General features: G+C 43.9%; 2 protein-coding genes and 1 long non-coding RNA gene across 8 annotated transcripts; 2 read left to right on the forward strand and 1 right to left on the reverse strand.

The window, feature by feature from the left end:
• Positions 1–39,332: 39,332 nt before the first annotated feature.
• Positions 39,333–54,849, reverse strand: LOC138986231 (uncharacterized). Its single transcript, XR_011463091.1, has 3 exons — positions 54,711–54,849; positions 46,604–46,741; positions 39,333–40,194 (listed from the first exon to the last, which is right to left on the reverse strand). It is a non-coding gene; the product is annotated as an uncharacterized lncRNA (long non-coding RNA).
• MS4A8 (membrane spanning 4-domains A8) lies at positions 54,691–72,437 on the forward strand. Of its 6 annotated transcripts, none has more exons than XM_070365112.1 (8): positions 54,691–54,798; positions 56,386–56,463; positions 56,792–56,996; positions 59,247–59,369; positions 62,057–62,116; positions 64,093–64,230; positions 71,719–71,832; positions 72,010–72,437. In XM_070365112.1, exons 3-8 carry the CDS (start codon positions 56,793–56,795, stop codon positions 72,109–72,111), a joined length of 741 nt encoding a protein of 246 aa, XP_070221213.1. In that variant the 5' UTR covers positions 54,691–54,798; positions 56,386–56,463; position 56,792; the 3' UTR covers positions 72,112–72,437. The 6 variants fall into 6 exon arrangements, with proteins under 6 accessions (XP_070221213.1, XP_070221210.1, XP_070221211.1 ...); XM_070365109.1 differs by having other exon boundaries at positions 54,692–54,798; positions 56,789–56,996; XM_070365110.1 differs by having other exon boundaries at positions 54,769–54,957; positions 56,385–56,463.
• A 17,971-nt stretch (positions 72,438–90,408) lies between these two features.
• On the forward strand, positions 90,409–102,461 carry MS4A18 (membrane spanning 4-domains A18). The gene is made up of 6 exons (XM_005902959.3): positions 90,409–90,876; positions 94,104–94,217; positions 95,468–95,524; positions 97,237–97,329; positions 99,659–99,772; positions 102,294–102,461. The coding sequence occupies exons 1-6, from the start codon at positions 90,409–90,411 to the stop codon at positions 102,459–102,461; spliced, it is 1,014 nt and encodes a 337-aa protein (XP_005903021.1).
• Positions 102,462–103,291: the final 830 nt, after the last annotated feature.

The following is a 103,291-nucleotide window of genomic DNA, read 5'->3' on the forward strand; positions in this document are numbered from 1 at the left end:
TTACTGCCTCCTGAGAAGGTCAAGAAGCAACAGTTAGAACCAGACATGGAACAACAGACTGGTTCCAAATTGGGAAAGGAATATGTCAAGGCAATATATTGTCATCCTTCTTATTTAACTTATATGCAGTGTACATCATGCAAAATGCTAGGCTGGATGAAGCATAAGCTGGAATCAAGATTGCTGGGAGAAATATCAATAACCTTAGATACATGGATGACACCACCCTTATGGCAGAAAGTGAAGAGGAACTAAAGAGCCTCTTCATGAAAGTGAAAGAGGAGAGTGAAAAAGTTTGCTTAAAACTCAACATTCAAAAAATGAAGATCATGGCATCCAGTCCTATCACTTCATGGGAAATAGATGAGGAAACAATGGAAACAGTGACAGATTTTATTTTTGGGGGCTCCAAAATCACTGCAGATGGTGACTGTAGCCATGAAATTAAAAGACGCTTACTCCTTGGAAGGAAAGTTATGACTAACCTAGATAGCATATTAAAAAGCAGAGACATTACTTTGCCAACAAAGATCTGCATAGTCAAAGCTATGGTTTTTCCAGTAGTCATGTATGGATGTGAGAGCTGAATTATAAAGAAAACTGAGCAACGAAGAATTGATGCTTCTGAACTGTGGTGTTGGACAAGACTCTTGAAAGTCCCTTGGACAGCAAAGAGATTCAACCAGTCCATCCTAAAGGAAATCAACCCTGAACATTCACTGGAAGGACTGATGCTAAGGTGAAGCTCCAACACTCTGGGCACCGGATGCACAGAGCCGACTCACTGGAAAAGACCCTGATGCTGGGAAAGACTGAGAGCAGGAGTAGAAGGGGGCAACAGAGGATGAGATGGTTGGATGGCATCAGTGACTCAGTGGACATGAGTTTGAGCAAATTCCAGGAGACAGTGAAGGACTGGGAGGCCTGGCATGCTGCAGTCCATGGGGTCACAAAGAATCAGACATGAGTTAGCCTCTGAACAACAACAAAGAATTAAAAATGTCCTACATAATTATTTCTACATAGATATTTCACCAATAAAATTCATAAATTCCATAAAATTAGTAACTTACATAAAATGGAAAATTTCTCTAAAATTAAAACTTCCATAAATTGAATAACTCATAAAATTAATAACTTTTATACAATCAATAACATTCACTTACTTTCATACAACTAAAACCTTCCTCAGAAAATTAAAATTATAAAATTACTTTTAATATTGAAATCTTCACTCTATGAAACATCTTTTAAGAAAAATTTAAAAAATGAACCAGAAACTGCAAGAGACTATTTTCAAAACACATATCAGACAACTGATCTGCACTCAAATTATAACAAATAGCTCCACTAAAATTTGGTAAGGATTGATATGCATACCTGGGAAAGAAAGATAAACAGTAAATAAAGAAAGAAGGACTAGGGTGGGGTGGAGAGGCTGCCTTGAGATAGATAACCCTAGGATCTGATGTTACCAATCAAGTGGCTGTACGCTGACACCAAGCACAAAACTGAAATTCGACAATACGCCAGCACAGCATCCCAGGAGACTGAAGAAAAGAAAAGAAAAGGAATTACTAGTTTATGCTCCACCACCTCCTTAACTTGGGCTGATGTTCCAACCCTGGAAACTGAGTGGGCTTGAGAGACAGGGCTGGGCTGGGATGGACACAGCCTGGAGGGTGCTCTTCACTGAGCTGTCTCTTCAGCCTGTACCGTCTGGTTGGCTCTAGCTGGGGCCCGAATCCCTAGAGCAGCCCAATGATGGTGGCCCGACCTTCTGGCTTCCGGGACCAAGTTAAAGTCACCAAGTATCTAGGTCCCTGTTAATGGGGTACCCAGCTGAAGCCTCCTTCCTGAGAGTGTAGCCTCTTAGGAACCTCAGCATGGAGCAGGGCTGCAGGTCCCTGAAGTCCAGAGGGGAGGGTGAAGCCTTAAGAGGAAGAGGTAGTGCGACATAAGCCCTTGGGGGTTTGCTCTGCTGCTGCTGCTGCTAAGTCGCTTCAGTCGTATCCGACTCTGTGCGACCCCATAGACGGCAGCCCACCAGGCTCTCCGTCCCTGGGATTCTCCAGGCAAGAACACTGGAGTGGGTTGCCATTTCCTTCAATGCATGAAAGTGAAAAGTGAAAGTGAAGTCTCTCAGTCGTGTCCGACTCCTAGCGACCCCATGGACTGCACCCTACCAGGCCCCTCCATCCATGGGATTTTCCAGGCAAGAGTACTGGAGTGGGTTGCCACTACCTTCTCCGTGGGGGTTTGCTCATTCCACTGGAATTCACAGCCTAGGAAGATGACTTTCCAAAGGCTCTGGTTGCAGACGGGAACAGAGCTGGGCGTGAAGAAGTGCTGCCCCCTTGTGGGCATTATCTGTAACTACAACTTGACCGCTGGCGCTCAGTCGTGTCCGACTCTTTGCGACCCCATGGAGGGTAGCGTGCCAGGTTCCGCGGTCCGTGGGATTTTTCAGGCAAGAATACTGGAGTGGGCTGCCATTTCCTTCTCCAGGGGATATTCCCAACCCAGAGATCAAATCCGGGTCTCCTGCATTGCAGACAGACGCTTTACTGTATGAGCCACTAGGGAAGCCAGCACCTCCAATTCACAAGGCCTGAGGTGCTGTTAAGGACAAATGACATCAGGAAAGGTCAAGCTGAGGGTTTGCCAAAGTAAATTTCAAACACAACAGACTCTCAAGAAGCCAACTGCAGCACGTCAACTTTATTCACACACTTTAAGGGAAAAAAAAGGAAAAACTATTTAAGAAACACCCAAACAGCCACGGGATGAGATGCTCAGCATCCCTAATTATGACAAGAGGAATGGCAATGAAAACAAACAGAAAAAAATCAAACCCAATCCGACAGAACGGCCATCCTGACTGCCTGCAATCAGTAAACGGGGGAGAGAGCCGGGACACTATGCAAGTCCCCTACGTGTTCCGCAGGAATGGATACTGGCCATAAACCCTAGAAAGGGGCGCCTTCCCTGGCCAGAAAGAAAATTTCAAGAGAGCTAAGCCTAGGACTTTCACACTTGTACCTGGGTTATATCATGAAAAACTATCATTCAAAATGACACATGCACCCCAACATTCACTGCAGTGCCACTTCTGCCAGTCATGACACAGAACCAAAAAAATATCCCTCAACAGATTGAATCTTAAAGAAATGTGGTACATATATACAACGGGCTATTCCTCAGACATGAACAACCACCACTGAAATGATGAAATGATGACACTGGTCCCCCCGAGAACAGACCGTGAAGGACTGTACGCGAAGTGAGGTGAGTCTCAGAGGAAGAAAGCCCAGATGATGTTCCTCCTAGGTCATATTTAAAAAACAGATACACGGGAAGTAATTAAAACCACGAAACAGAGACTGAGATTCAGACAGAAAACAAGAATTAGGAAAAACAAACAAACTGGGGCGAGACGGGGGCGAAGCGGCCAGGGATGGATTAGGGTCGGTCCTAACATATACAAGAGCTGTGTATTTGTTATGGAATCCACAAGGCTCATCTCCTGCCTGCCTTCCTTTCTTCCTTCCTTGCATGCAAATAAACACAGAACTATTGATCTCTAACAGATACACAGAAGTCTGTCCCTGTAATAGGTAATCCACAAGGAGTATCCCCTCTCCTTTGCTCCTTGCATGTATACATTCTGCGTTTTTAATAGTTAATCCACAGGAATGCGAGGTTCACCACAGAGAACTGACTCCACCTTGTTCAATAACTTCTGCGTGAAAAGAAGAGTACAGATACGCTCTGTGTATAGTCATAACTGAATCGGCCTGTTGCACACTGAGGACAAGCCTGGAAGTGCAAATCAAATACCCTTCAACATGAGAGAGTCATTTCCTAGGTAGGTTGATAAGGAGTCTAGGGGTCCCCAAGGAGAGAGGGGTCTGGAATTCTCAAGGAGGAAGAAAGGACAAACTTTTTTTCCTTCTCCACATTCCTTAGGATTATATAACAGTAATGTATCTTGCCTGAGGACAGTCTCTGGATTAAGGACAGTCTCTGAATTAAACCTTCTGGCTAAGTCTGTTATCCTAAAATGTAAATTATGGGAGTAGACCTGGTCTTTACAAGGATGTATCCTGCCTGAGGACAATCTTTGGATTAAATCTTCTGGCTAATTCTGTTATCTTAAAATGTAAATTATGGGAGTAGGTCTGGTGAGGTCTTTACAACCTCCAGACATTCTTTGGATTAATTGGAGAGTATACAACTTCATTGTTAACACTAGCAAGTGGGTACTCTTTCTGCCCCCTTCTGATGCCGATGTCAGAAGCTTTCTCTATCTCCTTTATACTTTAATAAAACTTTATTACACAAAAGCTCTGAGCAATCAAACCTCGTCTCTGGCCCCGGATTGAATTCTCCTCCCGGAGCCAAGAATCCCGGTGTCTTATGGACACTGGCCATAACCCCTAGAAAGGGCAGTCTTCATATGCCTGAAAGAAAATTTCAAGAGAGGTAAACCTGGGATTTTCAGATCCACACCTGGGCCAATTCTATGAAAAACTATTTCTGAAATTGACACATGCACCCAACGCTCACTTCAGTGCTACTTCCAATTGCCAAGAGACAGACTCAAGAGAGCATTCATTAACAGATTAATTCATTAAAAAATATACAAATGCATACTGAGACATGAAACATTGACACTGAAATTAAACAATCATGAGACTCAACCCCACAAGATTGGACCTTGGAAGATTACACCCTTAGTGAAATCAGCAACAGAGGAGGAAAAAGCAGATGCTGTCCTTTCAAGTCAATATGTAAAGAAGAGATGCACTGGAAGTAATCAAAGTATAAACAGGGACTCTGAGAGTCAAACACAAACAAATAATTTTTTTTATTAAAAAGGAGAAATGACCAAGGATCTTTAGGAATCGTTGTATAAACAGAACTCTGTATCTGTTTTATGTAACCTGAAAGGTTTATCTTCCGCCTGCCTGCCTGCCTTCCTTCCTTTCTTTCTTCCGTCCGTGCAAACATATTTCATTGAGTTTCAGGGGAAAGAAAGAATGAGAAACAAGCACTTGGGCGTTTGATCAGGCACATTCCACACTAATTCACAGCCCAGGAAGATGACTTTCTCTTAGACTCTGGTTATGTTGGAATGAGAGATGGCATGAAAAAGTGCTGCCCCCTTGTGGACATTTCCTCTAACTACAAAGAGGCGGCAAAGGGCCAGGGGTGGATTAGAAATCTATCCTAATACATATACAGAACCCTGTAACTGTGTTATGTAATCCACAAGGATTATCTCCTTCCTTCCTTCCATGTAAATAGACACATAAATATTTGTCTCTAAAAAATACACTGAAATCTGTTGCTGTAATCTGTAATCCACAGGGACTATCTCCTGCCTTTGTCCCTTCGATGTACACAAAAATTCAGTATCTCTAATAGTTACTCCACAGGAACCTGAAGTTCAGCACCAAGAACTTTACTCCACCTGTGCAGTCACTTATAAAGCAAAAGAATTAAAGGGTACAAATATGCTTCATGTATAAATATTAACTGAATCAGTCCACTGTATTCTGAGGATGAACAAAATCTGAAAATTGACTATACTTCAGCGTAGCACTGGCATGAGCTTAAAGAAAAGAAAGGGGAAAAAATAATGCCTAGTTTATTCTCTCCAACCACCTTAACCTGCGATGCCATCTGATCACTGAACTCTGAAAAGGCTTGATTCCCCGGGCTGAACTGGGGTGGGTTCGACACAGCCTGGCAAGGTGCCCTTCATTGAGACCTTCATCACTGTCCCTTTTAGGAAAAATTTAAAAAACTAAGAGATACATGGGCAGTAATTTAAAACACAAAGACTCGGAGGTGTTTTTTTACTGCACGTGTGCTCAGTCATGTCCGACCCTTTGTGACCCCACGGACTTAGTCAGCCAGGGCCTTCTGTCCATGGGATTTTCCAGGCATGTACTGGAGAGGGTTGCCATTTGCTCCTCCAGGGCGTCTTTCTGACCCAGGGATTGAACCCATGTCTCCTGCATTGTTAGGCAGTTTCTTTACTACTGAGCCACCCAGGAATCACTAGAGACTCTGAGATTCAAACACAACTCAAATAAAAGCACAAAAAACAGGCTATAAATTAAAAGTTGGTACTAATCTATACATAGAAATGTGTATGTATAATAAATAAACCACATAGATTATTTCCTTCCTTCCTTCTAAATATGCACTGAAATCTGTATCCGTATTAGATCATTCACAAGGATTTTCTCCTTCCCATGGACTTGATGTTCACCATAGAGAACGTCACTCTGCCTTGTTCGATAACCTCTATGTTAAAAGAATAAAAAGGAATAGAAATCTGCGGGTACATACTTCATAACTGAATCAGACCATTGTATACTGAGGACAAGCACAAAACACACCGGACCATACATCAACATAGCATCGGCATGAGATTAAAGAAAAACAAAAGGAAAGAAACCTTATGCCTAGTTTATTACCTCTGACCTCCCTGACCTGGGATGCTGTCTGATCCCTGGAACCAGAGTAGGTTTGAGTTCCAAGGCTGGATTGGGGAGGGGTAGAAACAGCCTGGCAAGGTGCCCTGTATTAAGACCCCTTTTAAACTTGCACCAGTTTTCCCTGGGAGCCCAATCAATGATGACACGACCGTCTGGCCACGAGGACCAGGGTAAAGTCACCAAGTATCCAGATCCATAGGGCTGGGGTCCCCAGCTGAAGCTTCCTTCCTGAGAGCGCAGCCTCCTAAGCACCTCAGTAAGGATCGGTGTCCCAGGTATGCATGATTCTGGAGGGGAGAAGTGAAGCTGCGGGCGGGGCGGGGGGAACAGGGAGGGGCGGGGGGGGACGGGGGGGGGGGGGAAGAAGTAGTGAGACACAAGGCCTTGGGAGTTTGCTCAGCACATTCCACACTAATTCACAGCCCAGGAAGCTGACTTTCCCTAGGGCTCTGGTTCCAGGTGGAAGCAGAGCTGGGCACGAAGAAGTGCTGCCGCCTTGTGGACATTTCCTGTAACTACAACTTTAGCACCTGCACTTACTGGCACCTCCAAGTCACAAGGCCTGTGGGGCTGTTAATGACAGCTGCCCTCAGAAAAGGACCTGGGTGAATGCTGCAGAAATAGATTCCAAACACAACAGACTTTCAGGAAGCCAATTGTAAAGATAAATTTTCCCCACACCCTTTAAGGGAAAAAAAAAGTAAACAAACAAACAACCCCAAATAGTCACAGGACAAGATGCTCAGCATCACTAATTGTTACAGGAGGAATACCCATCAAATCGACAAGAAATCACATGCCATCTGACAAAAAGGCCATCTAGACTTCTGCAAACTGTAATGAAGGAGAGAGAACTGGGAGATGATCCAACACCCCTGAAAGTGCTGGGGGAACGTACATTAGCAAAAGCCCCTGAAAGAACAGCCTCCACTGGACAGGAAAATTTTCAAGAGATCCAAGCCTAGGTTTTTAATACAACACCTGGGCTACTGCTACAAAAAACCATCATTGTAAAGGACACATGCACCCCAACACTCACTACACCGCTACTTGCAAAAACCAGAACACAGACCCAAGAAAAGGTTCACCAAGAGGTCTAAGTGTTCAAGAAATGTGGTACATATATACAATGGGCTATTACTCAGACATGGAAAATCACCACTGAATTTATGAAATTATGACACTGGTTCCCAAAAGATTGGACCTTGGAGGATTATACAAAATGTGAACTCAGCAACAGAGGAAGAAAAAGCAGATGATGTCTCTTTTAGGCATTATTTTAAAGAGATGCATGGGAAGTAATTAAAACCACAAAATTAGGCTCTTAGGTTAAAACACAAAGTTCAGTTCAGTTCAGTCACTTGGCCGTGTCCGACCCTGCAACCCCATGGACTGCAGCACGCCAGGCTTCCCTGTCCATCACCAACTCCCTGTCACACAAAACAAGAATTAAAAAAAAATAGGGTGGGGAATAGCCACAGATGCATTAGGAGTTGGCCCTAATGTATACAAAGAACTCTGTATCTGTGTCCAGCTTGATGGACATGAGTTTGAACAAGCTCCGGCTGTTGGTTAAGGACAGGGAGGCCTGGCGTGCTGCAGTTCATGGAGTCGCAAAGAATCGGACATGACTGAGCGACTGAACTGAATCCACAAGAATTATCTCCTTCCTAAAAATAAAAAAAATTTAAAAAAAAAGAATTATCTCCTTCCTTCTTTCCTCCTTCCATGCACATAGACACAGATATTTATCACTAACAAACACATAGAACTCTGTCTCTGTAATCCATAATCCACAAAGACCATCCTTTGTTCCTTCCACGATTCAAAAACACTGGATCTCTAACAGTTACTCCACAGGAACCTGATGCTCGGCACAGAGAAGTTTACTCCACCTTGTTTAATCACTTCTATGGCAAAAAAACCAAAGGTACAAATATGCTTTATATATAATAACTGAATCAGTCTGTTGTACTGAGGACATGAAAAATCTGCAAATTTACTATACTTCAGTGGGGCATCAGCATGAGATAAAAGAACAGAGCGGGAAGAAAAGTAATGCCTGTGTATTCTCTCCACCCTCCCTGACTTTCGATGCCACCCGATCACTGGAACCGGAGTAGGCCTGATTCCCAGGGCTGGGCAGGGATGGGTTCAACACAGACTGGCAAGGTGCCTTTCACTGAAACCTTCCCTTCATCGATGTCCCTTTTAGGCAACATTAAGAAACAAAGAGACACAGTGGCAGTAATTTAAAACACAAAGAGAGACTCTGAGGGTTTTTTCTTCTTCTTTTTTTTTTTAACTGCTCGGTCATGTCCGACTCTTTGTGACCTCATGGACTACATAGCCTGCCAGGCTCCTCTGTCCATGGGTTCTCCAGGCACAGATACTGGAGTGGGTTGCCATTTCCTCCTCCAGGGGATTGTCCTGACCCAGGGATCAAACCCACGTCTCCTGCACTGGTAGGCGGAACTGTTACCACTGAGCCACCTGGGAATCTCTAGAGACTCTAGATTCAAACACAGATCAAACTTAAGATAAAAAGGACCAGGCATGAATTTAAGTCAGAACGAATCTGTGCACAGAAGTCTGTGAGTAACAGAGAAGCCACAGCGGTTATTTCCTTCTTTCCTCGACATATGCACTGAAGTCTGTATCTCTGTTAGATCATCCACAAGGATTTTCTCCTTCCTTCCTTTCTTTTGTGCACATTTACACAGGATTATTTATCTCTAACTTATACAAGGAAATCTATCGCTGTTACAGATGACCCACAGGACTATCTCCTTCCTTCTTTCCTTGCACCTGTATAAAAGATTTGCTTCTCTAACTGTTGCTTCCCAGGGACTTGATGTTCACCACAGAGAACTTACTCCATCTGTTTCATAACCTCTGTGGCAAAAGAATACAGATCCGTGGATGTATATTTCATAACTGAATCAGTCCGTTGTACGCTGAGGACAAGCACAAAACACACTGGTCTACGCGTCAGCAAAGCATCGGCATGAGATTAGAGGAAACTAAAAGGAAGTAATGCCCAGTTTACTCCCTCCAGCCTCCCTGACTTGAGATGCTATCCGATCCCTGGATCCAGAGTAGATCCGAGTCCCAAGGCTGGACTCGCAGTGTCGGCACAGCCTGACACTTTGCCCTGCACTGAGACCCCTCTCACACCTGACCTTCTGGTTTTCCCTGTGCACCCTAATGACGGTGACACGACTGTCTGGCCACGAGGACCAGGGTAAAGTCACCAAGTATCCAGATCTACGGGGCTGGGGTCCCCAGCTGAAGCTTCCTTCCTGAGAGTGCAGCCTCCTAGGCACCTCAGCAGGGAGGAGTGTCCCAGGTGCGCAAGATTCTGGAGGGGAGAGGTGAAGTTTCGGGGGAAGAAATAGTGAGACACAAGCCCTTGGGAGTTTGCTCAGCACATTCCACACCAATTCACAGCCCAGGAAGCTGACTTTCCCTAAGGCTCTGGTTCCAGGTGGAAGCAGAGATGGGCATGAAGAAGTGCTGCCGCCTTGTGGACATTTCCTGTAACTACAACTTTAGCACCTGCACTTACTGGCACCTCCAAGTCACAAGGCCTGTGGGGCTGTTAACGACAGCTGCCCTCAGGAAAGGACCTGGGTGAGTACTGCGGAAATGGATTGCAGTCACAACTGGCTTTGAAGAGGCCAATTACAAGGTAAATTTTCCATATATCCTTTAAGGTAAAGAAAAAAAGAATAAAAATCCCCAAATGGCCAGAGAACAAGATGTTCTATATCCCTAAATATGACAGGGTAAGTGCTAATCAAAATGACAGCAAGAGATCAATCTCCCCTCAGAATGGCCAACTCACAATTCTACAAACAATAAATGCGGGAAACGGGTAGAAGAGTGAACCCCTAACATGGTCATTGGAGTGGACATTAGCAACAGCACTAGAAAGCTTGTTTGTCCACATGCCAGAAAAATAAGATTTCAAGAGAGGGCAGCCCGTGATCTGACATACCCACACCTGGGCCTATATCCCGAGAAAACCACCATTCAGAAAGACACGTGCACCCCCCCACCCCCCATTCACTGCAGCACGACTTATTATAGCCGAGACACAGGACCTGCAAGGTATCTCTGGACAGATTAAAAGTTAAAGAAGATGTGGTGCATATATACAATGGAGTATTACTCAGCCATGAAAAACAGCCACTGAAATGATGAAGTTATGCCAGTAACGATCACAAGGATGGACCTTGAAGGAATACAGCCTAGGCGAACTCAGCCAGACAGAGAAAGGAAAAAAGCATATGATATCCCTTCTAGGCAAAATAAGAAAAGAGTAACAAAGGAACAAATTTACACCACAAAGGTGACTGTCAGAATTCAAACAGAAACAGAAGGTTCCAAGAAAATGTGAAAGAACAAGGATGAATTAGTAGGTCAGGGTTCACACACACCAAGAAATCCATATCTGTAATAGCAAATTGAGAAGGATTCTATCTGTCCTTTCTTCCTTCCAAATAGACACAGAAATTTGTACCTCTAACATATACAAAAAAATCTCTATCTGTAATAGATAATCCAAAATCATTATTTCCTTCCTTCCCACCACATATACACAAAAATCTGTATCTCTAATAGATTCTCAGGAAGAACCTGATATTCAACACAGGGTACTTTGCTCAACCTTCTGCAATAACCTCTATGGGGGAAAAAACCTCCCAAAAAACCAGATAAGCTTTATTTATATATCATTAGTGAATCACGTGGTTGTACCCTGAATATAAGCAAAAAACTGCAAATTGACTATACTCCAACGTAGCACAGGCATGAGACTAGAGAAAAGAAATAAAAAGCAATGCCTAGCTTACCCCCTCCCACCTCCCTGACTTGGGCTGCTCTCCCATTCCGGGAGCCTGAGCAGGCTTGGGTCTCATGCCTGGACTCATCTGGGGTCAAGGCAGCCAGGCTGAGACAACCAAAATTGAGATGGACGACCCTGCAATTTTGGCTCCACTATGTACAACAGCCAAGACAGAAAAGCAAGTTAACTGTAGAAGCACAGGTGAAGGGATACACAATGGGGTAGGGTACGTGTATACAATGCGATACATCTCAACCATAAAGAAGTAGGAAAAAGTGCCAAGTCCAGCATCAGGATAGAAAATAGAGATGATCATTCCAAGTGAAGTAAGAGAGTCAGGGAGAGACTAATACCATATTATATCACTTCTAGGTGTAATCTAAGGATGGATGCAAGAGAACTTACTGCTTGGAGACACAGATTTAGAAAAGAAACTTCTGGTCACTAAGATATAAAGATGTGGGGCATGGAGAAATGAGCTGCTGCAGACTAATATATGCACACTACTATTGATAAAACAAGTGGCCAGGACCCACCATGTAACAGAAGGAAACACACTCCACACTCTGTATTAACCTATAAAGAAAAAACCCAACAAATCACATATACAACTATGCAGAAGTGAAACAATGTGTTGTAGAAGGAAAAGGAAAAACAAAACACTCATGAGATTGTAATTCACCTGTATGCTCCAGTTCAAATGATGGGATGAAAACAGATAAAACAGAAAGGATATTCCTACTCTATGCCCCTCAGGGCATAGTGACTTGCGGTGTCACATCCCTGGAGCCCATAGTGACTTGCGGTGTCACATCCCTGGAGCCCGACTGGTTCGGATGCCAAGACTGGAGTGTCCTGGGGCAGAGCGAGCTGGGAGCACGTAGAAGGGGGTGCGTCCCCAAAATGAACCTGGAGTTCCTGTTTCCCTCTGGAGAGACCCCGCCTCCAGATACAGCAGAATAAACTAAGAGATTGGAAGTAACATAAACACATTTATATATATACCAAATAGAGGATTAAAAAGTACCTGCTGAACAGCAGAGGGAAGTTTACCGAATATACTGTAATCACCTATATGTAAAAAAGAACCCTAAAGAGAATAAACATCTAGGTATAACTGAATCTAGTTCCTGCACACCGGAAACAAACAACATCAGAAGTCGACCCTATTCCAACAGAAAATAACAAGGAATTTACGGGAAGAAAAAAGAAAAAGCATGCGGCAGGAAGAAGTGCTGCCCCCTTGTGGCCATTTTCTGTAATAACACCAGGAAGAGCCTTGCCATTGGGCATTTAACATTCACAAGGATCCAGGGACTGTGAGTAAAAAACAGCTGCCCTTGAAAAATGTCCTAGGGGTTGTCATCGAAAAAGAATCCAAAGGATGGCAGGCGTTAAGCCAATTTCAAGATGTAAGTTTAATTCATAGTCTTTTAAAAAGTCACATGAAAAAATGTCAACATCACTAAACAGAGAAATGCAAATCCAAGCTACAGCAAAATATCACAACACACTGGTCAGAATGACCATGGCCAAACACTCTACAAACAATCAATGCTAGAGAGGGTGTGGAGAGAAGGGAGCCCTCCTGCAGCGTTCTTCACAATCACACAGTACGTCCAATAGGGCGAAGAGTATGGATGTTCATTTGAAAAATAACACAGAAGGACCTTAGGACCCAGCAATCCAATACCTGGGAATAAATCCAGAGAAAACCTAAAATTTAAAAGCATGGGTAACTGTCGATCTTGGTTCTACTAGCCAAGACAAGAAAGCAGGCTAATCAGAGAAGGACAGATGAATGGATACAGAAGATCGGGTACACACACAAGACAATATCACTCAGCCATAAAAAGGATGACATGATGCCATGTCCAGCAACAAGGAAGTAGAGAGGATCATAAAAAGCGAAGTCAGAGGAAGCAGGGCAACTATCATATGGTATCACTTAGAGGTGGAGTCTAAAAATGGATACAAATGAACTTCTTTACCAAATAGAAAGGGCCTCTTGCCTGGAAAATCCCATGGACGGAGGAGCCTGGTAGGCTGCAGTCCATGGGGTCGCTAGGAGTCAGACACAACTGAGCGACTTCACTTTCACTTTTCACTTTCATGCATTGGAGAAGGAAATGGCAGCCCACTCTAGTGTTTTTGCCTGGAGAATCCCAGGGACGGCGCAGCCTGGTGGGCTGCCGTCTATGGGGTCGCACAGAGTCGGACATGACTGAAGCGACTTAGCCGCAGCAGCAGCAGGACATAGCAAAGCACCTTACGGTTACCAACAAGGAAAGGTGGTGGGGTGAGAAATGAGCAGGTGTAAATGAACATACACACACTACTCTTTATAAAATAGTCAGTGAGGACCCTTAATCAACACTGCATAATAAGCTATAAGGGAACCCAAAAAAGGACATGTCCACATTTATGCAAAGGGAATCATGTTGCTGTACACCCAAAACAAAGATCCCCCCCACCCCAAAAAAAAACACATCCTACAACATTGCAAGTCACTTATACACCAATATGAAATACAAATCACAAAAAGAGAATGCCGACTCTATTCCCCTCGGGCCTTGGTGCCCTGGGCTGCTGGCACATCCCTGAAGCCTGGGCAGGCTTGGTTCCCAAGGATGGACAGTCATGGGGCTGAGGGAGCTGGGGAGGATGTACCAGCCAATGAGTTCTGCCCCGTGGACCTGGCGTGCCTGCTCCCCTCTGCAGGGGCCCACAACCTCCAGATCCAGGGGGTCTTCCTGCTGTGAAACTACGCCTACTGCACCCAAAGGATGTGGAGCCTCTGGGCTGGAAGAGCTTTGAAAATCCCGTGGGCTCCATGTCTCCTGGTGTTGGGGTTCCCACCTCTAGCCTCTTCCTTGGGGTCGCCCCACCTATGGATGAAAGTACCCTCCACAGAGTGGGTGTTGCAGGAACTGGTATTTGTTCAGGGGATGGGGGAAGGAAGAAGGAATGGGACACAAGCCTTGGTTGTTTCTCCTGGCACTTTCCACTCTGACAATCCAGGAACAGGCCTTTCCCTAAGGCTCTGGTTCCCCCAGTAAGCAGGGTTGGGCATAAAGACATGATGCCCTGTGCCCATTTCCCGTAACAACAACTTTGAAGCCATTGCTGATGGGCACTTACATTAACAGGGCCTGCAGGGCTGTAAGTAAAATAGATCTGCCCTCAAGAAATGTCTTAGGGGAGGTCATTGGAAAGATATTCAAAATAGGGCAGGATTTCAAGAAGCCATTTTCAGTACATAAGTTTAACTCACACAGTTTCAAAAAATCACATGAAAAGATGTCAACATTGCTAAATATGAGAGAAATGCAAATCAAAACTTCAATGCGTTATCACCTCACACTGGTCAGAATGGCCACAGGCAGATACTCTACAAACAATAAATGCTGCAGAGGGTGTCAGTGTTTGGAAATTTGTGGATCAAATCGTAGCTTCATGCCTATTGAAAAAGGCATTAAAGAGAAGAGAGTCCTCCTACACTGATGCTGGGAATGCAAAGTGGGGCAGCCACTGTGGAGGACCCTGGGCAGAAGAAAACGAGGATAAAATCAGAGCACTCCTGACGCCGCACACAAGACAAACTGCAGACAGATTAGGGCCTAAATAAAAGGACAGATGCAACGAAACTCTTAAGGAAAAAAGCAGAATACACATTGACATAAAATGCAGGAAGTTCTTTTTTGATCCATTTCTTAGAATCAGGGTAAATAAAACAGAAATAAACAAATGGGACTTAATAAACGTTTAAAATATTTGCACAACAAAGGATATGTGCAATGAAAGAAAAAGACAATCCTCAGAATGGAAGAAATGCTTGCAAATGAAGATACCCACGGGGATGTGTCTCCACCACATACGAACAACTCCCACAGAACAGTATCAAAAAACAAACAATCCAGTAAAAAATCAGCCAAGGATCTATATGCACTTTCTCCAAAGAAGGCATGGAGACGGCCATAAAGCACATGAAACGGTGCTTAGCATCACTAATTCTTAGAGAAAGACAAATCTGTTGTCCAAAGAGGTATCATCTCACATCGATCAGAATGACCATCTCAAAAAATCCACAGCAATAAACTCTGCAGAAGGTGTGGAGAGAAGAAAACCCTCCCACTGTGGGTGGGAATGTAAATGGATACATCCACTAGGGAGGACATTATGGAGGTTCTTTAAAAAACTGAGCATTGAAGTAGCAAGTGACCCAGCAATCCCATACATATCTAGGCATAGATCGAGAAAAAAAACAAACGTTTAAAAGATATTTTCACCCCAACAATCCATGGTAGCACTAGGTTCAATAGCCAAGACAAGGAAGCAACTTAAGTGTACAAGGACAGATGAATGGATACAGAAGATGGAGTTATACACAATACAATATTACTCAGAAATAAGCAAGAATAAAACATGCCGTATCCAGTTCCTGGGAAGAAACTAGATGTGATCATACTAAGTGAAGTAAGTGAGAAAGGGAAAGCATCGTAGGATCTCTTTTCTAGTGGAATCTAAAAATGGATACAAAGAACGTCATTACAAAAGAAGAATGGTCTCACAGACTTGGAAAAGAATCTCATGGTTACCAAAAAGGAAAGTTGAGAGGGAGCAGGGGGGCAATTGGCTGTGTCATATTTATATACATATCTTAAAACAGGTGCTGAAGGGCTTCTAATAGTAACAAGTCCGACAGGGCTGTAATGACACCTGCCCTCAAGAAATGTCCCGGGGCAAATCATCAGAAAAGAATTCCAAATTCCAAAAAGGGCCAAGTTCCAAGAAGCCAGATTCAAGAGGTAAATTGTGTTCAGAAGGTGTAAAATAATAAAAGCACATGGAAAGATACTCTACATTGATAATGATGAAATCAATGCCAATCAAACCACAATGAGGTATCACCTCACACTAGTCCCAATGGCCATCATCATGGAAAAAGATCTACAGAAAATAAGTACTGCAGAGGATGTACAGGAAAGGGAATCCTCGAACAATCTTGGTGGGAAAGTAAATGGTAAATATCATAAGTATCACACACAAGTGGAATCATCATTTCACACCAATGAACTAATTTACAAACCAGAAAAAGCCTCTCACACTGAGAAAACCAAAATATGGTTATCAAAAGAAAAGTTAAAAGGGAGAGATAAATTAAGAGTTTTGAATTAAAACATACACACTAACATCAAATTGATAATCAGCTAGGACCTACAGAATAGAACAGGGAACTCTCCTGAACAAGCTGTAATAACCTATATGAAGGAAAAAACAGAGAAAGAATAGATACAGCCCCAGGTAAAATCAAATCGAGTTCCTGTACACCTAAAACTAACAAAACAATGGAAATTAACTCTGCTCCAACAAAAAATAAAAATTAAATCACCTCAGCTTGGTGTAGGGAAACCAGACAGGGGTGGCCCCAGTGATTAGATGTGTGATGCATTACGATAGTAAATGACACCCCAAGATGTCCTCACTCAGCAGAACACAGAGCAGGAACCCACTGGAGGCTGCCTGACTTCAAATGAATGTGACAAGAGGAAGAGAAGAAAAGGGACCACAGGTCAATCAGGGCAATACTCTTAATTCAGAGGATGAGAATCTCAGAGGAGATGAGACACGCTGCAGGTAAAGAGCAGACAGCAGGTCTCCAGGTACAGGATCCTGACCCGTGCGGGTGGGGTGAGACCCACACAATCCCCAGGACTGAACCAGGGACACACGTCCTCAGTCTCCAAGGCAACACCTCCTCCCCAGTCCCTGCACCTGGGGCCCCGCAACCCTTGGTTAGGACACCAGGTCTCTGCTGGTTGGACCCCTAAGGTGGAAACGAGGGGGTTCCCGTAACCTCCTGGGATGGTAGAAAGAAGGGTAGGGTCGGTCTCCTCTCCCCACATTGTCCCACAGAAGTCCTCCCCTTTCCCTTTGGTTCTGTGATATTAACTGTTTCTATGGCTGTCATGATCATGTTGAAGGCACCACTTTGGTTCTGGCAGGCTCGGTCCTTTCTTGTCCCGCTGAGGAGCTGAGAAAACACACCAGACGCAGGGCTGGAAGACGAGGGGCAGGTCTGGTCTCTGCTGAGTAGGACGGTCGACCTGAAGGAGGTCACGGCAGCAACCTCACCTGATCCCACTGGCTTTTTGCCTGATCCACATGCCCTGCAGTCAATCCACCAGATGCCTGCCCCCCTTCTCCCCATGCTCATGCTGGAATAATTACCAGGTAGCCCATCTGAGGAGTCCCCAGGAGCCCCAGGAGGGGAACCCGCAGGGGTAAAGAGGCAAACAGGTACAGGCCTGTGTAAAGTGAATACACTAAAGCATTCATTCCTAAACACAAGTGAAGCTCTCACGTGCTCTTCCCTCTTTCTCAGCTTTGTGTGTGGGGTCTCCCCCGCACACGATCCTGACCATGCAGAGGGGTGAGACTCACACAGTCCCCAGACCCCCCACCTGGGGTCACACGTCCCCTCAGTCAGGACACCATGGCTGTGGTCAGCGGGCCCCCAGTGTGTAAACCAGCCAGGCCCCTGGGGCCTCCTGGGACCCAAGAAAGAAGTGAAGGGTCCTCTCCTCTCCCCACAGTGGTCCCTGAGAAGTCAGGCCCCTCCTGTTGTCACTTTGGTTCTGTGTGAGTTTTTTTGCTGGTTTGAAAGCTCGTACTAGAGTTGAACACACTACCTTGGTTCTGGCGGGCTCTGTCTTTCCTGTCCTGCTGAGATGATGAGGAAACAGGAGAGCTGGGCTGAAGGACAGGGGGCAGCCCTGTTCTCTTCTGAGGAGAGTCGACCGGAAGGAGATCACAGCGGCAACTCACCTGCTGCCCATTGACTTCTTGCCCGATCCCTGGAATCAGCTCAGCAGGTGAACCTGCCTCCTTACTCAACCCAAATGTGCTGGAAAATTCACAATTTGTATGGAAATACAAAAAACCTCGAATAACCAAAGCAATCTTGAGAAAGAAGAATGGAACTGGAAGAATCAACCTGCCTGACTTCAGGCTCTACTACAAAGCCACAGTCATCAAGACAGTATGGTACTGGCACAAAGACAGAAATATAGATCAATGGAACAAAATAGAAAGCCCAGGGATAAATCCACGCACCTATGGACACATTATCTTTGACAAAGGAGGCAAGAAAATACAATGGATTAAAGACAATCTCTTTAACAAGTGGTGCTGGGAAAACTGGTCAACCACTTGTAAAAGAATGAAACTAGAACACTTTCATGGAGAAAGCAATGGCACCCCACTCCAGTACTCTTGCCTGGAAAATCCCATGGACGGAGGAGCTTGATAGGCTGCAGACCATGGGATCTCGAAGAGTCAGACACAACTGAGCGACTTCACTTTCACTTTTCCCTTTCATGCATTGGAGAAGGAAATGGCAACCCACTCCAGTGTTCTTGCCTGGAGAATCCCAGGGACGGGGGGGGCCTGGTGGGCCACCATCTATGGGATCGCACAGAGTCGGACACAACTGAAGCGACTTAGCAGCAGCAGCAGCAGAACACTTTCTAACACCATACACAAAAATAAACTCAAAATGGATTAAAGATCTAAACGTAAGACCAGAAACTATAAAACTCCCAGAGGAGAACATAGGCAAAACACTCTCCGACATAAATCACATCAGAATCCTCTATGACCCACCTCCCAGAATATTGGAAATAAAAGCAAAAATAAACAAATGGGACCTAATTAAACTTAAAAGCATCTGCACAACAAAGGAAACTATAAGCAAGGTGAAAAGACAGCCTTCAGAATGGGAGAAAATAATAGCAAATAAAGCAACTGACAAATAACTAATCTCAAAAATATACAAGCAACTCCTGCAGCTCAATTCCAGAAAAATAAATGACCCAATCAAAAAATGAGCCAAAGAACTAAATAGACATTTCTCCAAAGAAGACATACAGATGGCTAACAAATACATGAAAAGATGCTCAACATCACTCATTATCAGAGAAATGCAAATCAAAACCACAATGAGGTACCATTTCACTCCAGTCAGAATGGCTGCGATCCAGAAGTCTACAAGCAATAAATGCTGGAGAGGGTGTGGAGAAAAGGGAACCCTCCTACACTGTTGGTGGGAATGCAAACTAGTACAGCCACTATGGGAACAGTGTGGAGATTCCTTAAAAAATTGGAAATAGAACTGCCTTATGACCCAGCAATCCCACTGCTGGGCATACACACTGAGGAAACCAGAAGGGAAAGAGACACGTGTACCCCAATGTTCATCGCAGCACTGTTTATAATAGCCAGGACATGGAAGCAACCTAGATGTCCATCAGTAGATGAATGGATAAGAAAGCTGTGGTACATATACACAATGGAGTATTAGCCATTAAAAAGAATACATTTGAATCAGTTCTAATGAGGTGGATGAAACTGGAGCCTATTATACAGAGTGAAGTAAGCCAGAAAGAAAAACACCAATACGGTATACTAACGCATATATATGGAATTTAGAGAGATGGTAATGATAACCCTGTATGTGAGACAGCAAAAGAGATACAGATGTATAGAACAGTCTTTTGGACTCTGTGGGAGGGGGAGAGGGTGGGATGATTTGGGAGAATGGCATTGAAACATGTATAATATCATATATGAAACGAATCTCCAGTCCAAGTTCGAAGCACGATACTGGTTGCTTGGGGCTGGTGCACTGGGATGACCCAGAGGGATGGTACGGGAAGGGAGGAGGGAGGGGGGTTTGGGATGGGGAACATGTGTATACCTGTGGCGGATTCATGTTGATGTATGGCAAAACCAATACAATATTGTAAAGTGATTAACCTCCAATTAAAATAAATAAATTTATATTAAAAAAAAATGATTTGAAACAGAAAAAAAAAAGAAAATTGGAATGATTGCCAAGTAGCCCACCTGAGGAGCCTCCATGCCCCAGGGAGGGGCAACCTGGCAGGGGGAAGAGACTCAGAGCCCACCGCAGCCCCGACCCCGGGAGGGCCACGGATCCCCTCAGAGAAGAGCACGCTGCCCAGAGCAGCCACCTTAGCTCCAGACCCCAGATATCTGAGCGCTGACGTTCAGACACAGGCATGGAGATTTCCAGGATAGAGGCAGGCCAGGTCTCTACCCAGGTCTCCATGTCCTAGCGCACAAAACAGGGTCAGGTCTTGTGGGGAGCGAGCTCCGCCCCTGGCAAAGGTCTTGAGGAAGGAGGCTTGACATACGCAAAGGCGGGATCAAGCCTCAGGAGTCTCCCTGGAAATTCTCGAGCAATCTACCTCCAAAACCAGAGTCTGCCTACTTTCTGCTTTGTGCTTTCACCTACACCTCTGGCTTTCCGGGGGGCTGTCCCCCACTACCTCTCTCTGAAAAAAGAGTTAGCTTACAACCAGTTAATAATTCCTGGGTGTGACAGTGTTTCAACCTACAAACTCCTTTGGAAGTCCTCTAGCCTGCCTGAATAGGTTTTTTCCGGCAACATGTGATTGTTCAGAGCCTCCCAACTGTGAGAGGCAGGAGATGTTCTAAACTGTCTAAACACAGATTCCTTTGAGTAGTTAAAAGATTGATTAGAAATTGTATTGGTGAAGGGTTTTTCACTTGTTGGGCCAATGTTTGCTGCTAAGTCTCCATATCCCTTACCTACTGTGTCCTTGGCGGTGTATTGATTGATATAATGGGTGTATAGAAATGTAATCAGTTGCCTCAATGTTTGTAATCTTGGACCCTTGAGTTAATTCTTTTCTTGATAGAGCCCACCTCACCTTTGCCCTATAGGAATGCAACTTCCTCCAATGCTTTTTGGAGGCTGGCGCCTGACTTTAGAATAATCACTTTTAGAGAAAAATAAGTTTCTTAAAATGTTAACAGGCTTCCTGGCCAGAAGATGATGTAAATCACCTAAACTTTTGCATATGATAAGTTTGAAAGCCTGGCTTCGATAAGGATCAGGAACTGCTGTCTTTGCATGACTCTACCCCTTCCCCCATTATCCTCTATGCACAACTTAAGGTATAAAACTACTTTGGAAAATAAAGTATGCCCTTTTGTTCACCGGAATTTGGTCTCCCCATGTCGTTCTTTCTTTCACCTTCTAGCTGAACTTTTCCTCTGAGGCAGGGAAGCTCGTCAAGCCTACTAATTTTGCCTGGGCTTCTAAGATCTGACCGGGGAGGCCTTAGTGTCTCCTCTCCTTCGGGAGAACGGGAGGACGCCTGCGGCCTTCGTAGGTGACGTAAATTCCCTGCTTTGGAATTTTATTCAGCCTCTTTTCTTCACTGAATTTCTTCGCTGAGCTATCCTTATTTCACCATTCTTTATATCCTTAATAAACGTTTAATTAAGCAGTTGTTTCCTGATCCTCGCCAACGCCGTCCCCGCTTTGAATTCCCTAGATCAGCCGGGGCTGGTCCCCAGCAAGGTCTAAATGAGCTCATTATAGAAAGTACACGGTCATGTGTAAACATCATCAGTGTAGACAGGACTTGGAGAGGTCTAAATCTACCATGCAGACAGACCTTGGTCAGGTTTAACTAGCTTAAAGCTGCTCTCCCAGGACGCACAGGTCACACACATGCAGGGTCTCTCATCTTTGGACAGGGAACTCCCCCTCGCGTGGGAACTAGGATGTACATTTCTTGAAGAGTTCACCCTTGGCCCACATCAGGGCAGGGGGTGAAACTGAAAGAATCTGTGTCTTTGATCATTCCGACAGGCAAAACAAAGTGTTACCAATTGCTTTGGCCACGTGATGGTCAGTGTCTCACTGTATCTCACTGTTCGTTGAACCCAAGGTAGGCAAGGCGCGAGCAGGGAAGCTGCAAGAAAACCTGGGGAGCCGTAGGAACTGCAGCCTCGTTTAATCTCTCCTGACTGGTGCAGGGGCTGGAACAGCAGACTCGCTGTATTCTCTGGTCTGGTGGTGATCCAGCGGACGCAGCCATAACACAGCCGCAAGGACTCTTCTGGTGGATCTTACTGATGTTTACAGAGCAAAAGTTGTCTCCGGCCAAGCCGGTACCTCGTGCAGCGCATGCGCTGTACTGTAAGTGCGCTCAGCGGATACGTAACCATGTATTTACAAAACATGGGGCCAGAACGAGAGGCTGTGGGGTGATAGAGCCTGACATCGCCATCTTAGCTATTTGCTTTTTTCCTACCTTCAGGATCCATGGGAGAGGCAGGAATTTTTTATAGTATGCAGCCCAGTGTCGTGTAAAGGCACACAGGGTGTGGCATGATTCCAGCATCCCAGGCTTCCAGCAGGAGGTGACCACTCTGGAAACCTTTTGGAAAAGTATATTCTTTATCAGAACAAAAATGTGTTGTTGAAATTTCAACCATACTAGTTATTATTTGCAATCTAACATATTCTTAAAAGCTTGGCACCCTGATTTTTGCGGTCCCATTAGTTCCTTTGGTTCAGATTTTCTAGGTAGAAACCAGCCATCATTTCAAACTAGTTTCTTCTAATTCTGTTATTACCATTGAATGAAAGGTCACACTTGAAAGAAAATAAAAGCAAATTCCTGCAAACAATGAGTGACTCAAAGAGCACATGAGCCACAGGTACTTTTTCTTCTAACAGTTTCATTTCTCCTCAAGAAGAAAACAGAAAAAATTGCCACCCTCCCCCAGATTTTTTGCTTCTTTGATCAAACTGAACTAAATGAAGTTGACACTCATATCAATAGGTAACAGTCTTTGAGGTTTGATATGTCATACCAGGGAAACAGGAAATGGCAACCCACTCCAGTATTCTTGCCTGGAGAATCCCATGGACAGAGGAGCCTGGAGGGCTACAATCCATAGGATTGCAAAGAATCGGACACCATTGAAGCGACTTAGCACCAGGGAAACAGGGCCTGGAGAAAAGGGAATGCTCCTGCACTGCTGGAGGGAAACTACACCCTAAAATTAAGGCTAAAATTCAAATTGGACTTAATTATGACAGTGTGTCGGAGAAGACAATGGCACCCCACTCCAGTACTCTTGCCTGGAAAATCCCATGGACAAAGGAGCCTGGTAGGCTGCAGTCCATGGGGTCGCTAAGAGTCGGACATGACTGAGTGACTTCACTTTCACTTTTCACTTTCATGCATTGGAGGAGGAAATGGCAACCCACTCCAGTGTTCTTGCCTGGAGAATCCCAGGGGTGGGGGAGCCTGGTGGGCTTCCGTCTATGGGGTCGCACAGAGTGGGACATGACTGAAGCGACTTAGCAGCAGCAGCAGCATGACAGTGTGTGGTTACATGGAGTATGAACCAAGGGTCTACATATAGCAGGCAATATGTGAAGGCAAATTTGATATCTCACATGTGAGAGTAAAGGTTTCTTGTCAGATCTGCAGCCAGTATGCACAGATTCTTTAGAATACTGCATGTATGTTTTAGAATTATAGCTTTGTCTTGATGCATGGCTAGGAGTGGAATTGCTGGATCATATGGTAACTCTATTTTAGTTTTCTGAGGAACCACATGCTGTTCTCTACAGTGTCTTCACCAATTTAAATTCCCACCAACAATGTCCAAAGGTTCCCTTTTCTCCACACCCTCTGAAACACTTGTTACTCGGAGATTTCTTTATGATGGCCATTCTACTGGTGTGAGGTAGTACCTCATTGTAGTTTTGATGTGCATTTCTCAAATAATTAACAATGAGGAGCATTATAGGATGATTCTTTAAATTTCAGATTTGTAAAATCCGTTAAGTGTAACATGTCAACTTGACAATTTTTTTTACAGATAAGGATTTATTAAATATTTGGTTATTTCCTTTCTCTTAGTTAACTATAGGGACATACGTTATCATGTTACTCAAGGTGATGAGCTCCATTATGCATCTTTGAGCAGTTTTAAAGCCGTGCATTGCTCCCTTCAAAGGGAAGGCTTGTGCTGGAACCAAGGTCCACCTCCCAGTGAAAGCTGTTCCTTGAGCAAATTCAGTCACTGCCCAGGGGGCACATGGTGAGACCACCATGTCACCTGACACTTCCCACATCTCAGGCCTCGGTTTGACCATTCCATCTGAGGTGGAACAGTTTGCCCTGGTGATACAGCTTGACCTCTGTCTGTATGTCTAGGTCAATTGTTAATAATTTAGGATTAAATTTAGGATTCTATAGGATTACCAGCCCTCTAATAGCAAAATATATGTTTTAAAGTTACACCAGGACATGGGGGTTACACCATGAGCCTAAGGGAGTTTCTACGGATTTTTCTGTTCTGAGATCAAGGCCCCTTCCCCAGTTTTATGACAGCACAATTGCCAGAGACTGGATGAGCTACATCGTTGGCAGGGATTAGGGCAGAATGAAAATGCAGGAATCCTTGTGTAAGAATTACTAAGAATGTGGATGCTGACAGCACAGCCTTAAACCAAGCATGGAGCCCTCGTAAGTGCAGGAGCCCCCGACACTGTGCAGAGTGTGTGTCCATGAAGACAGCCCCCAACAAAGGCTTCTGTTTTCATAGAGCCAATTTTGTGTAGTGGTGTGTTAAATGGATTTATAACTCCAAATATTTGTATCAGGGATATGTGGACACTTTTTTCTATTGAAAACTGGGGCATTTTTAATTGAAGAGTAGTGTTTATATTGTGTTAGTTCCAAGCATATAGCAAAGGGATTCAGTTATATATATATACTATATAATATACATTATATGTATAAGCATATATAATGCATGTATATAAAAACACACCCACATACATTCTCTCAGATTATTAGGTTTCAGTGGTTTTTGTTGTTCAGTCACCCAATCATGTCTGACTCTTTGTGACCCTATGGACTGCAGCACACCAGGCTTCCCTGTCCCTCACCATCTCCCGAAGTTTGCCCAAGTTCATGTCCCTTGCATTGGTGATGCCATCCAGCCATGTTGTGCTCTGATGTCCTCTTCCTTCTTCCCTCAATCTTTCCCAGTGTCAGGGACTTTTCCAGTGAGTCGGCTTTTCTCATCAGATGACCAAAATACTGAAGCTTCAGCTTTAGCATCAGTCCTTCCAGTGAAATTCAGGGTCGCTCTTCCTTAAGATTGATTGATTTGATCTCCTTGCTATACAAGGGACTTTCAGGAGTCTTCTCCAGCACCATGGTTCAAAGGCATCAACTGTTTGGCATTCTGCCTTCTTTACAGTTCAGCTCTCAAAACCGTATGTGACCACTGGGAAGACCATAGCCTTGACTATACTGACCTTTGGCAGCAGTGCAATGTCTCTGCTTTTCAACACACTGCCTAGGTTTGTCATAGCTTTCCCGCCAAGAAGCAAACACCTTCTAATTTCATGGCTGCAGTCACCATCTACAGTGATTTTAAATTTTCCTCTTCTATTTGCCATGAGTAATAGAACTGGGTGCCAAGATCTTAGTTTTTTTAATATTTAGATTTAAGCCAGATCTCTCTCTCTCCTCCATCACCCTCATCAAGAGGCTCTTTAGTTCCTCTTTGCTTTCTGCCGTTAGAGTGGTATTATCCACATATCTGAGGTTGTTGATGTTTCTCCTGCTATCTTGATCCCAGCTTGTCACTCATCCAGCCTGGCATTTCTCATGATGTGCTCAGCGTATATAGGTTAAACTAACAGGGTGACAGCGGACAGCCCTGTCGTACTCCTTTCTCAATTTTAAACCAATTAGTTGTTCCATACAGTTCTGTTGCTTCTTGACCCACATACGGGTTTCTCAGGAGACAGGTAAGATGGTCTGGTATTCCCTTCTCTAAGAGTTTTCCAGTTTGTCATGATCCACACAGCCAAAGACTTTGGTGTAGTTGAAGAAACAGATGTAGATGTTTTTCTGGAATTCCCTACCTTTCTCTATGATCCAGTGGATGTTGGCAATTTGGTCTCTGGTTCCTCTTCCTTTTCTAAAACCAGCTTGGACAACTGGAGGTTCTTGATTCACAAAATGCTGAAGGCTAACATGCAATATTTTAAGCGTGACCTTACTAGCATGGGAGATGAGTGCAGTTGTCCAATGGTTAGCACATGCTTTGGTACTACCCTTCTTGGGAATTGGGATGAAGATTGACCTTTTCCAGTCCTGTGGCTACTGCTGGGTCTTCCAGATTTGCTGACATATTGAGTGCAACACCTTGATGGCATCATCCTTTAGGGTTTTGAATAGTTCTACTGGAATTCCATCACATCCACTAGCTTTATTAACAGCAGTGCTTCCTAAGGCCCACTTGACTTCTCTCTCCAGCATGTCTGGCTTTAGGTGGCTGACCACATCACTGTAGTAATCCAGGTCACTAAGATCTCCTTTGTACAGTTCTTCATGTATTCTTTCCATCTCGTCTTGATCTCTTCAGTATCTATGTGTCTACCATTTCTGTCCTTTATTGCGACCATCTTTGGGCAAAATGTTCCCTTGATATCTCCAATTTTCCTGAAGAGACCTCTAATCTTTCCCCTTCTATTATTTTCTTCTAGTTTCATTCACTGTTCATTGAAGAAGGTCTTCTTGTCCCTCCATGCTGTTCTTTGGAAATCTGTGTTTAGTTGGATACACCTCTACCTTGCTTTTTGCTTCTCTTCTTTCTTCAGCTATTTGTAAGGCCTCCTCAGATAACCACTTTGCCTTCTTGCTTTTCTTTTTCTTTGGGATAGTCTTGTCACTGGCTCCTGTACAGTATTACGGACCTCTGTCCATAGTTCTTCAGGCACACTGTTTACTAGATCTAATCCCTTGAATCTATTCATCACCTCCCCTGCAAGTTGTACCTGGCTGGCCGAGTGGTTTTCCCCACTTTCTTCAGTTTAAGCCTGAATTTTGCTATGAGAAGCTGAGGATCTGAGCCACAGCTCCAGGTCTTGTTTTTGCTGACTGTGTATAGCTTCTCCATCTTTAGCTACAAAGAATATAATCAATTTCATTTCAGTATTGATCACTTGGTGATGTCCACATGTAAAGTCGTCTCTTGTGTTGTTTAAAAAGCTATTTGCTATGACCAGTGCATTCTCTTGGCAGAATTCAGTTAGCCTTTGCCTTGCTTCATTTTGCTCTCCAAGGCCGAAACTTGCCTGTTACTCCAGGTATCTCTTGACTTCCTACTTTTACATTCTAAACCCCAAAGATGACTAAAACATCTGTTTTTTGGTGTTGGTTCTAGGAGGTTTTCTAGGTCTTCACGGAACTGAACAACTTCAGCTTCTTTGGCAGTAGTCATCGGGGCACAGACTTGGATTACTGTGAATTTGAATGGTTTGCCTTGAAAACAAACCAAGATCATTCTGTCACTTTTGAAGTTGCTCCCAAGTACTGCATTTTGAACTCTTTTGTTGATTATGAGGGCTACTCCATTTCTTCAATGGGATTCTTGCCTGAAGTAGTAGATATAATGGTCATCTGAATTAAATTCACCTATTCCCATATACTTTAGTTCAATGATTCCTAAGATATCGATGTTCATTCTTACCATCTCCTGCTTGACTACGTCCAGTTTACCTTGATTCATGGGTCTAACATTCCAGATTCCTATGCAATACTGCTCTTTGCAGCATCGAATTTTACTTTCATCACCAGACAATCCACAACTGAGTGTTATTTCTGCTTTGGCTGAGCCACTTCATTCTTTCTGGGGTTACTAGTACTTCTCCTCCGCTCTTCCTCAGGAGCATATTTCAGACCCAGGGGACTCATCTTTCAGTGTCATAGGTTTTTCTCCTTTTATACAGTTCATGAGGTGCTCACAGCATGCATACTGTGGTGGTTTGCCATTCCGTCCTCCAATGGATCATGTTTTGTCAGATTTCAGATTATTAAGCTAATACAAATACTGAATATAGTTTCCTGTGCTATAGAGTGAAGTGAAGTGTCAGTCACTCAGTCACGTCCAACTCTTTGCGACCCCATGGACTATAGCGTGCCAGGCTCCTCTGTCCACGGGTTTCTCCAGGCAAGAATACTGGAGTGGATTGCCATTCCCTTCTCCAGGAGAACTTCTCAACCCAGGGATTAAAACTGGGTCTCCTGCATTGCAGGCAGATTCTTTACTATCTGAGCCACTAAAGACACAGAAGAATTGCACAAAAAAGGTCTTAATGACCCAGATAACCACGATGGTGTGATCACTCACCTAGAGCCAGACATTCTGGAATCTGAAGTCAAGTGGGCCTTAGGAAGCATCACTATAAACAAAGCTAGTGGAGGTTATGGAATTCCTGCTGAGCTGTTTCAAATCCTAAAAGATGATGCTGTTAAAGTGCTGCACTCAATATGCCAACAAATTTGGATAACTCAGCAGTGGCGACAGAACTGGAAAGGGTTAGTTTTCATTCCAGTCCCCAAAAAGGGCAAGGCCAAAGGATGTTCAAACTACTACATAATTGTACTCATTTCACTTGCTAGCAAGGTAATGCTCAAAATCCTTCAAGCTAGGATTCAATAGTATAGCTGGATTTAGAAAAGGCAGAGGAACCAGAAATCAAATTGCCAACATCCACTGGATCATAAAAAAGCAAGAGAATTCCAGAAAAACATCTACTTCTGCTTCATTGATTATGCTAAAGCCTTTGATTGCGTGGATCACAACAAACTGTGGAAAATTCTTCAAGAGATGGGAGTACCAGACCACCTTACCTGCCTCCTTAGAAATCTGTATGCAAGTCAAGAAGCAACAATTAGAACTGGACATGGAACAACAGACTGGTTCCAAACTGGGAAAGGAGTGTGTCAAGGCTGCATTTATCACCCTGCTTATTTAACTTACATGCAGAGTACATCATGTGAAACACTGGGCTAGAGGAAGCACAAGCTGGAATCAAGATTGCTGGGAGAAATATCAATAACCTCAGATACGCAGAAAACACCACCCTTATGGCAGAAAGTGAAGAGGAACTAAAAAGCCTCTTGATGAAAGTGAAAGAGGAGAGTGAAAAAGTTGGCCTAAAACTCAACATTCAGAAAGCTAAGATCATGGCATCAGATCCCATCACTTCATGGCAAATAGATGGGGAAACAGTGGAAACAGGGACAGAGTTTATTTTCTTGGGCTCCAAAATCACCACAGATGGTGATTGCAGCCATGAAATTAAAAGATGCTGCTCCTTGGAAGAAAAGTTATGACCAATCTAGACAGCATATTAAAAAGCAGAGATATTACTTTGCCAAAAAAGGTCCGTCGAGTCAAGACTATGGTTTTTCCAGTAGTCATGTATGGATGTGAGTTGGACTATAAAGAAAGCTGAGCACCAATGATGCTTTTGAACTGTGGTGTTGGAGAAGACTCTTGAGAGTCCTTTGGACTGCAAGGAGATCTAACCAGTCCATCCTAAAGGAGATCAGTCCTGAATATTCATTGGAAGGACTGATGTTGAAGCTGAAACTCCAATACTTTGGCCACTTGATGCGAAGAACTGACTCATTTGAAAAGATCCTTATGCTGGGAAAGTATGAAGGTTGGAAAAGGGGACAACAGAGGATGAGATGGTTGGATGGCATCACCAACTCAGTGGACATGAGTTTGAGTAAACTCCTGGAGTTAGTGACGGAGAGGGAGGCCAGGCACGCTGCAGTCCATGGGGTCGCAAAGAGTCAGACACGTCTGAGTGACTGAACTGACTGAACTGACTTCATCCACATTGTACACACTTTTTACAGATTTACAACAGGTGATTAGACACCAACCAGAGAAGGCAATGGCAACCCACTCCAGTACTCTTGCCTGGAAAAATCCCATGGACAGAGGAGCATGGTAGGCTGCAGTCCATGGGGTCGAAAAGAGTCAGACATGACTGAGCGACTTCACTTTCACTTTTCACTTTCATGCATTGGAGAAGGAAATGGCAACCCACTCCAGTGTTTTTGCCTGGAGAATCCCAGGGAAGGCGGAGCATGGTGGGCTGCTGTATATGGGGTCGTGCAGAGTCGGATATGACTGAAGCGACTTAGCAGCAGCAGCAGACACCAACAGTTTCCATTCTACATTACTCATATTCGGACTCATACTAATTTACCAGGGCTCTTAACAGAAGGAAATGTTCAAGTTGATATCCTTTTATTTCCAGCTTTTACAGTGGCATCAGCCTTTCATAATCTGACATGTTGTAATTCAAAATGTTTAAAAACCAAGTTTCATATCACTTGGACTCAAGCTAAACAGATGGTGTGGACTTGTCCTACATGCCAGAGGGTTGCGATAACCATGTCTCCAACAGAAGCCTTGGGAGGTAATCCCTGTGGCCTGAAGCCAAATCAGATTTGGCAGATGGATGTAACTCACATTCCATCCTTTGGAAAGCTTTCTTATGTGCATGTCACAGTTGATATTAAGTTTATATGGGCAACTGCTTGCTCTGGAGAATCTACAAAATGTTATTTCACATTTGCATAGCTGCTTTGCTACTATGGGCCTCCCACAGATTATAAAAACAGACAATGGCCTGACTTACACTAGTTCTGCTTTTAGGGACTTTTTAAAGGCTTGGTCTATAAAGCATCATACAGGAATCCCATATAATCCCCAAGGACAAGCTATTGTAGAACAAGCTAACAAATCTCTTAAAGAGATGTTGCAAAAACAAAAAGGGGGAGATGGAATGTCACTTCCCCCACAGCAAAATTATATAAAGTATTATTTACTTTCAGTTTTTTGCATCCAGATAATGATTTCACTGCGGCAGAACGACATTTTACAAAGGAACAACAGCAACAACAAATTCACCCCAAACCACCTGTTGGTTGGTATGATCCAGTATCACGCTCATGGCATAGGGGGAATCTGATAACCTGGGGAAGGGGTTTCACCAGGTGATTCAGAAACACCCCTTTGGATTCCCTTGTGCCTTCTAAAACCGTATCACGCGGGTTTTGATATGGTTTTCTAAAACCATATCATCTTCACATGAGACATAGAGCCCCCAGTAATGAGTTTCGAAAGCCTGAGTCTGAAATAGACAAAGATAATGATTCCCATCCCGTTGGCGCATCAGAACAAGATCCCCACTTGTGGACAAATTAAAAGGTTAACACAGAAATCAGAGGAGATCTTGGAAAATGAAGGGAAAGCTGTCACTGCTAACAATCTGGCTGTTTCCATGTTTGCTCTTATCACCACTGTAGTGTGTACACCCCTGCTGCTGCTGCTGCTGCTGCTGCTAAGTCGCTTCAGTCGTGTCCGACTCTGTGCGACCCCGTAGACGGCAGCCCACCAGGCCCCGCCATCCCTGGGATTCTCCAGGCAAGAACACTGGAGTGGGTTGCCATTTCCTCCTCCAATGCATGAAAGTGAACAGTGAAAGGGAAGTCGCTCAGCTGTGTCTGACTCTGAGCGACCCCATGGACTGCAGCCCACCAGGCTCCCCCATCCATGGGATTTTCCAGGCAAGAGTACTGGAGTGGGGTGCCATTGCCTTCTCCCGTGTATACCCCTAGAAACAGCTAAATCTAAAAATACTTATTGGGCATGTATACCTAACCCCCCATTACTAAAACCCTTTGACTGGGGGGATTCTATGATCCCTGTTTATGTTAATGATTCTTCCTGGATACCAGGACCTGAAGATACATGCCTTCCTCTTTTTAAATAAGAGGAAGGGACTCCCTTCAATGTTACTTATGGGTATGAATCCTGGCCAACTTGTGTAGGACCAGCTATAGGATGTCTTAAATTATCAATGCAAGCCTGGCTGTCCACTAATCCTTTAAATCATAACTATACTAAAATTCAGCTACATCTTTTCTCTGGTCTGAGTTTTGCTTATAATGACTCAGAACCCAATAATGACACCAAATCAGACAGACCTTTATGTGAGCATGGCAAGCTGTGGACTGAAAAACAAGATCGAATTCAGTGGGATAATTGCAGTGGGACTGAGGGAGTGATTTATTAATAGTTCCTATGCAATTGTATGGGACTGGTCCCCTAAGGGGTATGCAATATCTAATAGCTCTCATCAAAATCAATCCTCACAAAAGGCTGCGTTGGCGGGTACATAAAGCCTTTAACCACACTAATATTACCACTCATTCAGATCATCCAACTATATGGCATGGTAGTGGCATGTCACCCCCCTTCCCACAATTAGATCAAGGAAGAGGGCAAGGAGGGATTTGGAAATTGGCTTTAAGTCTTAAAAAACTCCAAATTTGGGATAGATATTATTCCGATTAAACCAATTATTCATTGACATTTAATACCAGAACAGACTGGATATTTTATATCCAAGCTTATGTGAGGGATCCTTATGTACTCTTGAAAGGAACAATTTCTATCAAGGAAAGTGTACAAGAACTTTCTTGCCAGGATTGCAAATTATATACCTGCCTAAATTCTTCACTTTATAATTCTAATCACTCATTTGTTATACTAAGAAGGAGATTGGGAATATGGCTTCCAGTAAATCAAACCAGACCTTGGGAAGGCTCCCCTGAAACACATGTTCTTTTAGAGTTTATAAAGAAAGTACTGCAAGGTTTCAAAAGGTTTATTGGACTCCTTATAGCAGCTATTACGGGAATTATTGCTATAGCCATGACCGCAGCAGTAGCTGGAGTGCCACTTCATCAAACTATACAAATGACTACATTTGTACGGCAATGGCACCAAAATTCAAGTTCTGCCTGGGGCAATCAAACCCACATAGACCAAGAAATTAATGAACAATTGGTTGATTTAGAAAACACAGTTCTCCTACCAGGGGATGAAGTACAAAATTTTAAATTATAAATTCATCTTGTGTGATTGGAATATCTCTTCATCTTGTGTCACACCTCGTAAGTACAATCAAAGTGCATATACTTGGGATCAATTATCTAAACATTTGAGAAGACACGTTCGTAATAATCTATTCTTAGTTTCCAATTACAGGCTGCTATTTCTAATATGCAGAATGCTCACTTACAACTACTCCCAGAAACTGATTTATTTGAAGAAATTGAGAAAAGCCTACATAAACTTAACCCCATGATGTAGATTAAAACTTTAAGAGGAGGATTGCTTGGTATCATAATATCAGGATGTATATTTTTGACTGTTTTGTGTCTAGTCCTCAGATGCATGAGAGAAACCATCTGAGAATTGACGAAGAAACAAGTTGCTCAGTCAATGTATTTACTCCTGCAAAGACAAAAAGGGGGAGATGTAATGGGAATTCCTAATAATGTACTTTCACAACCTTGAAAAATTCCACGGAAATAGCACCTGTAAAAACAGCATATATTAAGAAACTATGTTAATGATTATCTTTCATGTTTTTCTTATAATAAGAGCCTTGTTACAAAACCCAAGGCCAGACCCAGAAGGGAGTATGACTGGAATCTTGAAAGCATGGACCTTGGAACACTGGGTTTGCGTCAGGCATGAACGCTGCCTACGCACTTGTTCCCGAGACTAGCCCAGAAGGGAATGGACTAGGGTAAAAACAAGGAGATCTGGACTATGTCAGTGTAGTGTCTTGGGAAAGATAAGATCAAAGAAAGTCTTGTAATATGTAATTAGGGATAAAAGCTTGACTCAGAGAGGACTCTGAACCTCAGTCCAAAACAGGCTGCAGTCCCCTGACCCATTACATCAGATTGCGTGTTCTGTCTTCATTCTCATCACTTTCTCCCAGACCATTAGGGCAACAATGGCCCTTAGTTTTCCAAAAGGTCCAGCTCCCAAAATGTCATGCCAGATACTCTACTAACCACAAAATAAGGGCATCATATAGCTTTATCACAATATGAACCTTATAAAACATTGTAATTACCTCACTGTATCTGTTAATTTCCTACCTATTAATAAAAAATAATAATTTTTATTATATATTTTCTTTTATCTCTATACTCAATTCTCAGTTATTTCCCTTCACAAGGAAGCATCCCCTGCTGTTTAGTATGTATTTCTTTTGTTTGTAAATATTTTTTAAATGCATAGTGTTCTTTTGTGTATATATATGTAAATCATGTAGATGGTATAGTGTGAGTTTGTGCACAAATGTGTCCTACTCTCTAAGTTCAGTTCAGTTCAGTTCAATTCAGTCGCTCAGTCATGTCTGACTCTTTGCGACCCCATGAACCACAGCACACCAGGCCCCCCTGTCCATCACGAACTCCTAGAGTCCACCTAAACCCATGTCCACTGAGTCGGTGATGCCATCCTACCATCTCATCCTCTGTCGTCCCCTTCTCCTCTTGCCCTCAATCTTTCCCAGCATCACAGTCTTTTCCAATGAGTCAGTTCTTTGCATCAGATGGCCAAAATATTGGAGTTTCACCTTCAACATTAGTCCTTCTGATGAACACCCAGGACTCATCTCCTTTAGGATGGAATGGTTGGATCTGCTTGCAGCCCAAGGGACTCTCAAGAGTCTTCTCCTCCAACACCACAGTTCAAAAGCATCAATTCTTCGGCGCTCAGCTTTCTTCACAGTCCAACTCTCACATCCATACATGACCACAGGAAAAACCATAGCCTTGACTAGATGGACCTTTGTTGACAAAGTAATATCTCTGCTTTTGAATATACTGTCTAGGTTGATCATAACTTTCCTTCCAAGGAGTACGCATCTTTTAATTTCATGGCTGCAATCACTATCTGGCATGATTTTCGAGCCCCCAAAAATAAAGTCAGCCACTGTTTCCATTGTTTCCCCATCTATTTCCCATGAAGTGATGGGACCTGATGCCATGATCTTCGTTTTCTGAATGTTGAGCTTTAAGCCAACTTTTTCACTCTCCTCTTTCACTTTCATCAAGAGGCTCTTTAGTTCTTCACTTTCTGCCATAAGGGGGGTGTCATCTGCATATCTGAGGTTATTGATATTTGTCCCGGCAATCTTGATTCCAGCTTGTGTATCTTCCAGCCCAGCGTTTCTCATGATGTACTCTGCATATAAGTTAAGTAAACAGGGTGACAATATACAGCCTTGACGTACTCCTTTTCCTATTTGGAACCAGTCTGTTGTTCCATGTCCAGTTCTAACTGTTGCTTCCTGATCTGCATATAGGTTTCTCAAGATGCAGGTCAGGTGGTCTGGGACTCCCATCTCTTGACGAATTTTCCACAGTTTACTGTGGTCCACACAGTCAAAGGCTTTGGCGTAGTCAATAAAGCAGAAATAGATGTTTTTCTGGAATTCTCTTGCTTTTTTTTATGATCCAGCAGATGTTGGCAATTTGGTCTCTGGTTCCTCTGCCTTTTCTAAAACCAGCTTGAACATCTGGAACTTCATGGTTCATGTATTGCTGAAGCCTGGCTTGGAGAATTTTAAGCATCTCTTTACTAGCGTGTGAGATGAGTGCAATTGTGTGGTAATTTGAGCATTCTTTGGCATTGCTTTTCTTTGGGATTGGAATGAAAACTGACCTTTCCCAGCCCTGTGGCCACTGCTGAGTTTTCCAAATTTGCTGGCATATTGAGTGCAGCACTTTCACAGCATCATCTTTCAGGATTTGAAATAGCTCAACTGGAATTCCATCACCTCCACTGGCTTTGTTCGTAGTGATGCTTTCTAAGGCCCACTTGACTTCACATTCCAGGATGTCTGGCTCTAGGTCACTGATCACAGCATCATGATTATCTGGGTCATGAAGATCTTTTTTGTACAGTTCTTCTGTGTATTCTTTCCACCTCTTCTTAATATCTTCTGCTTCTGTTAGGTCCCTACCATTTCTGTCCTTTATTGAGCCCATCTTTCCATGAAATGTTCCCTTGGTATCTCTCATTTTCTTGAAGAGATCTCTAGTCTTTCCCATTCTATTGTTTTCCTCTATTTCTTTGCATTGATTACTGAGGAAGGCTTTCTTATCTCTCCTTGCTATTCTTTGGAACTCTGCATTCAAATGAGCATATCTTTCCTTTTCTCCTTTGCTTTTCACTTCCCTTCTTTTCACAGCTATTTGTAAGTATTTGTAATGCTCTAAGTTACTCAGCACCATATTTTTAAAATCCATCCATGCTGTATATCTAACCTGTTAACTCTAAATGTTGCATGTGAAAGTGCTAGTCACTCCGTCGTGTCTGACTCTTTTGACCATAATATTTTAATTACTATAGCTTTGTGATATAGTTTGATATCAGGAAGTGTGATGCCTCCAGCTTTGCTCTTCTTGTTTAATATTGTTTTAGCTATTCAGAGAATTTCATTGTCTCATATAAATTTTAGAAATTTTTTTATTTCTGTGAAAAAATGCCACTGGAATTTTGACAGGAATTGGATTGAATCTATAGATGGCTTTGCACATTATGGAAATTATAACAATATTAGTTCTATTCCATGAACACATGATATCTTTTATTTGTGTCTTCTTCAATTTCTTTCATCACTGTCTTGCAATTTTCAATGTACAAATCTTTCACCTTCTTGGTTAAATTAATTCTTAAGTATTTTTTGATGCTACTTTAAATGGGATGGTTTTCTTTGTTTCATTTTCAGATAGTTTCTGTTAGTATACAGAAACACAGCTGATTTTTATATGTTAATTTTGAATCCTACAACTTTATTGAATTCATTTATCAGTTCAAACAGTTTCTTTAGGGTTTTCTACATATAAGATCACATCACTTACGAACAGAGACTATTTCACTTCTTCCTTTCTATTTGGACATTTTTTCTTGCCTAATTTCTCTGATTAGAGCTTCTTATATTATGTTAAATAGAATTGACAAGAGAAGGCATATTTTATGCCTCACTTAGCAAAAGTGTCCAATTTTTCACTAATATGAAGTTTACTGTGTATTTGTCATATATAGTCTTTATTACATTGAGATACATTCCTTCCTGGTGGCTCAAATGGTAAAAAATCTGCCTGCAATGCGGGAGAACTGGGTTCAATACCTGGGTTGGGAAGATCCCCTAGAGAAGGAAATGCCAACCCACTCCAGTATTCTTGTCTGGAGAATCCCAGGGACAGAGGAGCCTGATGAGCTACAGTCCATGGGGTCGCAAAGAGTCAGACATGACTGAGCAACTAACAGCTTTAGTTTCATTATCACTAAACAGCCTTGAAGTTTGTCTAATTTATTTTTTTTCCTTCTTCACTTCAGGTGTGTTTTGTCCTTCATTTTATTAATGAGATGTACATGTTATCCTACCCTTGCATCCTAGGGATAAATCCCACTTTATCATGGTGTGTGATTCTTTTAGTGTGCTATTGAATTTTGTTTCCTAATATTTGCTGAAATTTTCTTTCTCGCAGTGTCCTTATCTGGCTCTGGCAACAGAGTGAATACTGGCCTTATAGAATGAATATGGAAGTGTTCTGTCTTCTTAAGTTTTTTTTGAAGAATTGGTATTCTTTAAATGTTTGGTAGAGTCACTAGTATGGCTGTGTGGTCTTGGATGTTTTTTTCTTGTTAGATTTTTGATTTCTTATTCAATATCCTTGCTCATTACTAATCTGTCAAGATTTTCTATTTCTTCATGATTCAGTCTTGGGAGGTTGTATAGTTCTAGGATTTTTAACCATTTCAGAGTACCTGTCTTATTGAGTAGTCTGTATAAATTAATATTTGTACAGAATTTAGAAAAGTACCTAGCAGAGTAAGCAATCAGTAAATTCTAGCTTCCCTTTCTTTTTATATTTCCGAGGCTAACAGCAATTTTAACAGACAGTATTTTTAAACATATTAGGTGGAACTTACCTGGTGGTACACTGGTTTAGACTCTGTGAATCTACTCAGGGGACACAAGACAAGCCCAAACTGGGACTGTATTGTCTTAGAGTTAAATACAATGCACTTCACTTTATTCTGCTTCCCAGTACTGCATTTTTTAAAAATACAGATTGAAGGCTTGTAGCAACCCTGCATAAAGCAAGTCTACTGCTGTCATTTTTTCAATGGTAGTTGCTCACTTCATGCTTCTGTGTCACGTTTTGGTTAATTCTCACACTATTTCAAACTTTTTCATTGTGCTGTATCTACTATAGTGATCAAAATAATCTTTTGATGTTACTATTGCAAAATGATTATGACTTGTTGAAGTCATAGATGATGGTTAGCATTCTTGGCTATAAAGTGCTTTTCCATTTTAACACTTTTATTTTGCCGAGGGAAAATCAGAATGCCGTAGTCTTCCAGCTCTGGTTGACCTATGGCTGTCTGCAAGCAAGGAGCAATGGCTAAGGCAGAGTTGCCAACTGTGTCCCAGAGCTTTAAAGACTTATCCCCCAACACACATACGCACACATGCACATGTGCACACACAGCTTCTCAGCAAAGACTGAAAATTTTATTTTTTGAAAGCAGTTAAGGAAGTGAAGACCAGTGCAACAAAAACAATAATAAATAAGAGTTGAAAAAATACACAGTGATATAGTATCTCACACCCATTAGAATGGCTAATATATTTTTTAAGCAAAAAATAATTGTTGGTGAGGGTGTGAAAAAATTGAATCCCTTGTATGCTGTTACTGAGGATGTGAAATGGTACAACCTTTATGGAAAACAATACAGTGATTACTCAAAAAATAAAAATAGAATTATCATATGTAATAGCAATTCTACTTCTGGATCAGTTCAGTTCAGTTCAGTGCTCAGTCATGTCTGACTCTTTGTGACCCCATGAATTGCAGCACGCCAGGCCTCCCTGTCCATCACCAACTCCCAGAGTTCACTCAGACTCACGTCCATCGAGTCAGTGATGCCATCCAGCCATCTCATCCTCTGTCGTCCCCTTCTCCTCCTGCCCCCAATCCCTCCCAGCATCAGAGTCTTTTCCAATGAGTCAACTCTTCGCATGAGGTGGTCAAAGTACTGGAGTTTCAGCTTTAGCATCATTCCTTCCAAAGAAATCCCAGGGCTGATCTCCTTCAGAATGGACTGGTTGGATCTCCTTGCAGTCCAAGGGACTCTCAAGAGTCTTCTCCAACACCACAGTTCAAAAGCATCAATTCTTCGGCGCTCAGCCTTCTTCACAGTCCAACTCTCACATCCATACATGACCACAGGAAAAACCATAGCCTTGACTAGACGAACCTTTGTTGGCAAAGTAATGTCTCTGCTTTTGAATATGCTATCTAGATTGGTCATAACTTTTCTTCCAAGGAGTAAGCGTCTTTTAATTTCATGGCTGCAGTCACCATCTGCAGTGATTTTGGAGCCCAAAAAAACAAAGTCTGACACTGTTTCCACTGTTTCCCCATCTATTTCCCATGAAGTGATAAGAGATCCTTAGAATAAGCAAAATTATAAGGGAGAAAGTGAAAGGATAGTTGCTAGAGACTGGAGAACAGCCAATGTGACGTTACTGTTTAATGGATTTAGAGTTTCAGTTTTACAAAATGAAAAAAACTATGGAGATATATAGTGGTGATGGTTGTACAATATAATGTACATGTTTAAAACCACTTTTAAAACAATTTACATCAATTTTTAAATTAAGATGTTAAATATTACATATATTTTAGCACAATTTTTTAAATTGAAAAAATCAATCAATATATTAATAGTATACTGCATTAATAGAATAAAAGAAACAATCACTGAAGAGTGATTGAAGGAAATATTAATAGATTGTAATGGCTGATAGTCTTATCTCCTTACCTCTAAATTCTTTCAAAATAAAAATCAATCATTAATCCCTCCAAAAAACTGCATATTAATAAGGCAACCTAAAACTCTGCCTGGATCCAGAAGAATAGATACTTGTGGGATTCCTGGAGGATAATGTGGGCTTCCAGGGTGGCTCAGTGGTAAAGAATCTACCTGCAATGCAGGAGATGCAGGAGATGCAGTTTCGATCACTGGGTTGGGAAGATGTCCTGGAGGAGAGCATGGCAACCCACTTCAGTATTCTTGCTTGGAGAATCCCATGGACAGAGGAGCCTGGCGAGTTACAGTCCATGAGGTCACAAGGAGTCAGACATGACCGAGCACACATGCATGCACAGGATAAGTGTGTAGAGGAGATAACTGGAAAATGAAGGCAGAGAAGCAAATCGAGACCAATTTCTAATACAGATAAACCAGCTTACCAAAGAGTTTGGAATTTAGTCTGTAAGTAACAGCATGCTACTGAAGGGTTTTACACAGCAGTGTTTCTTTATTAAACTTTATGATTATATCATTATTTCCATGACAGTATTTTCTGCAGCAAATTACAGCTCTCCTAATTCAAACTGCTTAATCGATCAGAAAACATGTCTTATAACAGCAAGTTCCCAAGTAAGGGACTTCTGGATCAATTGATTCAACAGCTCAGTGACAAGTATCAGTGATCCAGATTCTTTCTGTCTTCCTCTGGAATCTTAATTCTAAAGTTGTAAGATGCATACTTCCTGGTTCACATCCAGCAGGAAAAAACAGTTTCTCTCTCTCAGAAGCCAAAGGGAAGCCTTTCTTTACCTCACACTGGCCCAGTTGCTTTAGTCCAGCTCCTCTCTGAACTGAATAATAGCAAAGGGGATGGAATTGCCATGATGAATTTAGATAAAGGTGTAGGAGCATGATTTTGAAGAAGTCACTCACCTGAAGAATAGAGATGGAATTGAAGAAGAACAAGCCTAGAGAGAATGATAATTAGATGATTGCTCCAACAGAGGCCACATTAGAGCCAAATGATGAATTCCTAATTTTGAACTGTAGAGAATTAAAGAGGGTAAACTTGAAAGGTATTTAGGAATTTTATCAATGTTTCATATATTAGTTAGGTTCACACTCAATGTTGCTCAATAGCTAAAATTAGTAATTAGATACAAGAGTAGTAGATTAGTTACATAAACTGCTTATGCTTTATTTCTAATTCCAATGCTCCTCAATAACCATTGAGCTTAGCTTTAAATGCTGATCTGTATTTCACTTGAATATAAAATTGTTCAGAATGTTCATTGTTTTCAGTTTTTTGTGTCTGTGTTAATGTAACAATATTCTACTACAAACTTAAAATGCAAAAACACCAAAGTTTTACTCGGGCGGGAAGCATCAGAATGCCTTCTGCAACTATAGTGACTCCCCCAAATCCTGTAATCTGAGCCAGATAGCTGTCTATTCCAGAAGGACATTTCTCTTTCTGACCCAGAACATGAAGTAGAGGATCCAGAAGAAATCTTGTGACCCACGAGAGTCCAGTTGAAGGTGAAAGCTGTTTTGCAAAGAGTCATAATTTAGTTTGACATGGTTGTTTGTAATCCAATGAAACCACCAGTTTCTGATGGGCCATAGGTCCGATGTGTCCTTGAACCTGCCCCAGGACAGAGTAGATGCTGTTCTCTTTGTATGGTTTAAACTGGTCACATAGGTTTACTTGTTTGTTATTGCTATTGTTTTATCTTGTTTTGACTCAGTGGCTAAGGATAAGGCTATTATTGGAGAAGGCAATGGCACCCCACTTCAGTACTCTTGCCTGGAAAATCCCATGGACGGAGGGGCCTGGTAGGCTGCAGTCCATGGGGTCGCAAAGAGTCGGACACGACTGAGCGATTTCCCTTTCACTTTTCACTTTCATGCATTGGAGAAGGAAATGGCAACCCACTCCAGTGTTCTTGCCTGGAGAATCCCAGGGATGGCGGAGCCTGGTGGGCTTCCGTCTATGGGGTCACACAGAGTTGGACACGACTGAAGTGACTTAGCAGTTATAATAATGAGGAATCTGCTATCACTCAACTCACCCAGGCTACACACTGTCTGAATCTTCTGTGTCTTTGTAATTTGCAAAGAACCAGTGTGACTCCAGGCAAGAAAAAATTAATTGTGAATTAGTGAAGAACTCCATATTTTTTTTTTAAGAAACCTCATGGAAAATGCATTCTAATGAAGTCTTTTCCAGTACTCTTTTTTCCTACCTCTTCAATAAAGGATGCAATTTGATCACAAGTTGACTGTTCCTTTCATAAAAGCCAATCTGAATTGACATGGAAAAATGGAGTCAGTCTGGGGAATATAGGAAAGTAATGTTGAATGCCCACTTTATCTCACATTGGAAGAGATTCGCCTGAGTGAAGGGACTCCATCTGAAAGAAGGAGGCTCTAACTTTGGAAACAGGCAGGATGTCGACGTAGCAATAGCAAGACCCTATGTTTTTATTCCTCACCCATGGTGGCTCAGATGGTAAAGAATCTGCCTGCAATGCAGGAAACGTGGGTTCAGTCTCTGGGTTGGGAAGATCCCCTGGAGAAGGGAATGGCAACCCACTCCAGTCGTCTTTTCTGAAGAAGTTGATGGATAGAGGAGCCTGGCAGTCCATGGCATCACAAAGAGTCGGACATGACTAACTAACACACTTACAGAGCAGAAATATAGTCCCTAGCCCACAGAGCAGATACAAGGATTAATGACAATACATCATCAAAAAAGGATTTACAACAGTGCCTAGTTTATGGTAATCCCTCAGTAAGTTATTATTTTTCATCATTTATTAGTCCTTATTATAGCTGTAGCGTGATGATGTTAAAGGCTATGTGGAGTTCTTCCCATTTTCCAAGAATTGGTGATCAGAGTCCACTTCTGAAAGCAGAAGATATACTCAATATTCTAAGCCCAAAAGATCAATTGAGAGGTTGCTAAGAGGTGTTACTATGGGCTGAATTGCATCTCTCAGAAAAGTGATAAAGAAGAAAGTGAAAAGTGAAAGTGTTGGTCGCTCAATTGTGTCTGGCTCTTTGCGACCCCATGGACTGCAGCCCACCAGGCTCCTCCATCTGTGGGATTCTCCAGGCAAGAATACTAGAGTGAGTAGCCATTCCCTTCTCCAGGGGATCTTCCCGGCCTAGGAATCGAACCCAGGTCTCCTGCATTTCAGGCAGATTCTTTACCATCTGATTCACCAAGGAAGTGAAGTGTGTGTTAGTCACTCAGGTGTGTCCAACTCTCTGTGACCCATGGACTGGGGCTCGCCAGGTTCTTCTGTCCATGATTCTCCAGGCATGAATACTGGAGCAGGTTGCTATTTCCTTCTCCAGGGGATCCACTAGGGAAGCCCCCAGAAAAGCTATGGTAGAGTCCTAATCCCCAGCACCTGATCATGGGACCATATTTGAAAATATGGTCTTTATGGAAGTAATCAAGTTCAAAAGAGGTTATTAGGGTGGGCCTTTTATAAACTATGACTGGTGTCCTTATAAAGAGGGGAAATTTGAACACTGAGATGGACATACACATAGGCAAGTTTATGTGATGACACACAGGCAAGACATCAAATGAAGACAGAGGATTGGAGTGATATATCCATGAGCTATGAAATGGCAATACCAAAGATTTCTGGAAAATCAGCAGTAGTAAGGAAGAGGTACAGAAGGGTCCTTCTTGAATAGATTTCAGAGGGAGGTGACCTTGATTTGGGACTTCTGACCTTCAGAAGAACAAGACAATAAACTTGTGTTGTTCTAAACCACCCAATTTGCAACACTTTGTTACAGGAGCCTTAGAAAACTAACACAGGTGGGCACCATATAACCTCCCCCCGCCCCCGACCCTGCAAGCTGTCAGATTTATGAAGAGGGGTTTTCCTATTACCTAGCATCACCCAGCAAGAGTGTGGCATTTGAGTGTATCTACTCCTGAGGGTGAGGGAGAGGAGATGCAACAGTCAGGTTTGTGGGTGTCTACAGGATGAACTGCATTCCCCACTGATACAATCTTTGAGACCCAAGTAGGATTTTCTGGACTGCCACAAAACATCTGGAGAAAGAGCTACCAATGTTAAGAGAAGGCATGACTGTGTGACTGGGGGCTGTGAACCTGGAGTTCAGAATTTGCAAGAGGTAGAAAAGAAGGATCCCACCACTGCCTGCAGGACCCACCCTGGGACACTGGAGAGAGATGAGACAGGAAGCTTCAGGCTTTCTGAGGATTGCAGCATGGAGAGCAATGGATAGCAAAGCCTTCAGCTTAAATGCTGCCAGCTGAGGATCAGTAGGAAGATAAAGCCACCAATGCCTCAATGCCACCAATGCCTAAGAGAACTGCTCAGAATTGAGCATCTCTCTGTTATGGCCAGTAGAAACCTTCTTGTACCCACTGAGATTGAAGATAGAATCTTCAGTAGAAAATCTTCATAGAAAATGGACATATCCTGACATGGGGTTATATACTTAGGAAATGATACTCATGGAAAGCAAGCAAGCAAGCAAGTCGCCTGACCATGAAGAGTCATGTTTCAGGCATTCCCTTGGTACCCATACTACAAATAGAGGCCCTGGCACCAACCATCCCACTGAAACCTACATTTGTAACTATCTCATGCAATTATGTAACAGAAGGGATCTAAGACACCTTTAACATAAAATCATCATTAAATTGCAATAAATACGTGAAATACAGGAAGCTCATTTAATTAAAAATGTAGCAAAGGTTATTTTAAAAATAATTCTTATGCAATGCAATCCTTATCAAAATGCCAATGGCATTTTTCACAGAACTGGATCAAATAATTTTAAATTTTGTATGGAAACACCAAAGACCGTGAAAAGTGAAAACAATCGGGAAAGAACAGAGCTGGAGGAATCATGCTCCTTGACTTCAGATTATTTTTACAAAGTTACAGTAATCAAAACAGTATGGTACTGGCACAAAAACAGACACATAGATCAATGGAAGAGGGTAATTCAGAAATCAATCCACCCACTTATGGCCTTTTAATCTACAACAAAGGAGGCAAGAATGAACAATGGAGAAAAGGCAGTCTCTCCAATATGCATATTTTAACATTTTATAGCACATCAATTAAAAAAAATCTCTGTTGTGAACATTACACATTGAAGTTATATATTTGGGAGTTTGCTGGGTTTTTTCTATCTTACTCTGATCCTATCCCCATGGGTTCACCATGTAGCTTCTGCCAAGCTGCTTTTATAACCATCCTTCCAACCAATCCTGGATTACCCCATTGCCTTGTAACAATGATAGCACCCAAGATTATGTCGAGATCACCACATGAACATATGTCTTCCTTGGTGGCTCAGTTGGTAAAGAAACCACCTGCAATGCAGGAGACCTGGGTTCAATCCCTGGGTTGGGAAGATCCCCTGGAGAAGGGAATGGCAACCTACTCCAGTATTCTTGCCTGGAAAATTCCACGGATAGAGAAGCCTGGTAGGCTACAGTCCATGGGGTCACAAAGAGTCAGACGCATCTGAGTGACTAATACACAGTGCATACATTCTCCAGGGTATTTTCCAGTTCCCTAACCCATGTCACATCACAGGAAATTAACGCTGTATTTGCCCTGGTTAACTATGAAAATATTCTTCATTTTCTCTATTTCAGCATTTTGTAATTGGCCTTGACATGGTCTGCCTACATTTTAAAGATTAACATTTGATCCTTCTTTTTCCTATCTTAGAGTAATAAATCTGTTCTTTATTACTTACAGTAGTAATTCCTACTCTACCTCTGCTCTTGTTTGCACACGCTTGTATGTATGTGTGTGTGTGTTTCTTGTACAGATGGCTTCCGATTTTCTTATTTCCCTCAAATACAAATTCGTTATTATAAAAAAGTACAGACGTATAATTAATATATTCAGGCCTGAAATTGTACAAAATGAAATAGATATTTTATTATATATATTTTTGCCCTTTATATCACAGTGAAGGTACTATCTATGCTGGGCTGGAAAATAGCAGAACAACCCTTGTTTTGCCACTAAGTAGCTATAGGTGGTGGAGAAGGCAATGGCAACCCACCCCAGTACTCTTGCCTGGAAAATCCCATGGACGGAGGAGCCTGGTGGGCTGCCGTCTATGGGGTCGCACAGCGTCGGACACAGCTGAAGCAACTTAGCAGCAGCAGCTATAGGTGGTAAGCAAGTGTCAATTACTTCCTGTGTAAAGTGAGAGGGCAAGACTGAATAAATTATGTTTTCTCCCAAATATCACTATTTTATGTACAGTGCTCAATCTCCCATTGCCTTATCTAATTTCATTTTCTAACCAGTATTTTTGATACAGTGTATTGGTACACAGACTTTGAAAGAAGAGTTGTGCATCATACTAGGTATGCAATAATTTCCCCTCCATAGTGTAAACACTGCATTTCCCAGCTATTAATCATCGCATAAATGTCAAACTATGAAGAAAGCATTAAATATAGACTGAGCTGGTAGAAGCCACAGGAGTATCTGGATTCGCTAGAGACTACCTAACAATTAACACTAGAAGTTTCTTGTACACATATACAAAGAAGGAGTTAATCTCCTGGAAGGAAAGCATTCTAAATTAAAACTATCTTTAGGAAGTCACACACAAGAGAAAGTCCATCATTGTGCTCAAGAATATGAAAAACAAAGTGGGCTATAAAACTCAATATTTGAGATTTAATTTCATGTTGTAAAACCACATTCAGTAACAACAACAAAAAAAGAGAGAAATAGTATGCTGCAGTCACCTGTATGTTTTTGCCTTCTTTTATTCACATTTGTATGACTGCTAATTGTTAGCCTGTTGTCAATTACTTTTTTTTTTGGTGCAGCTAGCATAGAATGTGAGGCCATTACACACAATGTTAAATTGTCTCTTTTTCTCCCTAAAAAAAAAAAGAAAAACTGTTATAAGGGGATTATACTTCAATAAACTGAATCCTATTTAAAATTTTATCTCATCTAGTATTTATACATTATCTCATTTTACTATTTTCAAGTATAATATTTTTAAGCTGGTTTTAGAAAAGGCAGAGGAACCAGAGATCAAATTGCCAACATCTGCTGGATCATCGAAAAAGCAAGAGAGTTCCAGAAAAAACATCTGTTTCTGCTTTATTGACTATGCCAAAGCCTTTGACTGTGTGGATCACAATAAACTGTGGAAAATTCTGAAAGAGATGGGAATACCAAACCACCTGACCTGCCTCTTGAGAAACCTATATGCAGGTCAGGAAGCAACAGTTAAGACTGGACATGGGACAACAGACTGGTTCCAAATAGGAAAAGGGGTATGTCAAGGCTGTATATTGTCACCCTGCTTATTTAACTTATATGCAGAGTACATCCGGAGAAGGCAATGGCACCCCACTCCAGTACTCTTGCCTGGAAAATCCCATGGATGGAGGAGCCTGGTAGGCAGTAGTCCATGGGGTCGATAAGAGTTGGACACGACTGAGCGACTTCACTTTCACTTTTCACTTTCCTGCATTGGAAAAGGAAATGGCAACCCACTCCAGTGTTCTTGCCTGGAGAATCCCAGGGACGGGGGAGCCTGGTGGACTGCTGTCTCTGGGGTCGCACAGAGTCGGACACGACTGAAGTGACTTAGCAGCAGCAGCAGCAGAATACATCATGAGAAACGCTGGGCTGGAAGAAGCACGCGCTGGAATCAAGATTGCCGGGAGAAATATCAATAACCTCAGATATGCAGATGACACCCCCCTTACGGCAGAAAGTGAAGAAGAACTAAAGAGCCTCTTGATGAAAGTGAAAGAGGAGAGTGAAAAAGTTGGCTTAAAGCTCAACATTCAGAAAACTAAGATCATGGCATCAGGTCCCATCACTTCATGGGAAATAGATGGGGAAACAGTGGAAAGTGGCTGACTTTATTTTTTTGAGCTCCAAAATCATGGCAGATGGTGATTGCAGCCATGAAATTAAAAGATGCTTACTCCTTGGAAGGAAAGTTATGACCAACCTAGATAGCATATTCAAAAGCAGAGACATGACTTTGCCAACAAAGGTCAGTCTAGTCAAGGCTATGGTTTTTCCAGTGGTTACGTATGGAGGTGAGAGTTGGACTGTGAAGAAAGCTGAGCGCCAAAGAATTGATGCTTTTGAACTGTGGTGTTGGAGAAGACTCTTGAGAGTCCCTTGGACTGCAAGGAGATCCAACCAGTCCATTCTAAAGGATATCAGTCCTGGGTGTTCTTTGGAAGGAATGATGCTAAAGCTGAAACTCCAGTACTTTGGCCACCTCATGCAAAGAGTTGACTCATTGGAAAAGGCTCTGATGCTGGGAGGGATTGGGGGCAGGAGGAGAAGGGGACGACAGAGGATGAGATGGTTGGATGGCATCACTGACTCGATGGACGTGAGTCTGAGTGAACTCTGGGAGTTGGTGATGGACAGGGAAGCCTGGCGTGCTGCAACTCATGGGGTCACAAAGAGTCGGACACAACTGAGTGACTGAATTGAACTCAACTGAATATTTTTAAACACAGTTTTGTTATTTAGTTTTTTCACTTGAGAAATATTTTTTTCCAAATAGAAAGTCATCATAAAGTTCAGTTATATGGCAACTAATTTTTAATATCTAATATATTTATACATTGGGCTTTCCTGGTGGCTCAGAGGTTAAAGCATCTGCCTTCAATGTGGGAAACCTGGGTTCAATCCCTGAGTTGGGAAGATCCCCTAGAGAAGGAAATGGCAACCCATTCCAGTATTCTTGCCTGGAGAATCCCATGGACGGAGGAGTCCACGGGGTTGCAAAGAGTCGGACATGACGGAGCGACTTCACTCACTCACTTATATTTATACAACTTACAGGATATAATTCATTATTTGGCTTTCTTTGTAAATAGTGACTGTGGAGCCTACATTTTAATTTTACCTAGGCATGGAGAGACTTTTCTTGTATAACTTCTTATTGTTTTTCTTCTTAGGAGCTATTTGTATATAAGGGCTAAATAGTTTCTTGAAACAGATCAAAATAGAACTCTACTGTTTCAAGAGACTTTACAGTCTTTATTCTTTCCTGCCCTCCAAGGACAGACTGTCAATTCAATTTAGAGGAAACCTTTTGAAGGAAATACTTTCCTCTTCATTGTTCAGAAATGTCTTGAACTTGAGGAACTGACACTTTACACAACTGTATTGTTTCAGCATTAGACATTCTTGCATTTATTTGGGGGAAAGGAGAATCTAGGCGTTTAAAGTTGAGAATTCTAGAAATATATAAATTAAACTGATTTACCTCTGTACATTTTGATTTTCCTCAGTGTTTCTTTCTTGCAAAACATGCTGGTCCTACAGGTACAATGCTTCAAATCAAAAAGACTGAAGCCTTGACCGGTATCCTAGCAGGCTCATGGATTCCCCACTCCTAGCTCTTATTCCCCAAGGGCTTTTCCACAACAGGGGAAAAAAAATGTGCTCTAATAATGGAGAAATAATTGTTGAGTGAGTTGGAGGTTATATGCCCTCTTTTTTCCAAAGAGAAAGTAGAAAAAAATATATTCATTAGGTAGAAAAAAAAAAATGATAGCTACAGTTGCTCTAAACTTTTCATGAATCAGGCCTTCCCCAGGGGAGGATAGTTGTCATGGCCTTATTGGAACCCCTGTATTAATGTGAATAAGTAGGACTCCAGATTCTTCCTTGAGATGAAAACCAAAGTCATCGGGATCATGTTTGCTTCCATTTGGGGCAGGATCAGGAAGACCAGAGAGAGAGACAAGTCTCCACTTGCCTGTTCAAACTGTTCTAACGGTGGATCCATTTTCTATTCTTAGAACAGCCAGGTAACTGATCAGACTAAGAAGGAATGTTCCAATGGGCTCATTTGAGGGATAGTCAATACAGGGGCTTTTTGCAAAATGTGGGCGGGATGTAGAGAAACCACAAGTGATAGAATAATATCACAAGTTGTTTAAGAACAGAAGCAAATCATAATCTTTCAAGCCTGATGCAGCAAGCAGTGGTTCCTCAGGAGACAGAGCTAAGCAGAGAAGCCACTTCGACCTTTGGTCAAGGAGCCCACCAGCCCTTGAAACATCACAGAGGGGGAAAGTGAGAGAATTAAATAATTTGCCCTTTCTCTCCTGCAATCTCCTAATAGAGTGTCTTGCTATTTGCAACCAGCTGGAGTAGGAGGGGAAGGGTGCCTGTTGAGGAAATTCATGTAAAGATCAGCCCCCAGGGACACAATGGAAAAGTGGGGAGGGGAGATTCAGGAAGCAGGTGCCCTGCTCTGGACCCTGGGAGGCTAGCCCACATGGACTGCAACATCTCATGCCTTGGTTTTATCCTTCGGGTGGTGTTCATTGAATCAAACTGGAAGTCTGGAGAAAACAAGTCCCTTTTTCTGGTCACAGTTTTGACAGTAACTGGGTTCTTCTATGTAAGGCCTCGGTTGTGAGGCATCACACTTCCTCAGCTACAGAGCTGCAACTCTTACTGCTGTGGTTACGTGGTTCCTGCACCTTGCCCCTTAAGGCTTAGGGAAGTGATAGCTTCCCTCCAATATTGGTTCCCAAATGTGTCAACATCACTTTCCGTTCCCATGACTCTGCTCATATTTCTGTTAACAGTTCTTTATTAATCTTCCTTTAGTTAAACACTTTAAGACTGACTTCTGTTTTCTTCCAGGATCCCGAGTGATACAGTAATGTACAAAAGTTTGCATAAGCCATCAGCAGGCCCAGAATGAGTGGGATCAATGTAGAGACTGCATTTTGGGGGGACACTCAGTTCTCTCTAGGTCACTAAGGAAAGATAACCCATTCGTTACCTTCCCCTAACTAGAGAACAAGAGTAGCAATGAGTTCTCAACTCGCAGAAGTGTTTAGCACGGACAGAGATGCTGAAGATCAAAATATATTTTGAAGTATTTCTGTCTGATCTTTCTCTTGTTCTGTGATTTCATTCTATGTTTTGGTCCTTCTATTCTCTGGCTTCACTTGTACAGGCTCTTGTTTATAATTTCTGAGGTGGCTGTTATTCTCATAGTTTCTTTTTCCCTTCAGCATTCATGAGCTCCAGGGTACAGTTGGTTAGAGTTATTCATGTCTTGGTAATCTCCCAGCTAATTAAGTGCTTTGTTTTGAGATATAATTCACATACCATATAATTGAGCCATTTAAAGTATACAAGGGGCTTCCCTGGTAGCTCAGACAGTTAAAAATCTGCCTGCAATGCAGGAGACCTGGGTTTGATTCCTGGGTTGGGAAGATTCCCTGGAGGAAGGCATGGCAACCCACTCCAGTATTCTTGCCTGGAGAATCCCCACCGACAGAGGTTCCTGGTGGGCTACAATCCATGGGGTCCCAAAAAATCAGACACGATTGGACGACTAAGCACAGCACAGCACAAACTATACAAGGCATAATAACCTAAACGGGAAAAGAATTAGAAAAAGAATAGATATACGTATATGCGTAACTGAACCACTTTGCTGTATACCTGAAACTAACACACATTGTTAGTCATCTATACTCCAACATATAATTAAAACGTTTTAAACGAAAGAAGTTAAGTGTACAAGGCAATGGCTTTTAGACTGTTCAGAGTTCTGTAGCCTTCACTACTATCTAATTTTAGAATCTTTTTTTTTACCCCCAAACAATCTTTATACTCATAGCAGTCACCCACTACTGCACCTGCTTTGAGCCATAGAAAACCACTAATCCACTTTCTATCTCTATGGATTCTCCTTTTTTGGATATACCATAGACATGAAATCTCAGAATATGTGTGTGTGGCTTCCTTCACTTAGCTTAGTCCATCTGTATTGTAGCAGGTATTAAGTACTTCATTATTTTTTCTTGTTGTAGAGTGATATCCAGGGATGTCTATACCATTTTTGTTTATCCTTTTATCAAATTAAGGACGTTTCAGTGGTTGCCACTTTTTGACTGTTTTTAACATTTCTGTATATGTTTGCATGTGGACTTATAGTTTCATTTCATATACTACTACTACTACTACTACTAAGTCACTTCAGTCGTGTCCGACTCTGTGCGATCCCGTAGACGGCAGCCTACCAGGTTCCCCATCCCTGGGATTCTCCAAGCAAGAATACTGGAGTGGGTTGCCATTTCCTTCTCCAATGCATGAAAGTGAAAAGTGAAAGTGAAGTCGCTCAGTCATATCTGACAGTCATGTCCAACTCTGTGCAACCCCATGGACTGTGGCCCACCAGGCTCCTCTGTCCATGGAATTCTCTAGGCAAGAATACTGGAGTGGGTTGCCATGCTCTTCTCCAGGGATCTTCCCGACCCAGGGATTGAACCCACGTCTCTTATATCTCCTGCATTGGCAGGTGGGTTCTTTACTACCTGGGAAAGTACATATATATATATATATATATATATATATATAAGTAGAATTGTTAGGTTATATAATACCATATAGTCAACGTTTTGATGACCATAATAAATAATTTGAACAGGTAAAGTAGTCTTTTGTGTAACAAGTAAGAAGTATTAAAAGAGTTACACTAACCAATCTTCCTGAAATGATTTCATAGAGTAATGGTTTATTTTGTGTGGATTTATGTGGTTTTAACTCTTACATCTTATGAGGAAATCTTGTGTAATGACAGGAAATTGTTGAAATTAGTGAGTGTACTTGCCATTTAAACAGGATAAAAAGTTGGTGACACTTCAAATTTTAAAAAAATGCTTGCTGTTAATATATCATATTTTTTAAAAACAATTTCAAAGAAACAAAACCCAAGAGAAATTCTGCGACTTTGGAAAAACTTCCTCATGACTAGCCAATCATTATGCAATGTACGTCAGAAAGAATGATGTCAAGAAGTTGGCCTCTGTCTTTTTTTACCAGCTTGAATGAGTATTATTCTTCCTCCAGGTGCAGGCTTTGTTTGCACATTGATTCCTTCTGCATGGTTTAGTTGATTGCCTTAGCCTCTATTTTTGTTCTTGTTCAGTCACCGAGTCATGTCCAAGTCTTGCAATCCCATGGACTGTAGCATGCCAGACTTCCCTGTCCTTCACTTTCTCCCAGAGTTTGCTCAAATTCATGTCCATTGAGTCAGCGATGCTATCTAACCGTCTCATCCTCTGCATCCCCCTTCTCCTTTTGCCCTCAGTATTTCCCAGCATCAGGGTCTTTTCCAGTGAGTCAGTTCTTCACATCACGTGGTCAAAGTATTGGAGCTTCAGCATCAGTCCTTCTTAGGGGCTTCTCAGGTAGCTTAGCTGGTAAAGAATCTTCCTGCAATGCCAGAGACCTGGGTTTGATCCCTGGGTTGAGAATATCCCCTGGAGGAGGGCATGGCAACCTACTTAAGTATTCTTGCCTGGAATCCCCGTGGAGGAGCCTGGAGGGCTACAGTCCGTGGGGTCACAGAGTTGGACACAACTAAGCAACTAAGCACAGCACAGCACATCAGTCCTTCCAATGAATATTAAGGGTTGATTTCCTTTAGGATTTACTGGTTTGGGTCTCCGTGTAGTCCAAGGGACTCTCAAGAGTCTTCTCCAGCACCACAATTCAAAAGCACCTATTCTTTGATGCTCGGGCTTTTTTATGGTCCAATTCTCACATCCATAGATGATTACTGGAAAAATCATAACTTTGAATATATAAACCTTGCCATACCCAAAATATGTCCTACATCTTCTCTCTTCATGCCTTTGCCCTCCTCCGTTCCCTCTGCCTGTGATAATGTTCTTACATTGACCATTTTACCAAATTCTAGCCATCTGATCAGTTTCATCTGTTCACTCAGCAAGCATTTGCTTAGTGCCTATTATGTGTCAGTAGGAATACAAAGGTGAGTGTGTCATGGACTATTCCATCACGATCCTCTACTGGGGTCCAGCCCCGGTAGGACCCAGGGATTCCCTCGGGAGGACGGCTTCGGCGATTAAAAGAATAGATAAAGAGATAAGGAAAGAATTTCGCAGTTAAGAAAATAGAGGAGAGAAAAGAGGCTGATATTCCTTGGTTTACGCAGGATCCAAATCGGAGAATCTGCGTCCTGTAGAAAAATACAAATATACCCTCTCCCACAAGTTAGCAACACATCTGGCTGGGATATGAAATTTATACCTTAAACCAGCTGCATTTTGATGGTGAATTTTGTGAGAATTTTTGGCCTTATCAATCTTTTTATGTAAGTTTAAAGCAATTACTTTAGTCAATGCATCTGCCAAAGCATTTCCTTCATGTAAAGGGCCGGGCAAGCCAGAATGAGCTCTAATATGTCCCACAAAATATTTTTTATCTCTGTGTTTAATCTCTTTTTTGTAAATCAGATAACAAGAAGATAGTAATTTTATTTTCTGGAATATTAGCAGTCTCTATAAGAGGAAACAACCCTACAATATATCAGGAGTCAGTCAAAAGATTGAAGGTGTGGTCTTTTAAATGTTGAAAAGCCTAAATAACTGCTCGTAACCCAGTCCTGACATTTTATTCCTTTGAATTAAAAGATCTTTTAAAGGCCTTGGAGCTGTAATTTCCTGCACCCAAAAGGCTAGAACACTAGATCCAAATGCTCTGTGGCCCCTAGCTTGAGAAGTCAAGGGGTTTTTTTTTTTGTCTGATAATAAGGTAAAAGCAAAAGCTGTGTTACTCTTTGACCTTTATTAATTTGCACAGTTTTTGGTAGGCGGCGAGATCAAAAACTTTAATTTTTCAATATAATCAGAATCTACTACACCAGGCACCACCGAATTTTTTTTTTTTTTTTTTGAAAAGAAAGCGGGCTACGCCCCAGCACAAATCCTGCAACGCCCTCAGGTAGGGGGCCAGCCACTCCCATTGAAATTGGAGTAACCCGGCACGTCAGGGGTTAATATTGTTGCTAAATCCACTTACCTGTTCCGGTTCCGCTTGATTTTCTCCTAGCCTGGGTGAGACCCCCCCCTGAGGGGGTTTTTTCCGAGGAGCAGGCTCTGCATCCTGTGTAAGCGTCTGCTTTAAAAGCTCCTTTGTTCAAAAAACTTTTTATCTTCCTCAGGCTTAGGCCACGCTTTGAGAGGCTCTGGGGGCAAAGTAGGGGAATTCCTGGGCTCTGGGAGGCGCAAACGGAGGCGGCGGCGATCGCCTTAAATCAGAAAGTGGTGATAAGTTTTTAAAGATTTGCGCACAGGGGGAGGGGGCTCTCCAGGGCGCCCGGCGGCAGCGTACAGTAAGTCCTCTCCTCTGTCCTCTATTTTTTTCTTCCTTCCTCTCTTTCAATCTTTCTCAAGTTTTCTTTCCCTCACTCTACCTTCTTTCCTTCCTCTTCTCTTTCACTTTCTATCATTTCCTTCTTGTTTCCCTCTTTCATTCTCCCTTCTTCCTTCTTACTGTCTCTCTCTCTCGCTGCCTTTGTCACTTTTCTCTCCCCCTTCCTTTCTCGCTACCCTTCTCTTTCTTTCGTTTCTTTCCCTTTACCCTCTTTCTCTTTCCCTAACTTTTCTTCCCTCTTCCCTATCTTTCTCTCTGTATCTCTTTTTCTAACTTCCTTTCTTCCTTTCTCTATCTTGCTGCGTTCCCTGATTTCTTTCTCCTCCGTTCCTCTCTCCTTTTCACTCTTTAGCTCTTTTTCTATCTTTAGATCTTTCTCTATCCTCGGGAGGTAGAGCACAGCCTCCCTTCTTTTTTTTTTTTTTTTTTTTGAGACTATTTTTATTTATTTTGTACCCTCTTTAACAGTTTCAAGATTACTTGTATAAAGAGTTGCCGTTCTTTAGTTTCAGTGTTACCCATGTCAGAAAATCTACTATCTTTTCTACTTTTCTCTTCGAAAAGATTTCACTACTTCACACCCTTCTTTACCCTACCTATCTTATAAGGGTCCTGGGCACCCTTGAGTGGGGTCCTAGCTGTCTGAAAACTGCACAATTGGGGCTTACCTTACTGGGAGCCTGGTTCGGGCACCACTTACGGGGTCCAGCCCCGGTAGGACCCAGGGATTCCCTCGGGAGGATGGCGTCCGCGACAGTTTTTGTACACTTTGCCTGTGTAATTCACGTGATGTTCATCATGGATGCACTAATATGCCTGCCCACTCTTGGGTATTTTCTGCTTTTCTGCAGACTCTAATGTAGAGCTTATGACTGAAGTTCATTGCAATTCTTATTTTACAGGCTGTGGCTCACTTTTTCTCATGCAGTTTATTGATTTCAAATTGCACTTTTTGTTTGAAGTATTTCCTGATCTCTTCATATCCAGTGAATCAGTTTCTCCTTCATTCTCCTGCGAGGGTCTCTTGTTTCTCTACTGGATTCTTTACGTTGCTCTGTCTTGTGTTACAGCTGGGATGTGACCACTATACACCCAGCTCCTTCCTGTGTTTCCTAGAGCACCACACACAACTCTTCCTTCTCCAATTAATACTGAATTGCAATTAAGTGGTTCTTTGACCAAATCAGGAAGTAAATATGGGTGTGGAAGCTGAGCTCTGCGTAACTGGTAACCAAGTCTGTATCTGGGAGGAAAGCAAAGTGGACTTTGGATCTTTTTTAAACACATCCCCAAACCCAACCCAGTGTGTTCACTCTCTAAGGAAAAACAAGCCACCTACCGCAAAGAACTGGGAATAGACAGAAGGAAGTGAGAGAGACTTCGCTGCTGGCAGAGCAAAGTGAGTACCCTTGATCTAATAGTTTCTATGGATAACTGAGGGGCAGTGATAAGGTTTGCTGCCAAATGAGATTTGAATGAACCTGGGTGTGGGGTGGAGCATGTGGCAGGGTTTATTGTACCAGCTTTGGGGGGTCTGATCCAAAAAAAGTAGAAAAAGAAAAGAAAATTTTAAACCAGACCAGAATTCACCAGTAACCTCTGTGTGTGTGTGTGTATACTTTTTCAGATTCTTTGTCATTATAGGTTATTACAAGACATTGAGTACAGTTCCCTGTGCTATACAGTAGGCCCTTGTTATTTATTTTATTGTGCTTGTTTCTCAGCAGCATGAATCCAACAACTTCAGCAGGCCCCATGGCCAACTCTGTGTTTGTGGTGACACCCCCAAATGGGTATACAGTGTTACCTGGGGGCGTGTCTCAGGTGCCCATATATCCAAACCAGTCCCAAGTCCATGTAATTCATGGGAACCCACCATGTGTGAGTCAGCAACCCACCGAGAGAACCCTAAAAGAAGGCAAAGCCTTAGGGGTAAGTGAAACTTCACTCTGCAGGGAGGGGGGTCACATGCCTGAAGCTGGAGGAGGGGGGGAGTTTTGGAAATACAGACACTCCAAATCTAGTAAGTGGGGTTGGAGCCCGGCCTCGCCAAAGTCAGATCTATGAGAAAGCTCAGCTGTGCAGCATCACTAGGGCCTCTGTGCAGGGCCTTGTATTTTTTGACTCAGGCATTTTAAGAAAGAGGAAGAAAAGCAATGGGGAAAAAAGGCAGTAAGTTGACACCTGTGTTGATCCATGTAGTCTCTGGAAGAAAGTGGGTTCAGCAGACCATGAGGTGAAATCTAAAAGAGCTTGAATGGAATATCTGCCCAAGAAGAAAAAAATCACATTAGAGAACTAACAAAATAAGAGATCCCAACAACTTTCCCCCTAAGAGGTTGTCCTAGGTAGTTCAAGGAGAGGCCCATTTCACTGCAGCATCTGGATTCTGATCCAGACTGTCTGGAGCTCAAATCCTAGCCCCACCCCCCTTTCACTGTCCATGGGAATGTCAATAAACACAATCTGTAGGCCAATTTGTATCTGCCACATTTACAAAATACCCAGTCGTTCCATTTCTGAGACTTTGTCCTGCAGCTATACCTGCACATGCAAGAAATGTGTGACAGGTATGAGCTTACCCATGGCAGCACAGCCGGTGATCACAAAAGAATGGAAACAACCAAAATATCCATCAACAAAATCCTGGTTAAAGCCATGTATCGTACCTCCAAAGAATGAAATGTAGTGAAGCTTTAAAAAGAACAAGTAAGCTCTTTGGGCAACAATGTGGATATAACCCCAAGATGTGACATTAATGGAAAAAAAAACCAGAGACAGACATTGCATATAATTTGTTATTGTGCAAATTTAAGGAAATAATATATTCATATCTGCTGCCATGTTTGTCATCTGTATACCATTAGTGTGTATAGTAGTTGTGTGAGAACATACCTGCATGAGTTTCCAAGGGCTGCCGTCACAAAGTGCCATAAACTGGGTGGCTTCAAACAACAGGATTTTATTCTCACGGTTCTGGAGGCCAAGCACAATCAAACTGTCCACAGGGCCATGCTTTCTCTGAAGGATAGGTCCTTCAGAGGAGGAGCCACTAGGGAAGGGTCTGTTCCAGGCCTCTCTCCTAGTAATAGTTCCTTGGCTTGTGGCAGCATAACTTCAATCCTGACACCCATGGCGTTTTCTTGTGTTCATGAATGTGTCTCTCCACCTGGCGTTCTCTTCCAAAGGACAGCAGTCAGGGACTTCCCTGGTGGTCCAGTGGTTAGTGCTCAGCACTTCCACTGCAAGGGGTATGGGTTTGATAGCCGAGGAACTAAGATCCTGCGCGTCATGTGGCATGGCCAAAAAATTTTAAAAGGATAGCTGTCATATAAGATTAAGGGTTTCCTAGGTGGCGCCATGGTAAAGAATCTGCCTGCTAATGCAGAAAATGCAGGAGATGCAACTTTGATCCATGGATCAGGAAGATCCCCTGGAGAAGTAAATGTAAACCCATTCCAGTATTCTTGCCTGGAGAAGCCCATGGACAGAGGAGCCTGGCGGGCTACAGGCTACGGGGTCATAAAGAGTCAGACACGACTGAGCACGCACACACATATAGGATTAGGGGTTCAGCCTATTCCAGTACACCTTATATGACCTCGTTTTATCTGCAGTGACAGTATTTCCAAACAAAGCTATAATATGAGGTGCTGGGGATCAGAATGTCAGCACACAAATTTGATGGGGGAGAGGTAGTCACAATTCAATCCATAACAATATCCTAAAGACATAAGTGATGAGCACGAAGATTTATCTACAAAGATGTTCATCACAGTGTTATTTATAATATGAAAAAAATAGAAACAGTCTTACCCGTACAAGCTCTCTGCTCCAGTGACTCCAAGGAACATCCACATGACAGAATCTGGGCAGGCCTTAAAAAAATATAAGTTTGAAGATATTTAATTCTACAGGGACATGTTCATGATGAAATGTTAAATGTATAGAGACATTGTGAATTATCCATGTATATATCTGAAAGGCATAATGGAAGTTTATCCAACAAAATGTAAACCATTGTTTTCTCTGAGTGAGGGGGAATGGTGGGCAGTTTTTATTTCCATTTTATATTTTCCCATATTATGTTTTAGACCAGGGAAACAAAAGATTTATTAAAATAAAAAGGGGGCAGAATCCAGACTCAGAAACAAAGGCTTCCGTTTGTGGCTGTCCTGACAGGCCACCCAGATCCTGATCGGCCTGATTCACCTCGGCCTCGGTTCCGTCATGGGGACTGTCCTCGTGGGGAGCTATACTGCTGTTTCATTCTACGGAGGCTTTCCCTTCTGGGGAGGCATCTGGGTGAGTAATACGAGTCACCTCGCAACCAGGTTCTCAGAAAGTGCCAGCACTCTGGGCCACCTTGTCAAGTTGTGCCCTGCAGGTTCCCAGCCAAAGGGGCAGGCTGGATGGAAACCCAGCTCAGGTCTTGTTCACTAAACGAACTACTTTGCTTGGGCTGCCCTGACGAGTACCACTGACTGGGTGACTTACACAACGGAAATGTGGTATCTCACGGTTCTAGAGGGCAGAGATCTGAGATCAAAGTGCCAGCAGGTTTGGTTTCTGCTGAGGCCTCTCACCTTGGCTAGTAAACAGCTATCTCTTCCCTTGAGTCTTTGCATGGTTGTGTGTGTGTGTGTGTGTGTGTGTGTGTGTGCATACCCTAATGAAAATGTGTGTGTTTGTGTGCATACCCTAATGAAAATGTGTTGTGTGTGTGTGTGCATACCCTAATGAAAATGTGTGTGTGTGTGTGTGTGTGTGTGTGTGTGTATACGCTAAGGAAAAGTTGCTGCTACAAGCCGAGCTGTGAACAATGCTGGGATTTTTGGCCTCCGAAGAAGAGGAATTTGATATGGGGTGAGTGACAAGGCTTGATCGCTCAGAGCTTTTTGTGTAATCAAGTTTTATTAAAGTATAAAAGAGATAGAGAAAGCTTCTGACATAGACATCAGAAGGGGACAGAAAGAGTGCCCCCTTGTTAGTTTTTAGCAAGGAATTATATACCTATTAGCAAGCTGCTAATTCGAGAAAGGGAACACCTCAAAACTGAGAGTTGCACCAGGCCCCTCACCCACATGTATGTTGAGATAGCATTGGCACAAGGTGAGTCATCCCCAGCCATGAAACAATTGACATGAATCGTGAAGAAAGGCAGACTTCTAAGCAAATACATAGTTCATTAGCATAGCTTAAGGAAGAGATTTCCATGAGAAAAACACATTGGTTAGCCCAAGGTTTGAGATAAAGTTAAGTTCAGACAGAACCAGATATCACCATGACAACACACGATTAGAAGAGAAAAGAAAAAAACAAGAAAAAAACGTCTGCCACTTGTAATTTTATTTCCTCCTGCTCCTTGGGGACCTCTGGCCTCCCTACCAAGGCCATTAACACTCACTAATCTCCTCGTTTCTTAAGAACATAAGTCATATTGGTTCAGGTCCAAGTCCACCCCTGATGATCCCCTTTAACCTTGTTTTAAGTCAAATTTTTTGGTTGTTGTTTGGTTGATTTTTCATGTATTTATTTGTTTATTTGGCTGTGCTGCGACTTAGCTGCAGTATGCAGGCTCAGTAGTTGTGTGCATGGGCTTAGTGGCAGATGGGATCTTAGTTCCCTGACCACGTATTGAACCCACATCCTTTGCATTGCAAGGCAGATTCCTAACCACTGGGGACCATGAAAATCCCCCTTAATCATCTATTTAAAGGCCCTGTCTCCAAAGAGAGTCACATTCAGAGGTACTGTAGGTTAGGGCTTCAAAAGATATGTTTTGAGGGGACATAATTCATCCATAACACCAAGGGTTACTAGACAATGCAAGACAGCATTCACCCAGAAAGGCCACTTTCCTAATCCACCCACCCCAGAGGGCAGGGAATATTTTTCTAGTTTATCAACCCAGAGGAGCTACCATTTTCTAATTCCCACAAAAGCACCATGTATAAAAAAATATATTGGGAACAGCCCTCAAGTGTTGTTCAGTGTAGACCCACAGCCTGAACTCCAGGAGAAAAGGATTCCCACACATGCTCAAGGGTCAATAAGCCATTAAAAAAATGGGGACTCAGCTTAGAGTCCACTGAAGGGCTTCTGAGTCCCCATTCTGGTAAAAGACTTGGGGGGTGTTTTCTGTCAAAGTCCATAGCTTTCATCAGATTCTCAGAATGATTTGTGACTCCCTAGAAGGTTATTTTGGAGAAGGAAATGGCAACCCACTCCAGTGTTCTTGCCTGGAGAATCCCAGGGACGGTGGAGCCTGGTGGGCTGCCGTCTTTGGGGTCGCACAGAGTCGGACACAACTAAAGTGACTTAGCAGCAGTAGCAGAAGGTTATTTAACTTATATGCAGAGTATATCAGTTTTGTAGACATGTGATACTTTTCTGAGTCGCTAAAAGGTACTCACCTAGGTGTGCAGACAGGCAAGGACTGAGGTTGGGTTAAAACATCTCAAAGCAGTACAGCTGGTAGCCTTTCCTTCTCCCGATCCTGAGCCCCCATGCCCAAATGAATCCTGAGATATGGGTAGGAAACCAACAAGATATTGCACGTAGAAAGGTAAAAGAAAAGAAATACACAACATTGACTCTGTATAGGATCTACTATGTGCAAGATAGACTAAATGCCAGATGAGGGGCATAAATTTTCTAGTGACAATGATACTTAGGAAGACATGTCCTTTTCCCCCTTTTCAAATGAAGAAATAAATATTTGAGAAATGAGTAACTTACCCAAGATCACATGAGTTTCAAGCCAGAATTTACAACTAATCTGCTGGATCCCACTTCACTGCCCTGTGATGTGGTGCAAAACAGGCACTCATTCATCCATTCGTTCATTCTTTCCCCTCATGTTGAGCTAGGGTCTCAGCAGAGGAACATAGTGTGTATGAGAGAATATGTGTGTAAACAGAATAATGGAAACCTGAAGACAGGGACCCTAACCCCTGACCTCTTTCTAAACCACCTCTCTTCTCTGCCAGTTCATCATTTCAGGATCCCTCTCGGTGTTGGCAGAAAAGCACTCACGATCTTCTTGTCTGGTAAGTCACATCCTGGGACTGACTCTCCCAGCTGGGGACCTATAGGAAAGACACACCAGGGGGAAAAGAAGATTACTCCTTCCCTCATCCACGCACCTACTCATAACCAGACATGGGGCTCTGACACATTGTTGTTCAGTCACTCAGTTGTGTCCAACTCTTTGTGATCCCCATGGACTGCAGCATGCCAGGCTTCCCTATCCTTCACTATCTCCCGGAGTTTGCTCAGACTCATGTCCCTTGAGTTGATGATGCCATCCAACCATCTCATCCTCTCCTGCCCCTTCTCCTCCTGCCCTCAGTCTTTCTCAGCATCAGGGTTGTTTTTTTTCCAATTAGTTGGCTCTTTGGCCAAAGTATTGGAGTTTAAGCTTCAGTATCAGTCCTTCCAATGAATATTCAGAGTTGATTTTCTTTAGGATTGATGGGTTTGATCTCCTTGCAGTCCAAGGGACTCTCAAGAGTCTTCTCCAGCACCACAGTTCAAAAGCATCAATTCTTCTGACACTTGCTCACACATAATCATAGGGCCGCATGAACCTGACCAGAATTCCAAAAAGGAAAATGTCTAGAGGACTTAGGGGAGGGGAGGGCAACACAGCCACATTAGTTAGGGCATCAGAGAGTGGAGAGAAAGAATAGCTTCCCAAGGACGTTCTTACAGGAGGAGGCACAGAGCTCTCAGGAGCTCAGGGCTCCCCCACAGCTGAGCAGCACACAGAGCGGGACCCCGTTTCTTCAGGACAGCCAAGGAGGCTCAGGCACCTGCCTCTCTAAGGAATCCAGCCAAAGGAGCTCTGTAAATCAGCATGGACAAGGCTTCATGGTCCCCTAGCAGTATGCCCAGAAAGTACCCTGGTTCCTCTTAAAAGCAGGTTATCTAGCCTAAGAGGCTTCAAGATAGCCAGGTCCCTATACGAGAGGAAATCTATTTGAAAATCTCCAAAGGAAAGCTCAAAATTTATGGGCATGTCTATTTGCACCTGGGCTTTCCTAAGTGGCTCAACAGTAAAGAATATGCCTATCAAAGCAGAAGACATGGGTTTGATTCCTGGGTCAGAAAGATCCCCTGGAGAAGGAAAGGGCAACTCACTCCAGTATTCTTGCCTGGGAATTCCCATGGACAGAGGAGCCTGGGGGACTACAGTCCATGGAGTCACAAAGAGTCAGACATGACTGAAGCGACTAGACAACAACAGCTTTCTGCATGTGGCTCAGAATCATGGGCCACCAGAGCCTGTAACATTCCAAGATACCAGAGATTGATCTTCCTGCCCATCTCCTATGGGACAAAAAGGATGAGTGTTTCCCAAAGATTATTCTTGGGGACACTTGTCCAGTGACATACTCTGTGAAGATGGGTAGGTAAACTTGGAGAGATTTCTATTTATTAGCACCATCTCCCCCTCCCCCCCACCCCCCGCCCCCCGGAAGATCCATAATCCTTGTTAAAGGCTCTTACAGGTCCTGCAGCAAAGACCTGTTTAATTTTGTTTAACTTAACTTTGTTTCAAAGGTAATTTAGCCCCAAAACTTTCTGTTAAAAAAATTAAATAAAAAAACCTTTAAAATATTTATTTACTTTCGGTTTCCCTGGGTCTTTGTTACCTGACAAGGGCTTTTTCCCTAGTTGCAGCGGGAGGGCTTCTCACTGCAGTGGCTTCTCTTGTTGCAGAGCACCGGGCTCTAGGCTCACAGGCTTCAGTAGTGTGGTGCATGGGCTTAGTTGCTTTGCGACATGTGGGATCTTCCCAGACCAGGGATGGAACCCATATTTCTTGCATTGGCAGGTGGATTCTTTTACCACTGAGCCACCAGGGAAAACCCAGCCACACTCCTTTCTGCACAAAACACTGCCTTGTTTGCGGCAGAACTAAGATTCTGGGAAATCCTGTTAGGAAATATTTGTTGAGTCGCTGGTCATCTCAGTTACAGTGGTTTTCCTCTCCCACTCTGACCTTTTGTATCTTTTTCAGCTGAATAGCAGCGTGGGCTTTAACATCGTCAGTGCAATCTTCTCCATGGTTGGAATCACACTCTTCATCGTAGAGTTAATTATCAACAGTACCTACATCTACCCTTTGTATGATCCTCCCTCTCACACCTGGGGCAGGGTGAGTATCCCTCCTGACCATTGCCCCCCCTCGGTTCCACCTTAGTTTGGTTTAGAAATTGTTGGAAAGGGCCTGACATGTATGTTTTTGAAATATGGTTTTCCCAGGATATATGCCTAATAGTGGGATTGCTGGGTCATGTGGTTGTTCTATTTTTAGTTTTTTAAGGACCTTCCATACCTATTTATATTCCTACCAACAGTGCAAAAGGATTCCCTTTTCTCCATACCCTCTCTAGCATTTATTTGTAGATTTTTTGATGATGGTCATTCTGAATGGTGGGAGGGGATACCTGATGGTAGTTTTGATTTGCATTTCTCTAATAATTAATGATGTTGAACATCTTTTCAAGTGCCTCTTGACCATCTGTGAGTCTTCTTTGGAGAAATATCTATTTAGGTCTTCTGCCCATTTTCTGATTGGGTTGTTCATTTTTTTTTCATTAAGCTGCATGAGCTGTTTGTATATTTTTGAGATTAATCCTTTGACCATTACTTCACTTGCAAATATTTTCTCCCATTCTGAAGGTTGTCTTTTTGGCTTATTTACAGTTTCCTTTGCTATGCAAACTTTTTAAGTTTAATTAGGTCCATTTGCTTATTTTTGTTTTTATTTTCATTCCTCTAGGAGGTGGGTCAAAAAAATCTTGCTGTAACTTACATCAAAGAGTGTTTTTCCTATGCTTTCCTCTAAAAGCTTTATAGTGTCCAGCCTTACAGTTAGGCCTTTAATCCATTTTGAGTTGATTTTTGTGTATGGTGTTAGGTAGTGTTCTAATTTCATTCTTTTATATACTGCTATCCGGTTTTCCAAGCACCACTTATTGAAGAGACTTTCTTGTCTCCATTGTATGTTCTTGCTTCTTTTGTAATAGAATAGGTGACCATAGGTATGTAGGTTTATCTCTGGGCTTTCTGTCCTATACCATTGATCTATATTTCTGTTTTTTGTGCCAGTACCATACTGTCTTGATTACTGTAGCTTTGCAGTATAGTCTGAAATCAAGAAGCCTGATTCCTCCAGCTCTGTTTAAAAAGACACATGTATCCCAATGTTCATTGTAGCACTGTTTACAATAGCCAGGACATGAAAACAACCTGTGTCCACTGACAGATGAATGAATAAAGAAGACATGGTGCATTTACACAATAGAATATTACTCAGCCGTGAAAAAGAATGAAATTGAGTCATTTGTAGAGATATGGATGGACCTAGAGTCTGTCTTAAAGAGTAAAGTAAATCAGAAAGAGAAAAATGCATATCATATATTAACACATATATGTGGAGTCTGGAAAAATGGTACATATCAATCTAGTTCCCAGGGCAGGCATACAGAAGCAGATGTAGAGAATGGATGTGTGGGCACTGGGCAGGAAAGGGAGGGTGAAATGAATTAGGAGACCAGTTTGCTATAAATACACTGGACTTCCTGATAGCAATACACTACTGTGTATAAAATAGTTAGCTAGTGGAAACCTGTGGTATAGCAGAGAGCTCAGTTCAGTGCTCTGTGATGAGCTAGATGGGTGAGGTGTCGGGGGAGGGATGCCCAAGAAGGAGGATATGTGTATGTTTACAGCTGATTCACTTTGTTGTACAGCAGAAACTAACAGAGCATTGTAAGGCAATTATATTCCAATAACAAAAAGAAGAAAGGGCCCACCAACCAACCCTGTCCTCCAAGTGTGGTAAGAATTGAAACAGAGTTTAAAGTCTCTGATCATTCTTAGTTTCTACTTTTGTAAAAGAGTGTCTACCATATGACACTGTTAGGAAGTTTTTTAATTTATAATTTCATTTATGTAATTATACATTTAATGCATATGTACCTGCCAACCTGCCTCTACTCACTTTTTTGCCTTCCTCCCCATCACTAGGGACAAGGAGTCAGTAAAGATTTTCTGTAAAGGGTGAGAGAGTAAATATCTAAGTCTTTGCAGGCCATCTGGTCTTTATTGCAACTACTCCACCCTATCTTGTAGTGGGAGCGCAGCCATAGAAAATACAGAAACAAATGAGCTTGACTATGTGCTGATAAAACTTTATTGACAAAAATAGGCAACAGGCAGGATGCAACCATAATTTGCCAACCTGTGCTTTACACCAGCGCCATCCAATAGAAATAGGACATGAGCCATGAATATGATTTTGAATTTTCTAGTCATCATCCTAAAAGGGGGGAATAAATGAAATTAATTTTAATAATATGTTTTATTTAATCCAATAGATTCAAATGTCATTTCAACATGTAATTCATGTAAAAAATTGTATTTCATATTTGAGATATGAAGTGTTTGAAATCCACGGTGTATTTTGCACTTGCAGCCTAGCCACATCTCAAGTGTTCAACAGCCACACAGGGCTCATGGCTGCTGGATACAAGAAACCAGCTATAGATGAGTCTCGTGTAAATTCAACCTCTCCATCTGTACAGCAGAGTTCATCTCCTCCCCCTCCTCACGGCCTTTCTTCTATATCAGCCATTCTCCCCTTTGACTGGAGCTTTCCCATCAGCATATGAAGATGCTTTTGTTCCCTCCATTGTAAAAAACCAACCAACCTTCTCTCAGGCCAGATACCACTCTATCTCTCCGGTCCTCTTTGCAGAAAAATCCTAAAAAGATTTGTCTGCCCTCACTGTCTCCAACTCTCTCTCCTCTTACATTTGCTCTTGAGCCGACTCTAATCAGACTTTCTGCTTCACTTCTCCAAAAACTTCCTATGCTCTAAGTCCCCAGTCAGGACTCCTCTGTGATGGATGTCTCACGGTGTCCAGGCTGCACCCTGCAGCTGGTCCTCCTCTACTCTCTCTCCTCCCTCTCCTTTGCTGGTTCTGCTCTTTTTCCCAGTCTCCTAGGCTGTCCTTGGTCCTCTTTTTCCCCCCTGCTTGCACTACCTTGGCAATTTCATCTGATGTTAACCACAAATACCTTCTACAGAGTAAAGAGCACCAACCCAAATCTCTCTCCCATACTCCAGTCTCTTGTGATCAACTGTCCACACAACGTTTTGAAATGAATGTATCCAACTCTCTTCTCCAGATTTTACTTCCCAGACCTTCCCTTGGATTTCCTTATCCCGGTTGATGACAACTGTGTCTTTCCAGTCACTCAGGATAAACCTTGGAGTAATCATTGACCCTCTCTTTCTCTCACGCCTCCCTGCCAGTTCCTTAGGGAATCCTGTTGGCTCTACCTTTAAAATGCATCCAGCATCCAACCATTTTCACCAGTTCCTCCAGTTCCTCTCTGGCCAGAGTCACCATGACCTCTCAGCTTCCTAATGATAACACCTAGGGCTCTTGGCCTTCCCAATCAATCGAAATTGACTAGAGGTCAGACAAGAAATTCAAGCAAGGCTTTATAGGGGCCCCTGTTGCAGCAGGATGTGAGCGAGGACAAACAACAGGTTCCCCTGCTTGCTGGGAGGGTGGGAGGGTGGGGGGCGGGCAGGGTAAGCTTGTTCCTTGCATGAGGTGAGCGTAGGACTTCCCAAGTGTCTCAGGGGTAAAGAACCCACCTGCCAGTGCAGGAGATATGGGTTCCATCCCTGGTTTGGGAAAATGCCCTGGAGAAGGAAATGCAACCCACTCCATTACTTTTGGCTGGAAAATCTCATGAACAGAGAAGCTTAGTGGGCTACAGTCCATAGGATCGCAAAAGAGTCAGACGTGACTTAGCGACTAAACAACAGGAGTGTGTCCAGGGGTTGGGCCAGAGGGGTGGCTTTGGTGTTTTGCCCACCCCCCAGGTGGTGTTGTGCGCCTTGAGCATGTGCAGTATGCTGCTGTTGCTCCTAACACCCTGGTTTTACTCCAGGCTCTTCAGAAGTGGCAGTTGGGATTTTTGGTTTGTTTGTATCTTTTGTCCATAATTTTGCCCCAACTGAATATGCACACAGTTATTTTTAGTCCCATGTAGTTTATTTGTCGGAGAAGGCAATGGCAACCCACTCCAGTACTCTTGCCAGGAAAATCCCATGGATGGAGGAGCCTGGTAGGCTGCAGTCCATGGGGTCGCACAGAGTCGGACACGACTGAAGCGACTTAGCAGCAGCAGCAGTTTCTTTGTAGTTTGTTGTTCAGGAAGAGGTGCGTCCAGGTACAAGCATTGCTGCAGAGGGTCCCAGATCTCAGCCTGTTTCACTAACCACTCTCCCTGCTCCTCCCTTGTCTCCTTACAGCTGTAAGGACAGTAACTAGAGTGAGAGTGAGCCTTTCTGAGATGTATACTTCTCTGCTCAAAACCTGCCACTGCTCCCATTTTACTCACACACACCAAAAAAAAGGCCAGTGTCCTTACAGGAGCCTAAAGATGCTGGCCTCTGTGGCCCCTGACCCCACCCTCTGGCTCTCCCCACTTGAACCACACTGACCTCCTTGATGTTTCCGCAAAACACCAGGCATGTTTCCATCTTCAAGCTTGGAGAGTTTCCTCGTCTATTCCCCCAGCCCCCTTGGTCCTTCAGGCTGTTTCTTAGTAACCACCTTCTCAAAGAGACCCACCTGAATGACAGAACGAGCGCACTTAAAAGCATCACCTACACTATCCCAGGATCCTTCTCTCCCACATCCCCAATTTACTTCCCAGTAGCCTTACCATCATCTGACGAATTCTGCAATTTACTTGTCTGTTGTATTTCATGCTTTGGAGAAGGCAATGGCACCCCACTCCAGTACTCTTGCCTGGAAAATCCCATGGACAGAGGAGCCTGGTAGGCTGAAGTCCATGGGGTCACTAAGAGTCGGACATGACTGAGAGACTTCACTTTGACTTTTCACTTTCATGCATTGGAGAAGGAAATGGCAACCCACTCCAGTGTTCTTGCCTGGAGAATCCCAGGGATGGGGTAGCCTGGTGGCCTGCCGTCTATGGGATCGCACAGAGTCGGACACAACTGAAGCGACTTAGCAGCAGTAGCAGCAGCATATTTCACGCTTACTGTCTCCTCCCACTAGAATATAAGCTTCATAAGGGCAGGGACATTTTTCTGTTTCATTCACTGTCCTGTCTCAAATACCCAGGTCCATGTCTGGAACATAATTGACAGTTCATAACCATTTGTCAAATCAAGTAAATGTGCCTGGCCTGGCCTATACTCGGTAAATAGAAACCATTAATTGTTATTTGTTTTGATCAGAAGTCCTTCCCAAGACTTTTGTCTCCAAGATTTGTGAGAAAAGCCTCTCCCCAGAGAACCTATCGACCATGCCCATGTCTTTTATCAAAAGTATCTTGAGTTTCTCCCTTTCTGGAAACACTTTATGGCTCCCAGTTGCTTTAGGATTAAAGTCTAAATTCCTCGGCCAGGTATTTATTGCTGCCCAGAGACCTGGTTCCAGCTCTGTGTGCCCTGCTGCTCACTTCCCTTCCAATCCCTTGCTCCCCCGAACCTCTTGCTCCTCCCCCCCCACCCCCCCAGCCATCACCCTGAGAGGCAGGCACTGAAGAATGCTCGTGTCTTTTCTTCTGGGAAACAGGAGGCGTGGAGTGCTCATTGTAAGAAATGAGGAGGCAGGTGCAGGTTGAAGAGCTGAGGGAGTGGAGATGGGTGGGAGGGGAAGAGGCTCAGGAAAGACTAAACCACGAAGCACTGCCAGTGCCCTGGAGTGGAGGCTGCAGGAACTTCAAGTCAGAAAACTTGGCTTCTGATCTTGGTTCTGCCCATTTCTGATCTCAGAAGGAGAGCTCCTCCCACCCCAGTTGCCCACCCCACCCTCAGACCTCAGGCCTGGCATCTGAACAAGAAGAGCTGGACTTCATCTTTGGAAATGATGACCCAAGGGATGGGGTGCTCCAGGAGCTCGACAAGCATTAATTAATACCCATCAAATGATACATGTCTAAACTCTGTGTGTGTGCTCAGTAGCTCACTCATGTCCGACTCTTTGTGACTCCATGAACTATAGTCCACCAGGCTCCTGTCTCCATGGGATTTCCCAGGCAAGAATACTGGAGTGGGTTGCCATTTCCTTCTCCTGGAGAATCTTCCCGACCCAGGGATGAAACTCATGTCTCTTGCGTGTCCTTCATTGGCAGGCACTGGCAGATTCTTTACCACTAAACCACCACTTGGGAAATCCATCTAAGCTGCTTGAAGGACCCCTTTTCCATGACGGGTTTTCTTTGTAAAAGAATTGTTTTTAAAACAACTTTAGAAAGGACCAGAATCATTTGAAAACACTTCCTTCCTGAAACTCTGTGATTCTTTGACTAAGACCTCATCATCCCACCTTTCCAGTTGCTTGGACCACCCTTTTCTACCCCCACCCTCTCTAACTCTCGTAGGGTGAATTCCATCTCTCGCTCTCCTCAGTACCCTCGAGACACCTTTCCCCCCACTCTTTTATAGCTCTTACTCTGTCTGATGTGGATTGTAATTATCCACATCCGTATCTGTCTCCCTTATTCAACTGTGCCTCTTGGGATGCTTCTCTGAGCCCTTTGTATCAAACAGATGTTTAGTAAATACTTGCTAAATTGAGAGGGAGGCAAAGGAAAGAAGGAAAGACGGGGCCTCTCCAAAAGGGAGAATTCTCTGAGCAGCTGACTCTCACCTGTGTCATTTCAAAATTATAATCAATAACATATATTTGGGTATCTACTACCATGTACTGTGCACTTTTACTTTCATATTTAGTATTTCGTGTGATTGGAATCCATATGGCAGTTGGGGCCATTCAGCCCTGTTCTTTGAGATGAAAATAGATTCTACTCAAACTCTCCCCAGGCACAGTGGGAGACCCCATTCTCCTGGGTAATCTTGGAGAATAGCAAGGAGGGGGCTTGGATTTCCCCAGGTCCTTAGGTGAAATCTATTTTTGCTGAACTAGTTCAAATTTGGGGGCCTTTCACTCACTCTTTTTTCCCAAGCCTAAGACAGCCCCAATTACTTGCCTCTACAAAATGGCACTGTCACAGCCAAGAGAATGACCTGAGTAGCTGACTTTCTCTAAAAGTTCAGAGAAATGGTAGAGGTTTACATCAGAACCTAGGAAACTACTGATTCCTGAAGATTAGATATTCCTGTTTTGTGAAGTGTCATCTTTTCATGAGATGCCTTTTTCTGCAGCTGCCACCTTGCCACCACCTTGCTCAGTCCCATCTTTCTCCTCTACCCATGTTGCTTCTCTCTGTGGCTTGTCCATACTCCCAAATTTCTATTCACTTCCTACACAGAACAGTTCCACTGTTTCACTGTCTTAACTCCAGACCATACCCTCAGGTCCCTGACAGCTGAAGCAAGTGTCAAGGGGTTTCCCTAGACAGTGACTATCCTCTCTTTTAGGGCAGCATTGCTAGTAAGTGTTAAGATAAAATTTGTTTCACAGACACACTTGGCCTTCACAAAAACCCAGTGAGGTATTTTCCCCACGAAGCTGAGATGAGGTTAGGGGACTTCATCAAAGCCATAGAGATGGCCACTGCAGAGTCAGAGCTCAGACTCCCAGACATGCACTCAGGTCCTCCTGGTCCATTCTGGTTCCAGGTCCCTGGAATGGCCGTTTCTGGTTTGCTGCTCATCTTCTGCATCCTGGAGGTGTTCATTGCAAGTATATCTGCCCACTTTGGCTGCCAGCTGACCTGCTACCAAACCAACAACGTAAGTCCCAGAGGCTCCTCGGAGGATGGGAAGAGGTCCCAAAGAGGGTGGAGACTAGAAGGTTCATCCTACTCCCCTTCCTGCCCAGGAACAGGAGGGCTCCCTTGGTACCTAAAGGCATGCCCAGTCCTTCTTGCTTCATCACTGGTACACTTTCTGTTTGCCTGTGTTTTCCAGGTGGGCGTGGTCATCCCAAATGTCTATGTGACAAACCCAGCGGTCATCCCAGAACCAGAGAACTCGCCACCAAATTATTCTGATGTCCCGCGTGACAAATAAGCAAACCCAAATGTTCTAGAAGCATTTTTCACTGGAACCCAAAAGAATACCTCCCTTGTTTGGGCTCCTGAAACCAGATTCTTCCTTCCCTGACAATCTAAAGGAAATATCTCTCCAATGGCGTGCATTCCTGGACTTCATTCCATTCAGCCTGGTAGTTGTTCTGTTCTTCTTTCAAAGAGTAGACAGGAATTTAAATGGATTTTAACAAGAAAAGGTCCTCCCTAGGGCATGCATGCATGGGTGCCTTTGTGCCACACCTGTCTAGACAACCCTACCTTCATTCTTTCAATTATTCATTCATTTAATAAAAATGCACTGAGGATTTGATATGTTTAAGGCTCTAGTCACAGCAAAAGGAGGGTGAACACTGGGGAACACAACTGCCCTTGACCTCAAGGAAATTCTGGCCTCAGAAGAGAGGACAATATACAAGCAATTTTCTCTGACCTGGAGAAGAAATGTGGGGATAAGAAGCAAGAGAACAGACAGGGATCTGATTTAGTCTGGCAGTGAATCAAAAAGGAATGTGGAAAGCATTGATTGTAACAACATGTATGAACCTAAAAATGATCTTACTAAGTGAAGAAGTCAGACAGAGAAAGACAAATATATTACTCATATGTGGAATATAATTTTAAAAATTGATACAAATGAATTTATTGCCAAACCAGAAACAGACTTACAGATATCAAAAACAAACTTTTGGTAACCAAAGGAGAAAGGTGGCAGGGAGAGATAAATCAGGAGCTTGGGATGAACATTCACACATTGCTACATATAAATAGATAGATAACCAGCAAGGACCTACTGTATAGCACAGGGAACTCTACTCAGTACTCTCAATAACCTATCTGAGAAAAGAATCTGTAAAAAGAATGAATATGTGTGTATGTATAACTGATTCACTTTGCTGTATACCTGAAACTAACACAACACTGTACATCAACTGTACTCCAAAAATTTTTTTTAATTAAAAATAATAAAAGGAATGAGGAAAGCAGAGAACAAGGCAAGTTGAGGAAGCAAAATTTTTAGTGCAATAAGAAAGCCTACTGTGTGGGGAAGATCTTTGGAAAGAGTGAGTTACCCACTAAACTGATCAATCCCTTTTCTTTGCTGTTATAACTGATGCAATAGAGCTCAATAGTCAACATTGTCTTATGACAGCTTACAAAGTTATGAGGCTAGTACATCTTTATGTATAAAAGGACAGGGACAAATTCCTGTATGAAATGGCTGTACATTCATAACTTCTAGATGCACACATTAATTTAAATACTCTTATCCACAATGGCCACTGGCTTCCAAAAGTTTCCATGCCAATGGGTTAGAACAATTGTTCCTAAAGATCAGGTGTTCTCAAACGTCTCCCTGCTGTCAGGGAGCAGGGGAAGAAGGGGAAATTAAGGACAATTTCAAGGTTTCTGCCTCAAGTAACTGGGTGAACAGCCATTTACTCAGATGGAAAAGGCTAGAGTAATAAAAGGTTTCAGGAGAAAAGCTAAGATTTCAGTAATAGGACACTCAAGAATTTATAGGAACATCGCATTTCAGAAAGTGAAAGTGTTAGTCGCTGAATCATGTCTTGACTCTTTCCGACCCCATAGACTAACCCACCAGGCTCCTCTGTCCATGAAATTCTCCAGGGAAGAATACTGGGGTGGGTAGCCATTCCCTTCTCCCAGGGATCTTCCCAACCCAGCATTTCAGAGGTGGCCCCAAATTTAAAGATAACTTTTATCTGATGCTTGAATATCCCCTATAATTACCCCCATATTTACAGCATCACCCAGGAGCCCGTTAGACATGCAAATTCTTTGGCTCCACCCCAGACTTACTTACTTAGAAATACAGCAATCTGTGTTTTAATAAGCCTGCCAGGCAATTCTGATGCCCACTCAAAATTTGAAAACCTCTTTTCAATAATATCTTCAAATATTCCTTCTAATCTTGAGCACCTTGTATAGTGGTATATATTATGATGGTGTCTCCAAAGGCAGCCAGCACCATCCTTAGACACCTCTTCTGAGAAGCTCTTCTAAAGAGTGAACTATGTCTAAGTGGAAACCCGGATAAAACATTCCCCAAGCTTTCACCTGGGAGACAAAATGATGACCCTTCCCCTTTAGGGCTGAACAATCAGAGACTAAATGAGATTCAGTCGCACCTATCTATTTCCCATCTAAGCTGTTGAAAAGCCCAGGTCCCTTACCTTCCCCTCGATACTTCTGCTCTCTTTCTAGCCAGGCTACACATAAGTACATTTTCACATGTTGTAAAGTTAACTCAGGAAACAGGAGTCATCAGAAAGAGGCTGGACAGATGCAGAGGACAATTAAGGCAGGAACAGCAAGATCAGACTTTGCCCAGGAAAAAGGCCAATAAAACCCTGTAAAGGACTAATCCCTGGGCCAGTCCAATGGCTGCCAGAAGTCATTTTGCCATCAGAGAATACCCCCCAACTTCCACTGTTGAATAGCACCCAGGGATATAGATACTCGCTAATATCCATTGAATGGACTCAATCTTCTGGAAAAAAGAATGTTTATTGAGTCAATATCTACTAAGTTATTCTTCTCAATGCCTTTTCACCTTTATTATTTCATTTCCTAATCAAACGATACAGAGTGGCATTATCTACATTTTAAGAAAAAGAAATATGAAAATCTGGGGCTCAGAAAGTATAATTTGCTCAAGTCTATTGCTCAAAATTCTCTAAGCCAGGCTTCAGCAATACATGAACTGTGAACTTCCAGATGTTCAAGTTGGTTTTAGAAAAGGCAGAGGAACCAGAGATCAAATTGCCAACATCCACTGAATCATAAAAAAAGCAAGAAAGTTCCAGAAAAACATCTATTTTGCTTTATTGACTATGCCAAAGCCTTTGACTGTGTGGATCACAGTAAACTGTGGAAAATTCTGAAAGAGATGGGAATACCAGACCACCTGATCTGCCTCTTGAGAAATCTGTATGCAGGTCAGGAAGCAACAGTTAGAACTGGACATGGAACAACAGACTGGTCCCAAATAGGAAAAGGAGTACGTCAAGGCTGTATATTGTCACCCTGCTTATTTAACTTCTATGCAGAGTACATCATGAGAAACGCTGGGCTGGAAGAAGCACGCGCTGGAATCAAGATTGCCGGGAGAAATATCAATAACCTCAGATATGCAGATGACACCACCCTTATGGCAGAAAGTGAAGAGGAACTAAAAAGCCTCTAGATGAAAGTGAAAGAGGAGAGTGAAAAAGTTGGCTTAAAGCTCAACATTCAGAAAACGAAGATCATGGCATCAGGTCCCATCACTTCATGGGAAATAGATGGGGAAACAGTGGAAACAGAGTCAGACTTTATTTTTGGGGGCTTCAAAATCACTGCAGATGGTGATTGCAGCCATGAAATTGTTATGACCAACCTAGATAGCATATTCAAAAGCAGAGACATTACTTTGCCAACAAAGGTCTGTCTAGTCAAGGCTATGGTTTTCCAGTAGTCATGTATGGAAGTGAGAGTTGAACTGTGAAGAAGGCTGAGCGCCGAAGAAGTGATGCTTTTGAACTGTGGTGTTGGAGAAGACTCTTGAGAGTCCCTTGGACTGCAAGGAGATCCAACCAGTCCATCCTAAAGGCGATCAGTCCTGGATGTTCTTTGGAGGGAATGATGCTAAAGCTGAAACTCCAGTACTTTGGCCACCTCATTCGAAGAGTTGACTCATTGAAAAAGACTGATGCTGGGAGGGATTGGGGGCAGGAGGAGAAGGGGATGACAGAAAATGAGATGACTGGATGGCATCACTGACTCGAAGGACGTGAGTTTGAGTGAACTCCAGGAGTTGATGATGGATGGGGAAGCCTGGCATGCTGAAATTCATGGGGTCGCAAAGAGTCGGACAGGACTGAGCGGCTGAACTCTACTGAACTAAACCAGGAAATAAACCGATTGGTAAACAAATGGCAAGACAATAAAGGGAGTTTCCTCCACCAACCATCAGCCCCACACAAGGAAGGGCAAAATATCAGTAGGGCAGAGAAAGGTGCAGGAAAGCAGAACAGAAATATGCCTATGAGAGTCACTTCCTTCTGCCTCTTTTTTCACCGAATATAAAGAAACTAGTCCTCCTTTCCCTCAGTAATCCCTGCTTCCACCCCACTTCAATCACTCACTGTCAAGGTCACAACTCAACCTTGGCATTTCCATAGCTGCACCTCCTCCATAACCTGGGTTTCCCCAGCTTCCACATATCCTACTTCTCCTCCTAAGTCCTACAGTTCTCAACTCCGACTGGACCTACAACCCATCAATCTCCCATCTCTTCACTGCCCCCCGACTCCCTGCCTCCATGACTCTTACACTCCACGGTAAAATCACCAAATTCACTATCACCAAAATCAGTATCAACTCCCTGGTTCAGCTCTCACCTCAGTGTGCTATCTGACAAAATCTCAACCCTGATTTAACCCAACCAGCTGCTATTTCCTTCCTAAATAGCCATCTAGCAGTTGCGTTTCATTTCACTAATCTATACTGTTTCTCAATTTCTATGTAACTATATCATGTTTTTTCCTTTTTGACCACACAGTCTGGTGTGTGGGATCTTAGTTCCCTGACCAGGGATCAGACCTGTGGCCCCTGCATTGGAAGCATGGAGTCTTAACTACTAGACCACCAGGGAAGTCCCAGCTATGTTTTATCTTTTCCTCTCTCTGCAAACCCACGTACCTCCCTCCCCAATTCTCACCTAAGGAGCTTGCTTCCTGTTTTCTTGAGAAATCAAATGTAGTCAGAAGAGAATTACAAGCTCTGACCAAACACTAGACCTTTCTGTGACCATAGACTGCCTTCTGTCCAGTTACTATAGAGGAAATATCCAGGCTCCTTCTACCTGGCACCTGATTCCACCCCCTCATCTACACTTTCCCATTTCCTGGTTTTTCACAATCTACTGAATTATCCCCAAGAGCACCCAAACATATTATACTTTCTTCCCACTGCAAAATGAAACCCTCTTCTGACCCCAGAACCACCTGGAGATGCTGCCCTATTCCGCTACTCCTCTTTACAGAGATGATCTCCTCAAACTAATTTCTGCTTGTTGTCTCAAATTACTCTCCCATTTTTTTTTTTTTTTTTTTTTTTTTGCTACCCCTTAAGGCATGCAGGATCTTAGTTCCCTGAACAGGGATCAAACTCATGCCTCTTGCAATGGAAGTACAGTCTTGACCACTGGACCATCAGGGAAGTCCCTCCCATCGATTCTGAATTCGTTGTAATCATATTTTTACACCTATTCACTAGAATCATTCTTATCAAAGTCCCAATGACTCCACATTGCTAAATCTGAAACCAAAAGCTTGGCCTCTGTGCACTGATACCAAATTGAATCTTGGAGACAGAGTTTTGGTTGAAGTAAAAAAGAATAGCTTTATTGCTTTGCCAGGCAAAAGGGGACACAGGGACTCATGTCCCTCAAAAACTATGTGTTCCCACCAGGGAGGTTTTATAGCAATGGTTCAAGGGTGGGGTTGCTGATAAGATTAGGGTGTGTTCAGGGCTTGCACTTCCTTGGTCTCAGGTAATTTCTCAAGTCCTGCTCAGTTTCAATAGCTCCAAAAGTCTTAACACATTCCACCATTAATTTAAAAGTGTAAGTCCAAAGTCTCATCTAAATCAGCCATGGATGAGATTCCAGATGTGAACCTGTGAAATCAACCGTGTTATATGCTTCCAAATTGCAATGGTAGCACTGGCTTAGGATAAGCCTTTAAAATTGTCCTGCCATATTGCACTCAGGGCCTTTGGAGTTGGAGCAGAGTGGGAGGCAGCAGATCTCCAAAATGCCTTCTGGATCATTCTTCCATTCATGTTTTGTCATGGACAACAGATCTTGGCTCTTCTGTTTGGACATCTGACTATTGTCTTGATGAATAGCGCCTAATTTCCATTGAGATTGTCCATCTAAACTAATCTCCTTACAATTGGTTTGGAAATTTCCTCAACCAAACCAAATCTAGTTTCATTGCTTTCAAGTTCTGCCTTCCACAAAACACCAGGTCAGGAACATAATTCAGTCAAGTTCTTTGCCAGCACCTCCAGGATAAGATTAGACTTCTGACAGCGGCATTCAAGGCCCTGATCAAGGGCTTGCTTTTTAAGATGTTCAGTGTCAATCCTCCAGCCTGTCTGGACTCCTGCCTTTGATTTGCCACCTTCAGGCATATATGCACTCGTTCATCAAACACCAAGCCACAGCCTCTTGCAGATAAGAATCAGATCCAACCCCTTAGGGACTCAGAGCCTCATCAGGAAGGGTAGACCTATATAGAGATAACAGTAGCACAGGGATAACTAAGACCAAGGCCACTGCTGCTGCTAAGTCACGTCAGTCATGTCCGACTCTGTGCGACCCCATATATGGAAGCCCACCTGGCTCCTCTGTCCCTGGGATTCTCCAGGCAAAAACACTGGAGTGGGTTGCCATTTCCTTCTCCAATGCATGAAAGTGAAAAGTGAAAGTGAAGTCGCTCAGTCATGTCCGACTCTTAGCGACCCCATGGACTATAGCCTACCAGGCTCCTCCATCCATGGGATTTCCCAGGCAACAGTACTGGAGTGGGTTGCCATGGCCTTCTCTGAAGACCAAGGCCACAGAGAGGTTCAAATAAAATGATGCCATGAAATTATGATGTTATGGGAGTTTGGAACAGAACAGTGTCGAGAAAGCAAACATTTCTTTTTGTTCAGTGACAGCAAATTTTCTTAAGGGGCAACTCAACTATCTTTGGATCTTTAGAGGTATGAGAAGTGAGTCCCTCCTTCCACTCAAGGGCCTGGCCAAGCTGGGGAGGCTGAAAGAGGCTGCCTCATCATGTGGGAAGAATCTATTCTGGGGGCAACACGAAGGGGCCATGAAGCCCAGGAACAGACAGAAAAGAAAAGTGAGAGAAGAAGGGAGGGGGTCCTGGAAATGTGGAGGATGTCCAGGGTGCTAGAGAAAACCTGCTTTGAATTCTCTGTGCTGGGAAAGGGTTAGGGACTAAGATCAGAGACACCTACTACCCAAGGTTAAATTCGTTGCTCTGCTTTGCTGCACTGCCCCTGCTACCAAGCTTTATTCCCTACCCCCAATTTTGGTACATTTCTGCCACGTGGAACTTTTTCCTGTAACTAAAGATTAAAGAAAATCATGGTCCATTTGTTTTCCAAACTGCTTGTAACAAGTATCACAAACTGGGTGGCTTAAACAACAGAAGTGTATCACCTGCAGTTAGGTTAGTTCTTTCTGAGGATGTGATAGATGGCCAGGTCCATGCTTCTTGCCTAGCTTCTGGTGGTTTGCTGGCAATCTATAGGATTCCTGGCTTGTAGATGTATCACCCTAGTCTCTGCTTTCATGTTCCCATCATGTTCTCCCTGTGTGTACATCTGCCTCTGTCCAAATTTGCCCTTTTTATGAGGATACCAGTCCTGCTGGATTAAAGACCATCTCAAAGACCTAATTCTAACTTGATTACTTCTGTAATGAAAGTGAAAGTGAAGTCGCTCAGTTGTGTCTGACTCTTTGCGACCCCATGGACTGCAGCCCACCAAGCTCCTCCATCCATGAGATTTTCCAGGCAAGAATAACTGGAGTGGGTTGCCATTTTCTTCTCCAGGAGATCTTCCCCACCCAGGGATTGAACCCGGGTCTCCCGCATTGTAGACAGACGCTTTACCGTCCGAGCCACCAGGAAAGTCAAAGTGAAAGTGAAAGTCACCAAGTCGTGTCTGACTCTTTGAGACCCCATGGACTATACAGTCCATGGAATTCTTCAGCCAGAATACTGGAGTGGGTAGCCTTTCCCTTCTCCAGGGGATCTTCCCAACCCAGGGATCAAACCCAGGTCTCCCGCATTGCAGGCGGATTCTTTACCAGCTGAGCCACAAGGGAAGCCCATCTGTAATGAACCTGCCTCCAAATAAGGTTGCATTATGAGGTACTGAGCGATTGAACTGACTGGTGAGGTATTGGAGGTTGTTGTCGTTGTTCAGTTGCTAAGTTGTGTCCAACTCTCTGTGGCCCCATGGACTGCAGCATGCGAGGTTCCCTTGTCCTTCACTATCTCCCGGAGTTGGTTCAGTCATGTCCATTGAGTCAATGATGCCATCTAACCATCTCATCTTCTGTCACCCCCTTCTCCTTTTGCCTTCAATCTTTTCCAGCCTCAGGGTCTTTTCCAATGAGTCGGCTCTTTGTGTCAGGTGGCTGACGTATTGGAGCTTCAGTATCAGTGCTTCCAATGAGTATTCAGGATTGATTTCCTTATGGATTGACTGGTTTGATCTTCTTCATGTCCAAGTGACTCTAACATATTTGGGCAGCGGGATGTTGCAGAAAGAGATCTAGTTCTACCTTTAACAAAGAGCTGTGTTTCATGACTGATTTCTTTCAGGTTGGAGAAACAGCTGGAAAAGGGAGGTATGACCTAGATCAGAAATGTATAAAGCATGAAGTTGAGGCAAGAGGTGACTAAGAAAAGCGTACTCCACAACCCAAGTCCTCCAAGTTGTTGGGAGTGAGACCACAATATGTATAATGGGGCTTTAGCTAGCCCATAGTCTTGTAGAATCTGGAATCACAAAACACACCTCAGAGGAAACCTAAGACAGTGGAGCACAGTTTATTACACCAGCGGGTCCAAGGGGAATCAGTTCCCAACAAGGACCCCGGATGATTTTGGAGGACTCGATTTTATACCCTCTGCTACATTACTCGGAGAAGGCAATGGCACCCCACTCTAGTACTCTTGCCTGGAAAATCCCATGAATGGAGGAGCCTGGTGGGCTGCAGTCCATGGGGTTGCTACAAGTTGGACACGACTGAGCAGCTTCACTTTCACTTTTCACTTTCCTGCATTGGAGAAGGAAATGGCAACCCACTCCAGTGTTCTTGCCTGGAGAATCTCAGGGACGGGGGCGCCTGGTGGGCTGCCATCTGTGGGGTCGCACAGAGTTGGACACAACTGAAGCAACTTAGCAGCAGCAGGAGCAGCTACATGACTGGGTACACATTAGTAATCAGTTTTACAACGTACAGGGGTGGAAGAATTAACAATTACAACACACAGGTGCAGGCACTGTTGTTAATCTAACTGAGATAACCTGACTTTTACTTCCACTCTGTGTTTGCCATCTGTTAGGAGGGGGTTTCCTGTTTTTTCTTTAATGATGGTTAACAGGCTTCAGGCCCAGTTCTCATCCTGCCTTAAGATGGCTGACAGTCTTTAAGATGGAATTCCTCTTGCCCTCCTCCCAGCAGCCCCAACGATAGTAACCTAAAGGAAAAGCTGATCCTACAAGGCTGCAATAATCAGAACGCATCCCCAGGCAGTTGACATTTGAGTCTCAAGGAGATTTATTTTCACTGGAAAGTGTAAGGAAGTCTTCATGGAAGACAGGTTTCAAGATGTGTCTTGAAGAGTTAGTTTGCTGTTGTTCAGTTGTTCAGTTATGTCTGACTATTTAGGACCCCATGGACTGCAGCATGCCAGGCTTCCCTGTCCTTCACCATCTCCCAGTCCTTCACCATCTCCCATCTCCCATCTTCACCATGTCCATTGATTCGGTGATGCCATCCAACCATCTCATCCTCTCTCGTCCCCTTCTCCTCCTGCCTTCAATCTTTCGTAGCATCAGGGTCTTTTCCAGTGAGTCAGCTCTTCACATCAGGTGGCCTAAGTATTGGAGCTTCAGCATCAGTGTTCCAATGAATCACCAGGGTGGACATTTTAGAGGAGGAAAAAAATAATTTTCCTTTTCTACTCTTCTAAATTCTCAGCTGGGGCCCCTGAAACAAAAGACAGATTAACAAGAGAAAAACAGAAGTTTATCACATAAATTGGCTCATCACTTCATGGCAAATAGATGGGGAAACAATGGAAACAGTGGCTGACTTTATTTTTTGGGGCTCCAAAATCACTGCAGATGGTGATTGAAGCCATGAAATTAAAAGATGCTTACTCCTTGGGAGGAAAGTTATGACCAACCTAGACAGCATATTAAAAGGCAGACACATTACTTTGTCAACAAAGGTCCGTCTAGTCAAGGCTATGTTTTTTCCAGTGGTCGTGTATGGATGTGAGAGTTGGACTATAAAGAAAGCTGAGCACCAAAGAATTGATGCTTCTGAACTGTGGTGTTGGAGAAGACTCTTGAGAGTCCCTTGGACTGCAAGGAGATCCAACCAGTCCATTCTAAAGGAGATCAGTCCCGGATGTTCATTGGAAGGACTGATGTTGAAGCTGAAACTCCAATACTTTGGCCACCACATGCGAAGAGCTGACTCATTGGAAAAGACCCTGATGCTGGGAAAGATTGAGGGCAGGAGAAGAAGAGGACGACAGAGGACTAGATGGTTGGATGGCATCAGCAACTCAATGGGCATGAGTTTGGGTAAACTTCGGGAGTTGGTGATGGACAGGGAGGCCTGGTGTGCTGCAGTTCATGGGGTCACAAAGAGTCGGACACGACTGAGCAACTGAACTGAACTAAACTGTGTACCTAGAAGACATGTAGTGGAAAATGAGTAACACTCAAAGTTAACTCAAAATTCAGGCTTAAATCCCATCTTCTGCTCCAGAGAAAAGAGAGGAAGATGTGAGGAGGCTGATTATGGGAGGTAAACAAGAGGACGCTTAAATGACACAGATTTAAGGTATTCCTTCTCTGCAGGAAAGAGTTTCTTGTGATTTTGTCATCCTTTCCTTCCTGGTACAGTGAGGAAGGCATCCTTACAAATGAAGTCTTCCTTTATAAAGGTATGTTTCTCTTACAAAAAGGTAACTTCTGTTTTCAGAGATTTTCCTATGTCTGCTCTTCCTCAAAGTAATCAGTCCAAAACACAGTTGACCCTTGAACAACATGGGTTTGAACTGCACAGGTACACTTATCTGCTGATCTATTTCATTGCAGTACTGCACAACCCAAGGTTGGTTAAATCCACAGATGTGGAACCTCAGATACAGAGGGTTGACTCTAAATTATACCCAATTTTCAACTATGTGGAGTGTTGGTTCTTCTAGGCCCTGAGTTGTTCAAGGTTCAACCAACTGTAATTATTATTATGCCAAAGAGGCATATTTTGGAGTAGAATTTTCTGCTACAGTGAGTGGGCTGCTCACATCTGGTGGCTAAAGTATTGGAGCTTCAGCTTCAACATCAGTCCTTCCAATGAATGTTCAGGACTGATTTCCTTTAGGATTGACTTGTTTGATCTCCGTAGGATCAAAGGTATATATGTATCAATCCCAGTCTCCCAATTCCTCCCATCCCTCCCCCTTTCCCCTTGGTGTCCATACATTTGTTCTCTACATCTATGTCTCTATTTCTGCTTTGCAAATGAGATCACCTATACCACTTTTCTAGATTTTACATCTATGTGTTAATACCAGATATTTGCTTTACTCTTTCTGATTTACTTCACTCTGTATGACTCTTCACTCTGTGTGGGTTCTCCAGGTCCATCTATGTCTCTACAAATGACTTCATTTCATGCTTTTTTATGGCTGAGTATCCATTGTGTATATGTACTGCATCTTCTTTATCCATTCTTCTGTTGGTGGATGTTTAGGTTGCTTTCCTGGCTAATTATATAGTGCTGCTATGAACACTGGGGTGCATGAATCTTTTTGAATTATGGTTTTCTCTGAGTATATGCCCAGCAGTGGGATTGCTGGGTCACAAGGTAGTTCTGTTTTTAGAACTGCCATGCTGTTTTAAGGAGCCTCCATACTGTTCTTCATAGTGGTTGTATCAATTTGCATTCCCACCAACTGTGCATGAGGGTTTCCTTTTCTCTACACCCACTCCAGCATTTATTGTTTGTAGATTTTTTGATGATGGCCATTATGACCAGTGTGAGGTGGTACCTCACTGTAGTTTTGATTTTCCTGACACCTTTTAACATGCACCTGTGCCTCTGGTTCACACTCTTCTGGAATAGACTGTGCCTTTTGTGCAGCTTTAACCTGACCCTCCTTTCAAAGTCCACTCTTGGTTGGATGTCCTATTCAATGTCCAGCCACTCACAAACCTCCAGAGACCAGCCCAAATCTTTGACATGTCTTCCACCTACTTTATCACTGATGGCCTGGTTCTTTGTTTGTTTCCAGCCATAACTTGTACAGGCACAATTCAGAGATGTTGTGGGTTTAGTTCCGGACCCCTTCCAAAAAGTAAATATCCTACTGAATTTTTTGATTTCCCAGTACAACTAAAAGTTGTGTTTATGCTGCACCATAGTCTATTAGGTGTGCAATACCATTATGTCTAAAGGAATATACCATAATTTTAAAATAATGCTGCTGAGAAAATAGTGCTACAGACTTACTCAATGCAGGGTTACCACAAACCTTCAATTGATTAAAAAGAAAAAGCAATATCTGGCAATCACAATGAAACGAGGTATGCCTGTACTATGATTATCTGACAATGGTTAGATTCTACCTTGCCAAGTCATTATAAACGTCTAGAAATCTATATACCTCAGCATGTAACATACCATCTGACACACAGAAGACACTCAGTAAATACTTGTTAATTACTTCCTCAATTGCTTATAAACCTATTGGCTTATGAGATCTTAGTGGCCCACTTCTCAAAGGCCCATGGAACCCCGTTCCTACCCAATCAAGGCCATAAATATTCTGAAGGTCAAATGAGCTCAACTCAGAAGCCAGAGAATGGATTCATTGTTTGACTCAAAGTGAAATTGCAAACAAGACTTTGGAGCTTCAAAGAGAAACCAAATGTTCTTTTATCAGAAATTTCTAGGCCAGGTTTCAGAGGCCCACAGGATCAGAAGAAGGAACATTGAAAGGCTCGCCGGGTCGACCAGGTAAGACATCTATGACTTCCTCTCCTTGGGCCTCACAGAAACTGGACCATACTAGGGGAGGCATGGGGCCTAGATGGGCCCTGAGTAGGGTCTCTGGGGAAACGCCATAAGTCAGGGATCTGTATATAATGCATATACCTTTTTATAAAAGCATTTAAGATAAGCCAGCACAGTCCACAGAGACAGAATTTGCAACCACCTAACCTTGCAGATGCAGAGTCTGGCCAGCTAAGGAGGTAAGAAGAAACAGAACAGATTTCAGAGATAGTTCATATCTCTGTGTGAACCCAGATATCTTAAGATAGAAGGTGGGAAACCCCACAGGACATCTCCATTTCTCCCCTGCCTGATTCCAGCTGTAATTAAAGTGTGATCAGGTATAGGACGGATCTAGAACTGATGGAAAGGCTCCTAGAGAACCCCCTCCTTTGTTCCTGACAGCAGCAGGGACTAAAGGGGTCTCGGGAGAGTCTATCACAGGATCCAGCTGCCCCTGCCAGTCGCCAGGTTTGTAGTTATATTATTTATCACACATGTAAGAAGAAAGTTTGTTCTGAAAAAGGGAGAGAAATATAATCCATTCTCTCATATCATGTAGCAGACTGTAACATTCTGTGTGGTATCCATTATGAAAATTGAAGGCAGACAGACCAGAGTTCAAATCTCAGCTTTGGCATTTCCTAGCTGTGTGTTCATGACCTGAGTTACTTAACCTCAGTTACTTTGTCTGCAAAATGCTCACAGCAGTGATATATAGCTAGAGGAATTGCCTGATGCCTACAGGGCTGTGGAGTCTAAACACTGATGCTTGCTGTAGTTGTTATTATAAATCACCCTTACGGGAAACCTGAAGTTCCTCCGAGAAAGCAAGGGGTAAATCAAGGTCAAGGCAGAAGTGGCACATGCTGCATATGTCCATCTCAGTTAACACTGCCAAATATTCTGCCACTCCTATGTCACCTGGCAGAGAGAGCATTCTTTTTGAAAAATTAAAAAAAAAAATAGTGAAAAGAAGATTGCAGTCAGAAAGAATAAATTCAAGTCTCAAATCCATTTATCCACAAGCAAATTATTTCACTTTCAAAGACTCCATCTCCCTGTTTGCAGGGATGCAGGTAGGATCAAGAATAGTGAGAGAAAAAAGAAAAAGAACAAATACTCTTTAAAAGGAAAAAAAAAAAGCGAGGAGACACAGCGAGTAACTGAACTGTCAGTTGACATACCAGTGAAAGCTGTTGCTCTTATGGGAGAACTGGAGAGATCAGCTAGATTTTTTTAATTAGTTATTATTATTTTTTAATATTAACTTGGCTTATTATCAGACAGCCCACTGTCTTAGCTGCTCGAGGACATATGAGATCTTAGTTCCCCAACCAGGACTCAAACCCTTGTCCTTGCATTGCAAGGTGGATTCTTCACCACTGGACCACCAGGGAAGTCCCTAGATTTTAAAATAAGAAAAATTTGGGGAATTTCTCGGAGTTCTATACAGTTTATATTTTTACCTGTTAGGGTCCAAGAGAAACGAATTAAACCAAGAAGGAGATGTGTAGGACATTTATATACCACCATGGTTCTCAAACTTCACCAGCCTCAGAGTCACCTGGAGAGTAAGTTAAAACAGATGGCTGCAAATGGCACAATTTCATTCTTTTTATGGCTGAGTAATGTTCAATTGTATATATGTACTACATCTGCTTTATCCATTCAGCTGTTGATGGACATTTAGGTTGCTTCCATGTCCTGGCTACTGTAATAAGTGCTGCAATGAATATTGGGGTGTATGTACACCCCAATGTGAATGTACTTAGTGCCACTGAACTGTACAATTAAATATGCTTAAAATGGTTAAAATAGTATGTTTTATATTATATATCTTTTACCACAATTAAAAAAAAATTTTTTTTAACAGGCATTTGGTCCCCATGCTTGGGGGGTTCTTATTTAGTGAAAGTGAAATTGCTCAGTCGTGTCTGACTCTTTGTGAACCCATGAACTGTAGCCTACCAGGCTCCTCCATCCATGGAATTTTCCAGGCAAGAGTACTGGAGTGGGTTGCCATTTTCTTCTCCAGAGGATCTTCTTGACCCAGGGATCCAACGCGGGTCTCCCAAATTGCAGACAGATGCTTTACCGTCTGAGTCACCAGGGAAGCCCTTCTTATTTAGTAGGTCTAGGCAGAGGACCAGTAGTCATGTATGGATGTGAGAGTTGGACCATAAAGAAAGCTGAGCACCGAAGAACTGATGCTTTTGAACTGTGGTGTTGAAGAAGACTCTCAAGAGTCCCTTGGACTGCAAGACCAAACCAGCCAATCCTAAAGGAAATCAGTCTTGAATATTCATTGGAAGGACTGATGCTGAAGCTGAAGCTCCAATGCTTTGGCCACCTGATGTGAGGAGCTGACTCACTGGAAAAGACCCTGATGCTGGGAAAGATTGAAGGCAGGAAGAGAAGGGGATGACAGAAAATGAGATGGTTGGATGGCTTCAACAACTCAATGGACATGAGTTTGAGCAGGCTCTGGGAGTTGGTGATGGACAGGGGAGCCTAGCGTGCTGCAGTCCATGGGAGTCACAAAGAGCTGGACCCGACTGAGTGACTGAACTGACTGAACTGAACTGAGGCAGAGGACCGAGAATCTACATTTCTAATAAGTTCCCAAGTGAAACAGTCTCACCTGTCCAGAGACCACACTTTAGATCCATGGCTGTAGGTACCGGAAATGAGTTTGAGATCAATTAAGAAAAATGTTCAAAACAAAGGCCCTTCTCCAAGAATGGTCTCTGGTGGTGGTATGGTGGTTTAAATCACTAAGTCATGTCCGACTCTTACAAGCCCATGAACTATAGCCTGTCAGGCTCCTCTGTCTATGGGATTTTCCAGACAAGAATGGAGTGGGTTGCCATTTCCTCCTCCAGGGGATCTTCCCAACCCAAGAATCAAATCTGAGTCTCCTGCATTGCAGGTGTATTCTTTACTGCTGAACCATCAGGGAAGACTGAGGATGGTGTCTACTCATCAACACACAGATGCTAAGTATGTCCTCTGTGCCAGGCTCTGTGCGGGAAAGTTTCTCACTTAATCCTGACAACACCCTCTGAGAAAGATGTTATTATGATCTACCTGTCAGAGATAAGGAAACTGAAGCCTAAAGAACTCATGCAACTTGATCAAGGTCATGTAACTAGTAAATGAAGAGACTGGGAAAGGACCCAAGGATGTCTGAATTCTTAGCCCTGATGCTGTCTTGCCTTTCCGTTTATTTTTTAGCTTATTAATATTAAATAGTGCCAATTAATTAGCCAGCCAAACCCAGGTTGGTCATTGATAGGTCTGAGTGTTTCTCTCCCTCTGGAAGCAATTAGGATCATGGTGGGCTGGGATGTGATGGAATTCATTTTGTAAGTGCGACTTAGAGGCACTTCCTATTGGGCAGAAAACTCCCTGATAGCAGACTTCTGGAATCTATTGTTTTTGTTCAGTCATGTGTGACTCATTGCAATCCTAGTAGCTAGGCTCCTCTGTCCTCCCCTGTCTCCCAGTTGGCTCAATTTATGCCCATTGAGTCAGTCATGCTATCTGGAATCTAGGAACTGTAGAACTCAGTTTCCTGCCAGCAGGGAGTGTATCATTTAGGGGGAGAGACAAGATCAGCAGCTGCAGCACTTAACAGTTAATATCAACATTAATGATACAAGGGACCTTTTCTCTCACCTGAATGGGAAACCTTTCCAGCTGTGTCTTCAGAATCTGAAGCTACTTATCTGCTGCCACCCATGGTGTGGTGGCTCTTGCTCATGAGCATAGATAATGAAGAAATTCTCCAAGCCTCTCAGCTTATCGGGGCTTCCCAGGTGGTGCTAGTGGTAAAGAACCTGCCTGCCAATGCAGGAGACATAAGAGACATGGGTTTGATCCTTGGGTCAGGAAGATTCCCTTGGAGGAGAGCATGGCAACCCACTCCAGTATTCTTGCCTAGAGAATCCTATGGACAGAGGAGCCTGACAGGCTACAGTCCATAGAGTTGCAAAGAGTCAGAAATGACTGAAGAGACTCAGCACGCACTCAGCTTATCAGGGGTCAAATCATGATGAGATCCAAGTTTCACTTCAAGCCCTTCCCTTCACAACCGTTGCTAATGCTCAGGACTCAGTTGTACCTACATGCTGTTAAGGGTGTGGCCACTATCATAATACCCAGTACCTTGGCCCATAATGGTTTAAACCCAGATGAATAGAAATAAGCAAAACTCCTACATGGTCCTAACCACAATACCAACTGGGACATGACTCATGAGATGTAAAGGATGACTGTCCATGGTCCATCCTGGGAAGACAGGTAGCAAGAGATAGTCCAGTTTTCTGCTCCAAAACCAATTAATGTTGAAAAGTGAAGCGAAAGTGTTAGTTGCTCAGTCATATCTGACTCTTTGCAACCCCAAGGACTATAGCCCACCAGGCTCCTCTGTCCATGGAATTTTCCAGATAAGAATACTGGAGTGGGTAAGCCATTCCCTTCCTCAGGGGATCTTCCCAACCCAGGGACTGAACCGGGTCTCCTGCATTGCAGGCAGATTCTTTACTGTCTAAGCCACTAGGGAAAAGTCATACACAAATTAGCTTCATTAGATTAAACCCATAACTAGTTATAAACTAGCTACAGATTTTAAAGGGCTGAGAGTACAGCTGGGGATAATGAGAACCTGGATAAAAAGTAAAAAATCACCAGGATCCAAGGTGTTTCCTTCTCTTTGTCTCTCTATTTCTGTCCCTCTCCCACCACCTGCTTCTTCATCTATTTCTCCCCACCCCTCAGCCCTGCTATAATATCAGCTTCATTCTTTTCATTCTAACTGATTTTCTCTACTACCCTACACATGACACAATTGTGACACTCTCCAGCTCTGCATAACCCCCTCAATCTGAAATGGTTCTTGGGTCCAATTCCACATTCCCAAGATTGGAAAGTTCTAGGCCCAGCTGGGGTCCCTTGTCCACCCCTAGGCTGTCAGCTGTGGCCAGGGCAGGGGAGAGGATGGCGAGGTCACATCCAATCACTCAGATACTTAAGGCAGGCAGATTGAAACATTGACCTCAGGATTGTAAACAAAGCCACTGCCTCAGCTGAAAACAAGAGTCTACAGGGATAAGGGGCCCCAGGTAACCTAGTCTTGCAAATCCAAACCCCCCAAAAAACAAAAAACAAAAACCAACATGTCCCAAAGAACACAGACTACAAGGAAGGGAAGAAGATCATTCTGTATAATATCATGCTAGATGATTTCGATGTTTTTATTTTTGGTGATTTTTATTTTAATGAAGAAGCTAAAGATAAGGATGGGGTCAGATGCAGCACATATTAATTTTCTCAGAGGAGGGAAAATGCACCTTCTTACCTGTTTTGCAGCACTTGAGCATCATGATGGAGCAGGGAGTTGGAGCCAACACTGTGCCTGGTGTTACGGCACCAGGTAATGTGTACATGATCCAAGCCAGGAATCCTGTGGCTCCTGGGAGCAAGGGGCAGCCTGTGGGCATGGCCACTTACTTAACATCCAGAGTGACCGAGAGTGATGCAGGAAGAGCGAACTTACAGACGCCACGCGTGGTGATCCAGAATCCAGCGGAAGTGAACGCCACACAGGGTCCACCCACTGCGCTTCAGCATCCGACAGCAGTGGCCAGTTTGCAGACCCCACCTGGGGAGATCCAGTACTCACTGGGAACCACAGACCTCCAAACCCAGCCTGGAGGCCCTCAGAATCCCCCCACATGTGCCCCTGGGCCGATGTATACCTCCAACCAGTTCCAATGGAACATGCCATTTGGATCATCTTTTACGTTCGATCCCAAGAAATTCATAAAGGACGAGGTCAGGACACTAGGGGTGAGTGTGATCTCTCTTTCTCTCCAGTTTGGGTCCCTTCATGAGCCCGGCTGTAGTGAGTGCACTTGGATAAGGAAGGGAATGGGTTTAGAGGGCAGAGGACACGAAGGTAGGTGGCAGCTTCTGGAGGTTGGGTCAGGACGACCCCACAGAGGCCAGTCTCTCCCTTATTTTCATCCAGAAACCATCCTTGATGACCTCAGAGGGGCTGTTGTAACTACAGTACCTTCTGGTAATTGCCACAGGACATGCATAAATTGTCCTGGTGCTTGAAGAGTACAAACTGGCCAGCTCTCCTGAGAGGACCCAACCACCTGCTGGGGGCAGAATAGGACAGGCTCACACACACCCCAGCCTACCTCTGTCTGTCGATCCTTCAGGGACAGACAAACCAGTGTACTGTGCCAAGAGCAGGGGATTGTTTGCCTCCAAAACTTATCCAAATCAAATCTTGGATTAACTTCTATAAAACACTGCCAGTAAAAATAAGCAATCTACAATAGGAATAGAAACAGGTTTTATTTGAGCCAAACTGAAGTGTGTAGCCCAGAAGACAGCCTCTCAGATAACTCTGAGAAACTGCTCTGGAGAAGTAGGGTGATTAGCACAGTTTTATATCTCATTGGATCTAGTGTACAATTCTTTAAGGTTTCAAAAAACAAAAAAACAGATCAACATGTACACAGGGAGTCAGTGTGGCCTTCGCACCTGGGGGTAAGTGTTAGCTTCTCAGTCGTGTCTGACTCTTTACAACCTTATGGACTGTAGCCTGCCAGGCTCCTCTGTCCATGGAATCTCCAGGCAAGAATACTGGCATGGGTTGCCATTCCTTTCTCTAGCAGATCTTCTGGACCCAGGGATCTAACCCACATGTCCTGCATTGGCAGGCAGATTCTTTACCATCTGAGCCAATGCACCTGGGAAGGGAGGCTTATCACTGAAGGAGCCCCAGCGTTGGCATCCCAGGAAGGGAGGCATTTCATCTCTTTGTCTTTTTTTTTGGACTGTGCCAGGTCTCAGTTGCAGCTTGTTAGATCTTTTTTTTAGTTGTGGCATGTGGTATCTAGTTCCCTGACAAGGGATCAGATGGCTCCTTGCATTGGGAGCACAGAGTCTTAGCTACTAGACTACCACAGAAGTCCCCAGATTTCCCGGGTGAATTTTTTTAGGGGGATCAAGGTGCATAGCTTTCAGGGTCTTAGTCCTTGACCAGGGATTGAACTCACTCTCATCAATGAAAGCGTAAAGCCGTAAGCTCTGGACCAGCAGAGAAATTCCTAATATTTATTTAACGTAGACATTCTTTACTTCTGGTCAATATGCCCTTTTCTTTAATAATTAAAGCAAATGTACAGTGGAGGTTTGATAGGCCACAAACAGGCTGTTTTAGTTAGCATAATGTGTATAAACCAGAATGACTTCCCCAAACCTCAGTATGGGAAGTTTTCTTTGAACAACAGTATTAGGAATAGAAATACTGGTCACAGGCAGGAAATGAGATTATAAATGTGTGTGGAAAACCTTCAATAGGTGAAGATATTATATGATATTACATAGTAGTTATAAGTTCATGTTATGATTATTTTCCTTATTAATACTGGACAAATGCTTGTTAACTTTGGGTTCCAATTACTTTAAAGTCTTTCAAAAGAATTATTTTAAGTTAGAGCAAATGCCAGGGAACCTGATCAAACATAGAGAAAGGTCAAAAACATGGACTCCCTTTAGTGAACTACAGTTCATTTGGGAGAAGCTATGCCTTTATCTTAAGATAAAGTGGGCACACAGATGAGATCAAGCATGTTATTTGATGAAGCAGTGGACATGAAACCCAGATCTGTACACTAAGCTCTAGACTCATTGAGCATGAGAGCTGACACATCTGTTCAACACTGATCGCTTGACTCCTGAGCAACCTGAGGCCTGAAGAAGTCAAATGTCACCTTAAATCTTCAGGTATAGCAAGTGCTGCAGGATCCCCAAACAGGAGGTATTTTGTCCTGAATGTGGGGCTGTCAGTAAAAGGATGTATTTGGTCGTTGAAAGAAAGATGGGATTTCAGTTAGGATGAGGGTGAAGCCAATACCTTTCAGACAGAAGTGGAAGAAAAGCAGGTGGGAAGGAGGAACAGCACAGGCTTGCAGGCACTGAGGATCCCACAGCAGGGAATACACAGGGGTGGGGCCTAGGAAAGGTGTGGGGCCTAGGAAAGGTGTGGGTGGAGGGCTTGCAAACACTTCCCAAGTGGCAGGACCTATCTATAAGCTTTATGGGCACTTAAAAAAAAAAAAAAGAAAAAAATGTGGCCATGCCTTGTGACACATGGGATCTTAGTTCCCTAACCAGGGATTGAACCCATGCCCCCTGCATTGGAAGGCAGAGTCTTAACCACTGTATTGCCAGGGAAGTCTCCATAGGGCCCTCTTTCTAATCTCTGCAACCAGTGGTTCCTAACCTTTTTTGGCACCAGGGACCGGTTTCCTGAAAGACAGTTTTTCCACAGGCGGGGTAGGGGGAATGTAGAAAGCAATGGCAGCCCACTCCAGTACTCTTGCCTGGAAAATCCCATGGACAGAGGAACCTGGTGGGCTGCCGTCTATGGGGTCCCACAGAGTCGGACACGACTGAAGCGACTTAGCAGCAGCAGCAGCAGCAGCAGCAGCAGGGTGGGGGGAATGGTTTCAGGATGAGCATTATATTTCAAGAGCATTATGTTTATTGTACTCTTGATTTCTGTTATTGTTACATCAGCTCCACCTCAGATCATTAGGCATTAGATTCTGGATGTTGAGGACCCCCGTCTACAGCAACCCCGCAAGCCAGATACGGTCATCCCAGTCTTAGGGAGAGACATAGGGAGGGTGCTTGCCTGAGACCACGCCAGAGCCAGGATTCAAGCCTGTCTGGTATGCTGCCAAAGCCCCCGCCCAGGCATCTTCTCTGCAAGCCTGCAGGTGCAGAGTCGAGAGGGAAAGCCATCCTGATCTGTTCTATCCCCCACCCCTCCATCTTCCGTTTATGTCCATGGCTCTCAATTCTGAGTGTACGTTGGCATCATCTGTGGAGCTTCAAAACAATACCTTGACATGGACTCCACCCCAAGAGATTTATGCCCTAAGAGCAGTCATGCTCAGGGATTCTGGGATACAGTCTGGGCTACCGAGGGAGCTACAGTCCCACAGGCCCCCAGCTCTGCTCTTTCTCACGATGCCTTGTCCTCCCTGCAGGCCATCCAGATTCTCATCGGCCTGACTCACATCTTCACTGCCATCAATCCTTCACTGTATCATCAATATTCTTATCCCGCAATATCAGGGTACCTGGTCTGGGGAGGAATATTCGTGAGTACAAGGCCCTGTGGCTTCCTTCTGGGTTCTGAGTTACCAGACCGGGATGGGGGAGTGAAAGAAGAAAGAGCCTGGAATGCACTCCCAATAATAGGGCTCTGGGAGCCCAGAGTCAGCCACCTAAGACTGTAGGTGCAGGACAGGATTAAGGACCCGGCCCGGACCCCGTGCTCCAGCAACTCGCCCCCTGCCTCTAAGGAACTTTCAGCTATTCACAAGCCAATCACGTGCTTTAATTATTCCACCCTCTCGGGGTTCTCATTTGGTGTAAATGTAAATATGTAAATCATGTATAACCCCACCCTTATTCTCCCATGCCCTGTTGCTGGGAAAGATTGAAGGCAAATGGAGAAGGGGCAGCAGAGGATGAGATGGTTAGACAGCATCATTGACTCAATGGATATGGAACTTGAGCAAACTCCAGGAGAGAGTGAAGGACAGGGGAGCCACGCTGCAGTCTATGAGGTCGCAAAGAATCAGACACTACTTAGCAACCAAACAACTACAGAATCACATGACCCTCTTGTAGATAGAAAGAGCAGGGTTTGTTTGTTCACGTCCATTTGCTAGATGAGAAGACTGGGGCTCAGAGAGATTAGGCAAGGTGACTACAGGCTCACAGCCAGGAAGGGTTGGAAGAAAGTCCTGATCGAGCCCAGGCCCCCTCAATTCAGGGCTCTCATAACTGGACCAAATTCTTCCTGCCTCTGGGTTCACACATCCGTCACCTGCCTCACAGCATCTAGGGCCAGTTAGGACCCCCAGGCTGGAGCAGCAACTTGCCTAGGGTCACAGCAAGGTGAGTTAGGAGCAAGAGTGGAGCAGAAGCCTAGGTCTCCCGTCTCCCAGCCCCAAGGCTCTGCTCACCCTACTACCCTGTCCCTGCTTTTCCAAGATCACAGTCGAGAATAGAGTGGCGGGAGGCCAGATGATCCATGAGTTTGGGCGATGCCTGTGCCCAGGCAGTGGGCCCAATGGGGACCAGGCACAGAAATAAGATGTCTAGTATCCTGAAACAAAATTTAGGCTTTTAGGGGAAAAGATTTTAACCTAGACACAGAGGAGTTCGGGAATTGTGGCATCTAACCACTGGGATGGTGAAAATGTTGAGAGGAGGTAAACAGACATGCCCATCTTAAGAAACAAGGCATGTAGGCCTTGAAGACTCAGAGCTACACCTCTGAATGGACTGTGGTCTTTTCAACACACTGTACAACTGCTCTTACTCCTTTTTGTCTGCGTAGTTTATCATCTCTGGATCGCTCTCAGTGGAGGCTGAAAAGGACCACAGTTCTTGCATGGTGAGTTGTAATTCCATCTTTCATCATCCTTCAATGTTAGAATGTTAGAATGTGACTCTCCAGGGGCCTCCAAGTAGCCTCCCAGAGTGGCCTGGTCCTGGCCCCAGGGTTCAGCGCTCTTACATACCTTACTTCATTCAGTCCCCACATGCCTACAAAGTTCTGTGATCCTCATTCTGTAGAAGAGGAAACCGAGTCACAGAAAGGTCGGGTGACTGGACTTAAGATCACACAGCAGGAATGTGGCCAAGCTGGGGTTTAAACCCAGAGCCCTCTGATCCCACCACTGTGCCTTCACCTATTGCATTTAATTACTCAAACACTTGGCATTTTGGCAAATGGCCAAGTAGTCACAGCACCATGACCTTGGGGTGCTCTGAATTAAACAGAAGGTCAGGTAGAGACCAAGTGGAAATGTGTGCACATTTCAGCCACCTCTGTAAGGCACCTCCTGCCCTCCCCTTTGGCTAGACCTATAAAAATGAGGGGAGTGTGTGCCTTGAACAGTTCAGAGTTCAAACCATAGGACACAGGACCCAGAATTCCCTTGCACCGTCAGAATGTCATCCTTTGTCTCGACAGCCAGAGATACACCTATGAATGTTTTGTTTTTGTTGAGGCCTTTAAGAAGCTTAGGGATAAATGTAGAGCTTCTAAGGGCCCTCCTCTCATCCCTGGCTCCAGGTCCTTCCTGCCCCTCTCCATGTTCTCCAAAGGGCTTCTTGTCTCTTCTGCCTTTTCAATGGGAAAGCCGTGGGTTAGCTAGGGGGCTGGGTTGTCCCGTGGAGGGTTTCCAGTGACCAGTCCTTTCTCTGCAAGGCAAATGTCTGCTGCCCCTCAGTCTGCCTTACTCCATCCCCTTCAACAGGATAAGAGCCCCTTTCCCAGGCCCCCCAACTTCAGCCGAGCTCACAGTGCTCCTTAATCGACGAACAAAAGCGGATCGAACTCTTGTCCTACATCTTCTGGGAAATCCAATGACCTCTCCAAGATGCCTACCAATTCCTGGGGGGCTCCCAGTCCCCCCTGGTTCTGATGATTGACTTCCAGATGAAGTGTCTACTTCCATCTCTACTCTGCTTGCCAGCCTTCCCAGCCTCCGCCCACAGGTGGACACAGTCCTTCCCTCCCCATCTCCATCCCCATGAGCCACCTTCCAGGGGAGGCAGTTGAGCAGGGGACATTGTGAGTGATTGGAGGATTTCAGCATCCCGACACTGGGCAGAAGATCCCTTAAAATGGAGTACTAGACTTTCTGGTTCTGAAAACCCTCCCTAGCCAATCCTGCCAGCCCAGACTCCAGCTCCCTCCAGCAGGACTGAAACGTTCCTCTCCCTTCTCTCAAGGCAATCCTCTAATCCCAATTCATGCCCCCTGCCACCATCACCCCCATCCCTGCTCATTTCTTCCACAGAGCAGCTCCGCATCCTTGCCACCTCTCCTCCCAATCTGGCTTTTGAATCTCATTTCCTGCACTGGCAGCTACTTTTGGAGGTATTTCCCCAAACAAATACAGCTACAGCCCCTGGCCCAGGTGGACTCTGCCTATTGAATAAAGAATAATCTCACCTCAGTGAGTTTAGGATAAGCTGGTTTCTCCACAACCCACCTCTTTCCTGCCCAGGCTCCCCTTTCCTCCTGCTCCCTGAGGAGTCCCCACAAGGCCGGCTTCAGACTCGACTCACCGGTGCCTCTCCCCCTGCCTCTTCCAGGTGCATGGCAGCATCGGCATGAACGTGGTCAGCGCTATCGTTTCCCTGGCTGGGGTCTTGCTTCTTGTTGTGGATCTGATCTTTAACCTGGCGGTGAGGATCCAGGCTACGAGCATCCCAGGCTTCCGAAAGATCGGGGAGGCTTGTTTATGAGGCTGTTCCAAAGCAGGAAGGAATCACAGCCAAATTCCACCCTCGTATGACAGCCCTAGTCCTAAAATGTGTTATTTGTTGTTGTTCAGTCGCTCAGACATGTCCTACTCTTTGCAGCCCCATGGACTGCAGCACGCCAGGCTTTCCCATCCTTCACTATCTCTTGGAGCTTGTTCAAACTCACGTCCATTGAGTTGGTGATGCCATCCAACCAGCTCACCCTCTGTCATCCCCTTCTCCTCCTGCCCTCAATCCTTCGCAGGATCATGGTCTTTTCCAGTGAGTCAGCTCTTTGCATCAGGTGGCTAAAGTATTGGAGCTTCAGCTTCAGCATCAGTCCTTCCAATGAATATTCAGGGTTGACTTCCTTTAGGATTAACGGGTTTGATCTCCTTGCTACCCAAGGGACCCTCAAGAGTCTTCTCCAGCACCACAGTTCGAAAGCATCCTAAAATGCGTAACCCTCACCAAAACCCCTGACTTCTGAGGCAGGTGAGATAGATCCCATTTTATCTGAGATTCAGATAGCTGGAGCCAGGTGGCCCCTCCTTATACCTGTTCTGTTCCTGCTTGGAGGCAGCAAACGCCAAGGCAGGCAGGTGGGGCAGTAGCCACAGTCAGACCTCAAGGCCACCTGCCCCCAGGAAGCTGTTGAGGGAGGGACAGCTGGTGGCAAGAACAGAAGGTGCTGTCCCCAGGTTCTCCTCTTATCTGGGGCCCCCAGAAGCAGATGCTGGATCCGGGATTCAGGAGCAAGTCATTTATTTCAGAAGTTCCCTTAGGAAATACTGGTAGGGGAGAGAATAAGATGAACAAGGAAAGGAAGGCACAGATAAAGGGTGTCACCAAGCAAGTCACTGCCGGAGCTTAATCCTGCTGGGACTCTAGCAGACAGAGAGGACACTGCCTCAGAGTTACATCCTGTCCTGGGTAGGGGCCTGCGGTACTCGCCCACCAATTCCCACCATCACTGATTGAAAACTACTCCTGGGGGCATCAAATGCCACACATGTGCCAGGGTGCTTGTGAAGTGGGTCTCACTTTGGGTTCCTCCCATAGCTGACTTTTTTTTGTGGCTGCACTGGGTCTCATTGCTCTGTGCAGGTTTTCTCTAATTGCAGTCAGCAGGGGCTACTCTCTAGTTGCAGAGCGTGGACTGCTCATCGCAGTGACTTCTCTTGCTGCAGAACACAGGTTCTAGGGCTCAAGGGCTTTGATAGTTGTGGCACGTGGGCTCTAGAGGGCAAGCTCGGTAGTTGTGGCACACGGGCTTAGTTACCCCGAAGCCTGTGGAATCTTCCCAGACCTGGGATCAAACCCATGTCCCCTGCATTGGCAGGCAGATTCTTTACCACTGGACTACCAGGGAAGTCCCAGAACTGACTTTGAGACAAGCAGCTTATTTGGGGGAGGAAGCAAATGCCAGCAGGGTGATGAGAAATGGGGTGGGGAAGAGAAGGGACCAGTAAAGATATGATGTAATCAAGCCACTTACCCTGAGTGTTGGTTCCTAAACCAGTCCCCAACCCTGGAGGGCAGGGGGAGACTGACCAAAGAGGCAGCCATGCCAGACTGGCAGGTGGCACGTCTAATAAGACAAGGAACTGACGTATGAGGCTTGTCTTGGGCCGCTGCAAGATGAGTTGACCTCTGCACTGCCCATCAGAATCCTACAAATGCAATTGCATCCAGTCCAGATGGTGTTAACACCACCTACTCTCAAGGCTGCATCCTCAAAAATGACTCCCACTGCAGAAGTGCATTCCAAGGGGAGGGGTGAAGACCTCTGATTGCCTGGGTCCAGCTGTTAGAGGACTTCCCCCAGGTGACTTCATCCAACACTGAAAACTCACCTGGGAAAGCAGTGCAGACACATGCTTCAGTCACACCCTCCTAGCCCAGGGGTGAGAATCGAGGGTATTTATCCACTAGCCCCTGTCAGTCATTGATAGACTGCTGATCTGAAATCCTCCCGGAATTTTAGACTTGTTGTATGAAAAGCAAAGTGGACCCCAAGGACCAGAGAAAGCCCCAAGGCAAAGAAACGCAGGTGCCAGTAGTTGGAAGTCTGGCTGTCGTGCCCTCAAACGTACCATGGGGGCGTGTGAGAGGGGCACCCATAGCAACTGCTCATGGAGCACGTGCCAGAGGGTCTGGGGCTCTCCAGCTGAGGCATGTGGTGCTTGCCTAAGATGAGCCCTACAGGCATGGATGGTCACAGGACAGTCACCTCTGTGACAAAACCCTTCCCATTCCTCTCTGCCCCTAGACTGACGTGAAGACAATTTCCGGTGGTCTCCTCCCCTTCGTCCTGCTGGAGTTCTGCCTCACTTGTGTGGTCTCGCATTTTGGGTGCCAGGCTACATGTTGGAACCAGTTTGTGGTGAGTGTTGGGCCCTGCTCCAGGAATTAGAGAGTGTTCTGGAGGTAGCAGAGGTGACTGGACATTGGGAGAAGTGGGGCCTGAGAGGACATCTTAGTTGGTTCAGAATGTTATAACAAATATACCACAGGCTGCATGGCTTATAATTATTTCTCACAGTCTAGGAGTCTCAGATCGGGGTGCCTGGATGGTCAGGTTGTGGTGAGAACTCTCTTCCTAGCTTTCGGATGGCTGTCTTCTTATTATAGCTTCCCTATTTTACAGAAAGATAGGGAGAGCTCTCTGGCATCTCTCTCTCTAAGGGCACTAAACCCGTTCATGACCGCTCCCCTCTCATGACCTGCGAGCGTGCTAAGTCGCTTCAGTTGTGTCTGACTCTTTGCAACCCCATGGATAGTAGCTTACCAAGCTCCTCTGTCCATGGGATTCTCCAGGCAAGAAAACTGGAGTGGGTTGCCATGCCCTCCTCCAGGGGATCTTCCAGACCCAGGGATTGAATCCACGTCTCCTGTGTCTCCTGCATTGGCTGGGTGGGTTCTTTACCACCAGTGCCACCTGGGAAGCCCCCTCATGACCTAATTACCTCCCAAAGGCCCCACCTTTGGATACCATCAGATTGAGGGTTAAGATTCCAACGTACAAATAAGTCCATCTCTGCTCCAAGTGTTATCACTTCCTCCAGGAGGTTAGCCTGAGCTTCTTAGGGTAGCTGGATTCCGAGAGCAGTGAGACACAGCCAGCCCCATAGGCACAGACTTTTAAGTCCCTGCCCATATCACATTCTTTAATGTCTCTTTGGCCAAAGTAAGTCACCTGGCCAACCCCAGATTCAGGGATTCAATGTGCCCTCCTGTTTGATAAGAGGAAGACAGGGCAGTCAAGGCTCCATAACAATCCTGACATCCTAGGGCCAGCTGGCTATTAGCCCATCCCAGGGCCGGGGAGTGTGCCTTGATGAGAGGCCAAGGCCAATTCTACTCCCCGGAAGAGTCTGCCCAGATCACGGTTCTCTAGTGCTTCCATCTAGGCTCTCTGCAACCTTGACTCCATCCTCTGAACTCTTGGCTCCACGCTTGAAAACATTTTTTCTTTTCCATAAGAAGTGACCCATTTTCCATATGAAATGGTCCACCTTTTTCATCTTGAGGAAGAAGAATAGCTCTCTCAGATTGCCTCCTGTATGAAGAAAGCAGGACCCAAAGGCCCTTTTGCAGTTTGAGCAGCTCCAAGTTAATCCAAGACGATGGTCTGTTTGCTGACACAGTTTCCTTTAAAACAGTGAGAATGTTTGATCAGATTATGGTTCTTACTGTTTGACAAAAATCACACCTGAGATTATGTTCCAGACATTCCTCTCTCTTTTAGAGTATCTATTTTGGGATTAAGTTTCTGTGGGACCATGCCCTTAAAATTCTTAGAAGCTTCTTTGTCTAGCTGAAAGGGTCTGCTAGTCACTGCCTTAAACCTTTTATAGATCTTAACAAAGAGTTGTATAGAAACATCTTGGTTTGATCTTTGTTCTCAGGCCTACTTTTACTTCAAATGTCATTTATCTGTGAGGAACCTGGAAATAAGAGACAATTTTATTTTCTAATTTTTCAGGTCCCAGGCCCTCTTTTTTTCCCCTCTAAATATTACTTGTGAAATGAATCATTCTTTATATGATCTCTTCCTTATGGTACTTTACCATATGCAGCTAGGAGCAAGCAACTGACATTCCCATATAATGCCTGGTGATCTTCTTTATCAGGGCTTCCCTAGTGGCTCAGATGGTAAAGAATCTGCCTGCAGTGCAGGAAACCCTGGTCTCCGTAGCAAGAGGCAAAAGTTTTTAGGTGCATTTTCTGTCTTCCAAAATGCGACAGTCCTTCACCACTACATACCGTGGGTAATTATACATCTAGCTGTATGCCAGTTTCCTGGCTACTTCTCCAGCCTCACTGGCCATCCAGTCCCAAATCCAAGGCACATGTTAGATTTTGTTATCCTGCTTCTAGCTACCGATTTCTCTGTACATTAGCTTTTGCTACATATCAAACAATCCCCAGACTTAGCCCCTTAAACATAGCTGCTTCTGTAGTTGATGATTCTCTGGGTCTGCTGGGTAGTTCTTCTGGTTTGGGCCAGCTCAGCTGACCTCTGCTGGACTCGCCGTGAGTCTACAGTCGGTTGGTGAGTTGCCTGCTAACTGTATTGTCTCAAATACTCTCAATTGAATGTCTGCCAGTTGACACGCCAACTGGCCTACTTTTCTCTCATCACCCAGTGGGCCAGCCCAGTCTTCTTTACATGGCAGCCTCAGCGTTTAGAAGGGCAGCGAGAGAGCAAGCCTGGATTTGCAAACATTTCTCTCACATTTTCTCTGTTGGTCCATTGACCCAGGGAAGTTCCATGACTAAGACCAGCATCAGTGAGGGGAGGTCTACCCAAGGGCATGGCAACAGGAAGGGGAAGAATTTGTGGCCATTTTTGCAACTGACCACAGGGGAAGTTGATGGCCTCATATCCTTTTGTCTTTCAGAACAGGACAGAGGTTCCAACCGTAGTCATTGCCAACCCAGCCAACACTCCCACCGGCCCCTTCAACGCTACTTACAGTACCACTGGCCATGTCAACGTTATCACCAGCTCTGCCAACCCCACCTCCCCCACCAACGCTGCAGTGATGGTGCCCCCTGTACCCTCCTAGGAAGATGTAGCTGATTTTGCCCAGAAACAGACAGTCTGTTTCAATGACGAGGAGGAGCCATTTCAGTTGACGCTTTCCTTCTCCCGGAAACTTACAGAAGCACATGCCCAGCAGTGTTGCTGGTCCAGAATGAACAGTCACCTTCTCCCTTCTTTACCCCTCACTTTCATTTATTGATGTCTTTTTTTTTAATTCATAAATCATTTCCTGGGACACGGCATCCTTTAACCTTGGTGAAGTGCAGGGTGCACTTTTACTGTCGCTCCTGGTGGAGGTGCACTGTTCAGTGTTAGCCACTCAGTCGTGTCCGACTCTGTGACCCCATGGACTGTAGCCCACCAGGCTCCTCTGTCCATGGGATTCTCCAGGCAGGAATATTGCAGTGGGTTGCTATTTCTTCTCCAGGGGATCTTCCCGACCCAGGGATTGATTCCGGGTCTGCTGTTCTAAATTGGTGCCTCAGTCATGGAACTCTTGGAGGTCCAACTTTGGTCCCTTCCCCAAAGCTCTGACTCTGACACAGTTGCCCCAAGGAGCAAGGGGAGCAGTGGAGAGTGTGGACGCTGCAGCTGAAGTGTAGATGCCTCAGCACTCATGGGTGAATGAGTAGAAGAGTGTATGGACCCACGTGCTACTGTCTGGGGCTCTGGAAACGTGACTCACCCGTACCCGAGAAAGAGAGCTAGTCAGGTGGCTCAGTGGTATATACACACTAACTTAAAACACCTTATCTTAATGAAGAGGTACCTTCCCCATTTGCACAAAGTGCCCTATGGACTAGTAGTGTCCTGGCATGTGCTTTCAGCCCATGGAGAGTCAGCTGCTGGGGA

This window comes from Bos mutus, chromosome 29 (assembly GCF_027580195.1).
Source record: "Bos mutus isolate GX-2022 chromosome 29, NWIPB_WYAK_1.1, whole genome shotgun sequence".
Taxonomy (NCBI): domain Eukaryota; kingdom Metazoa; phylum Chordata; class Mammalia; order Artiodactyla; family Bovidae; genus Bos; species Bos mutus.

Bases quoted from the DNA above. Each gene is read 5' to 3' on its own strand.
- MS4A8 (XM_070365112.1), top strand. From the start codon at position 56,793: ATGAATCCAACAACTTCAGCAGGCCCCATGGCCAACTCTGTGTTTGTG. The intron at 59,370-62,056 runs GTGAGTAATACG...CTTCTCTGCCAG, and splicing joins CCTTCTGGGGAGGCATCTGG to TTCATCATTTCAGGATCCCT. The intron at 62,117-64,092 runs GTAAGTCACATC...TATCTTTTTCAG, and splicing joins ACTCACGATCTTCTTGTCTG to CTGAATAGCAGCGTGGGCTT.
- MS4A18 (XM_005902959.3), top strand. From the start codon at position 90,409: ATGATGGAGCAGGGAGTTGGAGCCAACACTGTGCCTGGTGTTACGGCA. The intron at 95,525-97,236 runs GTGAGTTGTAAT...TGCCTCTTCCAG, and splicing joins AGGACCACAGTTCTTGCATG to GTGCATGGCAGCATCGGCAT. The intron at 97,330-99,658 runs GTGAGGATCCAG...CTCTGCCCCTAG, and splicing joins ATCTGATCTTTAACCTGGCG to ACTGACGTGAAGACAATTTC.